Source organism: Neoarius graeffei, chromosome 8, assembly GCF_027579695.1.
Source record: "Neoarius graeffei isolate fNeoGra1 chromosome 8, fNeoGra1.pri, whole genome shotgun sequence".
In the NCBI taxonomy this organism is placed as follows: domain Eukaryota; kingdom Metazoa; phylum Chordata; class Actinopteri; order Siluriformes; family Ariidae; genus Neoarius; species Neoarius graeffei.
The window spans coordinates 23,626,890-23,771,068 of record NC_083576.1 but is presented as its reverse complement, the minus strand read 5'-3'; the positions used below and the strand labels follow the sequence as shown (position 1 = coordinate 23,771,068).

Genomic DNA, 144,179 nt, shown 5'->3' with positions numbered 1-144,179 from the left:
TATTGCCCCTCGGGGTGGGTGAGTGTACAAATGTGTGTGGTGCCTTACAATATGTCCCACTGCATCACAAATACAAATTATGTTTAAACAACAAACTTTATTTGTTTTTCCATAAAATAAATATCATGGAATTGGATAAGTCTGAGGGTAGCACGGTAATGCACTGTCACATTACAACAAGCAGGTTCTGGATTTGAACTTGCCAGTTGACTGGGGCCTTTTTGTGTGGCGTTTGCATGTTCTCCTCAGGTCTGCATTAGGTTTCCTCCGGGTGCTCCAGTTTCCTCCCAACTATCCAAAGACATTCAGATTAAGACAACTGACCACTCTAAATTGCCCATAGGTGTGCAACTGAGTGCACATGGCTGTCTTTGTGTTAGCCCAGTCCAGGTAGGTAAACCTTCACCCCAGTCTGAGGTCCAGAGCGCTCTGGAGCAGGTTTTCTTCAAGGATCTCGGTGTACTTAGCTGCATTCATCTTTCCCTCTATCAGGACTAGTCACCCCATTCCTGCTGCTAAAAAAACATCCCCACATCATGATGCTGCCACCGCCATGCTTCACTATAGGGATGGCATTAGCCAGGTGATGAGTGGTGCCTGGTTTCCTCCAAATGTGACACTTGGTATTCAAGCCAAAAAGTTCAATTTTGGTTTCAGCAGACCAGAGAATCTTGTTTCTCATGGATTGAGAGTCCTCTAGGTGCCTTTTGGCAAACTCCAAGTGGGCTGTCATATGCCTTTTACTAAGTAGTGGCTTCTGTCTGGCCACTCTACCATAAAGGCCTGATTTGTGGAGTGCTGCCTGGATGGTTGATCTTCTGAAAGGTTCTCCCATCTCCACAAGGATATGCTGGAGCTCTGGCAGAGTGACCCTTGGGTTCCTGCTCACCTCCCTGGCCAAGACCCATCTTCCCTGATTGCTCAGTTTGGCCAGGCGGCCAGGCCTAGGAAGATTCTTGGTGGTTCCAAACTTCTTCCATTTATGAATGATGGTGGCCACTGTGCTCTTTGGGACCTGTAAAGCTGCAACAATTTTTCTGTACCCTTCTCCAGATCTATGCCTTGACACAATCCTGTTTCTGAGGTCTGCAGGTAATTCCTTTGACCCCATGGCTTGGAGTTTGCGCTGACATGCACTGCCAACTGTGGGATCATGTCCAATCAATTGAATTTACCACAGATGGACTCCAATTAAGTTGTAGAAACATCTCAAGCAGTATCAGTGGAAACAAAATGCACCTCAGCTCACTTTTGGGTGTCATAATCAAAGGGTGTGCACACTTGTGTACATGTGATATTTTACATTTTGATTTTTAATAAATTAGCACAAATCTCTAAAAACCTGCTTTCACTTTGTCATTATGGGCTATTTTCTCTAGAATTTTGTGACAAAAAATGAACTCAGTCTATTGTAGAATAAGTCTGTAATGTAATAAAATGTGGAGAAGGTGAAAGGGGTGTGCAGACTTTCCGGCTTGACTGTAACTAGTGTATGTACTATTTTTCACCTTTAGGCACTATAATATGCCACCTTTCTATCATTTTAGAATGAACCAAAATAAAGCAAATGAGTGCTTAAGATCTTCAAAAGTCCATTTAAAGAATTTGTTACTTATTAGGATGATAATGTACTGTATGTAATCATACCTTTTTTCCCCTGTTCAAACTGTAAGAGTGGCCTAATCAACTTTTTCTGCAAACATTAGAGGCCTATAGCTGATAACACCATTAACAGTTCACTTAGCTTAACAGTTCACTGTTTTCAGTTAATTCACCATTTGAAATTTAGGGAACATTATCATTAAAAGCTCTTTAGGCTCCCATTAAGTAGGAATTGCTCTTGAGTCATATGATCATGGATTGCAAAGACAATATTTTCATGCCTTCTCATGAGCGGTGGGATATTTTACTCAGACATTAGTGTATTTGAGAATTAAATCAAGTTTAGTGCAATGACCTAACAGATAAAAATATTTGTCTGGCATGCCTGGAACTGGTACAGTCTGGTCTGATTGCTACTTGCTCTTGAAACTGGTACAGGCAGTCCTGATTGTTACTTGTTTTGGTTAGTTAAAGTGCTGATGACACGTTTTTGACATCTTTGGCGATGTTTTATAACATAAAAAGTAATTCCCGATGATCCATATATTAATTCACAAAGGCGCCTATTTTACAAGTTATGATAAAAAACGCGGCTATTTGGGCAAATTTGACAGGGCTGCAGCACCCAGGAGACAAAAGAGGAGGAGGAGCTATATGACATCAGCGAAAGAACCTTCCTCCTAACTTGCCAGTTTGTTGTTGATGCGACAGGTGTTCAGTTTGTCATTATTAGTATTATTATTATACATTATATATATATATATATATATATATATATATATATATATATATATATATATATATATATATATTAGTTATTATGCCTTCGCGTTGTGTTGCCGGCTTTTGCTCCAAAACCTACAAGGATGGGGTAAGTTTATTCAAGTTTCCCAGAGATCCCGAGCTGCATGTGAAGTGGGTGAAGCAAGTCAGGTGCACTCGTGACAAGTGGGAGTCCTCACCAACATCCGCCCTGTGCTCTGAACACTTCGATTTGGATTGTTTTGACACCCTTCCCAGCTTAAAAGAATCTCTTGGGTGTTCAGTTCAGCACAAACGTGTGTTACTACCATCAGCAGTGCCTACACAGTGTTGCCAGATTGGGAGGTTTCCCGCCCAGTTGAGCGGTTTCAAGTGCATTTTGGTGGGTTTTGAACATATTTTGGGCTGGAAAACGTCAGCAGTATCTGCCAGATACTGCTGACGTTTTCCAGCCCAAAATATGTTCAAAACCCACCAAAATGCACTTGAAACCGCCCAACTGGGTGGAATTCCTCCCAATCTGGCAACACTGCCAGTATTCCGGAGGGGGTCTACTAGTAGCTATGCCGGATCCAAAGACAGTCCTCCTGTCAGAACATGTGTTGTGAAACGACATAAGATAATGGTACGTAGAGCTATAGATTCTACATGATAATCATAAATGTAATCATAAAGTCGGCGTGATATCAGTCATGTATTTGCTTGTGAAAGCTTGCGGCTTTCATGTAACTGCCGCCTAGCAACGAGAGGCAAAGGGTAAAGAGGGTAGGCTATCATAGATTCTATTTGGAAGAGATCAACACAATTCTAGACTCCCAGAAGAGGAAGAGCTAGCACTAGAGAGTTCACCGGCGTTTTCATACGCCATTTCCATTGAGTAGAACCAGAGTAGAACAGCCAGTGAACCGCAGCGTGTTCTCCCGCTGACGTCACAACATGGCCGCGAGCCACGGACCCAGTTTTCTTGCGCTGTGTAATTAAAAGTTGGATATTTGCGTAACAACAGCTTCTTTTCACGTAATTATAACAGAAATCTAACATGTTTGCCATGTTGTATAGTTTATTTAAGAAATTGCATAGAGTCATGTTCGTGTCATCAGCCCTTTAAATCCTTGAGATTTACCTTTGCTCGCATATTCTGCTCTCTGCTTAATGAAGGTTATGTTGATCAGTAATGTCTTTTTTTCATAAGACTATGATCCTGACAGGTGATGTAATGGTACATAATGTCTCTCTTTTTCATAAAGGAGTGTAGTCTAAACCAGTGATGTAATGCTTCATCACCCATTTGTTATACATAGATAACTTAGCTTCATCAATTAAATCATTATCATCCAATCATACCACACTCTTGAGTGTGAAAATATACTTATGTTTGTCCTACAGTAAACTGAGAAACATCTCTGAGTAGCTGTGTCTGTGTCAGTGACTGCTCCCAGGTCGATCTGTGAGGCAGAATTTCTTAGGCGGCAAAGGTCTACATTCCTAGATCATGCTTTGTCAATTCCTTCAGTACAGACAGATCAAAACCTAACGCTAACAATTATTTGTATATGCAGATTATTTTAAGGTGATCTGTTAATGTAAATTGTGAAAGTTAGATAGAGTATCATGGTGTTAAAAAACTATTAAAAATTTAAAGTGAATGCACTGTACAAGGTATATACTCACCGGCCACTTTCACAGGAACACCTGTACATCTGGTTATTCATGCAATTATCCAGTCTGCCAATCATGTGGAGGCAGCGCAATGCATAATGTCATGCAGATAAAGGCCAAGAGCTTCAGTTTTATGTGGATATTAACATCGGAAAGCAGAAATGCGATCACAGTGATTCTGAACATGGCACTGTTCATGATGGGCGTATGGGCGCTGTGTGAGACGGCTGCCTCTCCAGTAGTTCTGTAGTTTTTAACTCTTTAAACCTCTTTTTTCCATCTTTTTTTACCTTTCTGCTCTTCTTACGAAGACATAGTGTGTTTTACTATATAACATGGATATATTTAACTTTAACACACAACCAGGAGCCAGTTTTCTCACTTATTCGAGAGAGGAGCTGCTGGCCCTGAAAACAATGGGACGAGCCGGGATACGACACCCCATCCCGGCCGAGCTGAGGAGGAAACCCAGGGGCTGCAAGGCTGGAGCTAAGCTAAAGGCTAGGCTAGCGGACAACCGGCAGCACTACAAACCATCCATTCCCTCCGTTATCATAGGGAATGTGAACTCGCTGCCGAATAAAGTCGATGAGCTTTCCGCTCTGAACAACCAGCGGATTTACCGGGAGAGCAGCTTATTTATCTTTACGGAGATATGGCTAACCCACCTCATACCGGATGCTAATGTGGACCTGCGGGGAATCACTGCTGTGAGAGCCGACAGAGACACTAACACATGCGGGAAAAGCAAAGGTGGGGGACTCATCATTTATGTTAACAACCGCTGGTGTAACCCGGGACATATCTCCATAAAGACAGTTTTATGTTGCCCGGACTTGGAGCTGCTAGCCGTTAGCCTGTGGCCATATTATCTGCCGAGAGAGTTCAGTCACGTGATCACCATCTGTGTTTACATCCCTCTGAGGGCAGACACAGCCGCTGCATGTGAGAAGATTCACTCTGTCACAGCAAGGCTGCAGACACAGCACCCTGAGGCATTTATCAACATTTCTGGGGACTTTAATCATGCTACTTTGGACTCTACTTTGGCTGCGTTTTACCAGGCTGTGGATTGTCCAACAAGAAACAACAGGACAATTGACTTGCTGTATGCTAATGTGAGGGATGCATACAGAGTCACACCCCTCCCCCCACTAGGGAAGTCTGACCACAACCTGGTTCTTCTACAGCTGAAGTACACCCCCCTGGTTCAAAGGCAGCCTGCAACAACTAGCTCCATCAGGAGGTGGTCCCCTGAAATGGAAGATGCCCTCAGGGACTGTTATGACATCACGGACTGGGATGTGCTGCTTAGCCCACACTGTGAGTACATAGAGGGGCTGACACACTCAGTGCGTTTACATGCACATAGAGAGAATCGAATTTCTGCCGTTGCTCGACTGAAATCGAAGTTCAAAATGCCATGTATACACCTTAATTCGGCTGAAATTGAACCAAACTTGATTTCTCGGAATCGAGCTACACGACCTAGATTATGCGATTTCTGCCGAGCTACTTAGTGCATGTAAACCCTATTGAGCTATGTATTCGAGCTACTTACTTCAGCACTGCCCCTTCCGGAAGTGACGAATGACGAGACCACAAGTGGGAAACACAACAGCCTCGGTCGGCATGACAACGAATCATGACAACGGCATGAATCTTTTCTTTTTGTGGCATTGTTTGCACTGTTAAAATTTAGCTCACTTACTGTATCACCAAATACATCTGTACAGCTGTTGCATAGCTGTGAATTGTGTACATAAACAAGTCACTGTATTTGTGTGTGTGTGTGTGTGTGTCCAACATCTGAAGAATGTCAATAAAAACAAAACAATTGAACTTTTTGTGTGTTTATTAAGACATAAGTTAAATTGTAAGCAAAAAATGGACTTTTAAAAAAAAAATTTTGTAAGCAAAAAATGGACTTTAGAAAAAATTGTGCAAAATAAGTTGTCTTACAAAACAGTGGTCTCTGCAGGACAGTTTGTAGCCATACAGTCTGTTAGAGCAAGCCTAACAGCTTGAGCACGGAACTTGTGAACACAGAACTGCCAGTGTTGCCAGATTGGGCGGTTTTAAGTGCATTTTGGCGGATTTGAACATGTTTTGGGCTGGAAAACATCAGCAGTATCTGGCAACACTGCACTTTGTTTATACTCTTGAATAGCTCTTCTTCATCACGACAACCGGAAGTGTACCAACACGATGGGGCATGTAGCGCCACCTGTGGCTCGGGTGCACAATGTACCTCACACAATAGCTCGATTAACTTGTGTGCATGTAGGATTGGATTTCTCTGGCACCCCTGCTGGGACCCTTAGCTCGATTACCGACAGTAGCTCGATTTGGATGTGCATGTAAACGCACTGACTGTCTGACAGATTACCTTAACTTCTGTGCAGACGTGGTCTCCCCCACTAAGACTGTACGGTGTTACCCTAATAACAAGCCATGGGTAACACAGGAAGTCAAAGCTGTCCTCAACAGGAAGAAGGCCGCCTTCAGGAGTAGGGATAGGGAGGCAATGAAAGCAGCACAGCAGGAGGTAAAACGCTGTGTGCGGGAAGCTAAGGACAGCTACAGGAGAAAGGTGGAGCAGAAGCTGAAGGAGAACTGTATGAGGGAGGTCTGGGAAGGTGTGAAAACCATCACAGGCCACAATACAAAGACCAGAGTCGTTGAGAGGACAGTGGAGAGGGCAAATTAGTTGAATGACTTTTTCAATCAGTTCAACCAGCCCACGTCCCCCCCACCCTCTCCCTCACTGCAACCATCTCTCCTTCTTCCCTCAACACACCTCCCCCCAGTCATTACAGCAGCCCCCTCCTCCCCCTCCTCCCCCACCTCAACACAGACTCCTCCATGCATTACTGCAGACCAGGTCAGAGGTCAACTGAGGAAGCTTCACCCCAGGAAAGCAGCAGGCCCGGACAAGGTGTCCCCCCGACTACTGAAGACCTATGCTGCTGAACTGGGTGAACCACTCCAACACATCTTCAACCTTAGCCTGCAGCTGGGGAGAGTGCCCACCCTCTGGAAGACATCATGTATCATTCCAGTTCCCAAAAAGAATCGGCCCAGCAAGCTGAATGACTTCCGACCGGTGGCACTCACTTCACATCTGATGAAGACATTGGAGCGGCTCTTCCTCAGCCTCCTCAGCCCCCAGGTACAAAATGCCCAGGACTGTCTGCAGTTTGCGTACTGGGCAGATGTCGGTGTGGAAGACACCATCCTCTACCTGCTACACCGAGCCCACTCGCATCTGGATAAGGGAAATGGCACAGTGAGGATCCTCTTCTTGGACTTCTCGAGTGCCTTCAACACCATCCAGCCCCTATTGCTTCAGGACAAACTGAACAGGATGCGAGTGGACCCCTGCCTGGTCTCTTGGATCTCCAGCTACCTCACTGACAGGCCGCAGTACGTCAGGCTGAAGGATATCACATTTGACACTGTGATTAGGAGCACCCCAGGGCATGGTGCTGGCCCCTCTTCTCTTCACCCTGTACACCACGGACTTCTGCTACAACACAGAGCTGTGTCACATTCAGAAGTTTGCCGATGACACAGCCATTGTTGGGTGTATCAGTGATGACAGAGAGGAGGAGTATAGGAGCCTGGTGAGGGACTTTGCTGTGTACTGCAACAGGAACCATCTGCAGCTCAACACCTCGAAGACCAAGGAGCTGGTCATTGACTTTGGGAGGTCCAGACCAAGGTCACAACCAGTTCTGATCGAGGGAGTCGAGGTGGAGGCTGTGGATTCCTACAAGTACCTTGGGCTGTGGCTGGACAGCAAGCTGGACTGAACTTGCAACACCAAACACTTATACAGGAAGGGACAGAGCAGGCTATACTTCCTGAGGAGGCTGCAGTCCTTTAACATCTGCAGGAAACTCCTGTGGATGTTCTATCAGTCTGTGGTCACCAGTGTCCTGTTTTACACCGTGGTGTGCTGGGGGGCAGCACATCCAAGAAGGACACATCCAGGCTGGACAAACTGATCAGGCGGGCCGGCTCTGTGGTCGGCATGAAGCTGGACTCTCTGGTGATGGTGGCAGAGAAGAGAACTATGGACAAACTACTGAACATCATGGATGATGCCAGTCACCCTCTGCACACCGTCATCAGCAACCGGAGGAGCCTGTTCAGTGACAGAATGCTCCTTCCCAAGTGCAGGATGAACAGACTTAAAAACTCCTTTGTCCCTCACGCCACCAGACTGTACAACTCCTCTCTGGGGGGGAGGAGGGGTAACAGGAGGACAGAGGATGGGAAGGAGCAGTAGCCGAGCCTAACAATAAGCAATACCGGACAATGTGCAATATAATGTGCAATATAAAGTGCAATATCTCTCCTGCCGCCGCCCCCCCTCTTCTCCACACCTTCCCCCCCTCCTTCCCCCTTCCTCTCTTCCCCATATCTTATTTTTTTATATTTGTATATGTAAATACTTAATTTATTTTAATTTATCTAGAAGTTTTCTCTATTTCTTTTCTCTGTTTATCTGTAATGATGCTGCTGGAATCTTAATTTCCCTGAGGGAACCCACCCAAAGGGATCAATAAAGTTTTATCTAATCTAATCTAATCTAATCTAATCTAATCTAATCTAATCTAATCTAATCTAATCTAATCTAATCTAATCTAATCTAATCTAATCTAATCTAATCTAATCTAATCTAATCTGTTGTTGGTGCCAGAGTATGGTACCAGAAACTACTGACCTCCTGGGATTTTCATGTGCAATAGTATCTACAGTTTACGCAGAATGATGTGAAAAACAAAAAACATCCAGGGAGCAGATGTTCTGTGGAATGCCCTGTTAATAAGGAGAATGGCCAGACTGATTCAAGCTAGCAGGAATACTACTCAAATAATCACTCATTACAACCATGGTGAGTAGAAAAGCATCTCAGTATATACAGTACTGTGCAAAAATCTTAGGCACCCTATTTTTTTCATACAGACTTTGTTATCGATTTCTATTTTATGACTTCAATTATCAAGTGACCGCAAGTTGGCCTAGTGTCTGCCTCTCAACCGGGAGCTTGCAAGTTCTACTTGCGGTCAGGTCATACCAAAGACCATCATAAAGATGGTACCTACTACTGTGTGGCAAGGCATGCTGCAATACAGAGGTGAGTGGGGAAGTCAAACTCTCGCGGTTACCAGAGGACCCGCCCCACACACACACTGTAACCCTAGCTGTATAGGCGAGAGGCCGAGGGCTATCGAAACAGAGATCGGCACCGCACCCATACACCTTAAAGAGTTGGTCAGTACTGGGACAGGAGATTGCCTGGGAAGACCAGATTCTGGCGTGAGAGGGACTTTGATTTTAACATTATCGAGTCAGTACAAAAACATTTTAGAGTTCCAAACATTCGTTTTGCAGCACAATATTAAATGTTACAGAAAAAAAGTTTGTATCTGAGCAGCATATTACATAAGAGACCACTATTCAGATTAAAAAAGAAAACATAATGAAGGCTACTGGGTTTTGGTGCAAAATTAAGAAGTGAGTGTGACAGTCAAAGTGTCCAGAAGAACTGTGGCTGGTTCTGCAAGATGCTCAGTAAAACCTACAGCTCATTTCCTTATAAAACTGCACTCATTGTATCTGAGACTACTTTTTTTTTTTTTAAAGCAAAGGGCCGTCTCACACCAAATATTGACTTTGTATAATGTATTATGGCTTACTGCTGTTTATAGTAATTCTTTTTAAATGTTGAAATATTTAATTTCATTATTTTTAAGCCATTTTTGGTCTACAGCATTTCTTTACACATGCTTAAGACTTTTGCACAGCACAACAAACCGTGAGGTGGACGCACTAGCTTGGAAGACCACATCGCATTCTCCTCCTGTACAGGTTACAGTGGGCACGGATTCACCTAAACTGGACAGCTGAAGATGGGAAAAAAAGACTAAGTGATTTCTCCCTTTCTGATATTTGATGTGAATATTAACAGATTGGATAATTGCATGAATAGGTAGGGATATGAGTGTTCATATTAATGTGGCCAGTGACTGTATTTAATATGTGTGAAAGTGATATAGGTCGAGTCAAATAATTTTTAAAAAATAATTTCTAGGATATAGATATTTTATGGAAATGTGCATGGTTTAATTTGTTGTATGTGTGTATCTTCTCAAATCCTGAGCTTTAAGTCTTCCCTCAATTCCTTCCCTGCATGTTTAAATGAGCTTTGAACAAAACCTCACCTCATACTTTCTCCAAGTCCTTTCAGCTCATCACATGTTCAAATGATCCGTGATATCGGCAGCTTTATGCCTGCTGTGCACCCAGCCTTCTTATCTCCATATAAGGTTTTAGTCAATAAGCAATTAGCATTTTATGACAAACTGCTGACTAACATCAAGGGAGTTTGGCACGTTGCCATCAGAGATAGTTTTTATAGTGCGATTCCAGTCAGGTCTGGGAGACAGAGGTCGATGTTTATTGCTGTGGCAATTACATGCCCTCTAAAAGTCCATAAAAAATAATTTAATATGAGAGGCAATTAAGCTGCTGTTTACTCACTAACAAAGGAGGCTAAATGAGCAGGTAAATGCTAAAATCAAAACACTTGTACTTTACTAGTACTGTTCTGACTGTATGCTTTCATAGTGTATTTTCTAAGGATTGTGGTGCATTTTTAATCATTAATGTGTCCCTTCAAATAAAATGTTCTTAAGAACACAGAAATGAATGCTTTATTTGTCATACAATGTAAAAGAGGATTAATAATTGATTGAGCAAAAATTCTTCCATGGTTAAATAGAATATGGATTAGCAGTCACCACATAGCATGGATAGAAGTGCATGACTAAAACATTTCGGAAAATGTTTTCATCACACTGCGATTACAAATGTGTACAGACTTTTCCACCCAGTGAGTCTGTACTGGTGGCCGGATGCAATGCTAAGACTGTAGGCCACCTTATTTCCCTCTCCTGGCTGGAGCTTGGAGCTCGGCTTTCCCAGCTGCTTAATAGCACACTGACAGCAAAGGAATAATTCACAAGTGGAGCTAATCAAAGGTGAAAAGGGAGAATCAGTAAACGTCGTATCCTTTTGCCACTTTCATCAATCCAGCTAACTGAATTTGAACTAAAGCTGAGCAAATTTTACGGGGGAAGGAAATTAATATGTAACACATCTGAGGTCTGGCCAGAGGCGGCAGAATTGGAAAAGTCTGCATTATATCAGAGGGGCAGATTATTGGAAAGACAATTGGGGCCGTCGGTGTAATCAGAAAACAGTGAGGTGTGTCTATCTTATGATGACACTGTGACCTAGTGGACTCATGGCGAAGGAAATTTTTTCTCCCTTTTTTTCAATTCAATCACTTGGGCCATCCGCCCCGCCGTGCGAATCTGTTGGCCCCCACACATGACAGTACCAATTCAATTACCCTGAAAATGGATACATATTCAGGGTCTAAGAGCGAGCCGCGAACAATGCTGAGAGAGAGGAGAGAAGACAAAGAAATCCACATTTACCCTGTAATAAGTTTCATTTGGAGTCGGTTTGAAAACAATTCGCCTGTGCATTTGTCCCTGTCAGATCACATTATCCGCAAATGAAGTTTACAAAATATCAATTCGATTTCTATAACAGGAGCCTGTGGCAAAACACATTGGGAGTTGAATTGACCATATCATAACATCTGAGGGGCCCCTGGTGGCTTTCAAATATTTTCAGTCAGAGGCAATCAAAACCAGAGCGGCTCATGCTAATCTGTTCAATTTCATCCTTTAGACTGGTGTCTTTTCCCCCATAAACACACACCATTTCACTCAGGAAAAAGCTCAGCACCATGGCACACAGGGGCCAACCAGAGGCGACCTTGCAACTATTCTGACTTTTTTTTATTTGCTCCTTTGCTCCAGACACATTTTAAGGGCAGTGTATTTCTTCCTCATACATTTTGTCTTTTTTTTCTTTTATCAGTTTCTGAGGAAAGAACAGAAGATTAGATTCAGTGGGTAATGCTATCTTTTAGTTTTCTTTACCCTTTACTGAGAGAATATATTTTCTTTAAAGGGGAGAGGGTTCATGGTTTTCATTTTGCTGTAATGTTAAATAGCCTTGTAGTTCAGATAATAAGCAATAATAATCACAGATGTACTGATTTAAATACTTTGGTAATTGTTATTGCTATCCTGTTTCCTGAGCGTAAATCTCTGAAGTGGGAAGAATGCAGTTAAGAAATATCACCAGGTCTAGCTTTATACTTTTTTTTTTTTAAATAAATGGCCCTGTCTCTAATGCAGACCAAGAAAATGCACAGAATAAATTGAAAGTTGTAATTAGGTAATTTATCCAAATAATAAATATTTATAAAATGTTTACACCTGCTAATATACCATGTGATTATGTGCCAGCTACGTCTCCTGAATTGCATGGAAATTGTCCAGACACTAGCATGGATTTTATTCTCTAATGGAATAAGGGATTTTGGGTCTCTGTATTTAGTCCACCTTATTTGCTCTCTCTAGGTGGTCTCTGTGGAGCGTGATGATCACATTTTATCCTGAAGCTGGCAACAATATTTAAGCTTTTGTTGTTACTGTTGTTATTGTTGTTATTGATATTATTCACACTTTCATTTTCCCCCCAGTCACTAATATGTCTGACTGTGTGCTGATGATTACAAATTAAAGATCTGAAACTTCCTTGATGTGTCTCAGTGGGAAACACAAAGTGCTGTTGCCTCTGAATACTGTCAAAATAGCTCGCTGTATTAGGAAATTATTCACAGATACAGGCTGTAATTACCACTGCCTCAGCCCTGTGCTCTGGCAGCACACTAAAAAATGTCCTTAAAAATGGTGTTTAACAAATCAATTTGAGAATGCTTACCTTGTAAACTCTGCGATTGTTCCAGTCACTCCTGATCAGACACTGCTGAGTGTTCATCTATTACACTCCTAACAAACAGAGCAGCAGTGTGGAAATGTGTAATTGGGAAAATATCAAAGAGACAGCACGGTTGTAGCTTTTTTTATTGATTTTGGTATTTTCTTGTAGCCTCCTAGCAAACCCTCTCAGTTTGACTCATTAATTGTCCTAATTTTCTATGAATATGCCATCATTCAAAACACACTATGTCATACATGTCAACTTTTAGTTACCCATGCCCTTACAAAATCTGTACTTTTCCCTTACATACACCCATGAGCCCTTATACATGAGAAAAAATTCCAATATTTAATCCAGAGCACCGATTGTTTTATTCCACATTATACACTCCTGTTGTAATAGGCATATTTATCACACTGCATCAAGTTAAAGGGATCAAATAAGCATGTACTGAATAAAAATAAATTTTAGATCCCAGACAAAACAACTGAATTAAAAAGGACTATATGTACAGTCAAGTAAACAATTATCTACTAAAGAGAATGACTGAACTATAAACTTAATTATTTAATATACATTGTATCAGTAATACCAGAATTATTGATGTAAATTTTGCAAATAAAATGTATTAATATTAAATCAATATTAAGTCAACTAAAGATGATTGAACCACATCAAGTATATTATCTAAACAAGGTTAAGTGAAAACATTAATAAGTAATGAAGTTACAACCCCAATTCCAAAAAAGTTGGGACAAAGTACAAATTGTAAATAAAAACGGAATGCAATGATGTGGAAGTTTCAAAATTCCATATTTTATTCAGAATAGAACATAGATGACATATCAAATGTTTAAACTGAGAAAATGTATCATTTAAAGAGAAAAATTAGATGATTTTAAATTTCATGACACCAACACATCTCAAAAAAGTTGGGACAAGGCCATGTTTACCACTGTGAGACATCCCCTTTTCTCTTTACAACAGTCTGTAAACGTCTGGGGACTGAGGAGACAAGTTGCTCAAGTTTAGGGATAGGAATGTTAACCCATTCTTGTCTAATGTAGGATTCTAGTTGCTCAACTGCCTTAGGTCTTTTTTGTCATATCTTCCGTTTTATGATGCGCCAAATGTTTTCTATGGGTGAAAGATCTGGACTGCAGGCTGGCCAGTTCAGTACCTAAACCCTTCTTCTACGCAGCCATGATGCTGTAATTGATGCAGTATGTGGTTTGGCATTGTCATGTTGGAAAATGCAAGGTCTTCCCTGAAAGAAACGTCGTCTGGATGGGAGCATATGTTGCTCTAGAACCTGGATATACCTTTCAGCATTGATGGCGTTTTTCCAGATGTGTAAGCTGCCCATGCCACACGCACTAATGCAACCCCATACCATCAGAGATGCAGGCTTCTGAACTGAGCGCTGATAACAACTTGGGTCGTCTTTCTCCTCTTTAGTCCGAATGACACAGCGTCCCTGATTTCCATAAAGAACTTCAAATTTTGATTCGTCTGACCACAGAACAGTTTTCCACTTTGCCACAGTCCATTTTAAATGAGCCTTGGCCCAGAGAAGACGTCTGCGCTTCTGGATCATGTTTAGATACGGCTTCTTCTTTGAACTATAGAGTTTTAGCTGGCAACGGCGGATGGCACGGTGAATTGTGTTCACAGATAATGTTCTCTGGAAATATTCCTGAGCTCATTTTGTGATTTCCAATACAGAAGCATGCCTGTATGTGATGCAGTGCCATCTAAGGGCCCGAAGATCATGGGCACCCAGTATGGTTTTCTGGCCTTGACCCTTACACACAGAGATTCTTCCAGATTCTCTGAATCTTTTGATGATATTATGCACTGTAGATGATGATATGTTCAAACTCTTTGCAATTTTACACTGTCAAACTCCTTTCTGATATTGCTCCACTATTTGTCGACGCAGAATTAGGGGGATTGGTGATCCTCTTCCCATCTTTACTTCTGAGAGCCGCTGCCACTCCAAGATGCTCTTTTTATACCCAGTCATGTTAATGACCTATTGCCAATTGACCTAATGAGTTGCAATTTGGTCCTCCAGCTGTTCCTTTTTTGTACCTTTAACTTTTCCAGCCTCTTATTGCCCCTGTCCCAACTTTTTTGAGATGTGTTGCTGTCATGAAATTTCAAATGAGCCAATATTTGGCATGACATTTCAAAATGTCTCACTTTCGACATTTGACATGTTGTCTATGTTCTATTGTGAATACAATATCAGTTTTTGAGATTTGTAAATTATTGCATTCCGTTTTTATTTACAATTTGTACTTTGTCCCAACTTTTTTGGAATCGAGGTTGTAAATTGAAAATCTTCCCAGTAATTTATAACAAGAATTTGAATCTTATTCCTTTTTGTTGTATAAAGATGTTGCAGATTTGGCACTAGCTATAATATCACTGCTTGGGTAGCAGTTGTAGCTCCTCATCACAGTTCATTTTAATTTAGAGATATGCAGTTAATGTGTCTGCAGCCATATTTTTTCTGTACTCAGTATGAATTTTCCTAACCAATGAAAAAGCCCTCTCATTATCTGCATTGCTATGTGGGAGGCACAGCAAAGCAGTAAAAAGTTGTTTCAGCACTGGAAACCTGGCAACACCCAGAGCAGTTTTTACATCGAAGACCTTTCCCCAGTATACATCTATTGGTACGTTTTTGCCATCATTTGCCCTGCATGGCACAACATCATCTGGCATAAGTTGAAAGTCCTCCCACTCCTCCTTCAACTGCTCCAGGTCCAGGTAAAAGCCAAAAGAGGAAGTTAAATTGACAACACCACTATAGTCCAGGTCATCCTTTTTAGATGGATCTAACACTGCAAGTTTGATCAACACTTCATTGTCAAATGGAAATTTATCCATCATCTTCCTGGCAGCAGCCTCATAAAATCCTCTGACAGAGGAGAAGAAGACCTGGACAGTTTTTGCGTCCAGGTCTTCCTCTAGCTTCACCAGGCGAGATCTGACTGCAGGCCCCACCGCCAGCTTGTCATCGGACTGCTGCAGCTCCTGGTTGCCCACATCAAATTCCCTAAGGTTCCTGCAGGACTTGACATGCTCCAAGAACTTCACAGCACACTTCCATAGAAGCCTGTCCATCTCGGGGAGGAGACTGCCAACCATGCAATCCTCCACTTGAAAAAGGATGTTAAACTGATTGAGCACTGGCATAATGTACTGCAGGAACAACAGTATCAGCTCAGTCAGGGGTTCCTGTAGCCTGTCATTTATCGACTTGACTTTGCCCGGTTTCTCAACATCTTTATGACTGGCAAAGTAGCTTCACAAGGCCAGCAGTTGGCTCAGCAGGCAGTTGCAGACTTTCTCTAGGGACAGCCAATGGGTAGGACAGTGCTTCAAGATCTGCTGCTCCTCTACCTAGAATTTAATGTAGAACAATTAATTGAGGAAAAGCTGGAAGACTACCAGAAGAGAATCTCAAAGACTCCTTATGTTTTAGTGATACGATAGGTCTGTTAGCTAACCTCTGTTGCCCCTTTTCCACCAAAGCAGTTCCAGGGCTGGTTCGGGGCCAGTGCTTAGTTTGGAACCAGGTTTTCTGTTTCCACTGACAAAGAACTGGCGCTGGGGCCAGAAAAACCGGTTCCAGGCTAGCACCAACTCTCTGCTGGGCCAGAGGAAAGAACTGCTTATGTCAGAGGGGGGGCGGAGTTGTTAAGACCAACAACAATAACAAGACCGGGAAAGATCGCCATTTTTAAGCGCCGAGAAGCAGCAGCTGTACAAACGCGAAGTCATCCATTATTATTATTGTTGTTGTTGTTGCTGCTGCTGCTTCTTCCATGTTGTTTTTGCTTTGATATTCGCGCCAAGGTATATGTAAACGTAGCGCCGTAACTGACGTATACAGCGACGTAATGACATGGCTCCGCTTAGCACCGCGAGCTATGGAAAAGCAAACTGGTTCTCAGCTGGCTCGCAAGTTGAATGAGTTGTGAACCAGCACCAGCACTGGCCCTGAACCAGCCCTGGAACTGATTTGGTGGAAAAGGGGTATATAAACTGCTGAAATTCTTTGAAGTCCTGAATGTGCTTTGAGCTGTGGTAGAAAAAGTAGAACACATCCACCAGAAGGTCATCTATAGTACTTTAAATGGCAGCGCCTTCACACCGGCCTTCACACAAAGATTTGCCAAGTGGCAAATGCAGCCAATGCTGAAGCAGAAATAACAGTAGAATAAGTACAGTACTGGAGTACTATTCTGATAAAATTTTGGTGCATATTATTATATATACATATATTAAATATAAAAAATACATCAACTTATGACACATAAAACATACCTAAAAATCTTGGGACTTTTTGCTTGGAGCCTGGTCAAAACAGAATCTTTTCTGCCAATCATGGTGTTGCAATTGTCACTTGCAAACCCAACCATGTTGGACCAGGGGATGTCATTTTCACTGAAAATATGCATTATGCATTAGTGCTCATTTTGTAATTATAAAAGTTACAAAGGTATTTATAATATTATACATATTACTACACACGGCGGCACGGTGGTGTAGTGGTTAGCGCTGTCGCCTCACAGCAAGAAGGTCCGGGTTCGAGCCCCGTGGCCGGCGAGGGCCTTTCTGTGTGGAGTTTGCATGTTCTCCCTGTGTCCGCGTGGGTTTCCTCCGGGTGCTCCGGTTTCCCCCACAGTCCAAAGACATGCAGGTTAGGTTAACTGGTGACTCTAAATTGACCGTAGGTGTGAATGTGAGTGTGAATGGTTGTCTGTGTCTATCAGTGCATTTACATGCACATAGAGAAAATGAATTTCTGCCGTAGCTTGACTGAAATCGAAGTTCTAAATGCCATGGATACACCTTAGCTCGGCTGAAATCGAAACGAACTGGATTTCTCGTAATCGAGCTACACGACCTAGATTATGCGATTGTAGCCGAGCTACTTAGTGCATGTAACCCTATCGAGCTACGTAGTCGAGCTACTTACTTCCCTTCCGGAAGTGACGAGTGACGAGACCACAAGTGGGAAACACAACAGCCTCGGTCGGCATGACAACAGTAGTAGTAGCGAGCAGCAGAAGAGGTCAGGAGGAACAAGGAGACAAAAAAACAAAAACAATTGAATTGGTTGTCTATGTGTCAGCCCTGTGATGACCTGGCGACTTGTCCAGGGTGTACCCCGCCTTTCACCCGTAGTCAGCTGGGATAGGCTCCAGCTTGCCTGCAACCCTGTAGAACAGGATAAAGCGGCTAGAGATAATGAGATGAGATGAGATGAGATGAGATGAGATGAGATGAGATGAGATGAGATGAGATTACTACACACTTCCAGTCTAGATTGTTAAACAGGTATACAGATTCAGCAAACTGGCACACCGATTTACAATTTAATGAATAAATTCTTCATGTTGTCAACAGCTTCAAATATTGCTGAAGCTTTACCAGAAGCAAGTTCTGGTAAATCCAGCATTCTGGTTTTTACAAAGACATCTTCAAAAATGTGTGCCAGAATGACCAAGCGCTTGATGCTGTTTCTGTTGTTGCTCTCATCCATCATAAGGCTAAACAGCTGCTGGCGCAGGCGGCATGGTGGTGTAGTGGTTAGTGCTGTCACCTCACAGCAAGAAGGTCCTGGGTTCGAGCCCCGGGGCCGGCAAGGGCCTTTCTGTGTGGAGTTTGCATGTTCTCCCCGTGTCCGCGTGGGTTTCCTCCAGGTGCTCCGGTTTCCCCCACAGTCCAAAGACATGCAGGTTAGGTTAACTGGTGACTCTAAATTGACCGTAGGTGTGAGTGTGAATGGTTGTCTGTGTCTATGTGTCAGCCCTGTGATGACCTGGCGACTTGTCCAGGGTGTACCCCGCCTTTTGCCCGTAGTCAGCTGGGATAGGCTCCAGCTTGCCTGCGACCCTGTAGAAGGATAAAGCGGCTAGAGATAATGAGATGAGATGAGCTGCTGGCGCATTTTTTCGATGACAGGATTTGTACAAGCAGGGGCTAAACTTCCTTTGATGACCATGGTCGTCTTCGTTCGTTTGCATGCAAAATCCTGGGTGAACAACAATGAATAAAAGGTTAGGTCTATAACTGGCAAGTACAGATTATTTTCCTGGTCAATAAAAGAAAATCAAAGCATGGCAAACATGTAGATGGTGTTAAATTGCTTCCATCCCCTACTACACATTTTAGAGACAGGTTACCAATGGTCATTACCACCATTACTCTTCATTCAATACTTTTCCAGTTTACTGACGACTGATGGTAGTAACGAGTGTTGGTCATCTGTGTCTACATATCCTCCTGGGAACCAAGAAAAAATGTGTCTCTCAGTTTCTCTTCTGTTGTGATTTCCTTACTAGGTAGGGTTAAAAAAACAACTTACAATTTAGATTATTTAAAAAAAAAAGAAAAAAGGATACACTCTTTACCAGGATTCAAGTGAATAGCTTGAAAGAGTAAGAGGGTGTGCACGTAAAACAAATGTCAACTACAGAGGACACAAGTCTATGGGTTGGTTCTCAGGAGGATATAATGTCTATAATATAATATAATATAATATAATATAATATAATATAATATAATATAATATAATATAATATAATTGTGGGGCGGCACGGTGGTGTAGTGGTTAGCACTGTCACCTCACAGCAAGAAGGTCCTGGGTTCGAGCCCCGTGGCCGGCGAGGGCCTTTCTGTGCGGAGTTTGCATGTTCTCCCCGTGTCCGCGTGGGTTTCCTCCGGGTGCTCCGGTTTCCCCCACAGTCCAAAGACATGCAGGTTAGGTTAACTGGTGACTCTAAATTGACCGTAGGTGTGAGTGTGAATGGTTGTCTGTGTCTATGTGTCAGCCCTGTGATGACCTGGCGACTTGTCCAGGGTGTACCCCGCCTTTCGCCCGTAGTCAGCTGGGATAGGCTCCAGCTTGCCTGCGACCCTGTAGAAGGATAAAGCGGCTAGAGATAATGAGATGAGATGAGATAATATAATTGTGGGGCAGCACGGTGGTGTAGTGGTTAGCACTGTCACCTCACAGCAAGAAGGTCCTGGGTTCGAGCCCCGGGGCCGGCGAGGGCCTTTCTGTGCGGAGTTTGCATGTTCTCCCCGTGTCCGCGTGGGTTTCCTCTGGGTGCTCCGGTTTCCCCCACAGTCCAAAGACATGCAGGTTAGGTTAACTGGTGACTCTAAATTGACCATAGGTGTGAGTGTGAATGGTTGTCTGTGTCTATGTGTCAGCCCTGTGATGACCTGGCGACTTGTCCAGGGTGTACCCCGCCTTTCGCCCGTAGTCAGCTGGGATAGGCTCCAGCTTGCCTGCGACCCTGTAGAAGGATAAAGTGGCTAGAGATAATGAGATGAGATGAGATAATATAATTGTGGCAGCGGGGGCGTGGTCAAGCGCCGGTCTGTGACAGGAGGGCGGAGTCAGGGAAGGTAAGTGGCAGAATCCCTACACCTGATGGCAATTAACCTGTGTTTGTGTGTGTCTTCCCAGTGACCGCGCCCTATTTAAGGAGGGAGAGCGAGAGCAGAGGAGCATCCCCGAACTAGATGCTGGTTGTGTTGATGTGTGTCTGTTCATTTGAGAAGTTGTTAACTGAAAAGTGTGGCAATAAAGCCCTTTTGCAAACCTGATCTCTGTCCTGCCGTCCTCTGTGCTCCACTCACCCCTATCGAACTGCCACAGTGGTGCCAAAACCCGGGAAAGTGGAGCACCAGCCGAGCAGCCCCATGGAGTCCTCCCCGTTCGCCGACCTGGTCCACGCCCTCACCACGGCCCAGCAAAGCCAGCACCAGGCACTCGTCACCCTCCGGAAGGAACAAGAGCGACGCTTCGAGGCTCTGGTGCTGGCCCAACAAGAAGATCGAGAAGCGTTCCGGCACCTCCTCGCGTCGGCGGGGTCCACCAGCACTCCTACCGCGGGCCCGTCTCCCCTCACCGTCACCAAGATGTGCCCGCAGGATGACCCCGAGGCGTTCATCACGCTCTTCGAGCAAGTCGCCGAAGCCTCGGGGTGGCCGATGGAGCAGCGCACAGCGCGCCTCCTCCCCCTGCTAATGGGAGAGGCACAGCTGGCCGTGCTACAGCTCCCCACCGACCGCCGGCTGGCCTACGCGGACCTCCGCCAGGCGGTCCTCCAGCGCGTGGGGCACACCCCAGAACAGCAGCGCCAGCGCTTCCGTGCGTTGCACTTGGAGGAAGTCGGCCGGCTATTCGCATTTGGCCAGCAGCTCTGGGATGCTTGCTGGCGGTGGTTGAGGGCCGACAACCGCGACGCTGAGGGAATCATCGACCAGGTGGTGCTGGAACAGTTCATCGCTCGCTTGCCGCGGAGTGGGTCCAGTGCCACCGCCCGGCGTCGCTGGATCAGGCAGTCGAGCTGGCGGAGGACCATTTGGCAGCTGTCCCGGTGGCAGGACAGCAGATGGCATCGTCTCTTCTCTCCTCTTCTCTCTCTCTCTCTCTCTCCCCCTCCTCCTGTGTCCCGACCTCACCCCATTCCCCCACCGCAGAGGCGGGGGCCGGCACCACCCCAGCCGGCCCGCTGCACCCGCGGTGCCCTCCCATTTCTCCTTTCTGTGTCTGTCTCTCCCCCACCTCAGGTGAGTGAGCCCCAGAACACCGGTGCAGAGGGAAAGCCCGGGCCGGTTTGCTGGCGCTGCGGGGAGCCGGGCCACCTTCAACAGCAGTGCACGGCGATGGAAGTGGGCACGGTGGTTCGGATCCCCAATGTGCCAGAGGCCACCCTCGATCGGGCCGGAGCATATCACATACCGGTGAGTATCCAAGGGGATACATATCAGGCGTTGGTGGATTCTGGTTGTAACCAGACCTCAATTCACCAAAGCCTGGTGCAGAACGAGGCATTGGGGGGAGCACAGGGGGTGAAGGTGTTGTGTGTGCACAGGGACGTTCACAGCTACCCCTTGGTGTCGGTCCACATTTTTTTCCAAGGGGAAAAATTTATAGTGAAGGCGGCGGTTAATCCTCGCCTTACCCACTCTGTAATTCTGGGGACTGATTGGCCGGGATTTCGGGATTTGATGACACGCTTAGTAAAGAGTGGGTCCTGCCATTTGACAGGAGGAGGTCCCAGTGTCGCTTTGGCGGGAGCAGCTGTCACAGAGCCATCTACATCATCTCCGCGTCAGAGTGAGGAGCCGCCGGCTCCTCCTCTCTCTATTGGGGAATCCCTCGCGGATTTCCCATTAGAACAATCGCAAGACGAGACTCTGCGACATGCGTTTGACCAAGTGAGAGTAATCGATGGTCAAACGCTCCCGCCGAACGCCACCCCGTCCTTCCCCTACTTCGTGATTATGAAGGATAGGTTATACCAAGTGACGCAGGACACTCAAACTAAAGAGCGAGTCACGCAACTTTTAATTCCAAAGAGCCGCCGGGAATTGGTATTCCAGGCGGCTCACTTTAATCCCATGGCTGGACACTTAGGGCAGGATAAGACACTAGCCCAAATAATGGCCCGATTCTATTGGCCGGGGATTCGCGGCGATGTTCATAGGTGGTGTACAGCATGCCGCGAATGCCAGTTAGTAAATCCAGCGGCCATTCCAAAAGCGCCTTTGCACCCTCTACCATTAATTGAGACCCCGTTCGAAAGGATTGGGATGGATCTCGTCGGGCCATTAGATCGGTCAGCACGAGGGCACCGCTTTATATTAGTTCTGGTGGACTATGCAACGCGATACCCGGAAGCAGTGCCTCTGCGCAATATCTCAGCACGCAGTATTGCAGAGGCGCTCTTCCGCGTTATCTCCCGAGTTGGAATCCCGAAAGAGATTCTAACTGATCAAGGCACTACATTTATGTCACGGACACTGCGCGAACTGTATGGGTTATTGGGGATTAAGCCGATCCGCACCAGCGTGTATCACCCACAAATGGACGGTTTAGTGGAACGGTTCAATCGCACCCTCAAAAATATCATTAAAAAATTCGTAAGTGAGGATGCACGTAATTGGGATAAGTGGCTCGAGCCCTTGTTGTTTTCAGTGCGAGAGGTTCCCCAAGCCTCCACGGGGTTCTCCCCATTCGAATTATTATATGGGCGTAAGCCGCGCGGCATTCTAGACGTGCTGCGGGAAAATTGGGAGGAGGGACCTTCACAAAGTAAGAACAAAATTCACTATGTTATGGACCTGCGCGCAAAACTAGACATGCTCACCCGCCTAACCCAGGAGAATTTGCAGCAGGCCCAAGAACAGCAAGCCTGCCTGTACAACAAGGGTACGCGCCTTAGGGAGTTCACACCGGGAGATAAGGTACTCGTACTGTTGCCCACGTCGAGCTCCAAATTGATCGCCAAGTGGCAAGGACCCTTTGAGGTCACACGGTGAGTCGGGGACGTCGACTATGAAGTAAGGCGAATGGACAGGGGTTGGGCGCTACAGATTTACCACCTCAATCTGCTTAAACTCTGGAATGAGGAGGTCCCCGTGGCATTGGTGTCGGTGGTTCCGGAGAAGGCGGAGCTGGGGCCGGAGGTTCAAAAAGGGGCATTGACATCATGTACCTCTCTGGTCCCCTGTGGAGACCACCTCTCCCCGACCCAACTCACGGAGGTCGCCCAGTTGCAGACCGAGTTTTAGGATGTGTTCTTGCCCCTGCCCAGTCGCACTAACCTCATAGAGCACCACATAGAGACGCCCCCGGGGGTAGTAGTGCGTAGCCGCCCTTACAGACTACCCGAACACAAAAAAAGGTAGTTCGGGAAGAACTTGAGACCATGCCCGAAATGGGCATCGTCGAGGAGTCCCATAGTGACTGAAGCAGCCCGGTGGTCTTGGTACCCAAGGCCGACGGGTCGGTCCGGTTCTGTGTGGACTATAGAAAAGTCAATGCAGTGTCTAAATTCGATGCGTACCCGATGCCTCGTATTGATGAGTTGCTCGATCGACTCGGCACTGCTCGCTTTTATTCGACGCTGGATTTGACGAAGGGATATTGGCAGATCCCCTTGACTCCACTATCCCGAGAAAAAACAGCCTTTTCCACACCGTTTGGTTTACACCAATTCGTCATCCTTCCATTTGGGCTGTTTGGGGCGCCCGCTACGTTTCAGCAGCTGATGGACAGAGTCCTCCACCCGCATGCCACTTGCGCGGCCGCATATCTAGATGATATCATCATCTATAGTAATGACTGGCAGAGGCACCTCGAACATCTAAGGGCCGTCCTTAGGTCGCTGAGATGAGCGGGGCTCACAGCCAACCCAAAGAAGTGTGCGATTGGGCAGGTGGAAGTACGGTATCTGGGCTTCCATTTGGGCAACGGGCAGGTGCGTCCCCAAATTAATAAGACGGCAGCCATTGCGGCCTGCCCAAGGCCCAAGACCAAAAAGGGGGTGAGACAGTTCCTGGGGCTGGCTGGCTATTACCGTAGGTTTATACCTAATTATTCGGACGTCACCAGCCCGCTGACTGATCTCACTAAAAAGGGGGCACCAGATCCAGTCCAGTGGACGGAGCAATGCCAGCGGGCTTTTTCAGAGGTAAAGGCTGCACTGTGTGGGGGGGCCACTTCTACACTCCCCTGACTTTTCTCTCCCCTTTATGTTGCAGACCGATGCGTCGGACAGAGGGCTGGGGGCAATTTTGTCCCAGGAGGTGGAGGGGGAGGACCGCCCCATCCTCTACATCAGTAGGAAGCTGTCAGTGCGTGAAGGGCGCTACAGCACCATTGAAAAGGAGTGTCTGGCGATCAAGTGGGCGGTCCTCGCCCTCAGTTACTACCTGCTGGGGCGCCCTTTCACCCTCTGTTCGGACCACGCGCCCCTCCAGTGGCTCCACCGCATGAAAGATGCCAATGCACGGATCACCCATTGGTATCTGGCACTCCAACCCTTCAACTTTAAGGTGGTCCACAGGCCGGGGGCGCAGATGGTCGTGGTGGACTTCCTCTCCCGTCAAGGGGGGGGGGGGAGTTGGGTGTGGGCTGGACAGCTGCCCGGACTGAGTTGGGTGGTGGGGGTATGTGGCAGCGGAGGCGTGGTCAAGCGCCGGTCTGTGACAGGAGGGCGGAGTCAGGGAAGGTAAGTGGCAGAATCACTACACCTGACGGCAATTAACCTGTGTTTGTGTGTGTCTTCCCAGTGACCGCGCCCTATTTAAGGAGGAAGAGCGAGAGCAGAGGAGCATCCCCGAACTAGACGCTGGTTGTGTTGATGTGTGTCTGTTCATTTGAGAAGTTGTTCACTGAAAAGTGTGGCAATAAAGCCCTTTTGCAAACCTGATCTCTGTCCTGCCGTCCTCTGTGCTCCACTCACCCCTATCGAACTGCCACAATAATATAATATAATATAATATAATATAATATAATATAATATAATATAATATAATATATGAAAATGTTTAGGGAAGCGAAATCAATGGGTAACTACAGTTGCCGTTGTATAAACGGTGCCTCCCAGTATCACCTCCCTAAATTATCATAATGGAGGAAGCTTTCCTACATCCACCCATCCATTATCTGTAGCCGCTTTATCCTGTCCTACAGGGTCACAGGCAAGCTGGAGCCTATCCCAGCTGACTACGGGCGAGAGGCGGGGTACACCCTGGACAAGTCACCAGGTCATCACAGGGCTGACACATAGACACAGACAACCATTCATGCTCACATTCACACCTACGGTCAATTTAGAGCCACCAATTAGCCTAACCTGCATGTCTTTGGACTGTGGGGGAAACCGGAGCACCCGGAGGAAACCCACGCAGACACGGGGAGAACATGCAAACTCCACACAGAAAGGTCCTCGCCAGCCGCTGGGCTCGAACCCAGGACCTTCTTGATGTGAGGCGACAGTGCTAACCACTACACCACCGTGCCACCCGCTTTCCTACATGCAAACAATAAAGACTTTTTAAAAATAAATTAAAAAACAAAACACAAATGCTTACCTATGCTGTCTTTGAATCGGGCAACTTTTTTTTCGCTAGCTCCAAAAAATGGTCAGCCACAGTCAGGGGGATGTTGTGTTCCATGAGAAATTGGCAGAACATAACTTCTGCAGCCATCACAGAAGTCTGGGCAGTTCGAGCCAATGGACTTGCGCCAAAATGCTGCTCCATAGACTTGAAGGTCCTGAATTTAACGATGCAATCTTTATGTGCCTTGGTTTGGAAATGCAATTTCAGGTCATAAAAACCTGAAGCTGCCACTTTAATGTGCTTTCTGCATGGAACACAGAGCGAATATTGGGGACCATTCGAAGACGCCTGGATCCATCCTTTGTATTCTCCATCCAGAGTTTCCCATTCCTTCAGATGTCCAGTTCCAACACGTTTTCTCTTTGCCATTGCGTTTCCAGATGCCATTTTTAAAAGGTAAAACTTGTCAAATTTGATGTGCACACAAGGACTGCTCAACCACAAATGACCGAGAAAACCACGTGCAACTAGAAAACCACAAATCAAAAATAGTTCCATTTCACTGGGCATGCGTGTTTGAAAAAATAAATAAAATTTTCTCGGAGTAACGGAAAAAATCTCGGAAAATTTTCCCGTATGAAAATCAGTGTACGCCGTATTAGCTCCAAAATGGCATTTTTTCGTACAAAATACGGGGAAACCGTATAAGTTGACATGTAGGCTATATAATTCAGGAGTGAAAAATCTTTGATCAGAAAAATCTGAATGTTGTGTTTTATATAAAGTCCTTGAAAGTAATATATGGACATGGATGTGCTTTATGCCTTATAGCATTAAAGATTAGTTTTCCGCATTCAAATTAAACGCCATCATACAATTACATTAGTAACTTTTCATTGCATAAACTCCATTATCTGCGTAATTTAGTTGATAGCTTGTGTTAATCTGTATCCCTCCTTTAACATTTCATAGTACATAATGAGCGTCTCATTGAACAGATCATTATGTGCTCTGAAACAGTGAGGGAGGATTTTGTTTAAATTATCATGCTGATCTACAGAATAATAAAGCATGCAAGGACGCAAGTGCTTTATATAGCGGTTCAGATCGTGATTCAATATATGAAAGCCTAGTGAGACTATGCTCATATTGAAAGAGGTCTAGGACTACAGCCAAACCACAGGAAAGTACAGATTTGACCTGAGAAGCATTTGCATGTTAAGTGCAGTCAATCGGAATTGATCAGAGCCAAATTAAATGCAATGGGTTTCAATATTTTCCCTGTTCGCACATTAGCCTTCTATGTGCAACATATGGATGTATTGAATTCAGATTAGTAACCTAAGCATGGACTTAGACAAGAGGAACTTATCTTTAATTAAAATCATGCAGGTAGACCCTAAGTCCTATTCCGGGGAGGTTGTTGTATTTGGAATTGCTAAAGGGTGTTCGCTTCATGTCTCTTACTTAGACAGCACTCAATACTCATGCAATTCACGTGTGAAGTTTTGAGTCTGTGCTCGCTTTGTTAAATGTACAACACTGCTATGAATCATGATAGCTATTCCAAAAGTGTGAATAAAGTGATATTTCTTGACATTAGACAGGAAATATAGGTTTGTGGTTTTAATGATGGTATCCTCCATCCTGCCACACACACACGCACATGTATCCCTATGTCTATATCAAAGTCAAAGAATAGGAAATGATGGGAAAATGAGGAAAAAGAGAATAAATGTGAGTGCAGCCACAAATATGTAAAGATACATACTGTCTCAGTCAGTAGGAAATCACTGAATTGAGAAATGTCTTCCATGATGAAAATGATGAGAGGAGAGCAGAGTAAATGTAGCATATACAGCTCTGATCAGGACATTTCACAAACACCGTTTTCTGTCACTTGGATGTATATTCCTCTGTCTTAGACCATATCATTTACCAGCCTTACTGGAGAAACATGAAAGTTGAAGATATCATTTATAATAACGTAGATATTTCATCACATACCCCCTACCCACTCGTTATGCTAACTGTGACCTATTTATTTATTTAGACAGTTAGTTAGCTAGTTATTTGATTTCCCACTAGTTCCTTTCTACCTTGGTATCTCTGATAACATCTTTATCCACCACGTTTCAAAGCTAAAAAGAAATCTCTTCACCTATAGGCCCTTAACTCCAGTTTCAGCAGATTAATCAGCTAAATGCCCTCTTTACTAGTCCTAATTTTGCTTCCTGCAAAACAAAAATGGCTCTTGAACCTCTTTAACCATTTTCCCCTGGGATCTCAACATGACTGAACGTGTTTAAGAGTATTCCGCACAGTATTATGCTTTATTGGCATGTCTGTAAATAGGATAATTTCTGAAATTTAGTCTCAATGAGCCGCCATCGCTTTCCTTGATTTATTGACAAGCGAGCATTGCCTCCCTGCTCGAGATAATTGGAGAAGCCATCTCATTAGATGGGGGAGAGTCTGTGATCTGGAGCAAATCTTGCATGAGAAGATAATTAATTATGAGTGCTGGTGCCACTGTCACAAGGAATGCACCCAAATCAGAGGCAGTAGAGCTTGGTTCGAACGCTTCTTCTCATCTGCGCCAAGGCAGTTCATGGAAGTGCAGTCAGGAGTAGCTGATTACTGACAAGTAATTAACAACGTCACCCGAACGGAGAGATGGAATTTATAATAATTATTTCATCAACATGGTGATGATCTTGTAGCAAATCCCATTGCTGAAGAAAGGTTAATTACTTGCCATTGCGCAACATCAGAGCAGCAGCTGTGGTACAGCACAAGGCTTGTTTTAACTGTTAGTGAGCTAATTAATTACCAAAGCAATTGTGCTTCTTGTGGCATGAAATATTGAAACATTAGTCATACTTTTAAGACTGAAAGTAAAACTTGTTCCCATATGATATTCTGGCACATTTTGAATAAAAAAAAAAAGGCTTGCACTAGTGTTTAATAAAAAAACAACAACATTATTTTCTTTAATTACAAATGCTCACTTTATGATCTACTTTCTCTTTATACGGTCACCTTCAATTACATTTACTTTTCTCATTAGTGCCACTGTTTATATGCCTAATGACCAAGCTCATTTTTGGCATTTAAAAAAGATTTAATGTGCTAACAGAATATTACCATCTCCCAAATATTCGTTAAAGTGGTTATTTCCTGTCACTATTACTGTGAACATTTCCTACTTCTGGCAAATTAACCTGTTAAGTGGTTAATAGAAATAGATTAGGTTAGAGATTTAAAGATTAGATTAGATTAGATTAGATTAGATTAGATTAGATTAGATTAGATTAGATTAGATTAGATTAGATTAGATTAGATTAGATTCTTACATACTTATTAAGACTGATTTTCAGTTGCGAAATTTTTCAAATAATTTTGATTATACACTCTCAGAAAATAAAGTACCTTTAGGGGTACAACTGCTTGTCACTGGGGTAGTGCCTTCTAAGGTACTTATTTGTACCTGTTAAATACTGCTAGGGAACATATATGTACCTTTTGGGCCCTAAAAAGGTACACATAGTTACCTTGAGGTCCAATAATGAGCCCTAGGGGGTACATTAGTGTAGCTTGTACCTTGGGGAACAGAAATGGACTCCTACTGTAAACCTATTTCTGACAGTGTAGACACTGAGAGAACTGTTTATCAAGATTGCTTTAGTGAACAAATGCAAGCTGATGTTATAGCACATTTAATCAGAGCAAAGTGTAACAGTAGGATTGTAATAGAGCGTTCGTTCCATGGGTTGAACAAACCCTGCAGGATTCCACTGAGAGGTTCACATTGTCCTGTAAAATAGGTCAACCATACCTATTACAAACATTTAAACACACACCTGTAATTAAACTAGATGAGCACATTTGCCAACAAATAGATATCGATATTGATCTTTTTTGTGTAACTAATATTAATTGCTATTAATTGCTTGTATGATTTTCAGTATGGTTATGTTAGGGCATGTCAACCCCAATTTGTGCAACAATACATGAACTGCTTTTGAAAAAGGCTCAATAAAGTGATATTTACATCTTAGAGGTTTATAGTTAATTAGCCTTTCCCATTGTGCCTATTTGCTGATAACGGTGGTGGGGGTCACTAATCTGCTGGCGAAGGAGAAGTAAAAAAGCTTATACCATATCTATCTATGGTGAATTCGCATTTCATGCATCTTTAACAAGCAATTCTTTATATTTGCCTGATAGCTTGTATGAGAAACAGGCCAAAAATAACTAATCAGGAAAATTATATAGAAGATATAGAAGCAGAGTGGTTCGGTGAAAAAAAAAATTAAATCAATAATGAGGAGACTTGGAAATCCAGCCCTCTTAACATTAACAATTACTGTGATTAACAATGATACTCACAACTCATTTTTCATTACAGAGGAGAAGAGATAAGCTTGTTTATATAGACTAGCTTTTCAACCAATGAGCAATTTATCATGGTGGAGCTCATGAAAGCACATAGCAGCCCACAGCAATTAAAACTCTTCCCTTTGACCTTGTGACAGCCAAGGACCTGAGAGTCCACAAGAAAGTGGAAAGCATTTTGTGGCCATGTTCAAGGATAGCAAATAAGCTGAAAACATGCATATCACAACATCCCCTTAATATGTTTTTATTTCAGGGAAAAAAAACCCTCAGAAGGTATTAATGCTACCAAGTTGATTTCATGAGCCTTTTACACACCAGACACTGAGGGAAAAAAAATCATTTGGATTCTGCATTCATGGTCAAGAGACATGAGATGGTGAGGCAGGAGTAGCTAAAACTAATTCTCTCATTCATTATTGTGTTTCACTATCGATGCACTTTTCGTCCAGCTTCACTTTCTTTGAATCTGTCCTAGTAAGACCACCTGAAAAGAAAAGACATTTCTTATACTGAATATGAAACCTGCAAAGCTAAGACATGAATTGTCATCCTAATAGAGTCCCTTTACAACCATTCATTGCAGTCTGTTGAGCCAAACTGGATCTAGAAAAGGTCATCTTGTTCCTAGAATGGGTTCAATTTAAAATCCATAAGACGGACTTGGGAGAAAATGAATCTTAAGGGACTCACACAGCTCCCTTGTTCACAAAGTTATCTGTGAAGCGAGAGCACAACTTTGGTACTCGGTGTGCTATCTGGATGACTGACCATCGTGATCCAGTAAGTGAGGTTGGAATAGACTGAGCACTCGATGGATAAAAATCATTGTGCAATAGAACTGCGTAGGGCAAAAGCTATTTTATAGTGCAACAAACGATTTACTATAAGCCCTGTCCTGCCACAACAATGCACATTAAAGGCTTAGAAGGTTACAAAGTGACGCAAATGGTGCTTGTTTATTCTTTTTTTTTTTTTTTTAGCCTTCTAGTAATAGCGAAATGCAGGAGAGACCAGAGCATTTTTTAAGGATTTTCCACTAGGAGACCAACTGGTCTGGGCAATACAATCACAGGCCCCAGAGTCCATGCGGCTGCACCGCTGCGGCATATTCTGTGATGCAAAATGGTTCACCAATCACCATACAGACAAACACACTACAGTGACTACACAGCTGTCAAGAGCAATTACCAAGCACAAATGTTATGTCAAAGACACTCAAAGTTACACAGTAATGACATCGGATTCTGATATCAGCCATCTCAGTAACCAAATTTTAGTTTTGTTTTTCTTAACCGACATGATCTTGTGTGTATATCTTATAACATAGATCTTCGTTTTCCTTGTTAAATGTATACTTACATGGTACTTGGTTAATTAATTGCAACTGATTGAACCAAATGATAAGACATAACTTGGTTTAAAATTTGGTCTCTCAGTGAAGCTGGTTTGGCATTGACTAGGAGACCAAATCTGGCCACTGGGAGACCATTTGGTCTCCCAGTAATTATGTTAAAAAATAGTCTGAGAGACTTTTAAAAACAGCAGACAAGTAGTTGTGTTCAGATACGGTTACTTAACCCCAAAAGTTACTCATATTCAATGTTGGTTTACACATTTTAAGCAGTATTTTAAGTCAAGTTTTTGTGTACCTCATTCAGAATATGCAAATAATCTATTTCATGCCTCCAAGGTTGACAGATTTTTCCTGAGTAACCGAGCTGAGCCATCCAAGCCGAGGATTTTCAACAGAGCCTTGACCGCTTCTTTATACACAAGCACTTGATCTTAAAGCTAGGGTAGGTTAATTTTTGTTACACATTTTTGTTATATTTTTTGAAATTTTCCTTACATGCTGAGGGAAAGAAATAACTCAAATGCTCTAACAATGAAAAGAAAAAACCCATCAGCTGTAACAGTCACAAGGCTGTAAAAAGCCCATCCAATCATTTCATTCAGTCCAAATGAAATGACTGAATGGCCTACCTGCCTGACTACCTGTCTACCTGCGTGCACTCTGCCTGTACGCTCATTGTGCATAACCATAGTCTTCCACAAAGCTAGGCAGACATATTACTAAAGCTAGTGAGCTTTATAATAGCTGTAAGTACAATAGCCATATTTGTTGCGTATGATTATTATGATAATGTTTGGTGTTTTCTTACATGTAAATGAGAAATGAGGTAGTTGGATATGACAATGATGCACTCTGCTTCTCCCCTCAACTCTCTCTCTCTCTCTCTCTCTCTCTCTCTCGGGCTCATCCTCCAGCAGTAGTCAGGCAGTGCGCGTTCATGTGTTTTTGAGGAGTGGCTTTGGAGGGAGGGTTGAAGGGAGAAGGTGATAGTTTTTGGTTGGATACTTTTTAAAATCTTGCTGATTTCTCCAAAATTACCCAACCTAGCTTTAAGTAAAAAAAAAAAAAAAATCATAGAAAAAGACATAGGAAATGCTGACTGAAGAAGGAAATGGTGGGGTTTTTTTGTTTTTTGCTGTAAAATGCATTAAAATTTGACATACAAGCAAGAGACAGTTGAAAAACAAAAAAATCAACAAGGCAATCAGAGATAGCAGACCTCGCCCCTGCAGCTTAACAATGATTTCCTTTTGGCTGGGGGGGGGGGGGGGGGGGGGGTCATTCACATTATATTCACGCACTATTTTCTTATTTGTTTCTTCTATTATTCCAATCGAACATAATTTTTGTAGGGTTACGATACATTGCTTTATCAATTTTCAAGGGCATTATTAAAGACAGGCAGTGCAGTGCTAGTATTATTAAACAGATCTGTACAAACCATGGTTCATTCTTTTCTCTCATCTCATCTCATTATCTCTAGCCGCTTTATCCTGTTCTACAGGGTCGCAGGCAAGCTGGAGCCTATCCCAGCTGACTACGGGCGAAAGGCGGGGTACACCCTGGACAAGTCGCCAGGTCATCACAGGGCTGACACATAGACACAGACAACCATTCACACTCACATTCGCACCTACGGTCAATTTAGAGTCACCAGTTAACCTAACCTGCATGTCTTTGGACTGTGGGGGAAACCGGAGCACCCGGAGGAAACCCACGCAGACACAGGGAGAACATGCAAACTCCACACAGAAAGGCCCTCGCCGGCCACGGGGCTCGAACCCGGACCTTCTTGCTGTGAGGCGACAGCGCTAACCACTACACCACCGTGCCACCCATTCTTTTCTCATAAAGCATAATTGTTTGGAAAATATATATGTGAAAGTACTCTTTCTTTTTCTTTCTCTTCTTTTTTCTTCGCACCACAACATAATTAATTGAATGGGTTCCTGTGATCATGATACATCAGCCCAACAAATTTCATGTCAATCCGTCCAGTTGTTGCTGAGTTATGAGCGAAAATCTAGGGAGGGACACACACACACACACACACACACACACACACACACACACACACACACACACACACACACACAGGGTGATCACCATACCTCACCGTCCCACTAGGGGGCGAGGTAAAAAGAGTAGTGTTGTGATGTAAGAATGAGAAGATGGAAAGCATCGAAATACACATCTAATAGGAATTTAGTACGTTGCCTTTGTTGTACATAGTTGTAATCATCACATTAATCCCTGTGAATTTGGTTTAATATAGCTTTTTGTTCATTAATCATCAACTTATAAAATAGCACATGATCCAGCACATGCATTTATTTTGAGTTTTATTTTTATATTGTGCACTGACAGTTGACCATGCACACAATTTCTATCCATTCTATCTATTTTGTCACATTTTTAATTCACTATTTTGAGTTGTCGAATGAATAAAATTGATAATGTTTTAGTTAAATCAGTGCACTCTCCTGTAAAGAAAACATGCTCATAAGTCAGGATCAGCTGACTGAGCACTCATCTGCAGCTCGCTTTAAGTAATGTCTCAGATTACACATTACAGCTCACTTTTAAGATAAGCAATATCTTAGATTGAGATTCTGTCTCCTCTGATACCCTCTGTGGAGAAGAAAACGTTTTCATAAAGTCATATTCTTAGTAATAACTTATGATTGAAGGATATTATTAATAGTCATATTTATGCATTTAATATTGGCTTTGAGAGGCATTCTGGTGTTTTTGAGTGTTCTCACAGCCTGAAACAGTGTGACATATTGTGGGTTTCATGGAACTGTCAGACAGTGGTACTGAATAGAATACTGTTCCTTTGTGACTCTTAGGGTGACTCTTAGTCTTAATACTATGACTTCCAAGGCATGTTCAGATAATCAGCTTTTGCGCTTCGCTCACCGCTTAGGTAGACACATCATATGAACGATGAATGTTTTTACTGCAAGGTTGAAGCAGTGCTACATCATCAAGACCAAATTGAAAACATGTTTTTTCAACATTTGAATAGCATATAAGTTTGTATTTACATTTGCGGTCTGAATACTGATGTGCATAATTTTAGCATTAAATCTTCACTGTGTGCATTTCATTCAACTCTGAATACAGTCCAAGAAGCGCTACAGTGATGGTTGTTTGTCAGTCCAATCATGTGGTGATTCCTGTTGACTTATGACCTTTTTATTTCGATATTTAAATGTAAAACTACTTCTTTGAGCACCTCTAAGGCATGACCTGGTCATTTTAAGTATAAAACCCATCCAGCTGACACATTTTTGCCAACAGTTTTGCAATATTTGTACTGTTATTGTAATGATTACCTGAAGATAAATGTTATTATTATTATTATTTGCCATTTTTGATGCTGAAGCAAGTGTTCTATTAGGACTTCATTAAGAGTCCCTTGACTAAATGGTGATTGACTCCTCATATGTAAATACCAGCACTGAGAGCCAAGTATTTTATTATCAGACAATTAGATATAAATAACATCTTAACAGCGTTGGCCTGGAACAAAGCCTCGCTGTACCTACTTTAGATTCCACTTACAGACTGACTGTCATGGAAAGTAATGAGCCATAAAATTTAATTCAGAAATGATATTACCAAAAAATGATGGAGTGATAGCAGGACACAAAAGGCCTTGGCGTCCGGTACTCATCTTTACATTTGGCTCCATGTATTCCTATTGATCGCACAGAATCACTTAATATTGCCAAGGATAACACTTCCTGGTGCCTTTTTCCACCCCTCCCATGGTAAGGCTGGAGAGCTCAGGTACTTATAGTGCGGAATTGACCAATGTGTCTCCATGTAATTACAGGGATTTCCTTATCTCGCTCTATTTGCTGGAGCCATCCCGCCAAAGAAAGGCTGCTGTTAATGCAGGGCCCTTCTCATATCTCATTTACATTGGTCACTAATCCAGGCTCCATCTTGGTGTCGAGATAATGGCATTAGCTCTCTCACTCGTTCCACACATCCATACCTACATAAAGGAAGGCTGGTTTTATAAGGTAAAAGAAAGATAGAGTGAAAGCAATGGCATGGGATGGCATGGCATGTTATATGTAAGATTGCAAAAATGTTATCTTAGTTTTTTTTTCACGTTCTATGTATGTTTAAAAAATTCAACAGAACGCATAATTAATTCAATGGACATAATTTAGATCAGTTCAACAATATTTATTAGTCAGTCTTATTTAAATTCTATTAGACACATATTGTGCTTCTGGTGGAGGGGAAAAAAAACAATCCTAGTCATGTAAGTATGAAAAGCTGACAGTTTGAAAAACAAGAAGATCGTCTCTACCAAATAGCATGCAAAGAGGTTAGAGCCGCCAGTGTCAGGGTGAAATACAAACTTAGATTAATTTCATAGATTAATGCTTCAGAAAATGTGTTGACTTTAAGAGGCAAGGGTTAACGTAACTCACTGAGGCCTGCTCAGTTTGCCTCTAAGGATGCATAACCATGATGAGCATTTGTTAACCCTGTGCTTTGTCAAGTTCAGCAAGTCTGAAAAATGGTAAAATATAAATGTAAATGTAGATTTTTTTCCCTTTTTTTGTCCCCCCCCCACACCGTCTGTTAGATGAGCAAGTATACTGTACTGTAAATGTAGCCGTTAGTAAAACAACAGTTGTTTTGAACATTTTTGAGATTTTGTATGGTTATGTACTGCAGAAATGTCATACTGCTGCATCTTTAAAAGAAAAAATGTCCATTAAAAAAGTCTGAATTCTGTCTTGAGTAATGATGAGGACTGCCACATTGGAATATTACTCCATACTAATAATATTCAGTTAGATTAATAAGGAATAATTTAAAATCTCAAGGCCACAATGGAATATACACTGCTAAAAAGTGAAGCGAAATTCCAGTAATGAAAGTGTGCTGGGGGTAGAATTCATTTCTGCATTTCAGCAGAGCACTGATGCAGAGGAAGGCTGACCCTTGAAAATTAGATAGATGCACCAGAGGCCCGCTATCATTGCGCAGCCGGCGACCAGCTCTTCTTATCAGTAGAGTGGGCTCGTTTGTTATTTCTCGTAAAGATATACCCCTCCACTCACCCTATTGGTTGCCTCAGCCCAAACCACCAGGCAGACCACTAATGAAAGCTGCTTTTCTGTAGAGGGATTGTCATGATCCACTACAGATTAACACAACGCTTTATGTTGAGTACATATGTCATTTTATAATTGATTCCCAAGCTCGTATTTATCATTAAATAGAGCTTTCTGGTGTGGTCTTGAACATTTTTTATTTAGTCACATGATTACTTGGTTAGTTGGTAACTTAGTATTAATTCATCATTTTGAAATTGGTCTGAAATTTCTTCTACACCTTATTTTTTCCCCTCAAAACTCTGTTCATACTAAACCTGAACAAAATAGAGGTTCCCATGTACTGTTATTTTATTGACTACTTTTCATCTCATCCAGCAAATATGCATTTACGATTCTATTAATTAACAGCTAAGTAATGGAAATAGGAACAAATAAAACACTCATTGTATCACAGACAGAACATGTGCATGGACCAGAACAAAAGCCCTGGGGTGTGTATGTAACCTTAGAGTGACCTACAGGACAGACTTGTTATCATGAAATGTACATGGCAGCAGGTACAGTACAACATCGTGCACATCCGTACATTTTGGAAATACAAGTGAAAATGGGAAGGGCTAAAATTAAGGTAGAATAGGGCAAGTTCTTACTCCTGAAATATAGATTAATGATTGCTCCTAAAGACAAGAACAACAGAGAGGCTAACAGTGCCTTTTGATTGTATCACCATTTTCATAAATTTCAGATGAGGCAGAACAAATGTGCATTTGTCACCTGTATGTGCACCTATTCAATACTCCCATTCAAGTGTAATACATTAAACTCCTTTTCTGTGCCCAGGGTGGATCTTTTTCTTTCAAATTATGACCTGTTTCCACCCAGATGAGCCCTAAAAAGCAGACATCACCAAGAGTGATCAGGGTTCTGCTCATGAAGCACCATTCTGCTCATCCATGATTTGAGTTAATAACTTCAGGGTCCTTTCAAAATGTAAAAAATCTAGAAAAAAAGAAATGTCCTATTGTCAACCATATCTGCAAGTCATTGACTGGAGTTATACGGACACGAGCACAATGAGGCTAACTTGATTTTCTTCCAACAGCTGTCAGAGCTTTTGAAATTGAATCTTGCTATTAAGAAACTTTTCAGTTCATCTACTTTAACAGAATATATGCATTTAGCAGAAGCACCTATCTATAACTAGATATCTGTATAGTGTATAAGTGAATATTATGGGTAATGATGATAATTTATATAACATAGTTACAAATTAGTGAAAATTAATTGGTCTTTGTCAGGCTGCTCAGTGTGTTTGCTGTAACCTGTATTTCCTTTTACTCTATGGCTCTTGTCTGTATTCACTGTTCAGCTGTGCACTTTCACTGAATATCCATAGCTATTAATTTCAGATACTTGCTTCCAAAGGAGGGTCCTATTTCCAAGGAGAAAAAATAAAGTACGTATTGAATAGTTTTTTTGTGCGGGAAATTCATTTATCATTTAATCTTAATAACCCTGACCATCATTTAGGCCAAATAAGTCCCTTTACTTCACCTTTCTCTCTACTCTAAAGGCATGCCTCTAGCTTTAATTATGACATATTGATTTTGTAGTTAAGCCTTGTTTGGCTTAATGAAATCTTTTGTTGGCCCTAATTCTGTCTTCCATTGTCCTCCCTGAAGCACTTTGATTTTTGTCCTCGCCTTTTTTTGTGGCGTTTGAAATATTTAATCTCTCTTTGGTCATCGTCAACGTCAATGGGCTCCCTTAAAATGGCCACTGTTGTCGTTTATCTTCAGTTTCCGAAAGCTCTTGCATTGACTCCTCGGCAATCAATTTCCTAAATGATGTAATTATCTGCTAGTCTTTTTTGCACATTTAAAGTTGAGGGTTTATTTTAGATCAATTCAGACCACTTTGTGTGCAAATTGCGCAATTGTATTGCCTTCAAATTCCTCACCAATCCAATTGGGATTAAGGCCCTTGGAGTGGAATCCCTAATGAATGTTTTTTTCCTTTCTCTTATTTCATTCTGCGGCTTGATGGTGAATCGGTCGTTCTCTGTGTGCTGGGGAAAGGGATATATACTATCGTTACACTGCAGATTAAGAAGACAGTAAGCTGAAAATCATAGCCTTGGACCAATAAATAACTAATAAATGCCTTGGGTTTTTGTTTTGATTAATTAACCTTTGTATCACAATATCAAAATTGTGTCTTCAAATGTGAAACATATTGTGTAAATCAAATAGTAAAAATACCCCAAAAGACCTTTTCAGGTTTTCAGATTGTGACACAATAAAACATGGAAACGTTGAACGGTGGTGGATCCTTATGCAAGCCACTGCATGATTGTTATTCTCAAAATAAATCAACTTATTCTTTTATATTTAAGGTTATTCCATAAAACTGATGAAAAAAGTATTTTTATTGATTAAAAACATTGTCCACACATTTTATGGGCAGTTTTAATAATAATAATAATAATAATAATAATAATAATAATAATTAGTAGTAGTAGTAGTCGTAGTAGTATTGGGTGGCACAGTGGTGTAGTGGTTAGCACTGTCGCCTCACAGCAAGAACTTTCTGGGTTAGAGCCGAGTGGCCGACGGGGGCCTTTCTGTGTGGAGTTTTGCATGTTCTCCCCATGTCTATGTGGGTTTCCTCCAGGTGCTCCGGTTTCCCCCAAAGACATGCAGGCTAGGCTAATTGGTGGCCCTAAACTGACCGTGAGTGTGAATGTGAGTGTGAATGGTTGTTTGTTTCTATGTGTCAGCCCTGCGATGACCTGGCGACTTGTCCAGGGTGTACCCTGCCTCTTACCCATAGTCAGCTGGAATAAATGACTTGCAACCACGTGATCAAAATGTGCTACGTCATGAGCGTCCACCATGATGGTGGATATACAAAGCAACTAGGGTGGCAGCCGCTGAAAGCGTGTCTGTAAACAATGCTGAATTTTCTCAGTATTAACACGATTTGAACAGTTGAGCAAAGATTCGATACAAAGAGAAGATAGATATGTGTGGTTTTGACCCATATTATTTAAAAAAGTCGGATTTTTCTGAGGATAAGACGCTTCTACAGACCATCGAGTACCCAGATATCGCATTCTATCTGGTTTGGCTGACTTCGTGGGTTGACAAATCTCAAATGAAGGCTTATGGAAGCCTATAACAACTTCGTCTCTGGATGGGTAAATAAGTACCTTATTAATTAAACCAGTCAACGATGACAAAGCAGTTGTACTTACAAGGGTAAGTTAGGGCTTCTTTTGCATTTAGTTTACTTCTGTGTGTAAACAACAGATGAAGTGTGAAATTTTGACAAATCACATTTCAATTTATTTCAGGTCAACCATTCTAAAATTATAATTTTATAATTATAAAATTGTAACAACAACCGAGTGAACCACGACAAGAGAATGCTCATTTTGTAGCAAAATTCTAGCAACACGAAATAAAATTCTTCCATGATATTATTGAGAAAGCTTTTGAATCTCACCTGAGATAAAATGATTCCTGCAAACACGAGCTGTTTTGGTTTTAGCCTCTGTTAGATCAGCCCTGCCGATGTTGTTCAGCCGTGATCGTCTCCTCTCTGTACGAAACCTCAGAGTTTCCTCGCCCTCTTTCCGAATCATGGACGGAATTCTAATGGCTGTCCGTATGACATAAGACATACGACAGATGGGTTTTTATCCAGCACTTATTTTTAATTTGCTTTTTTTAAAAATAACATGAGATTATTAATTAACACTGATATGGAAAATATTAACGACAGTTTCATATGAAACTAGTTAAAACAGTTTCATTAGTCCATTAGCTTGTTGGACAGTTGACAGTTTCTGCCATGTAAGGGTGGTAGATGGATGTAATCGCAGGAAAAGTTTTACTGAAAGCACACTAGCAAACAGATCCAAAACATAGACAAAGGTAGAGTCAAAGAAACAGGTAGTGAGGCACAGACAGGATATCAGACGTAATACAATACTCAAAGTCCAAAAACACAAACAGGGTCAAAACCAGAAAAGCAATACAAAATACAAGGCTTTCGGAAAGTCTGTGTGTTACTGAGAGTCCTTATATGTATACGCTGTGATTGCACTCTAATCAGGAACAGGTGCATGCAAATTAGTATTAATGGCTTGCGCGTGCTTTGCAGTTTGCAGCTGTGTGCTTCGAGTTCCAAAGTGTGTGGACGTGATAAATGTAACCAGACAACTGTTTGGCATGTCAAGTTTGATATTCTATTATAACTAGAGAATATTATATATTATATATTATAATTGTATAACTACAATTATCAACACCTTAATGATCTTTTGGCCATTGCAAAAGTAGAAGAGACTTTCAATACCTAAATTGTGCATGAAATTACTCATTACTCAATTACTCAAAATAATTACTCAAACTTCCACTGGAAAAAAAAAGAGTTGATTCCTGATTACTTAGCATATCAGATCACGTGACACCGTTCCACAATTATCGACACCTTTGTCCACAGTTATTGACACCGTTCCGCAATTATCGACATCCAGATGATTATTTATTAAAAAAATAATCGGTATGTGGTATTAAGTTAACAAAACATAGTTTTTATTTAAAATTTGTTTTACATAGACATATTTCGTACAAAATATCTTTTATATAAATATATCGATGTCGGTGCTTATGTAAATGAGGAATTAATTCTAATGTTTGTAAACAAATGAACTGATAATGTTTAACCTGTCAGAAAATATTTTGGTTCCACTTTCTACCCACTTTTGAAGTATTTTTGTAGATCACATTTTGTTAATTATTCATTGTTGTTTGTATTAATTTCTAGTTTTGTAGTTTACCAATAAATGTCAACAGGCAATTGACATTGTAACCACATGAAAATCCAGGTCAAAGGTCGCATGTCATTCTCCAAACCAAAATATAAAATATCTACTGATATTATTATATGTGTTAGATACTGTATTTAGAACAAACTGCAAAAAAAAATTCTGAATGGAATAGAAAAATCTGAATATTTCAAGCATGTAATTTTTTATGTGCTAGGAATTTAATTCTGGTCTAATTCTATTTATTGCAATAGAATTCCAAATACACTATAAGCATTCCATTCTGTTATAAATCAGAAAAGAAATTATTATAAATCACAGAACTTTTATTTTTTTAAAGTACTTCATCTACTTCAACAATGTTACACAGAGATCGATACATAACAGTTGTAAATGTCACTTAATTCCACAGGGTGTCGATAATGGTGGACACCGGTGAAAGTGATCACCTCACGTGACCTCCCAAATGTGCATTAAGATACAAAATGGCAACTGTTAAATGAAAGAGTAAGAAACAAAGTAGGTTTTGACAAGGATATCATGAAATATTGGTGAATTTGAGAAGTAAAAACATGTCCATGATCTTTCCACCATGCTTACCTGCAATGATAACGTCCTGGTTTTCCTCAAATTGCTGATTGTGCTGAAAAAAAATTCCATCTCAGGTAATGAGCTGTGTCATCAGACGGCAAGCTCAAAGGGCAAGGTGGGTCTTCTGGTTGATTAATTAACCAATAATAACTGTTGAAACTGAAACTCACCTTTGTAAAATTGTTTTTAATTGGTAAATCTGAAAAGGTGTCGAGAATTATGGTCTGTTGATAATTGTAGCTGCCACTCTATATAGTAATGATGTAAAGTGAAAGTGTGGGTCCACTGCTGTCCACCAGGCACCCAGCAGAGTCACACCATAATAAATGTTGTGATATTGTTTCTGGCGCATGGCATGCGGTGTCAAAGAAAGGAATAAATATGTATTCATAACTGCGATGTGTATCTCATTATTGGTATCACTGTCACAATACAATGCAGCAATGTATTGATGTGAAATACATGACACTACACAATTCAATGGTTCATATGCTATAATATTATAATTATATTCAGGTTGATTTTGTGCCTTTGCAAATATTTTGCTCATTCACTCATCAGTGCCTAAATATCTCTATTATTATGGTCTTAGCTGCACCACAAGCTCTAAATAGGTAACATGCAAGGCAACTTTTACAAATGATTCAGGCCTATAGAATTCAGTTGTCTTCTTATGTTTTTTTTTTTTAAATAGTGGGGGAGAGCGACACGTTTGTCCCACAGGGAGTGTCAGTCTCTGGCTCAGGTCTGGTTCAGCTCTGGCTGGCTGGCGGTGGGGGGAAAACCGTTGGGGGAGGAGGGGTCTGCAGGCCACTAAATCAGTGCACGCTTGTCAACATCCTCAGGCCATGGGAATTACTCAAGTGAAAATAACAAATGGCTGTCATTGCCAAGCCAAAAACCTGTGATTATAATTATCACATCCCCAGTGACCTTGCATAAACTTTAATCTCTCTCCAATGGAGCATTTAAATAGCCTGTATCTACTGGCAGTCCTGCGCCACTGGAACACAGAGGATCACTGATTCACGAAAGAGCTATCGCAGGCACCTCTGCAGCCTGAGGGATTGCACATGCAAGAGGCAAAATGTGTGTGAGAGTTCTTGTTGGACTGTGTGTTTGCTAAACTACATTGTTAATAAAGTTGGATGGGGCCACTTGTTTCTGCCTTGTCAAGTATACAATCTGGATGCTTGTTTGTAGTTATATATATATATATATATATATATATATATATATATATATATATATATATGATTATAATACCGAAGAAGGATACAGGTGTTTATTAGAGTCCTTTATTAGAGTATGTGCTTTATTAGCGGCCCCTATGGGGTCTCTACATATAATATTCACTTTCAAAAATTCTTGTCACCAAACTCCAGGAAATACTAAGGTGTGGGACACACATTGATGGGTGTAGATATATTCGGAATGCCCTTTTCTCAACCTGGCAACAGTTTTGTGACAAACTGTCAACATCTAATATCAGAAAACTGACTTTTATTCTGTCAACCAGTCTTCATCACCACACATTTATATAGAGATTGACTTGCACGGATTGGTGACCATTCTTGTCACCAAACTCCAGGAAATACTAAGGCGTAGGGCAAGCATTAATGGGCGGAAATATATTGGGGATGCCCTTTTCTCGACCTGGCTACAGTTTGGATAAAATCTGTCAACATTTCATACAAGAAAAAGTGCCTTTTATTTAATGAACCAGGCATCTCTCCAGCCGCCATGGCAGTGGCTGAATGGACTCGATTCCTGTTCTGGTACCTGTATGCATGCATGCTACAAGACAGGCAAGAAGAGGATTCACTATATAGGAGGAGGATTCACTAGTATCAACGTACTGGCAAGTCTCTATAATAAGCGAAATTTATTCACAGCAGTTTTGCTGTAAAAAAGGTGAAAACTGACATTTTAGTTTATATATATATATATATATATATATATATATATATATATATATATATATATTCTATTTTACAGCACAGGTGCTAGGTGCTAGGCCCAGATTTCTCCGCAAAACTGCAAATTGACTAAGTTCAGATCGTACCACACACAAATGAAATTATAAGGGCACCGAAATTTATGGGGTTTGTAAACTGTATTATAAATAAATCTATCTCGCTTGAACCATGATAATAAGTCTCCTCAAGGAGGAAACTTGGTGATGGAAATTTCCGAGCAGTGTTATTAGAAAAAGTGATCGGTTACTCATTTCCCAGTGTCCTTTGCACGGTGCAGTGCACTGCATAGTTGCTGTTGTTGTTGTTGTCCCTTTCTTGAGAGATAAATTTGAAGGCTGAGACTGAATGTTTGAAGGCTGGAACTGATCGTTCATCATTTTAAAAATGCTCATTTTGCGGCCTGGCTGCCTGTCGGTCTTCAGCTACAGTTTGACTAACTGATCACTTTTTTCTTATCAGTTCCGAACGTCTTCTGATCGTATGTTTCATTCTCGAAGGTGGTTTTGTGCAAAGGTGCCACTGAAAAAGAGGGAAGGTTTAAATATCAAGTTTAAATACTCTTCATCAGACCTTTAGAGATGAAGCATTCTGTTGGTAAGCATCATCTGGGGCATCTCGGACTACAGACACAGTTACACAACACGACAGCCTTGCGAACACTGACAGTGACCAGAAGAGTGTCTAGGTCAGTGGTAAATAGTTGCGCGTGCCAGTGCCAAGCACACGTACATGCACATAGAAGTTGTGTTCCTCCATTATCAGTTGAGAGTCTATAAACTTTTTGACTAAATTGAGCATACATGTGTTGAAGCACAGGCATCCTGGCCACTGTCATGAATATTTTGCCAGCGTCCTGTCCACAGCACAGTTTTAACATGTTGGGGATTATTTCTGCTGAAATGCCAAAAATACCTTGAAAAAACTTGAAATATGAAACACTTGATACTCATCTTGCATTATCTGTATCATAATGTAATGCTCTGGATCTCATTGACACTATGTGTAATTATAAGGCTAATGGCACATGTTGTCCAATAAATCGACAGTATAGATTGGCCGCCTGTCTTTGGCCTCCTCTGTTGCTTCCATGCTTTCTATGGTGAAAATGACAAAGAACTATGACAGGTCAGCAAACTGATCTGCTTTTTTTTTTCTTTGAATGCCATAATAAGCTTTTTCAAGTCAAATCAAGTTTATTTCTATAGCACTTTTAACAATAGACATCGTCGCAAAGCAGCTTTACAGAATTTGAATGACTTTAAATATGAGCTAATTTTATCCCTAATCTATCCCCAATGAGCAAGCCTGTGGCGATGGTGGCAAGGAAAAACTCCCTCAGACAACATGAGGAAGAAACCTCGAGAGGAACCAGACTCAAAAGGGAACCCATCCTCATTTGGGCGACAACAGACAACATGATTATAACATTAACAGTTTTAACATGAAGTCAGTTTTGTTGATGTTATAACTCTTCATTGATGGAAACTTGAGTGCAAAACTGTTCATGACAACTGCAGTCCTAAAGTTAGCAAGTCAGCTGTAGTCCTCAGCTATAACAGCATTACTGTAAGTGTCCAGAGCGTCTTCCAAGTGTGACTTTCAAATGTCCATATGGGGCCATCCTCCACAGGAGTGATGTGATGTGATGGGGGGGAGCTTTTTGACAGAACATGTGATTCAACTTCCAGAAGAAAAAAAATCATAGAAAAATCTAGGTAACTGACCATTCATGACGGCTGCATGGCCGCCTACAAAAATGCTGTTGGGAGGGGCCTCATGTTCCTTGAACACATTTCTAGTTTATGGCTATTTTGAAATACAGAGCTGACTTCTTGGTTTTCATCTCACAGACATATTCATGTACACATCTTCAGATACCAATCCATGAAAACGAAGGTTTGTCGTTGTCAGCATGGAATACTCAACAAGGCAAAAAGCAGATGAGCATGTATTACTGAGTCTGTGCTGATTTGACAGCAAGCTAATGACTGTCTGCAGCTCCAGCATGGGGCCTCTTGTCTCAGCCGGGGCTCTGCAGCATGGCTGCCTAATTGGTGGGAATTCCCTCTGTTCTCAAGAGTCATAATTATTGTCTGATTAACTCTGATTAGCATTGTAACGACTGCTCTAAACAAGCGACAAAGCTTGCCAAAGCATGACGAGAACTGGCACCGAGCCCATAATCTGCATCAAAGTCAGTTATTACTTGTTATAACATAGCTTTTATGAGCAGCCTTCAGCATGTAGGGCCAAACTCTGGAATGCTTGTGGTGGTAATGCAATGTTAGTTCTGCTACAGGGATAGCTTAACGATGAAGTGCACTCATTGTTTGCAGTAGATTTCTGCTGGGTTTTTTTGTTGTTGTTGTTTTGTTTTTTGTATTTTATTAGTGCTAAAATGGGTTCAGTATCAGTTTCCTGGTCCTGTGCTGTCACTTTATATGAAGAGATTGAACAGACAAGATTAAAATGAGGGAAGTTTAGCTTGTGGTTAAATATGAGGCATTTCTTAAAGGAACTGTAAAATAGTTTTATTGGACTGTTTGATCTTCACTTGGGGAAAGTCAGAATGACAAACCACAGTAACCTTACTATGAGTCAAATGCATTAACTGATTCGAAACAAAATAAGAGCACAGGACTGAGAGCAAAATCCATGTTACGTTGACGTTTTATTTCTATTCAAATCACACATTAGAAACATTTTGGTTTACTTCAATCAGCTGAATTGGACGAAATGACTTGACATTGACATTTCCCACTAGAGGGCACCAGATGTAGAAGTAATGGAGAAGATTTAGACTGTAAATAAATTAGCAGTCCTTGTGTAAGGTCTACTAATTTTAGCATGAATAAACTGTAGTATAGAGTAGAGTTGTTTAATTCTATTCTGACATTTCCAGTACTTTCCCTCACTGAGTTATTAGAAAGCTTTGGGAGACATTCCATGATGAGATTATATTTAAAACATGTATGTAAAATAAAGGTAAAAGGCATTTGAAACATAGGTAATGTATATAGCTTAAAACATTAATAAACCCTATCTACAGCACTACTGTGCATTTAACAGTTATTCCACAAAATCGAATTGTACATGAGCTGATAACCGATGAGGTGCATAGCACCAAGTTGGCTATAAGCCATGTACGACGAGATTGAGTGGAATAACTGTTTTATTCTCTCCACATTCACGGGATTTTGAAAAATGGAGCATTTTTATTTTATTTTTTTTGTGCAAATTTGACAAATAAAAACTTTATACTAAACGTCTGACAAAATCATTTCCGCTTAGAATGTAAAGAAACCGGTGAAATGACAGTAGCAATTTGTGAAAAATGCTATAATAATAATTCTTGAAAAATAAAAAAGATATGTTCTTACCATCAAATACTTTTATTCCATATTTTGTTCCTATTTTTGTATTTTTGTGGCTACTGCCTCATATCGAGGCTGCAGCCACTATGTCATTTTGTTGTAAGAATGTAATGCCGCTTTTCCACTACCAACGCAGCTGAGTTGGGCTGAGCCGTGCCGTGCTGAGTCGAGCTGAGTGGGGCTGTTGGGGTTGCATTTCGACTACAACCGCGCTGAACCGTGCTGGCTGGAAGTGGGTGGACACATTGGGTGGAGTTAGCGAAAGTGGGTGGACATCACGTGATGTCGTTCGGCGGCGCAAACAGTGACATCAGTGACCTTTTAAGCGGTAGTCTCACAACCCGGATAGTAAACAATAAACATGGAGGACATGGAGTCGTTAGTGTTGATGGTCTTGGTGCTGTGGCTTGCTGTCACCGACAACGCCAACAGACACTGGCAAGAGCGTATAGATGAGGCGAGGCGCATAAGGCTTCAGAAATTCTCGTAATTCGTAATTCTTCTTCTTCTGGGTTTACAATGTTTACAGATCCCAGCGTGCTCGCAGGGCATGTGTGGGCGTGTGAGGACACTCCTCCTCACCAATCAGTGCACAGGGGAGTGTCTCCTCATGCCCCTAGCCCCACTCGGCTCAGTTTGGCTCGCTTCAGCCCCACTCCAAAACCGTGCGAGTTTTGGGTGCTAAGCAGGGCTGAAGCGAGCTGAGTCATGCTGCTCTGAGGTAGTCGAAACGCAAGCCGTGTCGGGCTGAAGTGAGCTGAAGCGAGCTGAAGTGAGCTGAAAAAGGGTAGTGAAAAAGGGCCATAAGAATGAGTGTAGCAATCGGGCACTGTGCATACGCATACACGTGTTCTGATTAAAATGGTCAGTGAGTGTATATAATTTGGCTCACCATTTGAAATAAATGGACTCGACTAAAGAAATCGCTTTCAGACATGTTTATACTTATTACCAAGGGAAAGTGCATTCTATACTCCAGGTTGTCCCCCTTTCCTTGCCTTCTTTGGCCAGTGGTCCCATGTGTGATGTAGATGTGACGCACTTCCGAGTTGTTACAGGAAGTTGTTGAAAAGAGACCACTGAGCTCTAGCGCCGGGCCATTTCCAGGAAATAAGAGTTTCGGTCATGGTGACAGCGTGTGTATGTCAGCCTAGGGTCAGAGGTTTCAGTTTCAAAAATTGTGAGGTACAGTAAGAGTAGAATAATATAAAGTACAGACACTTGGTATATTTTACTTCTGTGATTTTTAAATTGTTCATTTTGTGGCTATTGCCTCATAGAGTAAATATACTGTATATGCTATATTTACTGTATGGACATTGTATCAGAAAACAATTTTATTTATAAGCAGTAGCCACATGTACCCACAGGACACCTATTTTTGGGGGTTTTGTTTTCAAGTAGGGTTTTTATTTCATCCTTGGCTGGTTCAACAACACGCTCTGGCATTTTCTTCTTTTTCTTCATCTTCTTTAAGTTTTTTTTTTTTTTGGTGTTTGGCAAACCCACTTAAAGGTGCATTACCATCACTGACTGGGCTGGAGTGTGGAACAGGAGATATTGGGGGGGGGGGACTATATTCTTTTAGCTATTTCTGTTTCTTTTAAATACTTGATAACAAACTAATGTATCTGACTTGATGTGCGCTGCCATTTTGTTTTTCTCTACTCACGGTATATGAGCTGATATCCAAGTAGTAGAGTAGCCAATCAGAGTGCACGATTGCTCATATCCACTGAATGTGGATAGAATAATACAGATTATGAAAAATGTACATTTTTGTCCCACAACATTCACCCAACCTGAACACTGGTTTGAACACATTCACCCTTATGAAATATTTGGAATATTCCTCAAGTCACATGTTCAAGGGGAGGGTCCATCACCTGAATTTCCTGAAGATCATGGGAAGAGAAACAAATATATATCCCCTTGGTTTTTTTTCAGCAATATTCTGTTTTTGGCTGATGAGGTCACTTTGAAAGTAAATGGTTAATGTTTTTGAAAAAAGATTAAGAAAAGTATTAGAATGCCCTTAATGTTCTCATGCAATTAGTAAAAGCTTACTGTTTAAGAGTTACTAGTACTAAATGGCACCCCAGTCATGGATTCCCCCTTGAATTAATTGAAATCAACAAAAGTACTGTAGTGATAAAGTGGGGTCTAAAATTCCACACTGAAAATCCCAGGATTTTTTTTCTTTTCATTTCAAAAATGGAGTGCCTATTTTTTTTTCTATTGACATGTGTTTACACGACACTCCAGTGGATTTGATCTAAAATGGATCATAAGTTTTTGAACAAACTTGTGGAGTCCATACCAGCTCGAGTGCTCAAGTACTGTCATTAAAGCAAAAAGTGGATGTGCCAAATATGAAGAAACTCAGAAATTCATGTAAATATTTCAAAGGTTTTACTTTTCACTCAAGCTATTGTGAGTAATATAATTTGTAATGAAAATTGCTGTATTAAATTAGAAAAGAATGCAAAACAGAAACAGTTTCACTAGTGCGCGCAGACTTTTGAACCCCACTGCATGTGTACTGAATTCATTTTTTGCCATAATTTATTTTGTTAGCTACATTTTGTTTGAAGGTACAGACATCGTAAATGTTGTTGGTTTTTTCCTTATTTGAATATTATTAGTTTGTTTTTGCTAACAGTGGATTTATGAAATTTTCAGGTTTTAGATTTCTATGAATGATCCATTTAATTGAATATGAATGATCCATTGATATTCAATGGCTGATATACAGTGGTGCTTGAAAGTTTGTGAACCCTTTAGAATTTTCTATATTTGTGCATAAATATGACCTAAAACATCATCAGATTTTCACACAAGTCCTAAAAGTAGATAAAGAGAACCCACTTAAAAAATGAGACAAAAATATTATACTTGGTCATTTATTTATTGAGGAAAATGATCCAATATTACATATCTGTGAGTGGCAAAAGTATGTGAACCTTTGCTTTCAGTATCTGGTGTGACCCCCTTGTGCAGCAATAACTGCAACTAAACATTTCCGGTAACTGTTGATCAGTCCTGCACACTGGCTTGGAAGAATTTTATCCCATTCCTCCATACAGAACAGCTTCAACTCTGGGATGTTGGTGGGTTTCCTCACATGAACTTCAGGTCCTTCCACAACATTTCGATTGGATTCAGGTCAGGACTTTGACTTGGCCATTCCAAAACATTAACTTTATTCTTCTTTAACCATTCTTTGGTAGAACGACTTGTGTGCTTAGGGTCGTTGTCTTGCTGCACCTTCTCTTGAGATTCAGTTCATGGACAGATGTCCTCACATTTTCCTTTAGAATTCACTGGTATAATTCAGAATTCATTGTTCCATCAATGATGGCAAGCTGTCCTGGCCCAGATGCAGCAAAACAGGTCTAAACCATGATACTATCACCAACATGTTTCACAGATGGGATAAGGTTCTTATGCTGGAATGCAGTGTTTTCCTTTCTCCAAACATAACGCTTCTCATCTAAAACAAAAAGTTTTATTTTGGTCTCATCCGTCCACAAAACATTTTTTCCAATAGCCTTCTGGCTTGTCCATGTGATCTTTAGCAAACTGCAGATGAGCAGCAATGTTCTTTTTGGAGAGTAGTGGCTTTCTCCTTGCAACCCTGCCATGCATACCATTGTTGTTCAGTGTTCTCCTGATGGTGGACTCATGAACATTAACATTAGCCAATGTGAGAGAGGCCTTCAGTTGCTTAGAAGTTACCCTGGGGTCCTTTGTGACCTCGCCGACTATTACATGCCTTGCTCTTGGAGTGATCTTTGTTGGTCGACCACTCTTGGGGAGGGTAACAGTGGTCTTGAATTTCCTCCATTTGTACACAATCTGTCTGACTGTGGATTGGTGGAGTCCAAACTCTTTAAAGATGGTTTTGTAACCTTTTCCAGCCTGATGAGCATCAACAATGCTTTTTCTGAGGTCCTCAGAAATCTCCTTTGTTTGTGCCATGATGCACTTCCACAAATGTGTTGTGAAGATCAGACTTTGATAGATCCCTGTTCTTTAAATAAAACAGGGTGCCCACTCACATCTGGTTGTCATCCCATTGATTGCAAACACCTGACTCTAATGTCACCTTCAAATTAACTGCTAATCCTAGAGGTTTACATACTTTTGCCACTCACAGATATGTAATATTGGATCCTTTTCCTCAATAAACAAATGACCAAGTATAATATTTTTGTCTCATTTGTTGAACTGGGTTCTCTTTATCTACTTTTAGGACTTGTGTGAAAATCTGATGATGTTTTAGGTCATATTTATGCACAAATATAGAAAATTCTAAAGGGTTCACAAACTTTCAAGCACCACTGTATTTTAAATTGGCTTATCAGTACAATGGTATAAATGAAAATCTAATTACCACTCAACCAGTCTTGTTCAGTATAATGATAATGATAAGCTTTACACAATATGGAAGGTTTGGACCCTCTGTCATTACCTTATGAAAGCTCTGTTCAGTGCTTATAAATATGCTATGAGTGCCCAATGAAGATTATCTTCATACATAAAGTGTTACTATTTTCTTCATTTTTTACATTTTATTACTGAGAAGGCTTTTGGTGGGTGTGCTTCACTAATGTATCCCTTTAAATGTATATAAAGTTTTGTTATACATACTACCGGGGTTCTGTTTATACCAACCGTTCTCTCTTATACACTATTAAATGTGTCCAGCTCCCCCCCTCAGGAAATCATTACAGAGGGGAGCTGTAGGGATCAGCACACACATTTGAAAGCCAGCCCGCTCAGCCTGACCCCAGTGGCTCTCAAGACGACAACCATGGCTACATTAATCTCCCTCTAATGCCGGACTCCTGCAAAGATATATTAAAAACACAGTGTTATACATTCTGATATTGCCTTTGATCACCTCAGTATGAAATACAGTACATGGTATTAATTTCAGCAGTGGCTACATTCTCTGACCTGGACAGCAGATAGAACAAGAAAGCAAGGTATCTCAGCAGCAGTGTGAGTGGGACTGAGCAAGAGATAGTGATGCACTCACTCTGTCTGCATATAAAACCACACCATAAACACTGGCTATGTGGGGGGTATTTTAGCACAGAATTCATGAATCCCCTTTTTAATGACAGACTCACTTTTTTCTTAATAGCGACGCATTTCCTTTTTCCTATTAGGTTCTTTTGTTTTGACGTGCTGTGTGCGTGTCCACCATGATGCTGTGTATAAGTATATTGCATGTACATGTCACTATTTCAGAAGGCTCATCTGAGTGCAAGCTTGAGGGAGCCAGGGTCAAGTGATTTGCCCCCAGGTCAATTGACTGCAGCTACTTTAACTTCCAGCCATTAGCTCATGTCCCCTGGCAGCAAGGCTCTGACACTCATATGAGATTTAGCAGGACTCAATCTTAATGTGATATGAAGACCCTAAAATTTGTTTATTGTGAAAATTCGCTTTCTAATGGGAATGTATTATCTCTCGAAACATGCTGCTTTTAGGCCTCTTATTGAAAACTGAATCCTCGCGCTCCGGGTATGGATTTTCTTTTATGATCTGCTTTCCCATTAGCACAGTGATCAGTGTGACTCTGTTTGTTTTCTGTTTCATTGTTTGCACAGAGATGGTTTAGCATCTCTTTTATAAGAGATTGTTATAGTCTTTATGATAACGTGTTACAATTTTATAGTATATAATGAGATTTTTCTTACAGCATGAAAAATATAATAGCTCCATCTGGGTTCACATAAGCATAATGTTTTATATATATATTAGTTTTTAGCAATGGAAAGTGTTAAAAGTGACCAATACGATAAATTATTCGAATTTACTTAAATTTAATTTGTAAAAGTCTGTAACTGTATTGTCTGTTTTACCAAAAATGGATTAGCTAATGTTGCTATCTATATCACTGAGCCCCTGCCAGTGCATTTACCATTCAGTACACACACACACACACACACACACACACACACACACACACACACACACACAAAAAAAAAAAAAAAATACATGTACACAAAGACCTATAAGCACACAAACAGCATAGACATATATTACAAATACATAAATCATAATGTTTCAGCAAAAGCTGAATTTCATTTCCCCTCTTAGCTGTTATCAGGGTTTGGTGGTGTATATAGCAAGCTTTAGCCAAGTAATTTATTACTCATGCTGAATGGATAATGGCAGGCTCAGTCTATTACGCCCAGCTTTGTTAGAGCCTTGAATGGCTTTTTTAAACCAACACTTTTCCAAATGTCCCACTCTGTGTAATACTTAAACATCCTGTTATTATTTTACAAATTAGACCATTCTACAAAGCAGCAGCTATGATTAGACTCTGCAATCTCAAGTTTTCTGTTGTGTGTACAAATAGATTTTCAACATTCATTCCTTTATCTCTAGTAACTGCTTTATCCTGGTCAGGGTCGCTGTGGATCTTGGGAGCCGAGGATGTAATGATCAGATGATTTGGATTGATGTATCGATTAAAAGGAACAACTGAAATTAATTGTGACAACAATCATAAATTAATTATTATGAAATATAATTGATTGCTAATGTATTATTAATTATTGTGATTATAAATAGATTATAATTATAGTCTATTATAAATTGATTTAAAATGAAAGGGCAATTCATCTCATCTCATTATCTCTAGCCGCTTTATCCTGTTCTACAGGGTCGCAGGCAAGCTGGAGCCTATCCCAGCTGACTACGGGCGAAAGGCGGGGTACACCCTGGACAAGTTGCCAGGTCATCACAGGGCTGACACATAGACACAGACAACCATTCACACTCACACCTACGGTCAATTTAGAGTCACCAGTTAACCTAACCTGCATGCCTTTGGACTGTGGGGGAAACCGGAGCACCTGGAGGAAACCCACGCGGACACGGGGAGAACATGCAAACTCCGCACAGAAAGGCCCTCGCCGGCCACGGGGCTCGAACCCGGACCTTCTTGCTGTGAGGCGACAGCGCTAACCACTACACCACCGTGCCGCCGAAAGGGCAATTGTTTTTAAAAAAATAATTCATATTTTAAAATTGATGTATAAATAGGCTAGCAATGTGACTTGCCTGTAACTCTGATACTTAATATAGTCCTTCTCTATGCAGAGGTGGACAAAGTACCCAACTTCATTACTTAAGTCAAAGTACAGATCCCACTGGTCAAATGTTACTCCGATACAAGTGAAAGTCGTACAGTCAAATTTTTACTTAAGTTAAAGTACTGAAGTACTTGCTTTTAAAAATACTTAAATATTAAAAGTACATTTTCTGTCAATGCATCGTTATATTATTGCCACAACACTTGCAAAACCTAATGCTGTTACCAAAGACAGAAATGTGAATTGACAAAATGAACGCATGCTGTGCCATCATGGTGGTTTAACGTTAAGCTAGCTAGTCAGTGAAACTCCACCTGACATGCTAGTAAACTCTTTTCAAACTCGAAATCATATTGGGTAGCTAATGCTACTAGAAAAGAAAGATTTCTACATTCTGTTTATTTGGCAAGATTATGCTAAAACATATTTCTGAAAAGACTTCAGATAAATTAACATTATTCATGTTAGTGTAACTCCATGCTAACTAACAGTGTCCAAGTTAACTCAGGGGTGATAGCGTTCCGGCACCGCGCCGGATTTCCGGCGTACCGTGGCTGGGGAAAAAAAAAAATCTAGTTCGCCCATTGTCCTGTGTCATTCTGAGATGCGCAGATAGACAGTAAAGGGAATTCGCATGATATGGAACTAGTGGGAAAAAAGTGCCGTCACGGCACGAATTAGACCCTCCGAAGGTCTAATTCGTGCCGTGACGGCACTTTTTTCCCACTAGTTCCATATCATGCGAATTCCCTTTACTGTCTATCTGCGCATCTCAGAATGACACAGGACAATGGGCGAACTAGATTTTTTTTTTTCCCCAGCCACGGTACGCCGGAAATCCGGCGCGGCGCCGGAACGCTATCACCCTAACTAGCTATGTGTTAACGTTAGCCGTGGACAAGGCGATGGCAACTTGGTGAACAAATCCATAGAAAGTCATTTGACTGACCAGACTGCATAGATATTGCAACATTATCGCAAGCTCTACAAGCACAGACAACTTCATTGCAAGCTTTCTCTTGGAATAAAATGTTTATATACTTCAATATGCTTCCACAGGTTGGACGGCGAGTTTTTGTAGGCCGTGATGTGGTTTGTTTTCGGCAAAGAAAGCAAACATTTAAAACGAAACATATCGTTAATCCTTTCAGAAAACTGAAACATGGGTTCTAGCTATACCCATGGGTGCATGCATTCCCCAGAAGAACCGCCTCCTTTCATTCCGCCATCAACTGATCATGTTAAATAATGCTGCTGAGAAATCACTGAACTTGATTTTATCCAGTCTATGGACATGACATGACCCTAGTGATTACTGATAGGCTGTCTCAGTGTCACCTGCCAAAAAAACAATCACGTTTTAGAAAAGAAAACACATCCACTTTCAAAGCTGCTTCAAAGTAATGAGTAACGAGGACCTTGACAGAAATGTAGTGGAGTGAAAAGTACGATATTTGCCTTTCAAATGTAGTGAAGTTAAAGTCATAAGTTTCCAAAAATAATAATACTCAAGTAAAGTACAGATACTCAAAAAGTGTACTTAATAATAATACTCAAGTAAATGTACTTCGTTACTGTCCACCTCTGTCTCTATGTCATAATTTGCAAATTAACAGTAGGCCTATCCCAGATACAGTACACCCCTGTCGGGAACAGTCAGGGTAAGGGAGGAGTGGTCTGTTGCATGGCACCATACACACAATCAATCATACCTAGGAGAAATTTAGAATAGCCAATTCACTGGGATGTTTCTGGGAGGTGGGAGGAAACCCACATGGGTATTGGGAGAACATGCAAAACTCCGTATCGATAGTAACCTGAGCTCAAGATTGAACCAGGGATGATCTTGAAGCTGTGGGGCATGAACTATGTGATCTTCATAGTGCCATTTTGCAGCCATACCTTTTGAACAGAAACTAGAAATATTGTTGAAAATTTTAAATGTTTGCCTAAAAAGAGTCATGAAATGAGAGGAGGTCATTTATGAATACAAATAAATTGTATGCCTTGACTGAATTGCACATTTGTTTAAGGGACTACTGTACCTTTTAAAAATTATTTGAAGTACAGTACTGTGCAAAAGTCTTAGGCACCCTATTTTTTTCATACAAACTTTGTTATAGATTTCTATTTTATGACTTCTACATTATCGAGTCAGTACAAAAGCATTTTAGAGTTCCAAACATTCATTTTCCAGCACAAAATTAAATGTTACCAGAAAAAAAAAATTGTATCTGAGCAGCATATTACATAAGAGATCACTTTTCAGATTAAAAAAGAAAACATAATGAAGGGGGCGGCACGGTGGTGTAGTGGTTAGCGCTGTTGCCTCACAGCAAGAAGGTCCGGGTTCAAGCCCCATGGCCGGCGAGGGCCTTTCTGTGCGGAGTTTGCATGTTCTCCCCGTGTCCGCGTGGGTTTCCTCCGGGTGCTCCAGTTTCCCCCACAATCCAAAGACATGCAGGTTAGGTTAACTGGTGACTCTAAATTGACCGTAGGTGTGAATGTGAGTGTGAATGGTTGTCTGTGTCTATGTGTCAGCCCTGTGATGACCTGGCGACTTGTCCAGGGTGTACCCCGCCTTTCACCCGTAGTCAGCTGGGATAGGCTCCAGCTTGCCTGCGACCCTGTAGAACAGGATAAAGCGGCTAGAGATAATGAGATGAGATGACATAATGAAGGCTACTGGGTTTTGCTGCAACATAAAGAAGCGAGTGTGACAGTTAAAGTGCCCAGAAGAACTGTGGCTGGTTCTACAAGATGCTCAGTAAAACCTACAGCTCATTTCCTTATAAAACTGCACTCATTGTATCTGAGACCAGTGTTGCAGTCGAGACATTAAACCTCGAGTCCGAGTCCAGTCTCGAGTCCCCAGTTTTCAAGTCCGAGTCAAGTCCAAGTCATTAAAAAAAATTCGAGTCGAGTCCGAGAACAAGACTCCAACCGCACCATTTGACGGTGGCTGTTTTAGCGCCATTAACATTAGTTTGTTCCTGAACGTGATGTATGAACAGGTGAATGTGCATTCTCTTTGTCAGAGAGTGCAAAATATTCTGTCAGAGATGGTTGGGAGACGGATGTAAGTGCAGAAGGTGTGTTTATTAATACAAGTGAAGACAGATAAACAATCCAGAACAGCAGGCAAGATCATAAAATAGTGAAACAGGTAGTAGGTCGAGCAAGGAACAAACAAGCTACTGTAGACGAGGCAGAATCAAGGACGAGAAACAGGAAAACAGGAAATAGGAACCAGTCAAGGAAATAAGGCTTGATAAGGTGTCAGCAACGCAACTCAATACTTCGCAAAGTAAGTGTGTTTTCACAGTTTTTATATAGGCACTCTGGTTGCGCCTTAATCCTGTGCAGGTGTGAGTCGTTTACGGCACATGTGCGAGAGTCTGCTTGGCGCGTGCGCGCGCACTGTCCGGAGCATGCCTGAGAGTCTATCTGATGCATGCGCCAAGGCGCGCAGGTGTGACACTCTTGCAAGAAATTAGTACAAAAATTAATGTAGATATAAATATCTTATGCCAAATTATTATGGCATGTTACAAAAAATTAAGAATAAAATCTGAGTCCTCGTCTCCAATTTACGAGTCCAAATGCAGTTAATGCACGAGTCCGAATCCAAGTCTGAGTCATCAGTGCTTAAGTCCAAGTCAAGTCACGAGTCCTTAAAATTAAGACACAAGTCGGACTCGAATACTACAAGCCTGCCTGAGACTACTTTTTTTTTTAAAGCAAAGGGTTGTATCACACCAGATATTGACTTTGTTTCATTTATTATGGCTTACTGCTGTTTATAGTATTTTTTAAATGTTGAAACATTTCATTTCATTGTTGTTTAAACCATTTTTGGTCTACAGCATTTCTTTACATGTGCCTATAAAACATTTTATTCACAGCGATTCACGCTTTCCCCCCATTTGTCTTTGTGTAGACTGCATATGTAAAAAAGTATGCACCTTTATCGGTGAGTGGTACAGCTATTTCTCTCAAAATCACTCATTTTTTAATAATTCAAAGTAAATGGTAGAACATTATGAACGTTTATTTAAGCATTATTTCAATTCTGTTGTGTATTTGCACAACTTTGCAAGACTTTGACATGTTTGATTGGAGTGAGTTGGAGCAGACTGAGTTGTGGAGGTCATCTTAGGGCTCTGACAGGACGGAGAGTCCTCCACTGACCACTGACCACATCACTGATGGGGATTTCTCTCATGTCACCCTTTCCAGTTCAGAAGCTGAACTAAAAGAATCCAACCAAGGCTAGTCTTTTCTTGTGATTCCAGACAAAAATTGCAGTGAGAGAGAGAGAGAGAGAGAGAGAGAGAGAGAGAGAGAGAGAGTATTACAATTACACAAGGCTTCTTTTGTTGGTAATACCATTCTGACATGCTTAGTGTTGGCTTTTAAATCACGTGCTTGCTTGAGAAATCCTTTTAAATGTAGATATGTAATTAATTCTTCATGTTTGGTGAATTAAACATATCTTTGAATGCAGGGGCTAGCAGATGAAGCTTGTAATTTTATTATGTCGCAGATAAGAGGAAGTCAGTGACCCACCATCCCCTGTCCTGTAGCTAAACCTCATCACACACTATTCTGTGCTGCTGCAAATTTATTTCAGAGCGCAAAAAATGCGAGGTCCCTCTGATAATAGAAAATCATCAGGACTAGCTACTTTTGTATTCTCCAGGGTACGTTCTGCAGTGAGCATAATACACACTGCAGGGTAGACAGAACATAAAGTGATTTTCAGAAACAAAGCAAAGAAGCCAGGGTGCATGCTATTACTTATATATGTATGGGATCATAGTATTAACCTCTTGTCCACATTGTGAGGGGCTCCGGTTCTCTACAAAAAGAAAGATGTACTAGGATGGGAGCTTTCTAGAACAAAATGTATCATTTATTCATGCTATATCCCAGCTGTAATTGTGTAATTAGAAGAACAGGAAGAAATTGAATGAGGGAGAAGCCTATTAAGATTATTGCAGCATAGCATATGACGATGTAGCCTGTTCGTCGTTCTGTGTCCTTTGTAAATTAATAAAGAGCAAATGAAACATTTTCTCCTTGTTCCTAACTCTGGCTAATTCTTTATAATAGACTTGCCCATTTTCTAATTGTGATTGCCATTTTAATTTTACTCTTGACTGTGCAACTAACAGTGTATAGTAATTAAAATGGATTGTGTATGGTGTACCTGGATGAATCAACCAACCTTGTACTTGAACCATAAGTTAACTATTAGGGTGGGAAAAGGAATAAGACTAGTTGTTTTTATTATTATTATTATTATTATTATTATTATTATTATTATTATTAATAATAAACATCCATCCATTATCTGTAGCCGTTTATCCTGTTTTACAGGGTCGCAGGCAAGCTGGAGCCTATCCCACCTGACTATGGGCGAGAGGCAGGGTACACCCTGGACAAGTCGCCAGATCATCGCAGGGCTATTATTAACTATATATATATATATATATATATATGTGGGTGTGGGTGGGTGTGGGTGTGTTTTTCTGTTTTTCTTTCAGGCTAAATATTGCACTATATTGTGGTTTTTCTGCAGTGGCATTTCTGTGTTTTGGTCAAATCCCAGAGGGAAGTGTTCCCCAGTAATGAAAAAGATTCCCTCTCAGCCTTTTAAGTACTTGGTGCAAGTGGGGCAGACACTTTCTAATTTAGAGGAAATTTGGGGAAATAGCTCAATTCCTTTTTCTGTTCTGCTCTTGACGTGTCTTGTTTGGATTGTGTTTTTGGCCCTCAAGTGCAGACAAATGCAGGTCATTTAAAGCCCAACTGTAGGAATTAGCTGATAGACATCGAGGGAGATAACTGAGAGCTGCAGCATTAGGATGGGGAAGCACATTAATCTTTCTAAAATTAAAATCTGCACTGCTGTGTTTAGGATTGAGGCCACCACTATGCGCCAGTCGCCTGATTGCCAGATTTGATAAAACTGTTTAAGGAGATTTAGATAAATTGCCTATGGTGCTACTATAAGTGTAGTAGAATGGAAGAGGTGGATAGAAAGGGTCCATGTTAAGCAGGAACACACGGACACAACCACGCTGTTTACAGGGACCCCAGTGAGGCCGTCAAGACCACCAAACTGATAACCCAGAGTTATTGATGTCAGGTACCAGAAAGCCAGCACTATCTGCATGTGTTGCATAAAGGCTCTTGTTTGTGAATGATGGTGTGGGTGAATACTCTGGGTTGAGAGGTGCGTAAGTGGGATTCTTGTGTTTATAGCCAGTGGTTGACACTATTGTGGATGATACACATGGCCACATGGCTAAGCATTACATTATTTCAGATCCTGTGGGGTCCAGAGGACTGAAACACAGAGATCCTTGGGTGTAGAGCCTTGGGAGTGTTTCATGCAGCCGATGTCCTACGATCACTAGGCTTAGCTGCAAGAGGCAGTATCAAGGTTATCATGCTACATGAAACACATGAACAGTGTATGTGTCACTCCAGCTGGTCAATTGTTCTGTCTCTCAGTAGTATGGTACCATTCTGTAAACCCAGTGTGCTGAATTAAGTCATAACTGTTGTTAATACTGACATTTCTGATTCGGCTCAATTAAAAAATGGATGCTTTGTCACTTCAAATGTGCAGTACTAGAATTTCCATTAGTGTGTAGTGATTAAAATTACTGTGAATGCTTTTTCAGTTACATTGTACCCAGTTTGGCTAAAAATCGCATGGAATCTTATCCCCATACAAGAAGAACATGGATGAAACTCGGTCTGACCAGTGCCCTGTAATTGTAATCTCTCCAACTGACTGCCATGAAATTGACATTTGAGAGTAATTGTACAAGTGGAAAATAATCAAATTGTACAAGGTACATGCCAGCTGTAAGGCCAGTAATATTCTCAGGCCTGTTTGCAGTTTGTGTGTGTGTGCACATCTGTGTTAGGATGCCTATGGCAAAAAGAGGGCAGATTACCAGGTTTTCAGCTGCGAGATAGAGCCCCTGCAGTCCATCTGAATGGCTTATCTCTGGCAACCAGTGCTGGTCCAGGACCTGTCTGCTAGCCTCCATGCCTGTCCTCAGCCCACCATTGACCAGCTTCCCTCTCGCCCAATAAACAAGCAATTACTGACCCAAACAACTGTCAGGGCCTATGATCAAATAATTTAGCCAGAGTGAGGGAGGCTTAATACAGGTCAATTTCACTCTGTTAGGCATGGTGGCTGACTCAAACTGAAGGACGGGGCTTCTTGTCTGACAGGGGATTGCTTTTGCCACTGTCAAATTTAAAGGGTAGGGGCTACTATCCTAAAGTGTTGTGTTCTCTGCTAGTGCTGGGATATCCTCTGATCCAGAAGGGTACTGACCATATGGTGTGCAGAATTCTGTAGAGTAATGGTAGGCATATTCATCAAAGTCGACTACAAATAAATAGCAAGGAAATGTTACCATTTATATAGTTGAATAAGTAATTAACACATTAATAGCTATAAAGACAACTGTGTTTTCCAGTCAGTTATGCTTGGCAGTTAGTTTCAAGATTTTGAGCTTGAAATTGCATCAGTTGTAAATGTTAGCAAATGCAATGCAATGCTCGACCAGTCCAAATTCGGGTAATTTAGTGCTCAGCATTCTCTGAAGTGCAATCTTAGCTACCATCTGACCTTGGTTCATACTATTATAAGATCTTGATCTAATTGAACCTCCATGGAATAAACCTTGTCCAGTCATAGGACACAGAAATCTTGATATACTCTGCAAGAGGCATCAATGACATGAAGTCCCCACCAACCAACCTGTGTTCACTTACACAGTTTACACCTTATCTGTAGTCTTTAGTGACATTTGTTCACAGGTTTGTAAAACCTCTTCTCTAAGAACTGCATTAAGCTTACATCTAAAGACATAAACCTAAATATAAATACTGAATACGTTCAATAAAGTCAAACTGTTGTTCTACAGTTTTCAGTCTGCAGACCAAAAAAACCCTCCAAAAAACAAACAAACACAAAAGCTGTCATTTCAAACCTGTTTTGATGTCTCTATCTTTTCATTCTTTTTAGTGGTTTGTCTTTAAATAGAAAGGACAAGGCCTGCAGCCTTTCCCTACCTTATTATGGTAATAATTAGGAGGTTGATTTTATCTCAGCCCGTACAATCACAGCGAGAAGCAATGGCTAAATAAACAGCCAAAGTCCTTGTGTCCCCAAGGGCTGTTCGGTGTAATTAAAATCAATAGATTCCTCCTCACAGGGCCTCTTTAACCCACTGAGCTAAGCCAAAGCTCCTCTATTGTTAAGCAGCTCTTATCCTGCCCTTACTCCATGCCACAGTGCCTTCTGATTGCTACGCTCCCTTACAGGTAAAGAGGGTCATTTACGCTAATATGCTGTTTTAAAAGAGTTGAGGTTCATTTGTGGATCTTTTGCTAGGAATCTCATTTAGCTAAGCAGAGGATAGTCAAGTTTATCCAGTCTGTAGTCATGGCTTAGGAATTGAACAAGATGATCATAACCTTGACCCAGACAAACCACTTTCAAACAGTCTTTCATACACAAACACCAAAAAAACAACAACAACAACAACAAAGATTAAAAGCACCTTTATCTGAAAAATGCTTAGTTAAATTTAAAATAATACTGGGGAAACAACACAAATTATGAACGCTACTGAACAATAGAACTGCCAGAAATAAACTGGAATTCATAAACACGATATATTTTAACATATTAAAATAATTTTTTTTATAAAAATTAAAGAGAAAACAATGAAGAACACATATTATGTGTACAATCATATTTTTATAATTCATTGTCTGTAACTGATTTCTTATTATTGTTATTTGGATATATGCAAAAAAATTTTATTTATCCTGAAGGTACATTTTGTTGCTTTAATAATATCAGATAATGTGAACATCTATTTTTAATATAAAGCTAAAAGAAAAGCCTGTCGGTATGTTTTCCCACTCAAATTTACAAAATAAGATGCAAAACCAGCTGTAAATAATGAAATAATTTGTTAGTGATCAAAAATATTCATGAAGTTGCTCTTTGAGGTGTAAAGACAATATCAATCTAAAATGAATGGTCTTTAAGATATACTATACATATTGAACTTGGATGCTTTGTTACTAATGTTGATGCATCTTTGTAGCTTAATGAGATATATTACATCGTATGAAATAACTGCTTATGTTTAACATGACAGGGAATTTAATTCTCAGCCCCACTAGATGTACCTTACACTTCTTTCATGATTTGTTATGCAATTTCCTTAGGTAGAGACATTCACTAGCCAATTTGACAGATGAGACATTTGTGGTTATTGTACAGTGGCACACAACTTTGTGTCAATGCCAGCCGTCCCATACCATCATGGCTTAGTAGGCGCATCAGTTTCTGATGCAGCCACTGTACAGATGACAACATGGCAACCATGCAGCGTGAGTTCCTCTAATAGCCCTCTGCCCAACAGAGTCTGTCATGATGAATCGCATGGCTCTTCCCTGGCTTTTCAGACTTAATTTTCTGAAGATTGCTTGCCCATTCAAGAGGAGAGAGCCCTGATTCGCACTCCTCTCCTGAAGCCGCAGAGCTGTGATGAGATGTCAGTATTGTTCAGCCGAGCCTTTGGCATAGAAGCCTAACTACTAGTGGCTGCTTTTAAGAGATTGGGCTGAATTACTTGACTGGTGAAACTAAGTAGCAATTAGACAGCTCACCCACCAAACGGAAATTAGAAATTTTCCAGGGGGCTTAAGATGAGACCAAGCTTTCCAGACTGTGCAAAGACTTTCAGTCCTGCTACAGGAGCCAGTATGAAGCAAAAAATGCTGTTACAGGTCTTATTGACACAATGCCACTAAGTACTCACCCACCGTGAAGCCTACAGTGGATTTGCTTGAATTTTTACTGTTAATTCACCACGATGTGTTGGGCATTGGATATTTGGCTAATGCTGAAACAATTCAATTAGCTCACTGGGGTATGAGCAAAATTACAAAGTTAAAAAGAACAAGAAAATGAAGTTTTGTCACAACGCATATCTTTCTTTGTCACTCAAATATTTAGACTGATAGACTCCCAAGACTGGCCCTCGATCTGCCTATTATATTAATCATGGCTGACTGTCTGGAAATTCCCATCTGAGACAGAGGCAATGTTTGATAAACAGCTTTGCTACAGCAAGGGCAGTTTAGTCAGACTGATTGACTAAGACACGGCATCATCCTGTCACCTGCAATGAACTCCCTCAGTGTCATCTGCCCAGCACTTCTGCACAAGTGATTGCTTGAGTTTGACACTATTTTGCATGAACAATTTCATAGCAATACCACATGTGGTTTAAAAAATGTATGTTGTGTGAATACAGTGGAGTTATTTTGTTCTGGAGTTTAGATTCACAAAAATTGATTTTGACTTCTAATTCTGTTTTTTTTCATCCACAGTTGATTCATTGAGCTACTAAAAGTTAATGATTTGCAATAAAATTAAATATTTGTACATTGGGAATACAATATTAGCAATTTAAAATATGTGTTACAGAGGGCAAATTCACAGATGTATATAAAAGAAAGAAAAAAGAAAAGAAAAAATCTCCAGTATGGACTGCATGCCTCAGTATGCATTAATCCCATACTGATCTACCACATAGAAGCCAGAGGCAGTTGCCTGTAATTACTAGCTAAATTATTTGTTCATCACCTAGAATTAGTCAAGTCAAGTCAAGTCAACTTTATTGTCAAATATGCTATGCATGCTCGACATACAGCACAGATGAAATATCAGTCCTCTCTGACCCACGGTGCAAACAGGCAATGCAATAAATAAAAATAGAATAATTGAAAAAAACAAACAACAATATAAGCAGTATAAACACTCTAGATAGGAATTATGGACACAACAAACATAAAGCTTCTACACATAATGATATTCAGAAAAGGGGAGGTATGGGTAGGGCTGGATCCCCCCCTCCCCCCAACTATCAGCCCTCACTTTCCCATATAGAAGTCTTTCACTGACATCACAGATTTTTGTTTATCATGCAGTGTCTGCCATATTGTCGGGCAAACAAAGAAACAGCCACGACAATTAATAATGAAAATCGAGACGACTGCAGTCAGTACAATCTCTCTGAAATTATTAAAAATTTAGATTATAACAGCAGATTGTGTTACATCCAAAAGCTCAAACATGCAGGCATCACAGATCCATATAATTTACCCACATTTTGCACACTGCTTTCTCTCTCTCTCTCTCTCTCTCTCTCTCTCTCTGTGCGCATTCACCACTTCAGATGGGTTAAATGCAGAAGAGGAATTTTACTGTGCTTGAGGGTATATGTGACAAAAATAAAGGCTTCTTCTTCTTAACTTGTCCACAAATGTATTTATTCCACTTGAAAAGTGTTCGGCAAATGGACTTGGGACACTACAACATCTTTGAACTATTCAGTATTTGGGACTTCTAAATACACTGGAGATGCTAAAGGCAGACAAAATTACCGGTGCTGACCAAAATTTCGAGGCAGGTTTCATTCTGGAATATTATGGGAAATTCCTGATAAAGAAAAATACTTTATGACAAAGGTAAAATCAAACATGGACTTCCAATAGTAATAAACAAGCCAGGGCATAGAGCTAGCATATTTTATGGTGTTTAGCCTCGTCTACATTATCAGTACATAACAAACATTCTGCTAGTCAAGCCAAGCATTAGGTCTAACAAAATATATCATGTCCAAAGCTCACATCCAGACATACTTTTTAACGTTGCACAGAGCTTTCACACTAACCTGATATAAAATGTTCTCCACACACGGGAATGTTTTTCTTCCTGTTTAACTGCAGCTTGCCATTTTTCTCGTCTTTCTGGGTTCACCAGGAAGCGGTGAAAAGTTAAACCAGGCTTATCTCCACATCTGTTATTACATCCAAAAGCACTATGGGTCTCTGGTATTGTTCTTTTAGATGTGACTTCTACAAGTTTATCTGTAGATGTTTACTGACTTTGGCTTACAATCACTCACGTACAATTGTGCCAGCCACTGGCAAACACAAAGCTTGCTAGGCAACATGGCCACGCAAACAAATCCGCAGTTGCCATGACATCACGTGAAAGTCCTCCATTGGTGCTTTTCTTACCTTCATCCTTTAGATCATCAAAATCCAGCTGTCTGACAAGGTCTGACTTGGAAAAAAAAAGTTTAGATCCAGAAATTCATTGATGGGCATGGCTTGGGACCCTATTTTGAGTCACACTTACATTTTCTATACATCAACTTCAAAAAGAAGCCATTTTATTGCTTTTACTCCCTTTAATATTGCTTTTGTTTAATCTTACCTTCTGTATTGTTGTTATGCTCTATCAAGTGAATATAAAAATTTGTCCACAATTATAATTACTAAGATTACTTAAAGATGTTATCACGGTCACAACATCCCATGTTTTTGAACTTTTGAATTTTGAATAGTATTTTTGATAGCACTAATAGCTAGCTAGTAGCTTTGATTTAAACATCATGACTATGGCATGATCTTTTAACATTTATTCAACCCACTGTAGCTACCCGTTTATCTTGTACCCCTTTCACACAGATGACCAAACAAACCTAACTAGTTAAGTTTTGTGCCACCTAATTAGTTAGACAGCTGACATTTTGGCAATTTTAGGGTTTAGTTAAATAGCTGGCTTTTTTGTGCAACTAATTATGTTGTAAGGGCAGCTAGCTGGCAAAAATGGCAGCTAGCTAACTAATTTCTGTTAACAAGCTGAATCATATGAGCAGCTAGCTAGGGAAAATAGGCAGCTAGTTAAAATAATGGGATAGCTAGTTACGGTAAATCAAATAACAAATGGTGTTCCATAGCATGACACCCTTCAAATTGTCCTGTTATGCAGAATGAACTGACTTCTTGGTGAATATTGTATCTTATATTGTTTGTTTTAGTGTGCCAACCAGTTGCTGAGTTGTACAGAAGCACTTTACTCTCCAAGAGGCTCTTGTTTTAAGTCTGCACTGTATATACCAACAGGCCCAGGTGTTACACTCAGTGTACGCACCGAGCAGCCTGGGGGCCCTTGTGATCAAGTCATACTGTAAGTACCCAGAGGCTCAGGGGTCCTAGTGGTCAGCTCATGCTTTAAACACAAAGGGGCTCAGGGGCCCTCCTGGTCATATCGCACTTTTATGCCCCAGGGCCCTAGGAGACCTAGTGGTCAGCTCACTCTTTAAATGCCAAGGGGCCTAGGAGCCCTCACAGTAGCTTTGGCTCAGTGTTGAGGGACCCAGGGACCTTAATGGTCAGCTCATGTTTTAAACACCAAGGGAATTAGGGGCTCTTATATTGTAAGCATTGAGGGGTCTGGGGGTTCTAGTGGTTAGCGCACACTATAAACACCCAGGAACCTAGTGGTCAACTACTGTGCACACTGAGGGCCCTGGCATTCAACTTCCTTCAGAAGTTTTGGGATCGCAGGCTGAGGGTTGGAAGCCCTCTGGCTTTCTGAGGTTCCCGGGGTACTGGTCCATAATCCAGCCTTGGATAAACCAAAAATACAAGAAATAGGAATTGCTTAAGAAATATGGAAGGTGAAAACATGGCTCAGAGAAACTAACAAGCATTAGCAATGCTTTTCATAGTACAGTGTGACTATAGTGATTGTTTATTAACAGAAGTTTACAACGTCACAAGCAAAACACAAGTGCAGGCACAACAGAAGGAGAGGAGCCAAGGCAGACCTGGGAGAGGAAATCGCCAATCAGGAATGGTGCAGTTTCTTGACAAGCTCCAGTTACACCATACCATCATTTTGCACTGCAGTAAAACAACCTTCATTGGTATGATTCATGTCACATGAGTATTCAATGCTAATCCATATGCCAGACTATCACACTCCTAATGGCGTTGAAAGAAAATGTTTGAACACTAGCCATGGGGCAGTGTTGAGGCTCCTTTAATCCAATTGTACTCAGATATATTGTGTGACACTCAGGTTTCCTTTTTAGACTACACAACTTTTCTTTTCCTGCTTGTCTTCACCAGGCAGATTTGTCTTGTTGAAGCATATTACTGTATATCTTCAAGACAAACAGTTTACCATAGGCAGACTCAGATTTTGTCAGCGTATGAATGCTGACTGTCAGGTTCTCTTCACTTTGCTTCCCAAGACTTCATGCAACTGATTTCCACCTGACACAGATCCTTAGATGCTGATTACCACCACTGCTGCTTTAAAAACAGTCTGTGAGCATCAAATAGTCCTGCCATTCGATTTGAACTGAAAGGCTTGAGGTTGGTGGTTCTTCTTAAAAATATATATTCCATGAAGCCTTTGAAAGCATATACCACAGTGCTATTGAGTTCTCGATTCTGAATGGTCAAAAGTCATTGATTAATTTTCTGTAACAGCAGGTCTGTCAATAGTTACAGCTGCAAGGTTTATAGTAATGTAGTTGTTGTAATATGGGACAATATGTATCCAATAAACATATTAAAAATGTGTAATTGTTGCTATGGTAAGGTTTTAATTAATACATTTCTTTTTTAGCATTTTGAAAGGAGTCTCCGGTGTCTCCAGTGTTGGTTCTTTGCAGCAGATAAATCTGCAGTTTCAGGTTTTCTGTTATGGGAGAATGACACCAGAAAGTGTGTATGGTTTTCAGTTTCTATGTAAAATGACATGTGTTTCCTTTTCTAATTAATGTATTAATGAGAGAGAGAGAGAGAGAGAGAGAGAGAGAGAGAGAGAGAGAATAGAAGCTGGTGAGTGATTGTGTATAGCTGCTGTAATGTAATTGATAACAGAAATAAATCTTTGCAGATGTTTCATGACATTAAATGTAGCTGTAAACAGATAACAAGTCTTGAATAAATAAAAGATCGTTAGCTTTGGAAAACTGCAATGTGCAGTTTTTAACAGCATGTGCTGTTATTGGAAAATAATCACCTTCCTGGTGGTAATATTAACTCCTTTTTGCATCGAGCCACTTCATTGATTATTTTCCTATCACAGCACACACATCATGTTTTATCCTTTAACATAATCATGAGTCTTTATGTATCAACTCTTGAAAGAAGGTTCCAGTAAGCTTTAGAAACATGTACTACACAAACACATGTAAATATCACGTTTGATATATTTCTTCAATACTTTCTATTGAAAATGAAGCAAGTGATCAAAACATTTAACAGTTATTCCACGAAATCGAGTTGTACATGAGCTGATGGCCGACGATGCACGTTAGTTTGCTATAAGCCATGTATGACGAGATTGAGTGGAATAACTGTTTTATGGTATCCACATTCACTGGATTTTGAGAAACAGAGCATTTTTTTTTCAAATTCGATAAATAAAAACTTTATTCAAAAGGTCCAACAAAATCATTTCCACTTAGAATGTAAACAAACCGGCAAAATGTATGGCTTGGGATATGGGATAAAGTTGGACTAGTGCTCGGCATTAAAAACTACATCCGCACTTGTGATTAAAAAAAATTTGGAAAAAGTTTTTTTTGGAAAAAAAAGGATGAATACAGTGAGAGAAAGATGGAGAAACTGTAGCTGAGAGAAGGGAACGATAACATCAGATCAGTAGCAATTTGTGAAAAATGCCTAAATAATAATACTTGAAAAATGAAAAAGACACATTCTTACCATCAAAAACTTTTATTCCATTTTTTTTTTTTTTTGCTTTTTCCTTTTTTTTTGGGTGGGTGTCTTCTTCTGCTTCTTCTTTAGGGTTTTTTGGCCATTAGCAAACCAACTTGAAGGTGCATTACCACCACCGACTGGGCTGGAGTGTGGAACAGGAGATATTGGGGGGGGGGGGGACTGGAGATATGGGGGGGGGGCTACATTCTTTTCGCTATTTCTGTTTCTTTTAAGTACTTAATAACAATTTTTGGGGTTTTGTTTTCGAGTAAAGTTTTTATTTTGTCCTCGGTTGATTCAGCAACATGCTCCACCATTTTGTTTTTCTCTCCTCACAGTATATGAGCTGATATCCTAGTAGTAGGGTAGCCAATCAGAGCGCGTGATTGCTCATATCCAGTGAATATGAATAGAATAAATACTGATATACATTTATTCCATGTTTCACACAGTTAGAAAACAAGTATTAAATGGCCTGTGTATACATTCTCATAGTTTTTAAATTAAGAGATGCATAGTTCTTTTCTTTGCAGCTGTCTCAAGTATCATCCTCCTGTTTCTGAAATTCTGCTCCTTAATTTTTGCTTAGGGTTTGTAGTTTGCGATTACTATTCCATGCTATAGCAGATGGTTGTATGAGCTGGTGAACATTGTTCTTTTGGTCTCAGTGACAGCTCCATCACAGTTCACAGTGTCGCCAGGCGCAGTGCAGATTGCCACTGTCCTGCTGTGACAAAGTGCTGCCATTATGCAAGTGTGACAGAATTTCTCTCAGGGCAATTTCTAAAAAAAGATTTCAACAATGTAACAAGTGAAATGTCACTGCTCAGTAATTATGTTTATGTTAATTGTTAATTAGGCTCTTAACGGGGTGATTTCAATTAACAATAGCAATGAAAACCTGTGAAGGGCAATAGAACCATAAATGAGGCCAGTAATCACAAACCACAAACCGGTAATTAACACGGATTTATTGGTCTTTCTCTTTTTGCAATCCTATCATAGATCTAATGAATTCTTGCTACAAATGTGCTTAAAGTGTAGTGAATTTATCGCATATAATATGCAATAAAATGGAGTGACACCTCATCTTAAAATGGCACATTTGAATCATGTGCAGATATATAAAAGACATCATAAAAGATAAATAATTAGATAATATAATATAATTGTCTGATTATTTAGTTTTTACTGATAAACCTTTGATATAACCTTATATCTAACTTTTATATTCTGTAATACTGAAATACAGGCTACAATATGCTATAAGAAAAGTAATAAATAAAATGACTTACTAACGAGAAAGTAACTGACTGACGAAGATGTAATTTACTAGTCCAGAATATTATATAATTGCTTGAGTGGAGAACATCTTGTCTTAATTATCTATGCTAAAGCTCACAGTCAGAACATTTCAGTGGCTTGATTGAATTTGACATGGACATGGGAACCATTTGTAAGATGAGCTGACTATTGTGCAGTATCAGATCTGAAACTATTTCTTATACCCAACACAGGAGGACAGTATACTTGTGTATAGGCATTGTGTATACTAAATTGAAGTTAAATGTTTTCACTCATAACATTGTCTACATGCGTTCATTTATAAAGTGTGTTACATTTCTGAGGCAGCCACTTACACATAGGCAGTAAACTGACTCAGTGGCTGGAAAAAAAAAAGAAAAAAAGAATCCCTAGTGTTAGTTATGTCCTCATGAGCGCAATTCATTCACTGCTTTCTGGCTAGGCCTTAAGGCCCAACTCTAATTCAATGTCACTTTTAAATTCAACCAGCTTTGGTAACACACTGAGCAAATAAAAATGCTTGTTTTAGCTGAATAAACCCAATAAAAGAGGAATCCAATTTTTAGCATGCCAGATTCCAGGGATGTGAAAGGTTTTTTTTTTATTGGCACCTCAATCAACCTTTTTTGTAATAAATGTACCTTTAAATAAAGGGTATAACTTTCATTTTTACAACCCCATTTCCAAAACAAGTTGGGACACTGTGTAAAATATAAATAAAACAGTGCGATGATTTGCAAATCATGGGAACCCTGTGTTTAATTGAAAATAGTACAAAGGCAACATGTTGAAACTGAGAAATTTTGTTGTTGTTTGAAAAATATATGGTCATTTTGAATTTGATTCCAACAACATATTTTTTAAAAAGTTGGGATGGGGCATGTTTCACACTGCATTCTATCATCTCTACTTTTAAAAACGCTGTCCATATTTCAAAACTAAGGAGAAAAGTTGCTTTAGTTTTGAAAGTGAAATGTTGTCCCATTCTTGCCTGAAACAGGATTTCAGCTACTCTACATTTTGGGGTCTCCTTTATCATATTTTTCATTTTATAATGCATTAAATGTTTTCAATGGAAGACAGATCTGGACTGCAGGCAGGCCAATTTAGCACCCTGACTCTTTTAATTGTAATATGTGCAGAATGCAGTTTGGCATTGTGTTGCTAAAATAAGTAAAGTCTTCCCTGAAAAAGATGTCTGGATGGCAGCATATTGCTCCAAAACCTGTATATATCCATACCATCACAGATGCTGGCTTTTGAATTGTGCACTGATAACAAGCCGGATGTTCCCGCTCCTCTTTAGCCTGGAGGATGTGTCATCCATGATTTCTGAAAAAAAAGATATTCAAATCTCGATTCATCAGACCACAGGACAGTATTCCACTTCATCTCAGTCCATCGTAAACAAGCTTGGGCCCAGAGAAGGCGGCGGTGCTTCTGAATATTGTTTATACAGTATACTGTATGGTTCTTTGCATGGTAGAATTTTAACTTGCATTTGTGGATGCAGTGACAATCAGAGGTTTTTACAGATGTGTTCCTGAGCCCATACAGTGATTTCCACTACAGACACGTGTCTGCTTTTAATCCAGTGTTTCCTGAGGGCCCAAAGATTACAAGCATCCAATGATGGTTTTTGGCCTTGTCCCTTGCATACAGAGATTTCTCCAGATTCTCTAAATCTTTTAATGATATTATGGACCATAGATGATGTGACCCCAAAATTCTTTGCAATTTTACAGTGAGGAACGTTATTCTTAAATTGTTGCACTGTTTGCCCACAGAGCGGTGAAACCCACCCCACCCCCCCATCTTTACTTCTGAGAGACTCAGCCTCTCTGGGATGCTCTTTTTATACCCGATCATGTTATTGTGTTGACAATTAACCAAATTATTTCTGATATTCCAACAGGTGTTTTTTAAGCATTCCCCAAACTTTCCAGTCTTTTGTTGCCCCGTGTCTCAACTTTTTTTGAAACATGTTCCTAGTATTAAATTCAGAATGAGCATATATCTTTCAAAAACTAATAACATTTCTCAGTTTCAACACTTGATATGTTGTTTTGTACTATTTTCAATTACATTTAGGGTTTCCCTGATTTGAAAATTATCGCATTCTGTTTTTATTTACATTATATATATATATATATATATATATATATATATATATATATATATATATATATATATATATATATATATATATAATGTGAAAAACATGGTAGCATTTTAACTGATACACATTTATGGAGATATTACAAGAGTAAGAGAATTAAGAACCTCTTAATTACCAATATGGGCCAAGTGTTAAGCCTGTTGAATATTTATTTATTTATTTATTTATTTATTCATTGATTCATTCATTTTTTTTTCTTGGGTTCTGACTTTTGTCTTTACTAACAGAGCATTTATGAGATATTGCAAACTCATCCATGAAGCATCTACCTGTCACTTTTCCTTTTGGGAGGTGTAGTTACCTACGTCTTTAAGGAGCATGAAATTGAACCTTCAGACCCACTGTGAAGCACAAATATAACTCTAATATAATCTTGCTTTCTTATGATGCGCTTATTTTAATGCCCTCATCCTAAAGTGTTTATCAAATTTATATTTATATCACTGTTATATACAGTATATCTTCACTTTATTCTATCCACATTCACTGGATATAAGCAACCGCCTGCTCTGATTGGCTACTCTACTGCTAGGCTATCAGCTCATATAGTGTGAGTAGAGAAAAACAAAATGGCAAAGTATGTTGCTGAACCAACCGAGGATGAAATAAAAACTCTACTTGAAAACAAAACCCCCAAAAAATACAAAAAAGCAACAAAATATGGAATAACAGTATTTGATGGTATGAACATATCTTTTTTTATTTTTCAAGAATTATTATCACATTTTTCACAAATTGCTACTGTCATTTTGCCGGTGTGTTTACATTCTAAGCGGAAATGATTTTGTTGGACGTTTTGTATAAAGGTTTTATTAATTGAATTTGCAAAAAAATAAATAACTGTTAAATATATACGTTCTACAACTGTCATGAGTGTGCTATAATTCAAAGCAAAGTAATAAACTGCAAGGTAAGAATAAAAAATTGACAGTCAATGACAATGACGCTTGTTCTGTTATCTCTTTCAAGACACACAAGTTACCTGTAATGTCATCTCACAAGTGTAGGCCTACACCTTTTGATAAATTCTTGAACATTGTTTCAAATATGATTTATGCAATGCTTATAAAAGTCGTACAGGTAGTATATCCTTCAACTAAAGTCTTACCAAATACATACAGTAATTTCCAGGTGGAATCTCATCTCATCTCATTATCTCTAGCCGCTTTATCCTGTTCTACAGGGTCGCAGGCAAGCTGGAGCCTATCCCAGCTGACTACGGGTGAAAGGCGGGGTACACCCTGGACAAGTCGCCAGGTCATCACAGGGCTGACACATAGACACAGACAACCATTCACACTCACAGTCAATTTAGAGTCACCAGTTAACCTACAGTAACCTGCATGTCTTTGGACTGTGGGGGAAACCGGAGCACCCGGAGGAAATCCACACGGACAACATGTAAACTCTGCACAGAAAGGCCCTCCCCGGCCACGGGGCTCGAACCCGGGCCTTCTTGCTGCGAGGCGACAGCGCTGACCACTACATCACCATGCCGCCCCAGGTGGAATGTATCCTTTGAAATATTAATGTGTGTTTGTTAAAAAGTCTAAGTTATTTATGAAGAAACAAAATCAGATATGATCAGGTTTTGTGTAATTTGGCATTTCTAGTAGCATTTTGTCGTATCTTAATAAAAGATGCTTTTTCTCTCCAGCCACTCACTTGAGTGAGCATCTTAATCACTACATTTTATGGCGTCATTGCACATTTTGTTGTCTTATTTGTTGATTATTGTGTATGTTAATAGCATGAGCAGTTTCATCTTTGCAGATGTTTGAATTTAGTGTAGTGTGACGCAATTGTTCTCCCTGAATGGTGCTACCCCAAATGAATATTGACTGATTGATCAGATGATTGTGCTCTTATGTGAACTTCCCAGCACCCCAGAGCACTGTCCTCTCACCCTTCTGCCATAAAAGTGCGATTCGTCAGCAGATTTACAGCATGTGGTCTGTCTGTTAATTAAGCTTATAGGGCTCCAGGTTCCAATGCATTTAAACTACTTCTGTCTGGGACAAGGCACAATTTAAAGCCACAAGTGCAGCTGTAGATACCACATACGCTGTGCATAAATACCCACAAATGGTGGAGAAGATGGAGAAATCAGCAAACAGCACTGGTGAGAAACAAATTCCGCTTGTCATCAATATGTCTGTTTGTCTCACATGCCTGGGAATGTTTATCACTGAGTCAAATAACCGTATTGCATATTGACTGAGACACTGTAATCACAAGCAGGCACAATAACCGAGACCCACAAACAGTAATCAGAATGATCTCCCTGAGGCCACACATTTTTCTCATCTCTATAAAGGCTCTGGTGCTTATAATGTCGGAAGATGTTCATGTTGGCCACTAGCAGGAAGTCTCCTGTGTGTTTTGAAATCCATGTAACACTTCAGGAAACAGATCGTTTAATAACTATCAAGCTTAAAAAGACTCAGGTTTTCAGAAATCAGGCTGCAAGTTTGTTCAGGAGAACTTTTTATTCCTGTTACTAAGAATAAAGTAAAAAGCTGATCATTCATTAACAATTCATAACATTTTGGAAAATAAATTTCGAGATGTTTGCTGACAAAAAAAAAAAAGCATGTCAGTAATCTCAGACATATGCATATCCATATTCATATGGAATAATGCAACATAATTACCCTCTTGGGGATGTATATTAACTCCAACCATGAGATGACATTAGAACAAAGGGAAGCATGCCCCCAGCTGGCACATCTTGGCATCAGACAGCAGTGACTGCTTTCTTTTAGGAAACTCCTATTAAATTAGTTGTGCATAAACTAATACCTTGAACAAAAAGAATCCTCATTATTTGTATGTCTATGGTAGCACTGTCTCTTCTTCTCTCCTTTCCTTTCCCCAGCTCCCTCTGTGTTTGATGTCACCGGTTGTATATTTGTTCCTTCACAGCCCCCTCATCCCTTAGATTAGATTTCTCCTTTCTCATTACCAGCCTTAATAGACCCCTCCGACCTCATCCCAGCTTGAGATATTATCTGAGCCCTATAATTAATTAACTATCGTGCAAATATTATAGATTATTAAAAATAGCATAACTAATAGTGTAATATCTCAAGCTGTCGAGTTTAATAGTCAACATTGTCTTGGCCTCCCTTATCAGTAGGAGACACCCGGTCAGAATATTGATTTCTGGTCATTTTAACCATCATCTGCCACCATGATGGGGAATTGTCAGGTTTTTACCACTCCGAGCTCATTTAAAATCGTTAGATTGTGGCCTTGACTAAAGGCTGTCTTTTCTCAGCCCCCTTTAAAAGCACAATATTTTATCTACAGAGTAAAATGACAGGGGACGGTACAGTAGAAATGTCCCTGCAAAGAAAGAATGGTAGTGTTCTGTTAAAGAGCACAGCCCTGCTTTCAGCTCAGTGCTGTCTGCTTGACAGAGTCATTTGCTGTTTCAGGCATGCTGGAAAATGTATAGAAAAATAACGTTTCATACACTACCATTCATGATCATGGATGGCTGATGAGTTTCAAGGCATTAATGGCATCTTTTTCTTGCTCTCTCCTAATCGGTGTCATAAAGAATAAGTGCATTTACCTAAAGCTTCTCAGTCCTATGAAGCAGAAGAGAATACTCCTTGTGGATGGACAATATTTGAGCTTCTGATTGTAATTATGATTCATTTGTGTGAACAGATTAATTCAATAATCAGGGGGTTCAGCGTAGCACATTAACCTTAATTAAGCTCATTAATGGAGCAGACACTTCTCCCCCAGTGATTCAAGTCCTCCAGTCTGGCTCAATTCCAAGCCTGAACACTTCCATGCTTCCCATGTTGGCATCCAGAGGGTTTCCAAAACAGAGCTGTGTTAATGATTTGTATTTGTATGTCTATGTGTTTATTTTACCAAAAGTGTGAAGTGTATTGGGTAGAGGAGCTTGTAAGTTCTAAAATAGCTTCCTTAAAAGATTTTCTGACATTGTTCCTACTTGTGTCAGCGTCATTATGTCAATGACGTTACTATGTGGTTACTTTTCGTCACGTGACCTTGTTTTTAAAATGGTTATCATAAGAATAGAAAGATAAAATTATGCATGTTTTTAATGGTATAAGGTTTCATTAAACTGAACGAAGGTGAAAAACTAGTGAGGGCCAGATATGTGTGTGTGTGGTGGTGGTGGACTAAATTTCAGGTTTTATTTTATTATTTTTGTGCTTGTAATTATTAAAGTAATTAAGTTGTCTGTGCCCTGGTTAGTCAGTGATGTCAATAACCGTGAGTAACCGTATAGCTTATATATACGTCATACGTACAATTATAAACGAGATGTTTATTTCCAAGTAAATTGTCGTGTATAATTCTATTGTAATTCCATTAAAACAATGTAAAATAATTTCCCAACTAACACAGCAACCTAAAGGACACAGCAAATAAATTATGTTGCAGTCTCTAAATGAAGTAGAAATAAGCAAAAAATTAAGTAATACTTAGGGGGGAAATGTTACAGCATGGTCATTTACACAAATGCATTTTTACTGGTTGTGCTAACTTGTTTATACACCTCATGCATTTAACTGATGGATTTAAAGATGAAGGAATTATTTATTCAATCATTAATATGAATTCCAGCTAGTTTTTGGTATTTGGAATTTCTATGCAGGTCAAATTGTTTTTTTTTTTTTTTTTTCAGACTGCTCCTTCAACAAAGCACAAATTATACAAAGTTTAAGCTATAGATTGTAGCCTAATTGGGGAAACGCGTGTTAAAGTGATTGTCTGACTGCTCTGAAGATCTGATTAAGACCTAATAGGTGTTGAATTAAAGCTTTATGTCGCTGGTGCTTCATTGCAGTGCGCGGTGTCGCAGCTCCCGTGGGTCTGCTCCTGATGGGATAATCATGTTCGTCCCGACTAAAATTACAGCTGATTGTTTTACCCATTATTTTGCCCAACTTTTAATTTCTTTCTCCCAAAGGATCATTGCACTCGGTAATTGCAAAGAGCTGACCTTGTATGTGTCACCCACTCGACCTAGAAATCCAATTTTGTTCAACTTTGCAAGGCGATCTTACCACATTAGACTACTGAAAGTTCATGAGAATTTTCAAGCATGAATTTCGAGGTCGTTTGTATGCTTGTTTATATCCCATTGTGCACTAACAGAGTTTCAGTTCGCCAAATTCGCCTGTTAATTACTTATTGGAATGAATAAAGGCGTTCAAGAAGACAGTGTTGTGAATGGTGTGCATAAGTGCAATTTCCAGCAAATTATCAGGATCAGTCCAGAAAGGTGATGTTTTTATCTTTAAGTTAGTATCCTGTGTGAACAAGTTAGTGTGCACAAGATAATAACTTGTGCGTAAAAGATTTAAAAAAAAGAAAAATTAAAATCACCTTATGGGACTTTAGGGATGTGTAGAATCCTTTTGGCAAAATATAGCCTATTTTTTTAATTAATTGCGTATAGTTTGTTTGAACTGAAACCATGTGCTAACTAGTTGACTAGATATTTGCTTGTATTATAAAGGCCCTATTTTTTCCTCCTAAATTTATCGTAGAACAATCATTACCCGAACCTCAATCCCGATCGAGAGGCGAGGGAGGGAGGGAGGGAGGGAGGGGAAAAATAAGCCTATTTAGTGACTTTCCAGTCCAATGGTCTTAACGTTGAAAGTGAGCTGACAGCTGCGTATATCAACGGCCCACATCATCGCTCACACGCCGCTCGCCTCCGCCGCTTCTCACGGCCGCAGACGGAGATAATAGGCTATTAGAGGCGCGGGATTAATTTGTAGCCAATTACGACTCACAGTAGAATATGAATGCATAAATAAGGCGTAGCGCTTGTGCGTGGGTTTCAGCGGGGGTAAGAGAAGGATAGGGGAGGGGGGAGGGAGCAACCGGGCGCACAGGCGGGACATCAACGTGTGAAGGGAGGGGGGTTAAAATCTCCCCCCAAAAAAAGAACCGGAGCAAGAGAGATCAACATCCAGCCGGCATCTGTCCACTCCAACACACAGGATATAGATAGATCTCTGCATGCAGAACTGACAGTGTGAGGAATCTCGCGCTCCGAGTATTTCCCCTCCTCGGTATGCTTTAAGCCAAATAACATTTCTAGTGGGAGAAACTATGAATAGGGATAAAGTGCAGGTGGGCGACATCTCCATCGAACCGCCTGCGACTGGCATCGCTGCGCAAACAGCAGTGATCGTGGTGGCGTCTCCGGAAAGCGTGGACATGGAGGCGCACGGGGAAAAGCGCATCGCTTCCGGTGACTTGGCTGTGTTTTCCTGTCCCGCAGCCAGAGACGTGCTTCAGGCGGAGGGCCGAGAAAACTCCGTGCGCCAGGACGCACCTGCGCTTCCGCCGCCCAGCGCTCCTCGGACCACCTCCTTCTCAGTGCTGGACATTTTGGACCCAAATAAGTTCACAAGCAAAAGGCAGCCACTCAGCCGGACAGGCTGTGACTCCGGGTGTGGGTTCGGGACCGAAAACAGAGGCGAAGATTCAAATCATGCAGCAGATCAGAAAGTATTTCCTGAAGACTACGAGTGCAAGAAATCCTCAGGAATGCTCAGTAAGTGTGAAAGAAACACGCACTGCTTACTCTGCGTGACCATGAGGTTTGCATGAAACTGAGAGCTTCGACTTGGATCGGGCAGCCCGGGTTGTGGGACAGGCTAGTTCAACTCTTTAAAGTCGCAATGTTTAGAAGAAGAAATGTTATGGATGTCGGATAAAATGAAGCGCATTTTAAAAGTGTATGAATTAATCAGAACTTCTCCCATCATCTTAATTTAATTAGCCTACTGTTTGGACAAGGGTAGAACACATTGATTATTTATTTCCGATAAATTATTTCCATCTACTGTTGATATTTTATAAGCCAATTAAAAATAATAATAACAATTGTTGTAAATTTAAAGGCACTATAAGTTTGGAATGTCTGTAAATGAAATTGTTTCTGGAGGTAAATGGTGTTGGTGTTCCTCTTATATCTTGTGCATCTTTTGGACTTTTAGAGCGTCGTGATCGATATCTCACTTAATAAGTATAACAGGTTTAAATCGTGTAATTATCCCAAATTTGACCCGATAATTTAGATGTTGAGGAGGAGTTTGCAAGCTGCCTGAAAGAGATATACTCGATTCGATAATAGGATATCGACCTGTCCGTTGCACGTGCCACTCAGGGCCGATCTTCCCCATTATCCGGCGTCCTTAACGCGCCAATCAGCGCTGAATTAAGTGATCGAAGGGCTTTAATTGTTTTTTCTTGCCATGTTGCACAGCTTTGTCTCAAGCCTGAATAGTAGAAATGAAGAGAAAGTATCCTTGATATGAGCTAAACTTGCAATCACATCCTCAGTCGACATGTCCTCATACTTCAAATAGGTCTATTTATAGGACGGTTTCTGTTTCTGCATATCAAAAAACCTCAAACCACTGATATATAAAAGCTTGCAATTTTATAGCCTAATAGAAAGGTTTTAGTGTGTACTGGATCCCTGAAAATAAGACTGTAAACACGGCAACATGGAACATGCAAATCGATGCTTTAACTTATTGTCTTGAAAAACTCTGTAAGTTCAGGTTATGGAGTACTATAATGAAACTGACAGTGGCTTGAAAGTTATGCAAGAATAAACAATGCATATTTAATTTGTATCTAAAAGTTTCAGCTCGAAATGCATTTCATTTTATACAAAGGAAAAAAAAAGACAAAATAGTCGTGCTTGGTTTTTTAATCAGAATTTCAGATAAATTTCATTCCATTTGTGTAATTTTAGTGCGTATTTATTTCTCTTGATTATAGAAATTATTGCATGGACTCCTCGACAGGATTTTCTTTAAAAAAAAAAAAAAGAACAATTATGACACAATATTCATGAATAACTGTGGATTTATTTGTGTTACGGTTTTATTATAGGCTTAAAAATATGAATAATGCATCACTGCAATAATATTTTTTTTTTCAGCGGAGGATGGTTTCGTGTTCAGGTCTTCAGAATGTGAGAGTGATTTCCCGCGTGGGAATCCCACGGACAGTGAGTTACACGATGATCTGTGCAGTGAGGAGAGCAGCGGCGCGCTCACCGGAAACGCCGACGGAGAGGACGAGGAGCCGGTCATGAAAAGTTCGAGTCCCGGCGGCCAGCAGCAGAGCCAGCAGTCCTCGTCCTCGAATGGACCGAACCAACAAGGCAAGCCGAAGAGGAAACGGTCCGGCTCGGACTCGAAGTCCGGAAAGCCGAGAAGGGCTCGGACTGCGTTTACGTACGAGCAGCTCGTGGCGCTGGAGAACAAGTTCAAGTCGACGCGCTACCTTTCCGTGTGCGAGCGCCTCAACCTGGCGCTGTCACTGAGCTTAACGGAGACGCAGGTGAAAATCTGGTTTCAGAACCGCCGGACAAAGTGGAAGAAGCAGAACCCAGGAGCAGACACGAGCGCTCCGACGGGTGGTGCAGGAGGACCGAACGGACCGAGCGCCGGTTTGGGCAGCCTGAGTCCCCTCAGTCCGTCTCCACCCATGAGCGGTCACCTATCAATGCACACCAGCTATCCGAGTCACACACCTGGAGGACTAGTGTGCACTACTCAGTTACCCTTCCTGCCTAGTCATGCAGTACTGTCCCCGTTCATGCTGAGCTCACAGACATACGGAGCGCCCGCTTTTTACACGCCGCACTTGTAAAAACATAAAATAACAAACCCCAGAACACATGGGCACCGACCGAACACACCCTGAGCAAAGCACTTTCCTTTCCGTGTGGTGTGTCAACTCAACTGAGGCACTTTCTGTCAGCTTAACTAACTTCTCGAAAGCACTCCAAGACTGAAATAACTGCTGATGTCCTGAAAACCTGCAGACACCCTGATGCACAAGAGACAACTTCAGTTATCCTCACGTCCAAGTCGTTCACGCTGATTCCAGAAGTTTATTTCGTTACGTTTACCCTGGTTTTAGATCACTAAAACGTGAGCGTTTTCCTGGCTCAGACTGTAAATAGCCTATTATCATGAATATATGTTAGGCACTAATTCTGAATGCAAATGCGACAATAATAAGGAATCAGTGGGAATTAAAAAAAAAAAAAAGAATAATAAAAAGATATGTATCCAAACCATAACCGAACCTGTTTAATGAAAAGAATTGTGAAAATTATTCGTGAAAGGTTTATCTAAAACTTTTTAAATGTTTAGGATTATTTATTTCAAATTTATTTACATGCAATTTCATTGTTGGGTTTAAAAAGAATTTAAATAAAACACCATTTTTTAAGATACGGCTTTCAGAAGCAGTTTCCTGTGTGCTGCAGCGTTTATAAATACCGCCGTCATGAACGTGGATTACCTCAGAATAATATTTTATATTATCTTATACATAATACATATTTTTAATAGGCTTAATATATACTATTAGACAGTATTATGATCCCCCCCCCTCCACACACACACACTAGTTGTTAACTTGAATACAGATAATTTAGGAGATGCCAGGCTTCATTTTCATTTCAAGTTCAAATCCCCAAGCTTTATTCTGAAACGATGCCCTTGAAAAGTTAAGCTAGTTTTTGTTGTTGTTTCGTTGTGTATTTAAGATTATGTTCTTAACCCTTCAGGAGTCCCGTTTTTAAATCTGAACGAAAAACTAGTTTGAAAATAAAACACTTTGGGGAATTCCCTGAAAGAGAATTAATGTCCTACTTCACGTGTCAAAGGAATATTTAGGTAGGACTCTTTCCGTCTTGCGGAATACAGATAAGGAATCACTATTAGATGTCCACACTGATTCTTTGGTTAAACTTTGATTTATTATTATTATTATTATTATTATTATTATTGATGATGATCATCTATTATTACTACTACTACTACTACTATTACAACTGGTTTTCTACTATTACAACTGGTCTTTTTAATTTTTTTTCTTTTTTTTTAATACCAGCCCACTACATTGCCTCAAATGCCAAATACGAAAGTAAATGGAGTTGAACAGTCTGTGCTTTTTAAATTCTGGGTTTTGTTTGTTTCTTTTCCTTTAACTTAAAACTAGCAAAACAAATTCAAATAAATAGTCATTTGCTGCAGTTATAGATTAGAAATCATCCTTGTATTAACGCTATTGAGACTCCTTTCAGTCTATCCAAAATAAAAAGCTCTTTATCAAAAAAAAAAAAAGTTTGGGGAAATTTCTTACGAAACCATTTACACCTGGATATATATAAATATATATATATATATTTTATATATATATATATATATATATATATATATATATATATATATATATATATATATATATATATATATATATATATATATAAAAAAAAACCCTGCAACTGTTACACCATGGATCAGAACAATTCTGTTCAACAGCTGCATTGCGTCATGAATCTAGACATAAATATTGGTTGAGACAATGCGGGAATTCAGTGTGATATTAAAAAGTCGGATCTTTTTTTCCAAAGAAGCAGATTTCCTTCAGGACTTAACAGATACAAATCGCAGATGGAGCCTAAGTTTATCCAAAGATGAGCTCTAATGCGCTACACTGAAACCGTGATCATGAATGCAGTTTATTTACACAATAAACCGAGTCACCGCCTCCTACAGCACCGGAAATCAAGCGGAAGTGTGAAGGCAGAAGTGCAGGAGCTGAGTTTATAGGAACTTCGTTGCAAGAGAAAAAGAGAAAACTGTCCTTCAACCATCTCACAGAAATGCACACGCCAAAGAAATAACCGTTTTGTTTATTTGTTTATTAATGCTTCTTTTTTTTGTTACTTATTTAAAAGAACAAATCGATTTGAAAATAGTGATGAAAAATAATTTTTCCATTTCAATAAAAAAATTGTATTGCAAAACATCCAGCTTATTAGAATAATACAATTTCAAGAAAATAGGCTCTCTCGGAACCATTTTAAAAAACAAAAAGGTTTTAAGGCTAACGTTTACATTTGTCGGGGAAGTCACTTATCAACAGCATACATTTACAATAAAATATTTAAAAGTTTGACACAAATCAATCATACATTACATTATTCGAGCACAATACAAAGAAATGATAAATAGTATTTAATTCCACATTTTTAGACACAGAACCATGGACATTAGCTTATTTTTACACTTCAGTCAGGCTGAGATGACAGTTTTGAGGACGGGAATATCTCAAATCTTATTTAAATGCGTAGTTAAACTGGTTCGCAAATTTCTCATGCTTCCTTTTGTCCAGCTTGTTCATGACCTTCGCGATTCGTTTCATGGAGCTCCTGCAAAGACAAAGACATAGGGTTAGCCTTTACATTTACATATATAAGTGTTCAGAGTACAATAAACAGCCAATACATTCTATTAATTTATACAGTATCAGGTACACAAATAGCTTATTTCATGCAAAATATATATTTAAAAAATGTCATTTTATCTCAGAAAACCTGGTCAGTTGCTTACTTATTAAAAACCTTCTTTTCTAGCCTTGAGCGAGAAGTATTGGCAGTTTGCTTCAGGTCTGTGAGGTTGGGATATTTTCTTTTCTTTCCCTTTCCTTTCCCAGCCTTTTTACCCTTGCCATACATTTTAGAAGAGCCCAGATCCTCGCCTGTAGCTGCTTCAATCTCCCTCATGAGCTCTGGATCTCGCCAGTCTGAGCAGAAAAGGAAGGAAACGATTGGTGCGACTGGTATAATGTTCACCAAGATCAACCACAGCATAAGAATTCTCCAAAGAAAAACAAACAATCTATTTAACTTTATGTTGCAATGGCACACAAAATAACCGATTTTCTGGTTACAGGTATTTTTTATTGTTTGTTTACATTTTAGGGACACAAAGCCTACCTTCATAAACTCGCCGTCAAGTAATGTAGTCAAGTCAAGCTCAAGTAAATCTATACTTCAGAATATAGCCATTATTGGCTGATCTTAGATTCATAAATATCAAAGCTAACTATAAAAATTATTCTCGTGTTGTTTTTGTTGTTAGGATGATCCACATCTATGGAGGTGGAAACTCTACTACTCATATGTTCTTGTAAAGATGAGAGATGAGGCCTGTAATTAAGTTAAGCTGGTGACTGAAGGGCAGCAGGGCCGACTGCTCCATCAACAGTTCATGTCTGCTCCAGCTGCGTTAGGAAGCCTAGGGGCCCCCCCACACACACAAACGTGGATACCCCCCCACCCAACACACATGCATTAAACAGGTGACAGCTGCAGTCATTTTCATCCCAAGTGCTGGTTCAAACACACACCAGAAGAACTACAAGATTGCCCGTTGTAATCTAATTTTCTTTGGAAAGTGCATTAGACTAGGACATTTGTATGGTATTTTATTTATGAGAGGAAAAAAAAAAGCATCAGCATTCATGTCAGATCAATAACCAAAATGTCTCCTCATGACTTGCCAGTAAATAAATTCCATGGCCCAGTATCCAGGAAAAGTCACAAAAATATTTCAAAATATGGTCATCAATAGTTGTTGGGGTTTTTTTGTACTGCAAGACATTTCTTCTGGGAAAAGTGATGTGTGTTCATATAATGTACGATGACCTGCACTAGATAAGCCAAACAATGAGAAACTTTGAATCATATAATTACTCAGTCACCACTTAATCCACATCATCTGTGGATTAAGAATAAACGGATCCATTACATCTTCCTAACACGTCAAACTCTTACCACTTGCTCTGATATAAATACAACCTCATGTGACTAAATGAAGTATTGACAAAATGGAGAAATTACAAAAAAAAAAAAATTCCACATTTCATTTCAATGATCAAATTTTAATTGTGTTTCAGATTTTTTTTTCATCAAAAATGGAAAAACCTGATTCACTGTAAATTAAAAAAAAAACAACAAACCCCCCCCCCAAAAAAACAGCATACGGGAATCTGAAGGTGCTCGTTTCGAGGTGCTGAAGCACAAATCAATGGCCCAGCAGGGAGGCTGTTGGTCGGTAAGGGAGCTGATGGACCTCTGTTGGCGCCACAAGCTCACTGGCATCATACAAGAGCAGCTGGGGGTGCTTCTGTGGTTACCGTAACGGCTGGTGTGTAGATGGGCAGTGGGCATGATGGATTTGGGGTGGAGGATCGATAGTGTACTTAGTTACAAAAGATGCTATTTCACAAGCCAGTGGTCAGCGGGCATCAGAAGTCAGCTGTCTCAGATACCTGTTTGTTAACAAGTCAGTGCGGTCAGAGAAAAGCACATCCGACGCTCCACTGACAGCATGGAGCCGCCACTTAATTGGCTTTTAGCGCCCAACTCGGCCGAAGAGAAATAGAGAGAGTGTCTGCCGAGGAGAAAGAGGGGCAGAGCGAGATTCGGCCTATCCTATTATCAGGGTATTGATGATTACTGGGATTTCATCAGTTCATCTTTTCCAGGAGTGGCCCTCCCCTTCAATGCCCTGTGATTTGTCTTTTATCTACTCAATGCGTGCCATGAGGAAGGAGTGGAGGTAATAGGTGTTTAGGATTTGGCCCGGTTACAGGAGGATTTGAAGACACAGGAACAGTGGCCTACTCCAAACTTGATTGCTTTTACCGACATCAGTTCTCTCAGACGGAGCCAATGAAACATTTATTGAGTTAAAGTAATCATTTTCAGTCAACATGCCGAAAATAATACCTTTATCAAAAAGGTCTGTCATTCTTATTTGCTTACAATGATAAGTTTGCTCAGGACAAGAACTATTATAGCCGGCTGTCATCTCAGGACACACGAAATCACATTTTAATTTAGCTAAGAGAATCTGAAGTCCTACCTGGCTGCTCCTCTCTGCGTTTATACTCTTCCTTTTCCAGGCGAACTGCATCTTCTGGATTAATTGGCCTCCCAATCTCATCCCGAGGAATTATTAACCCATGGAATGGACACTTGAAAACAAGACATCATAACCTGCTCCGATTGCCTGCAAAAATACCACTTACAATGGAGGATCATGTCTCATACTTACCTTGACTCTGTCCTGGCGTTCACACAATGAGCCATTGGGCAACGGGGCTTTGCACTTGTGCTCCACAGGTTGGAAATGTCCAGCAAAGGTAATGTACCTGGATTTCATTTGTGCAGACAGCTCTTTGTTCTCAACCTCCTCCTCCACCTCGTGAGGCACCCAGAACCGGTGCTGAGAGGTGGACCTGAGAACCAGACAGGACATGAGGATTACACTCTCACGCTGAGTACACAGAGTATACCAAAGTTCTCAAGGCATGATCAGTTGTTTCATTTTTCTACTTAAGAGAATACTGTGCTGACAAATTTTATACCATGTGCTCTTGTACTGAGGGTTTACAAAACTAAAAAATGTACAGGGATTTGAATGAGCTTGAACAGACAACACTGCTCTCTAGTGGCCTCAAGACATGACATTAACCTGAATTTCTCTCTGGAGCATTTCCTAAAGAAGTAGATTACTGTTCTAGAGGGGAAAACCTAATTTGTGAACTGTCCAAATAACATCATTTAATTGTTTAACAAAGAATGTAAAAATGAACAAGAAAAAAATATATATATTAAAATATTATCCAAGCCGTTGTACTTGATGATCTTTCCAGCTGTAGGTTGCTCCTCTCCCCAGTAGTAGAGGTCCACACCAAAAGGAACGACAGGAGGTTTATCCTTCTCCTCCCCCTGTTTACTGCAGCTCGTGGTGGGTTTCGCAGAGCATCCGGACACACTTAAGGGCCACAAAGGGATAAAGGCTTAGTCAAAGATATATATGAGAGAGAGATTCATGAGTGAGCGAAGAGAATGAGTGAAAATATTTTCAACATGAGAAGAAAAAAAACTTCTTATCTTTGCGCCACCTTATAAATGTTATTTATATTAGATGGACACATCCATAAAAAGTATGCAAGTTAAGCAAAAGAATTTTAATTCTGAACCGGTTTGCCATTTTGACAACGCATGTCTAGTCAGCAGGAAAACACTGGGGAGTGATGTCATCGGAGTGAAATATTGGGAATTATTATACATATGGGACACTTTTTTTGATGGAATAAAAACATTTATTTTTTTGCGGTGCAGTTTCCATCAAATCCTGTGCTCTGATTGGCTGGCGAGCGGGTCCGTATCCTACGGTACGGACCCCGGTTACGGACCTCTGGCGACTCGCTCGTTCACAACAACAGCAAACGTAGCATTTTTTGTCAACATTTATCTTTTTTTTTAATAAGATTTATTTATAAGATTATCAAAAATCTTATACATTTTTGCCAGCATTTCTCAGGAGAATAGCATTAATTTTACAGCATGGATAGCGATAACAACAGTGTTCACAGTGAAAGTGAGTTTTACTACCCTGAGGAAGAAGAAATAAAAGAAAACATTTCAGGAGAACGCTAAAAACCTCTAAGTTGCTAATGCCGAGCAAAACATGGCTGAATCCTGAATGACTCAATTTTGTATAAATAGGGGACTACATAGGTGGCAAAATGTAGCTTTTTTTCCTGCCATGGAAGTGCATTTGTATACCGAGGAGGAAGCAATTTGCATTACAGCCGTGAATGAGGATTCAAAATGGCGGCTCGCCTCGGCTTGGCTCGGTTTCCTTTTCGGGCGCTCTTGTTTTCTGTTAGAATTTGGTAAAGAAAAAAATAAATATATTATTTACCAGCCTAAGGTCAATCCGTATGGTGAAATACCGTGACCTCGGCCTTGAATACTGACCTCGGTCCAGAGGGCCTCGATCAGTACGTTCAAGACCTCAGTCAGGGTATTTCACGATACGGACCGCCCAGCTGGTAAATAACATATATGTATTCTATTCCTTTCTAGTGGGTTTCATTAGTTTGGTTTGATAGCATGCAATATCGTCAGCATATCGCTTATCCTACATGTATTATGTCACTCTACCCAATGGAGAATGAGCGTTGAATATGGTTAACGATATTGCACAGTTGTCAAGACAACATGACGTCACACATTGGAGCTGATGCAAATATCCAATGAGAAAGTATTCTGCTGTGTATGCGCACAAGCATTTTTGTTCACTGGTGGCGCCCATAGTAAACTGTCGCAGTGAATTGAAAATGCCATAAGATACGTATTACGTGTAAAACTTCCATGCTAGTGAGCGACTGTGACAATTTATCAACAAATCTATAATTGTTCAATCGAATAATAATAATAATAATAATAATAATAATAATAATAATAATAATAACAATGGTTGGCTTTTTCGTGGTATAACAGATATATTCTAGTCAGCTAGCATGATACTGAACTCATCTTCGACTTGTTCAGTATCATGCTAGCTGCATGGAATATATCTGATATTCTATGACAAAAGCCAGCCAATATTATTTAAACACGTCACTCAGATCCATGATATATTTCATATGAAAAATGCGCGTTTTTCAACATGAGAATATAAACTTCATCTCTTCAAGCCAATGTGCAATTTTATTTTTATTATATAGACACGTTCACAAACAAAAAGTACCCAAATTTATGAAAACAATTCATCGATTTCCTCACGAGTGACATCTAGAGATTTATGTCATGGTGTGTGTGTATTATATAAATAAAAAACACACATATAATTACACACCATCTTTTCCAGGGATATTTCAACAAGACAATGCAAAACCACATTATGCACACATTACAAAGGCATAGCTGTGGAAGAAGAGGGTGACCGTCCCCTCTGTCCCCAGTAAAGAATGCGTGGCAAATTTTGAAATGAAAACTATGACAACGACGACCCCATACTGTTACACACCTTAAGACCTGTTTGCAGGAAGAATGGGACAAAATAACACCTGAAACACTTCATCACCTGATGTCTTCAGTCCCTAAACATCTTTTAAGTGTTGTGAGAAGGAATGGCAACATTATAAAGTGGTAAATGCTTTACTGTCCCAACTTTTTTTGAAATGTGCTGCAAGAATCAAAATAAGTGTTTATTATTAAAAAAATAAAATAAAATTATTGAAGTAAAACAGCAAATAATGTGCTTTTGTATTATTTTGAGTGCAGTACAGGTCAAATATTATTTACAAATCATTGTTTTCCATTTTAATTTTAACATACCTTTTGCACGTGTGTGTGTGTGTGTAAATAAATCTCTTAAAGGTTAATGAAAGTGTAAATTGTACTTAATATTAAACTTTTAAGTTGGTCAACTCTCATTTTTTTTATTTCATAAATCAAGTAACTCAGATAAATTCTCTAAAATACTACAATCAATTCCATATGAATCTGTAATTAAAAGCGTTTCTGGGAATATTCACCCTTTTGATCTTAACATGTATTAGAGTCTCATTTCCTTGATTACCTTGTAGATGTTGCCATGGCCACTTTCTCTTTTAGGACACGCAGTGTTGCAGCTGCACATGTAGGGTCCTGCTCTTCTTCATATTGCCTGCTCTTAAGCTGGTTGAGAGTTGAGGGCACGGATGGAGCTGCAGGTCTCGCCACTGGCTTTGATGGCTTTAGTTCAGCCACAGAGGTGGATGGAGAAGATTTCGAATCAAGACCTGTGAGAATTAAATAAAAAAACAGCCAGGGAGGCTCTTGATATGTGCATACGTTATTGTGTAAAACATCATACGACAAATCTGACAATCTGCACTGGATTAAAACACTGAACTGCTGTTGATCCCCCCCCCCACACACACACACATAGACGTATTCTGAATGCTTTAATACTATACATGTCCAGTCAAACAGCAGCAACCATTTTTGGTAAATTTAAAACGGATAAAAAGAAAAGATTTAGCCATATTGTCATGAACTACAGCTGAGAAAAATCTGACGACCTTTAACCTGGTGCTCACATCACTGCGTGGACTTCAGCAGCACTGCTGAAATATGTCTCCTGGGTGGGCGAGGGGTCTAGCAGGGCATGCAGGGGCTTAAGCTGAGCTTAAGAGTGACACCAAGATCCAACACTGACTCCAAACCTGCAGACTTCCACAAATCTTAGAAGTGAGGCCAAATTAGAACTTCAAAGGGTGATGGAAATCTTTTAAGGGTCTGATTAGGGAACACCTGACAACTCTGTCTGTGGATCATAAAGCATGCAAAGTTTACGATGACGCCTGCAGCTTCAAACATCAGAGGCATCAGAGTGTATCCAGATATTTCTCTGGGGGCAGTCATGGCCTGAAGGTTAGAGAAGCAGCTTTGGACCCAAAGGGTTGCTGGTTCGATTCCCAGGACCTGACGGGAGTTGAGTGAAAGAACAGCATTTTCCGCTCTGTCTGAAGTGCCTCAACTGCTCCCTGGGCGCTGTGGCATGGCTGCCCACTGCTCTGGGTATGTGTGTGCGCTCGTTGCTCACTTGTGTGTGTTCACTGCATCAGATGGGTTAAATGCAGAGGAGGAATTTCACTGTGCTTGAGTGTACATGTGACAATTAAAGGCTTCTTTTTCAGGTCCTTTTGACTATCACACATTTCTAAAAACATGACTCTTAAAAGTGTCCAAGAATGCATGTAGCTAGGAAGTGCACACAATGCACCAATCAAAACCACCCATAAGTATTCTTATGGGTAGAACACACTGTGGTCAAGGGTCAAAAAAAATGTTTAGCAAAGGTTTTCACTTTTCCTGAGCCCAATCCCTGGGGCATACAGTTAATCCAGGCTTATTGACTCTCTATGACTTATGGCATCATAGCCAACCTCTGGTCCACGCAATCATCAAACACGACTAAATCCTTTCTTTTTCTGTTCAAATTGACCAAAATGGTAGCTATTTGTCTGAAGCAATAAAGTTGCAGGTGTTAAAGAGATAAATCAATAAGAGGAAATAGAGAGGCCCAGCAGTAGACACAGAATGGTGCTGCCAATGGTGGCATTATTGATTTTCCTGAGTTCAGCAGGCCTTGTAATTAAAATGTAAATTTGAGAAAGAGATAACGTCCTGACAGAAAAGCTGGGATAAAGGGATAGATAAAAGATCAGCAGTGAAAGGAGCAGAGCGAGAAAACGGACGAGAGGTAAGGATAGAAATGCTTTCCAAATAAAAACAAACAATATTTCTCTGGACGAGAGGCGCAAGTTGCTTTTGGACAGAGTTAAAGAAATAGACTGCCAGGAAATGAGCTCATCTTAAATGTGTAATAAAAAAATCCAGTTTATTAATAAATCTAGTGTTCTCTGCCTGTAGCACATGTATTCATGCGAGCTGGTTCAGAGAAAACTGAGCGTTTCATTCATGCGTTCAGATGGCTGTGTGTGCAGGAATAGATGCTCCCAAAGGTTTAACACCCCCTCCTTTGCGGTCGAGGCAGGTGGATGTTGTAAATTACACACTGAGCTAATGGGAGCTCATTAACACTACTGCATTGTTAATTTGGCATGGCCGACACACTGATCATTACATACTTTACTAATCAAAGCAGCTTGGCTCCATGGAAATTACAGCCTAATGAGTCTTTAGTTAATACTGCCAAAGAGACAGTGATCATGTTATGTAACAAATAATAGAATTATATCTGGCTACGCACGACTGCTGCAAAGCTCATCATATTTAATCACCATGAAGGCTTATGGACAAATATTGACAACAATCAGAACTACATTATACAATATACTGCTTTTACAAGCTCTTTCTTCATTACGCAGTGTGTTCTTTAACAGCTTCAGAGCATACAGTATTTTCTATTCGCTAAAGTGGCTGTAAATTTTGCATTCTACAAGATTTTATGTCAAACGTTGTCGTTGGTGTTGAGGTTACGTGCTTGACCCCTGGCTTTTTGTGTGCAGCTTCTTGTCAGTGTGGTTGTCCTTGCACAGATGGAGTCGTCTGCTTGTACAAATAGTCAGCTGTCAAAACAGATTTATACTGCATGCCCCAGGTGATTTTAGGACTTAATTGATTTAAACCAGATGGAAATGAATTCATTACTCTATTAAAAAAAAAACTGGAGTATATTATACCTACTCTTACTTGCAGTGAATGCGTTATTCATAGTTTGTTAAAAAAAAAAAATCCTTATTTTTATTTGCTGCTTTCCTACCTTCAGAAATAGGCGTGTCCAAACTTCACACCCAACCCTGACCTTTAACTGCATCTTAAATTTAACCACATATTAAAGGAGAACTGAAGGCAAATTTATCATCAAAATTCTATTTCTCATTTTATTAAATATAGGAATGCATTTTTGATCGCTATTTTGTCACTGCTATAGCAAATTATGAGTGTTTTGAAATATGCTCTGTAATATATCAGTCCATATGTCAAAGCAATGGCTGTAAACGAGATTCTTTGAGACCTGCGTGAGACATCGTAGGACGGAAGTAAAACGTACAGCGGAAATCAAAAAGTGACCGACATCTGCCAACGCTGTCAAAAGAGGCGCGTGCCCTCTTTCGAATGCTGATGTAATCAAGCCGGAAGTTTTGTTTGTTTTGATAGCAATCAGGAAAGTTTGAAAAAAGTAGGCAGTAATCGTCATTTAAACTCATTTTTGTGCAAGATTTCGTTTGGAAAACAGTTTTCAAAATGGCGGCACTGACACCTGGCTGACACTTCACGTTTCCAAGTCTCGCACAAGTCTCGTGAAGATCGCGTGGCTAAGCGACGCCTGCCGTGGACCAAACAAACTAAATTCAACATGGCTAAAAACCGAATAGGCCGATAAGTACAATATTTAATTGCAATTAGTTGCCAATACGAGTCACGATATAAGGTTACTAAAACTGAAAACGTAATTGAATAACATGTTAATTAAGAAATAAAGCAAGTTTAAAAATCAATTCAGTTCTCCTTTAAAATGAACCAGTTTGTTCTAAAGCAAATTTTTATAGAGTCTACAAAGCATTTCTGAAAGTCTCTCTCTGGATAAAGGTGTCTGCTAAATGCTGTCAATGTAAATCTATAAAAAAAAAAAAAAAAAATACATGTAGGTTTTCTGAATGGAGGTTTCTGAAATAGTGGGTTTAAAACTGACCCTTCACCCATCACCTGAATTCGCCTGGAGGCTTCTGTGATATCCTGTTAGAAATTACTGGGATTTTGGGTCATCTTACTGATGTTTAATGAGTGCGCTTGTGCGTTAGTGTGTCACGATGCAGAATTTCTAGCACCTGCACATGAACAAACTCACCATACTCGAACCGCAGATGCTCAGGGATATGTGGCTCATAACCCTCTTTCTCCGGGACCTCCTCAAAATCATCATCAGTATCATCATCGTCTCCAGCCTTTAACTAGTGTAGAAATACAAGGAGACACGGGTGATTAAAATGGGAGTCATTACCAACAAACCTATAAAACGTTCCTTTTCAAAAAATAGATAAATATTTTTGTGCTATACAAATGAAGAATTGTGCAACATAATGCCACAAAGACAAAGTTGTACAGTTTGTGCAGATTTAAAGGGATCCTCAAGCGGATTTACTAAGTATTCATAGATTTCAACTGTCAAATATTCCTTTTCGGAGACCAAATTGTGTTCTAGAAAAATTAATTTTTATTAAAATACCAGATGGGCCTCCCGCGGAAGTGATGTATGCGATGACGTGGCGGAGTGGAAGCTTGGAGCAGCTCGGCTGTTTATATCCTCTGCTTACAACGTGGTTTTGCTAGTTTTACAAGTATTTTAACTGAATTTATAGGTTTTTAAATAAGTAAAAGTATGCCTCATTGCGGGGCGGCACTGTGGCGTAGTGGTTAGCGCTGTCGCCTCACAGCAAGAAGGTCCGGGTTCGAGCCCTGTGGCCGGCGAGGGCCTTTCTGTGCGGAGTTTGCATGTTCTCCCCGTGTCCGCGTGGGTTTCCTCCGGGTGCTCCGGTTTCCCCCACAGTCCAAAGACATGCAGGTTAGGTTAACTGGTGACTCTAAATTGACCGTAGGTGTGAATGTGAGTGTGAATGGTTGTCTGTGTCTCTGTGTCAGCCCTGTGATGACCTGGTGACTTGTCCAGGGTGTACCCCGCCTCTCGCCCATAGTCAACTGGGATAGGCTCCAGCTTGCCCACGACCCTGTAGAACAGGATAAAGCGGCTAGAGATGATGAGATGAGATGCCTCATTGCACAGCACATAAATGCCAAAATGATGCAAAAAAAAGGACGAGAAGATATCTCTTCACCATTTACCTGGCCAGAATTGTCCAACTATTTGCAAGAAATGGATTCATGACATCGGAAGACCTCAAAACAATCTGCTTGCGGTGCCCTACTTATGCTCCAAACATTTTGAATCATCCTGTTTCAATGAATTGACAGAATTAATGACAAGATTAACAGGGGCTTCAAGAAAAAAAAAAGATAAAAGACGATGCAATGCCAACAATATTTGCCCATCGTTCAGCTCCAAATGTTTGCCGATGCAGTGTTGAGTGTCAGAGACAACAACACTGGGAGGTTAGTTTCGACTTTGTTCTCCAATGAGATTCTTTGTAGTATATGATCAGTGTCGTACCTGGTGAATTGTAATTAGTATTCTGATACGTTGGAGGTTCTTCAGCGTACACTAGAAGAAAATACGGGTAACAAAGAAAACACCGACATTAAAAAACAATCACTGATGGATCAAGAGACAAAGCATTCGATTGACCTTCAGGTACGGTCGACTATACTCCAGATAAAAGAATTACTCAGAACACTTTGCATGAAACTCACTCATTTGAAATTTCCGAAGTTTTATTTTGCGCTAGTTTCAGTTTCATTTACAGTGGATATAAAAAGTGTACACACCCCGTTAAAATGATATTTTTTTTACATCAGAAAAACCTGAGACCACGATAAATAATTTCAAAACATTTCCCACCTTTAAATGTGACCTATAACCTGTACAATTCAATTGAAAAACAAACAAATCTGTTAGGGGGAGAAACATAAAAAAAAACGCGTACAATAAGCTGGTTGCATAAGTGTGCACACCCTTAAACTAATACTTTGTTGAAGCTCCTTTTGATTTAATTACAGCATTCAGTCTTTTGGGTTCACGCCTGCCATCAACTACTCAATTTACTCAGTTGCATCCTCCAGCAAAAGCCAGGGTTCGCAGACAGCTTACAAAGCATCAAAGGGATCTCACTGTTGAAAGGTATCAGTCAGGAGAAGGGTACAAAAACATTCCACGGCATTAGATATATATCATGGAGCACAGTGAAGACAGTCATCAAGAAGTGGAGAAAATATGGGACAACAGTGACATTACCGAGAAATGGACGTCCCTCCAGAATTGATGAAAAGACAAGACGAAAACTGGTCAGGGAGGCTGCCAAGAGGCCTACAGCAACACTGAAGGAGCTGCAGGAATTTCTGGCAAGTACTGGTTGTGTACTACATGTGACAACAATCTCCCGTATTCTCCATATGTCTGGACTATGAGGTAGGGTCAAAGAAAAACATCCAGGCCCGGCTAAATTTTGCAAAAAAAAAAAAAACTCTCCCAAAAGCATGTGGGAAAATGTGTTATGGTCTGATGAAACCAAGGTTGAACTTTTTGGCCACAATTCCAAAAGGTATGTTTGGTGCAAAAACAACACTGCACATCACCAAAAGAACACCATACCCACAGTGAAGCATGGTGGTGGCAGCATCATGTTTTGGGATTGTTTTTCTTCAGCTGGAACAGGGGCTTTAGTCAAGGTGGAGGGAATTATGAACAGTTCTAAATACCAGTCAATTTTGGCCCAAAACCTTCAGGTGCCTGCTAGAAAGCTGAAGATGAAGAGGAATTTCATCTTTCAGCACGACAATGACCCCAGAAAAGTTTTGGAATGGCCCAGTTAGAGCCCAGACCTAAATCCAATTGAAAATCTGTGGGGTGACCTGAAGAGGGTTGTGCACAAGAGATGCCCTCACAATCTGACAGATTTGGAGCACTTTTGCAAGGAGGAGTGGGCAAATATTGCCAAATCTAGATGTGGCAGGCTGATATACTCCTACTCAAAAAGACTGAATGCTGTAATTAAATCAAAAGGAGCTTCAACAAAATATTAGTTTAAGGGTGTGCACACTTACGCAACTAGTTTATTGTACGTGTTTTATTTTTTGTTTTCCCCCCTAACAGATTTGTTTGTTTTTCTATTGACTTGTACAGGTTATAGGTCACATTAAAGATGAGAAGTTTTGAAATTATTTATCATGGTCTCGGTTTTTTTTTTTACATCAGAAAAACCTATAATTTTAACGGGGTTTGTACAATTTTATATCCACTGTATGTGCTAGGAACGCGAACTGACCAGAAAGAAGGATATTGCTGTGCAAACAGATGAACCAGTCAGTATTAAAATCCAGACAGACAGAGACAGTTGTCTTCGAAGACAAGATTATCCAGTGTTCTTTGTCGGGAGATGAAAGCGTCTCATTTGATGACTCATTCGAACTCTACTAGCAAAACCATGTTGTAAGCAGAGGATATAAACAGCTGAGTTGCTCCAAGCTTCTACTACACCACGTCATCGCCATACACCACTTCCACAGGAAGTTTTAATAAAAATGTATTTTTCTAGAACACTATTTGGTCTCCGAAAATGAATGTTTGACTGTTGAGATCTACGAATACTTTTACTTAACATAAGTTTAAGAGTAAATCCGCTGGAGGATCGCTTTAATACCGGTACATGGTTCAGAGCCTTAACACATCTCTCCCTGGTTAACACTCACACAGGATTGACTATGGCTTCAGAGTACTCCAGAGATTTATAGCACCTTGAACAGCAAACTATGCAGTAACATCGGACCTCTTTACATTTTAATTCCAGCACATAATAGAATTTCCAGTTGACCACATCCAATTTTTTCCCTAGTGGTAGCCCATTTGATGTTGCTCCATCTAATTGTGGTTATGTAATGCAGTGCTCAAGTTAAGCAAATTTCACCCCATCCCTCCCAGGGAATAAACAGCTCAGTCCTCTTTCAAACCTAATTAGCAAATTGTAAAATTATCATCAAAAGAAACCACGGGTCAGAAAATACCACCTTGGGCTGAACAGGCAGCTGAAGAGGAGAGCTACACAAATCTGTCCGCAAAATCCAAACTATGTGTTAAGACAGCAAGAGTATGAACGGGAGGGAGGGGGGAGAAATTGAACAAAGAGATTGACAGATATGTAGGTAATATTGGGTTATCTTAGCTAGCCCAGGTGGAGGTGTACCTGATAACAGCTTTGCGCAGGCTGCTGAGAAAGAACGAGCTCACTGGGTGATATGAGAGTTCTCACCTCTCAGTCTGAGCTCTGTGTTTGAATCACACAATCACTTTAAGGAGCTCAACCCCAACACCAGGCACCAGATAAGACCATCTAAGAGCTGCTCCGAAGCAGATCTGAGTTGTAAGGGTCTGACTGCTCCAAGCCTTTGTTAGAAACAGGTTAAGGCTTCGAGGAAGTTGGCACATACTTGTCCGTACTATCCGTTTTTGAGATACTTAAACAGATTAAATACTTCACAAACTCAAGCTTGCTTATTTGAAGATGAAAAATATGGTCAAGAATATGCTATAATCCTGGCCAAATTGTGTGTGCTGAAAGCCATTTATATTCATTTGTCACATTTTCACGACAAAGCAAATACATTTCCAAGTAAGGTATTCTGCAGAACATTTGGCATTTTGTAAACTGCTTGTATTGGCGTGAAATTTAACTCTAGATGTATCGATATGCTCAATGAATCATAACCAAAGAAACGAGGAACGAAAACATGCACCGATATTGTGTTCAAAAGTGATGCAGTGATACAAAAACCTCTGAACAGCATATGACAATGTAATATTTTAAATAAATTCAAATTAACTGTCGTGCTTTTAAATGGTCAATTTTTAACCTGAAACTCTATTTAATGCCTATGATCAACACTATTGTTTTTATCAAATATGAGGTCATACACATAAATCTTTTTGTCTTCCATCATCATGGGGGCGGAAAAAGGTAGCAGATATAAAATTTAATCTGGTTGCTTCTGCCATGAGGTTAAGACATGGCTGTAGATAGAGTTCTGACTAAGGCCAAGTTTACATTAGACCGTATCTGTCTCGTTTTCTTCGCGGATGCACTGTCCGTTTACATTAAAACGCCTGGAAATGCCGGGAAACGGGAATCCGCCAGGGTCCACGTATTCAATCCAGATCGTGTCTGGTCCGGTGCTGTGTAAACATTGAGAATACGCGGATACGCTGTGCTGAGCTCTAGCTGGCGTCGTCATTGGACAACGTCACTGTGACATCCACCTTCCTGATTCGCTGGCGTTGGTCATGTGACGCGACTGCTGAAAAACGGCGTGGACTTCCGCCTTGTATCACCTTTCATTAAAGAGTATAAAAGTATGAAAATACTGCAAATACTGATGCAAATACTGCCCATTGTGTAGTTATGATGGTCTTTAGGCTTGCCATCCTTCCACTTGCAAGTGGTAAGTGATATGCGCTGGGATCTCACACACAGCGGCTCAGTCCCGAATCACTGCTTGTGCACGTCACTCGCGCGCTCTGTGAGCTGCGCAGGGCCGGAGTGCGCACCCTCCAGAGGGCACTCGCTGTTCAGGGCGGAGTGATTTGGAGCGCAGGATGCCTGCGGAGCCGAGCGTATCCGTGTATTGGTGTTGCTGTGTGCACGCAAATCGTGTATTGGTGTTGCTGTGTGCATACTAATCGTTTTAAAAACGTTAATCTGATGATCCGCTGATACGGTCTAATGTAAACCCCACCTAATAAGACAATCCTACATCTATTTAGATCAACAAAGAAATGTTTAAATGAACTGAAAAATCTGTTCTAAAACATTCTGAAATTATTCAGAAGTTCAGGTTTGAACCAGGTATGAAGAATGCAAAAGATTTTCTTTAGTGATCGTGTAATCACTGTGCAAGACCTTGATTTCCCCGATGAAGACTTCACCAAATATTGAAAAACTACATATTTGCTAAAATAAATAAATAAATAAATGCTAAAACAATGCATTGCGCTCGGTAAGGAATCTTTTAACATAGTTTACATTAAACGATACACCTTTGTAAAATGCAACACTGGAAATATTGCATGTTTTAGTGATTTTTGCTCATTTTCATAAAGGGTGCCAATAATTCTGGAACTGATCGGATCCCGTGCTTCTAAACTGTAATTCATATGCCTGGCTGAGACAAATGGTGGCTTGTTACTGCTGTAAGGTGGCAGGTGAGCTCCTGGGTCTTTACCTCTCCTGCCTGGAGCCTGCACGTGCTCATCCATCACGCCGCCTGTAAGTTTTGTTATCACTCAAACACTAATCAAAAGAGAAAACTGTCACTGCAGCTGACCTGTGGAACCTCCCAATTATGCTCTTCAGGAATGACAGGAGCGCTTAACTTCCCCAGCTGGATAAATGACCGCCATCAATCTATGCAGAATAACAATGAGCTGCCAACCTGCAAATTATTATTTTTTTTAGCTATCGAAAATCCCCGGGCTGGAATTTATGAAAGGTGAACAGCAACCCAAGGCTCACTTATCCCCTCCTTCCCTTCGTCTCCTCCAGCTCCGCTCAGCACAACAGACCATGAGCTCGGGGAGGCAGTGCGTCGGCGCTAAACAGAATTTATGCCTTTTAATTTACTCAAAAGGTGCTTAACCGTTCCCTGCGCTACAATGCATAACAGAATGCCAGTTTTTAAATATGGGGGTCGTTTTCATAAAACAGTATACATAATGTGTGTGCCCTTCCCTTTTGAGGGCACTGCATGAGATGCGGCTCCCAAGCACGCGTTTCCCCCATTTATTCTGCTTAATTGCCTCCATGATTACCTCTATATCAGACACTAAAGGGTGATCAAAGTGCGCTTTGCCTATTCCTTTTTATTTCTCTGCTTTCTTTTTTATTTTGTTTTTCATTACTGCAGGCAGGCGGTGTTGACAATTGCAGATTAAGGTATAAACTGTCTTTGAATGAGGTCTCAATTACTTGTGGTGGTGGCACTGGGTGGGTGAGGCACGCAGCACACACTGATAGCTCTTCTTTTACTGGAGCTGTGCAAGAAAACACATCCTTACCTGAACACCCAGTTATACCTATTCAGCACTTCTGTTTAAATGTTATACATAGTAATGAGATTGTAAATAATGCGAAGGAAAAAGCAAGGCATAAACCGAATAATTTCTGGACTGGAAGGTCAGAAAACTGCAAAGTTTGAGGATTCCTGATCTTGTCATTAACCTAAAGAGTTTAATCAGCTTAGGTTTAATTGGGGGGGGGGGGGGGGGGGGCTGTCCACTACACTATAAATATGTTCTAAACAGAGGTTTTTTTTTTTTTTCAAACAAATGTTTTTTACTTCAAATTTTCTTTTTTAAACAAATGTTCGGCAGCTCCAAAGTTTTGGCTGGAAGGAAATCAAAAACTCTACTACAGTTTGAAATAATGCTTTAAGGTGTTAGAGCTTCTTTTCTTTTCGTTCCAATTTACGTTGGAAATGTAAATATGCACACACACACACACTTTACGCATTTTGTTTCCAAACTTCTGAAACATTGAGCTGCCTTATACACATTATACTGTACCGAACACAAATATTAGTGGCTCTGCAGAAATCAGAAAGCATTCTCTGTTCTTCCACCAACAGTACAATCCCCATCTTACAGAACCAAAAAAAAAAAAAAAAGTAAATATCCATCGTAAATTGGAACGAAAAGAAAAGAAGCTCTAACACCTTAAAGCATTATTTCAAACTGCAGTAGAGTTTTTGATTTCCTTCCAGCCGGCAATCGCAGAAAAGGAGATTACAATTTTGTTTATAAGTGTGGTCTTCTCTAGTCCAAAGCACTTTTTTCAGTCTTGATTGATTAAAAAGTTGTGAAACAAGATTACCAGCCCAGTTGAAATTCTTAGCCAGCCAACATTATTTTATTTTTAATTCACTTTAATTTTGCCATGATAACATCTGCTCTGCCAGCTCATGATGGCAGCACTGTAAGTCTTCCCCAGGAGACCGGCTGCTGCAGAGAATCGCTCTCTATGTGGTGGCTTTTTTGCTGACAAAGACCTGGCTAACATATGGAGTCCACCTTTTAGTGTCCCCTTTGCATTTAAAATAGACGATTTGTTTGGCTGCCTCTATAACTTTTATGGAATAAACACTTCTCTTCCTTTTTCTTCCCCTTTTTTCACTCTTGGCTTTCTGGATAAAAAAATCTCCGTGTTAAAAAAAAAGTGTGCTCACACTTACAAACACTTTCCTTAGAATGAAACTGTTCTGAAGATTTTAAACTATAAACTATAGTATATCGGTGTGCAATTTAATGCATTTAGAAATGGGATGGACATGGAAAAGAAAACAATATAATGCTTTAAATATGAAGATATCTGCTTTTATTCTATCCACATTCACCGGATATGAGCAATCGCATGCTCCAATTGGCTAATTTACTACTAGGCTATTAGCTCATATACCGCAAGTAGAGAAAAACAAAATGGCGGCGCATGTTGCTGAATCAACCGAGGATGAAATAAAAAAAATTTAAAAAAATGCGTTCTTACCATCAAATACTTGCTTTTTTGTATTTTGGGGGTTTTTGTTTTTGAGTAGAGAATGAAGAATGAACACGCGCCACCATTTTGTTTTTCTTTACTCATGGTATATGAGCTGATAGCCTAGTAGTAAAGTCGCCAATCAGAGCACATGATTGCTCATATCCGGTGAATGTGGATAGAATAAAAGCAGATATCTTCATATTTAAAGCATTATATTGTTTTCTTTTCCATGTCCATCCCATTTCTATGTATATTTCTATCCCATTTCTACTTGAAAACAAAATCCCAAAAAATACAAAAAAGCAAGTATTTGATGGTAAGAATGAATCTCTTTTTCCAAGAATTATTATTATAGCATTGTTCACAAATTGCTCCTGTCATTTCGCCAGTTTGTTTACATTCTTCATCTTTAAGCATTAAAATTTGTTGAATTTTTTTTTAGACTGGTTCAAAAGCTCAAAGAAGTTTGAACGTTACATAACTGAAACGTCCAAGGAAGAATTAAATACACGTCTAAAGCTATTCTATACCTCGGCACGACAGCAAGACGGCACTTTCTACAAAAAAAAAAAGTCATTTTGTACAGCTATCGATAGGTTTTTAAGAAGTCCACCTAAGCACAAATGATTTTCTCGGACGTTTTGTATAAACTTTTTATTTATCGAATTTGCAAAAAGTTAAAATATAAATGATCTGTTTCTCAAAGTCCAGTGAATGTGGATATAATAAAACAGTTATTCCACTTGATCTCTTCGTACATGGCTCATAGCCAACTTGGTGCTATGCGCCTCGTCGGCTATCAGCTCACGTACGACTGGATTTCGTGGAATAACTGTTAAATAATATTGTATGTAGAGGAGACAAATGTGCAGTTGTTGCATTATCTGGTTAAGAAAACTGCTAAAATCATTTTTAAAACCACTTCAGATGCCCGTTATTTAATTTTCATTTTAATGTAATTTTATTTAAAGGGGTTTAAAAACATCCTAAAATACGGTTCTCTCTATTTTAGCTTGATATGATTACCTTTGATCTTTGGGCTATCTGGTTTTAAAAAGCTTAGCAGTATCTTAGCAACAATTTCATCCATCCTTCGTATATACCGCTTATCCTACTGAGGGACACGAGTGAGTTGGAGCCAATCCTAGTTGATGTTGGGCGATAGGCAGGTACATGCTGGACAGATCACGGGGCTAACGCAGAGAGACAGACAACCATTCACACTCACAAATCACACCTATGGACTATTCAGAATAGCCAGCTGACCTCATGAACATGTCTTTGGAGCACCTGGAGGAAACCCACGTAGACATGAGGAGAATATTCAAAGCCCACACAGGAAGGCCCCGTTTGACTGGCACGTTCAAACCCAGAACCTTCTTGCTGTGAGGCGACAGTGCTCACCACTACGCCACCACTAGGACAATTTCCGATTTCATTATCACTCGTCACCTATCCTACTATACTTCAATAAGAAATAGACCTTCATTCAAGTCCACATAAAAAAGCCTACATTCAAAAGTTTATAAAATACCCTTGGCAGCTTTTTTTTAAAAAAACTTAAAAGCATTTTATGAAATCAATTAAATAAATGTTTAATGGAAAAGTGAGATGTTATCTCGAAGCAATTCAGAGCAGCCTTCCGAGCGTTAACTGAATGACCATATTAGAATAAAAGTGAATATTAAACAGTACAGGTGCTGTAAATAGACCGTTTAAAGACACTTGCAGTGAACTCTATTGATTGTGCGGTGGCTGTGTCAACCTCCATCTCCTTGGCAGGAAGAAGAGCAGATAATGAGGTTCCGGTTAAATATCCACCACTTATGAGGAAAAACACATTCCAGCAGGGCCAAAGCACTCCCTGTGCCCTCCAATATATTTTGTATGGTCTAATTAACCCTGTAAGCAATCTCAATTACTATGGGCCCAGGCGAGCGGCGGCTGCGCGCACTCTTTTAAGCAAGTCTGTTATCCTTTTAGAAAAAGATCCAAGGAGGCAGCCTCGGACAACTGAACTCTCGACTTCATTTGTCTTTGGCCAAGTTTGATGGCTGTGCATTTAAAAACCCATTCAATCTTATAAACCAAAAATTAAATGTACTCAGCTGTGATGGTCCTCTATGCATCTGCTATTTATATGCTAATTTCCTCTCTTACCGGGAAGGTCTTGCAAATTATTACAGCAAACCAATAACTCAGGTGTATGGACTGGCAGCCTCGCCGGCTACTGAAAGGAATGAAATGTTCGGAGGCTCACAAAAGCGCACCGGGCCACTCCAAAACAGAGAACCTTGTGAAGTGGCCTACCATTGTCTCTGGAGATAATTTAATGTTCCTTTGCCACAAAGCGGCTCTTCAAGACAGCACTCACTTTAAAAGCACACAACTTTGCATACATTATAGTAGTAAAATGCAGAAGCCTATTCTCAGATGCATGTTCTCGTAGGTGTCTGCCTTTAATCGAAATAACCTTGGTGAAGCACCTCGGGAATACAAAGAGAGTAAATAAATAAATAAATCATTGATACACAGATGTATGAAAAAAGTATGCTCCGAGGCAAATTGCATTAATGTTTCCATTTGTGTTTTCGCAACGTTTAAATGAAATGAAAATGCTTGGATTATGATTAAAAAGACCATCGACTGCTTTTAACTGTCAAGTGAAGGTTAAATAGTGATTAAAGGTAAGCAAAAGTGACGTCGGTGTGATGGTTGCTGAAAATGTGTGCGATGTAGATAAACAGTAGTTGATGGATGGAGGTCTCTTAATTTACCACAATTTAATGGGCCCTCTCAGAGCCTCCTGCCACCTGGGGATTGCAGTAAATGAGACCTCAAAGCCCCTAGAACCCAAACAGCTTTCCCCTGGGATTAAATTCAGGCTAGCTATACATTTGACAAGGAAGAAGTGTACTACAACAAGGCCATCAAATTATTAAAACATACTTTACATTAAAGTACATTAAGAAAAGAAATTAAAAAGTAAAGAAACATTTGTTTGAGAAAAAAAAAAAAAGCAAATAACAAAAAGAGTCCTGTAGTAGGATAACCCGGCCTGGATCCAAAATGTAATCATGCGTACTTTATAGCCAAGCCTTCTGCTTACATCCAACTTAATAAGGTATTACCCTTCTACAAGTACTGCAAAACACATTGTAAAGAATCCCTGATAGGTTCGGAATGAAGAAAGAAATCTAGGTAGACATGGTTTATCTTACGTTTGCCAATGGGGGGGGGACGGGGGACACGACATGCACTGAGACCCATCAATTATTGCTCTTCCACACCATCCTGATAAGATGCCTTATCAGTGTAAACAATGCAGTATTCCCCCTGGCCGAATGGTAAATGTGCGCCTCTTTTGGGAAGTTGAAAAGGTGGCTGCTCTACAAATTCTGGGTGCTTAACATAAAATCCCTGTGACTAATAATTAAATGGAGGGTGTGTGATCACAGCACAGCAGTGCACAACATCCCTGGCTGAAATGCCAATCGCTACATTCCTCTGATGCACAATTCAGCATCAATGAGAGCTATATATGTATTAAATAATTATGTTTGCTTACTTTTTTTTTTTTGAAATGTCACTGTTTATAGTATACATTTTTCAAATCCTCGGAGTCAAGCCCTGATTATTTCTATTTGTATTAATTTAATCACCGCTGACATTTGCTATGCTAGTAATCATGCAAATAAGCATCAAAAAACAAAACAAAAAAACCCCAGTCAGATTAATTTTCATCCATTCCAGTAGGAGGAAATTTCTACGCTATGTCTGGGCCACGATAAAGGGAATAAAGTAATAGAACGCTTTTAAAGGTGAAAAGGAAAAACTAATTATGATAAAGGACTTTAAGTTGTTGCTTTATCACAAAGCTTTGGCTTTTTGCATTGGAAATGGCTGCTGACAGTGATGAACCGTTACAGGGTGCAGTAAGGCGCTTTGTCACTGTCACTTGCCTGCGTTCACTCTCGCTCGCGTGCTCCTTTTTGCTCAGTTAAAGGCAGATATCATGTGTCATAATGATGCGTCTCCTAGCTGCTAGGTGTGTCCCATTCGGCCCTGCAGCGCGCCGATCTCCATTAACAGCCCAGCCGCCTGCCTCACTCACCGAGCTAATCTCAGGTCTGAGGCAGGCATTGTGCTTCAGCTATATAGTCGGCACATTTGCAAATGTTCAATGCTCGATGTGTCCATTGCTGTGGCACTTTAGCTGAGATTTTTGTCATTATTTTGAAGATACAAGTGTGTGCTCGGATGTAAAATTAAATGTCTCTGAATGCAACTTCTTGTGAAGTCTGATCACATCCAGCATCGACAACATTTGCCAATACTGCATTTCCAGAATCAAGGACTTAAAATTTTATGTGGTTTGGAGGGACAGTAAAATTCAGATTTGTCTTCTGTGCCGACTGTGTGAATGTCTTTATTAAGATTTACACTAGACTAAAAGTTCTCTTTTCATCACATAACTCCCCTTGATTACCACCGCAAAACATCAGTCTCATGTGTGGTGAAATGGCGCCCTCCCTTGGTGAAGTCATTGAAACAAACAAACAAAATTAGGACCCGGTCCCACAACACTGATACCTGAATTTAGTTCCAGTCTGGAGCAGTCACACCACAACTATAATCCTGACTATCGGTTGTTGGTTTTCACGGGAAAACGTAGCAGTTGTATGCTGTGTGTGTGCACACCCCGCGCTCTAAGCAGCACACAATGGCTGACCGTGACAGCAAGGAAGAGCTGCTTTTGATGCTCGTTTTACACAGAAGGCAAAGCCGAAAGAAGAAGAAAAAGAGAATCTGGGTGCATGAAATCCTGCAGCACACAGATGACCGCTAATCTCAGACTCCTGGCACTCCCGCATGTAACAGAGCCACTCGGAGAGTCAGTGGCATGACACACACAGCTATACACTGTACATACGTAAGACACATGCCTGTGTGTTTTGCTTTGAGAGTGCTAATAAATGAACCTTTAACCCAAACCAGTAGCCTAAACTGTGGCTGACACATTTTATCCTGTTTACGGTGGGCTTTCCCATCGCGATAGAGAAACCAGTCGAAACTGATTATCATGCCATTACCTTGTGAATATTCTTTTGTGAATGGGTAAGCGGGCACTCAGTGCTCTGACTCCGGTGTGAGTAAGGTGACAAGTTTTATGTTTCATCTATCCATCCATCCATCCATTATCTGTAGCCGCTTATCCTGTTCTACAGGGTCGCGGGCAAGCTGGAGCCCATCCCATGGGCGAGAGGCAGGGTACACCCTGGACAAGTCGCCAGGTTATCACAGGGCTGACACACAGATAAACAACCATTCACACTCCCACTCACACCTACAGTCAATTTAGAGCCACCAGTTAGCCTGACCTGCATGTCTTTGGACTGTGGGGGAAACCGGAGCACCCGAGGAAACCCACGCAGACACAGGGAGAACATGCAAACTCCACACAGAAAGGCCCTCGCCGGCCGCTGGGCTCGAACCCAGGATCTTCTTGCTGTGAGGCGACAGTGCTAACCACTACACCACCGTGCCGCCCATGTTTCATCTAATTTAAGTAATTTAAAATATATAATAGGGTCAGTCAGGTGGAATTGCTCCAGAAGCAATCTCACCGATACAGATAAACCCAGGCCTGGGCTATAGGTATCGTTATCGGTCTGGTGTGATCACCAACCACATAAACTGCAGGGGACCGATTTATTTATAGTTATCATTATAGTTGTAGTTATCGGTATTGTGGGACCGGGCCCTTAGTCCGCTTGTCTTAGCTTACTGAAAAAGAGCACTGTCAGTTTGCAAACGGAGAGAAGAAAACTGTAAAGTAACTCACCACTCTTCTGTGCCTGTCTTTGTAATCGATATGAAGCTCATCATGTTTCCTCAAAGCTGTATCAAGAGATTTTTTGAGGTCGGTGACTTGCCTCATCAGCTGCTCTTCCACACCAACTTTTGTAAAAACCTGGAGATCAAACCCAATTCAAATTATATACAGAATTAGGCTGTGTGTATAACATTTTAAAGACTAGTTTATAAAAGGGAAAACTATGACATACAGTTGTATGCAAAAGTTTGGGCACCGTTCACTAAATTACAAATTTTGCTTTTTTTTTTAAAGAAAGGTCAACAACTTCTTCAGCAAGCCATTTAAAAAAAATATGTAAAATGTTAATGCACAGTTATTTTAGATTTGAACTTTAGAAGTTAAAAAAAGCATAAAAGCAAGCTTTGCTATTTTTATGTGCAAAAGTTTTGTGCAAAAGCAGTACACAACTTGCGAACACATTTTGTGGCCAGCTAGGAGTCTCTCTCTTCTTGTTTAAGGAAGTTTCAGCAACTATTCTTTGTAGAACATGTCTAGTTCTGAGATATTCAGAGAAAAGTTTAATATCTACCCACAGAATTTCAATGATGCTCAGGGATTGTGAGGGCCATTCCAAAATCTTCAGCCTATGTTTCTTGAAGTAGTTCATGATGTATTTTGAAGTTTTGGATAATTTTCCTGTTGATCTCTTTTCAACATCAAATTTCGTTATTTGCTTCCAGAGTTGGTTTGTCTTGAGCTAACGTCACTATTTCTCGACGGATTTTCACCAAATTTGGCAGGTAGGTCCGGGGATGACCCGGAATTTTACAGATATAAACAAAATTCATGTACGGGCCCCAGGGAGGTCCCTGGGGGGCACAACATCCACCCATCCCCTCCCTCAATGCCTTTCACGTTACATTTATCAACACAAACTCTCGACAGATCTTCGCAAAACTTGGCACAGGAGATAGCCACAATTTGGCAATACAGATCAAAGACTATTTACAAATCATTGTTTTCTGTTTTAATTTCAACAAACCATCTTAATCTTTTCTGATTTGAGGATGTACATGAATTCATGTTCTATGCTTCACTACCTAATGGTGCTGCAACACCTCTTTTGAAATGCAGGGCATTGCACAAAAGTCTAAATTGCAGCTCAAGAACTCTGAATAAGAAGGATATACAATATCTTTTAGATCCTACATAAATGACCGCCTCGCCGTGTGACAAATGCTATACAGCCGACAGCGGTCCAGTAAAACAAGGCTTCTCTAGTCTTCTTTAAAATGGTTTGCTGCAGAGGTTATGTTTACTTCTTTTCACTTCAGAAATCAACAGATTATGTGACTTGGCCCAAACATTTGCATACAACTATATAGAGTTGCGATTTTACCCTGTAAACCTACCATATAGATGCTTTTTGTAGATATAGAATTACTGATTTTAGCCCATTTGTCTGTCATCCATACTAACTCACCAGTGAAAAAGCACCATTACAGGGTCACCTCAGGTTCAATATCATTTGAGTGGTGGACTACTCTCTTTTCAGGTGTACAGTTAGAGACTACACATTATATTTTCATGCATCTGTTTAATCATTCTCTATCCATTCATCAGCACCAGTTTCTGACCACACCACCATTTGTGGACTGTTCTCAACTTAGGAGCGACAGCGAGCTGTTTAAAATCATCTCTAATATTGCTGTGCCTGATCCACTCCTATCAGCTCAACAACAATTATTATTACTACCACACAAATTAAACTACACAGTTTTCCATAATAATCCATCCATCCATTATCCGTAACCGCTTATCCTGTGCAGGGTCACGGGCAAGCTGGAGCTTATCCCAGTTGACTATGGGCGAGAGGCGGGGCACGCCCTGGACAAGTTGCCAGGTCATCACAGGGCTGACACAGACACAGACAACCATTCACACTCACATTCACACCTACGGTCAATTTAGAGCCACCAATTAACCTAACCTGCATGTCTTTGGACTGTGGGGGAAACCAGAGCACCCAGAGGTAGGGCTGAACGATTAAGAAAAAACTGAATTGCGATTTTTCTGGCAGATATTACGATTTCGATTTCAACCATGATTTTTTTTTCTTTAAATCAAGTTTCAGTGCAAATTAATTAATACAATGAATTTCATAAAGATAATGCAAGAATGAAAACTGAGGTCAACAGATTTCAAATGTAGGCCTGTTTATTAACATTGAGTGCCTGAGGAACAAGTTATAATAACTTAAAATAAAAATAAAAAGAGAGCCATCTTTCTTAAGTAAACTTTTGCTTCTTTTACTTTTCCCATCTACAACATATCAGACATAAAAAAAGGTTGATCAATGGCTCAGCAGCATCAAAATATTGCACTTTTGTAAAAGAATGTACATAAGCATTATAAATTATAACTAGAGCCAACAATTCCCCTGTGGGAAATACTGTAAGAGTGATGCAGTGGCTGTAGCAGTCGCTATTGCAGGGCCCCTCCCTCCTGTGTGTGTGTGAGAGAGAGAGAGAGCAGCCCCTCCCCCACCCACGCGCTCAGACACAGAGACAGAGAAAGCGCACTTTTTCCTCACAGTGCTCCCTCCAAACAACGGGGATTTACACGAAAACGGAAGGAGATATTCACAAAATTCTTTCACACTGAGTGCCACAAGGCTTTCCTGAACGTAATTTTTTTGTCTGTAGTGTAAAAAATGAGAACAATTTATTGACGAAACAAAACATGGGTCAGTTTAGGAGCACTGAGAAAAACCGCGGCTTTGACGATCCCAAAATCGTGTTGTCTGAGATCGCGATTTTCGGTCTAAAACGATAGATCGTTCAGCCCTACCCGGAGGGAACCCACACAGACACAGGGAGAACATGCAAATTCCACACAGAAAGGGCCTCATCGGCCACTGGGCTCGAATCCAGAACTTTCTTGCTGTGAGGCGACAGTGCTGACCACTACGCCACCATGCCGCCGCTAATAATAATAATAATGTTATAAAAAAAGGACTGTTTTAGCTTACTCATGAAAACATTAAAATCAGTGGTGCATCTGAGGTCATATGGCAAAGAGTTCCATAGTTTCGGTGCAGCAGCCATAAAGGTTCTGTCACCAAGAGTAGGCAGAGTTCTAAAGTTTGGCGCTGACAGGAGGAACTTATTGTTGGATCCAAGACTATAAATGGAGTTAGACTTGAAAGTTAGCAAGCTAGAAAGATACTATGGGGCCATATTATGAATGCACTTAAAAGTGATGATAATCATAAAAGAGATACGCAGAACCTTTATTTTTAAATACATTTCTGAGTGGATAGTATCTCCATCCTTGACTCTTGTATGCTGCATAAATGGGAATTATATATATATATATATATATATATATATATATATATATATATATATTTATATATATTTTTTTTTTGAGAGTTAAAATCGACCGCAAAGTTGGCATTCGAGCTGCCCCGCTGAGCCAGCCAGCCCTGAGTGCGTGACGTCACAGCAGGAACTGGTTTTAAAGCCAAGGCCTTTGACAGCTATAGACCAAAGTCATATAAATAAAAATTTATGGTGAAAGTAAGAAATACCGTTACCAACTTGCTCAACTAAGACTGATTTGACTTCATTGATTGTGGGTTGACTCTCATTAAAACAGGATAGGTGTTATAACTTATGCAACATACATGTACATGCATGTATTTTCAGTGATAAAACGTAAAAGGCTAATTAAATAAATCAAATGAACTGAGACAATCACATTCTGAAGCAAATTAAATAATCTCATGCCGGTAACTTAAATACCCAATACAAGTTACATATATTAATCTAAATGCAGGTAAACAACGAGTGGTGTTGTTTTTGTTGTTTTGTATCCAAATGAGAGTCGCATCTTACCTATCTGTGTTCTCACTTCTTGAAGGCCAACCTTGTGGCCGATGGTTTTGAAACAATCTGACTTTCAGTTGTTCGTTCAGTTCTCCGTTCATTCGCTTCTTCCACGTAAGGGTGAGATATTGCTGCTGAGGCAAGCATATCCAGCAGAGAAATCAAACAGCTGGTCCACTCATTCTCCATTTTCTCCATACAGAGTACTCCGCCATAACTGCTCAGCCGGCTCAGACAATTACTAAAACTGAGGACGGGACGTCAATGGTTTTAGCAACAACCGCGGGGAAGTCACTGCCCGAGCGATAATACGTCACGTCATGTTCCATCCTGGGTTTTAGCAACAATCCTTGGCTCACACTCCAGGAGAACTGGTGCAACTGAACTTACTTTCCTTTTCTTGTAGTTTTCTTTTCCTTTAATTGTTGGTACTGCACCCTCTTTCAATACGGGCATATAGCCAACGCTCCTCAACAGATCAGAGGTCTCGTACGAGTCTTCAGTAAAAATGTGCAGAGCAGAGGAGAGACCACTTCGTAGGTGCCCAATTTGCCCGTGAACAACTTGCAAAACACATCCAAAACCTTTGCAGTTTGAACATTCTTGGGCCATGAATGCAATGTAAATCCACCTTCTGTCGTGTTGCTGCACCATCCAGCAACACATCTATGTGACATGGTGATAAATTAGCTCAAAATGGAAGCTCGAAGTTGCAGTCAGCTCTGTGTTTTAGTATTGCGGAAATGGCGATGAGACCGATCACCTTCCTGCGGTGACGTCACAGATGTCAAGGTCATTCACTCTGACCGCTACCTATATGAATCATTTTAATCATAAAAATTACTATATTAGATTTATTGTTAATGCTTAAAACTATTCCTATACCATTCTTGAGGTCTCAAGGCATTTTATAAACAAAGTGAGGCCATGGTTCTGCGTAATCTCCTTTAAAATCCTAAACTTAAGTGGAAGCCAATGCAAATCATAAAGAAGTGGCATTATATGGCAAAACCAAGGTCTATGGTATAAAACCCTAGCAGGTGCATTTTGCATGCGTTGTAGCTTTGCTATCAAGTTACTAGGTAGTCCATATAAAAGTCTATTACAATAGTCCAGCCTGCGGGTGACAAAAGCATGTCCTAGTCTTTCTGTAGATTCTCTGCTAAGGTATTTCCTGATCCTTCTGATGTTGTGCAAGTGGTAAAACGCACTTTTGCATGTTTTAGTAATGTGTGTGCTAAGACTGAAGGTACTGTCAAACCAGACTCCCAGGTTCTTGACAGGATCAATAGTGTGTTGGATCTCAAAAATTTACCTACTATCAGGCTGGTCGTGCGGACTTTCTCCAGCTGCACCTTGGTGCCAATCATCATAAACTCGGTTTTATCATCGTTGATCAACACTCTATCCCTTATCATCTGCTGGCGTATGTTCTGCAAACAAACTTCCATTGCAGAGGTGGCTGTGTCCTGTGCCGTACTGTCAGAGCTGTGTATCATCTGCATAACAATGAACACTAGGTAGATGGTGGCTGATGATAGCGAACAGCTCACTAGTGTACACGGAAAACATCAGCGGACTCAGACAGGAGCCTTGTGGAACGCCACACTTCAAATCAAAACTGGTCCATCATTCATTGTGTGTTACAATACGTTGAGCTCTCTCCGCCAAATACGATCTAAACCAATCACGCGCACCCTCCGAAATGCCAAACTTGTGTTCAAGGCGCTGTAGTAATACACTACAGTATCGAATATGACACTGAGGTCGAAGAACACCAACAGAGTGATGTATTGCTTGTACATATGCATCAGAATATCATCACACACTCAAAACATACTCCATGTTCCTACCATTGTAGTGTCACTGTCCATCATTCAAATAATACCTGCTCAGCGGTGGTCCTATTGTGCTCAGTGTCCATTAGGGATGGAGTAAAGGGGTGCCGAATAAATTGTGCAGGACCACAGATCAGTAATTGTACACACACACAAAGTGCTGCTATATAGTAAATTTATCAAGGGGAAAAAGAGAGATGTATACCTGTAAATCTGGAAATTTTATGTAAAGAGGCTTTCAAATAGAAAATGAATGCTACTAGTATAACTTCCTGAGTTTACTTGATTCGAGGTAATAAAACTAAGGTTATATGCACGTTTACCTGAATCCAGGACTGAACAGCAGGGAGGTATTTACTACTGATGAGTCTGTGCAGATCTCTCATGTTGTTCAACACTGCTTCGTTCTCCTCCGTCTCTTTCACATTCAGATCTATGAATAAATATTAATAATGAATAAGGATAAAGGCCATTTCTGATGTATACGACATCCTGTGAACAGGATTAGACATCACTAGAAAACAAACTGTCCTTATATGATTTTAAGGAAACACTTTTTTTTTAACCCAAGCCCAGAGATGTGTCAATAGAAATGTACCAAACTACAACAACCACAAATTTTATTTGCCACTTGCGTGAACAATCCAAAACAACTGGTCTTTGATCAATCATATTAAAATCATCCTCTTCTCACAGAATTCCTTAATTCATTATTTTACTAATATTGGGCCTTGTTTATCAATCTTTTTGTAAAGTTATGTGTAAATGTTCATGTAAGCCAAACCTATCGAATTTTTCACAAGATTTGGAAAAAAATCAAAGCAAAGTGTCTTGATGACTGTTAGCCAGAATGTGCCAGTTAGCCCTCCCTGATGCCACTTAGAAAAGCAGGAAGGCATGCAAATGTCATAAGAACCCTAACGATGGCACACTTGGGAGTATATGGCACATTGCAACTTGGTCACTTAGTGCTGGCTCTAATGAAGTGTTGCACACCGTTAAAAGATGCCGTGAAAAACGTAATTGATTTATACACTCACCGGCCACTTTATTAGGAACACCCATCCAGCTGCTTTTTTTTTTTTTTTTTATACAGTTCTCTAATCAGCCAATCCCTTGACAGCAGCACGATGCATCAAATCATGCAGATACAAATCAAGAGCTCCAGTTAACGTTCACATCAAATATCAGAACGGGAAAAACTGTGATCTCAAAGTGTGACTTTCACTGTGGCATGGGTGTTGGTGCCAGATGGACTGGTTTGAGTATTTCAGAAACTGCTGATCTCCTGAGGTTTTCACACACAACAGTCTCTAGAGTTTACACAGAATGGTGCGAGAAACAAAAAACGTTGAGTGAGTGACAGTTCTGTGGGTGGAAACGTCTTGTTGATAAGAGAGGTCAGAGGAAAATGGCCAGGTTGGTTTGAGCTGCTAGGAAGGACATAACTCATATAATCACTATTTACAACTGTAGTGAGCAGAAAAGCATCTCAGCATGCAACAGCAGAAAACCACATTGGGTTCCACTCCTGCCAGGCAAGAACAAGAATCTTAGAATCAAGAACAAGTTCCTATTAAAGTGGCCAATGAGTGTACATATTCTTAATTTAATTACCCGTTTCATATTTAATATTTTTAGCTAATCCTTTAATATGAACCAACTGGGTTTCACAAAATATTTAGTAAATTTGTGTGCATAATTATACTACAGAAAAGTGTAGTAGCTCATCATGATTTGAATCTGATCAATCAAGGACTACATTAGTCTTATGCGTAAATTTATACACACTAAGGAGCACGAGAAAGCTACAAACTTTTTTCTTGTAAATTTCTCCTGTAATTTCTTGTTAATGCTCCTACGAATGATTGATGAATAAATCCGTTCGTATCCAACTTGAAAAATGAGGCTGTGCTAAATGGCTCATCTTGTCGCTGATAATCAATTTACAGTGGTGCTTGAAAGTTTGTGATCCCTTTAGAATTTTCTATATTTCTGCATAAATATGACCAAAAACATCATCAGATTTTCACACAAGTCCTAAAAGTAGATAAAGAGAACCCAGTTAAACAAATGAGACAAAAATATTATACTTGGTAATTTATTTATTGAGGAAAATGATCCAATATTACATATCTGTGAGTGGCAAAAGTTTAGGATTAGCAGTTAATTTGAAGGTGAAATTAGAGTCAAGTGTTTTCAATCAATGGGATGACGATCAGGTGTGAGTGGGCACCCTGTTTTATTTAAAGAACACTTGGGAACCCAATCTATCAAAGTCTGATCTTCACAACGCATGTTTGTGGAAGTGTATCATGGTACAATCAAAGGAGATTTCTGAGGATCTCAGAAAAAGCGTTGTTGATGCTCATCAGGCTGGAAAAGGTGACAAAACCATCTCTAAAAAGTTTGGACTCCACCAATCCAAAGTCAGACAGATTGAGTACAAATGGACCATTGTTACCCTCCTGAGGAGTGGTCGACCAACAAAGATCACTCCAAGAGCAAGGCATGTAATAGTCGGCGAGGTCACAAAGGACCCCAGGGTAATTTCTAAGCAACTGAAGGCCTCTCTCACATTGGCTAATGTTAATGCTCATGAGTCCACCATCAGGAGACCACTGAACAACAGTGTTGTGCATGGCAGAGTTGCAAGGAGAAAGCCACTGCTCTTCAAAAAGAACATTGCTGCTCATCTGCAGTTTGCTAAAGATCACATGGACAAGCCAGAAGGCTATTGGAAAAATGTTTTGTGGACGGATGAGACCAAAATAGAACTTTTTGGTTTAAACGAGAAGCGTTATGTTTGGAGAAAGGAAAACACTGCATTCCAGCATAAGAACCTTATCCCATCTGTGAAACATGGTGGTGGTAGTATCATGGTTTGGGCCCGTTTTGCTGCATCTGGGCCAGGACGGCTTGCTATCATTGATGGAACAATGAATTCTGAATTATACCAGCAAATTCTAAAGGAAAATGTCAGGACATCTGTCCATGAACTAAATCTCAACAGAAGGTGGGTCATGCAGCAAGACAATGACCCTAAGCACACAAGTTGTTCTACCAAAGAATGGTTAAAGAAGAATAAAGTGGGAGTCACGTGGGTGCAGCATCCAAGATGGCCGCAAGTTAGAGGAGCTCTCGCCCTGCACATGCTACTTTCTTGAGTTATTAATGTAAAAACGCATAACTAAATAACCTAATGCTCTGAGTATTCTAACTGCTCAAACACAATATTTTCAGTCAAGAAAAGACTTAGAGTTCCAAAACAACCACAGAACGCTTCTGTGGAAATTACCCCCACATTCACTGTAAAACTAGCTCTTCAGAATGTAAGATCACTTAATAAGCCTTTTTTTTTTTTTAAAGATATTTTTTGGGCTTCTTTTCACCTCTATTGGATAGGACAGTGTAGAGACAGGACAGGAAATGAGTGGAAGAGAGAGACGGGGAGGGATCGGGAAATGACCTCGGGCCGGAATCGAACCCGGGTCCCCAGATCCACGGCACGGCGCCCCAGCCACCTGAGCCACGACGCCCCCTTAATAAGCCTTTTTTAATTAATGACTTCATCAGTACACACAAACTGGATTTTATGCTTCTTACTGAAACTTGGCTTGAACAATCAAGCAGCTCTATTACTCTTATTGAAGCAACTCCCCCACTCTTTGATTTTATGAGTGTTGGAAGAGCCAATAAACGGGGAGGAGGAATAGCAAATATATACAAGGCATGTTTTCAGTACAAACAGACAACTCTTGGTGACTTTACATCTTTTGAATACCTAAGTGCAATCCTAAAATGTTCTAACATATTAGTGTTGACTATTTACAGACCACCAAGACTTTCTGCACCACTGTTCCTAGAGGAGTTTGGGGAACTGTTGTCAAATATTTGTTTAGAGTTTGACAATCTTATTATTTCTGGGGATTTTAACTTCCATGTTGATAATCTAGATAACACGTATGCAAATGAATTTCTTACACTGATTGATGCCTTCAGCCTAACACAACATGTACAAGGGCCAACACACTCCCATGGCCACACCCTCGACCTTGTCATCACTAAGGGTCTTAATGTATCTACTACTGTCATGGACCTGGGTATATCTGATCATTTCTGTGTTTTCTTTGATGTTTCCATTTCCCCTCACTTTCAAAACAAGTCTGTGACTGTAAAAAAGAGGGTAATTACCAATGGCACAGCAGCTCTTTTTGAGCAGGCACTCTCAGAACTCCCATGTCAATCTTTAGATTGTGCAGATGATCTAATGGAAAATTTTAATTCAAGAATGAAACATATTATGGATGCTATTGCTCCTTCAAAAACCAAAAGAGTCATAGACAAAGGAAAAGCACCCTGGAAACTAAATCCAGCAGTTAAAATGTCAAAGAGGGAATGTAGAAAGTCTGAAAGAAAATGGCGTAAATCTAAACTCCAGATTCATTATCAAATCTACAAAGGGATGTTATGTAAACACAACTTAGAAATTTCTAAAGCAAGACAGTCTTTTTTTGCTGACATTATTAATAGGAATATCAACAATGCCCGTGTGCTATTTTCTACAGTTGAAAAGCCAACAAACCCATCAAGACAAATGCCTTCTGAATTTCTCAGTTAATACACGCAACGACTTTGCATCTTTTTTCAAAGGAAAGACTGATAAAATACGAATGAATATAGCCACACAGGTGCAAACACTTCAAAATCTGGAACCATTGGATAAAGAGAGAGGGGGTCGTAATACAATGTCAACATTTAGTTTAATTGATGTTGAGACTCTGAGAAAAACAGTACAAAGTCTCAGCTCCTCCACATCTGAACTGGACATTTTACCTACAGTCTTTTTCAAATCTGTTCTTCACCTAATATCAGACGAGGTACTTCAGATTATCAACACCTCTTTACGAACTGGCATGTTTCCTTCATCTCTGAAAAAAGCGGTTGTAAAACCCCTACTGAAAAAGAATAACCTGGATGTCTCAGTACTCAACAACTACAGGCCTATATCCAATTTGCCATTCGTTGGTAAAATAATTGAAAAAAAATTTTTAATCAATTAACTACCTTCCTGACATCAAACGGATGTTTTGATAAGTTTCAGTCAGGTTTTCGTGCCAATCATAGCACTGAAACAGCTCTTACTAAAGTCATGAATGACCTACGTCTTAATTCTGATGCTGGTAAAACATCAGTCTTGGTGCTTTTAGACTTAAGTGCTGCATTTGACACGGTAGATCATTTCATACTGTTACATCGACTGGAGCATTGGGTTGGATTTACTGGTATAGTAATCTCATCTCATCTCATCTCATTATCTCTAGCCGCTTTATCCTTCTACAGGGTCGCAGGCAAGCTGGAGCCTATCCCAGCTGACTACGGGCGAGAGGCGGGGTACACCCTGGACAAGTCGCCAGGTCATCACAGGGCTGACACATAGACACAGACAACCATTCACACTCACATTCACACCTACGGTCAATTTAGAGTCACCAGTTAACCTAACCTGCATGTCTTTGGACTGTGGGGGAAACCGGAGCACCCGGAGGAAACCCACGCGGACACGGGGAGAACATGCAAACTCCACACAGAAACGCCCTCGCCGGCCCCGGGGCTCGAACCCAGGACCTTCTTGCTGTGAGGCGACAGCGCTAACCACTACACCGGTATAGTAATCAACTGGTTAAAATCTTCCCTACAACAAAGATTTTTTTATGTGGCCATTGGAGGCCACAGTTCATCACCCGTGTCCTTGAACTGTGGGGTTCCCCAGGGCTCAATCCTGGGACCATTACTATTCAACCTTTATATGTTCCCACTTGGACAAATTATTAAGAATAACTCAATAAACTTCCATAGCTATGCAGATGACACTCAGCTTTACTTAGCTATGTCACCTAATGACTATGCCCCTCTTGAGTCTCTTCATAGATGCATTGACCAAATTAACAAATGGATGTCTCACAATTTTCTTCAGCTGAACGCAGATAGAACTGAAGTAATTATATTTGGCAAAAAGGAGGAAAGGCTTAGGATTGCCACTGTTCTTGAAACTAAGGGGCTTAAAGCAAAGGATACTGTCAAAAACCTTGGTGTCCTTATTGACAGTGAACTTAACTTCAACAGTCATATGAAAGTGGTAAAAAAGTCTGCATTCTATCACCTAAAAAACATTTCTAAACTCAGGGTCCTCATGTCAAAGCATGATCTAGAAAAACTTATTCATGCTTTCATCTCCAGTAGGGTTGATTACTGCAATAGCCTTTTCACAGGTCTTCCAAAAAAGACCATTAAAGAGCTTCAACTAATCCAAAATGCAGCAGCAAGGGTTCTTACAAGAACAAAAAGGGTAGTCCATATCACGCCAATCCTAAGGTCTCTGCACTGGCTCCCAGTGAGCTATAGAATTGACTTTAAGGCATTACTTCTTCTATTTAAAACATTAAATGGGATGGGACCCAGCTACCTACTGGATATGTTTCAATTATATGCACCAACTAGGTCTCTAAGATCACAGGAGAAAAACTTGCTAGTAATACCAGCTGTCAAAATGAAGTGTGGTGAAGCAGCCTTTAGTTGCTATGCTGCTAAGCTTTGGAACCAACTTCCAGATGATATAAAAAATGCTCCTACTGTTGCTTTCACTTGATTAATTTTTACCTAAAGTGTAATTAATTTCCTTTAACATAATTTCTTTTAATTTTGATTTTAATGATTTTACTTTAATTCTTTATTTTAATTTCTTTTTAATTTTTGATTTTAATGATTTCACTTTTACTTTAATTCTTTGTTACTGTTCTTATGCTTTTATTTTTTGTGAAGCACATTGAATTGCCTGTGTGTATGAAACCCGCTATACAAATAAACTTGCCTTGCCTTAGAGGACATGGCGACATCGGAACACTTTAAAAGCTCTTCCCGCACATCTACCCGGAAAAGCCCGGGACATGAGGATGAACAAGTGGTTGTTGACGCTCCCCCTGAGCCCATTAGTGTGCCGGACAGTTTGGGAAAATTATTTGCAGAAATTTCAAAGATGAACGGCACACTGCAGACCGTCGCAACTGACATTGTCCATCAAACAAACAACGGCGGAGTTGAATAATACGGTGAACGCCATGCAGGAGAGGCTGAGTGAGGCCGAGGCGCACATCACACACCTGGAGGAGACCTCGGAGCAGCTGCTGAGTGACAAGGGGAGCAAGGATAACCAGATGGAGCAACTATGGAACTGGCTGCAAACTCTTGAAAACCAAAGTAGGCGAAATAATGTGAGGTTGGTGGGATTAAAAGAGACCTTTGGTACTAATGGGACGCTGCTTGATTGTGTCCGGAAGAGCCTTGCGGAGGGCCTCGGTATTGAAACGGATGGGGAGTTGGAGATAGAGAGGGTGCACAGGCAACTGGCACCGTTGCCAAGTACAGATCGGCCCCCAAGACCGGTGCTAATCCAATTTCTGAGGCAATCTGCAAGGGACAAGGTGATCAATGCTGCTAAGGAAAAGCGAGGATTTGACTGGGGAAGATGTCGCCTGTCTGTGTTCCCAGATATGACCAGAGAGTTAGCGCAGAAGAGGAAAGCGTTTACACCGGTGAAGCGCAAATTATACGAGTTGGATATTAGATACACGCTGGCCTTTCCTGCAACGCTTCACTTCAAGTGGAGAGGAAAAAACGTGAGTTCTGCGGAGAAAGTTATTAATGAGCAATGACCAGGATGAACTGTGGACTGAGAGGATATGAGCAAGGTGAGTTGCTGTTTACACCCAATGTAAGACTATGCATTTTGTACTGAACTGAATGGACACACATGCAGGCCAAGGAGAGGTGTCTCGACACGAGCCGGTTACGATGGGAGCGGCGTTAATCCCACGGACCTTATACGTGTTACCCTCTTTCTTTTCTTTTTTCTTTCCCTTTTTCTTTTTTCAACAGCGAGGAGCGCTCAGCACTCAAGACACTGGCTGCATTATAGCAGCTGGACATCTTTTGTTTCACCTTTACGTGCAAGTTCAGTTTGCATTGTTATGTTGTGGTTTTGTTACGTGTTCAAAAACAGGCAGGTACAGTATAATAAGTGATTATTACAAGGCACCAAAAATGGCATTCTTCATGGCAAATAGTTGCAGACAGGCATTTAAAAACATTTTATCTTCCTCCTTCCTTTTTTTTTTGTTTTATATCGACATTATTATTATTAATACTATTATTATTTATCTTTAATCTAGAAGGGCGAAAAACATGACTAACAGGTCAGTTAAGTTTATTTCCTGGAACATAAATGGATGCAGTAGCCCTATTAAAAGGAGGAAGATAATATCATTTTTGAAAAACAATCAGGCAGACATTGTTATGACACAGGAAACCCACATGCGAGGTTTAGAGGCAGAGAAGTTTAAAGTGAGATGGGTGGGACATCTATTTCATAGTTCATTTTCAAACAAACGTAATGGTGTTATGATTCTGGTCCACAAGAATGTAAGCTTCATTTTACTAAAAGAAACTAAAGATGCGGAGGGAAGGATTATCTGTGTTGAAGCTGTGGTCGAAGGAGTGCCTCTTGTATTATGCAACATATATGCACCTAATAAGGGAGATCCCAATTTTTTTTCACGAGGTAAATAAAATATTAGGAGACACTGAAGGTGAAATTGTTTTAGCTGGGGATTTTAATGAGGTTATGGACCCAATACTGGATAAGAGTTCATTTAGACCTCCTCTCATGACTAAGGAGAGAGAGGCCTTGCATATGTTGAATAGAGATGTGGGGTTAATTGATATATGGAGGCTGACAAACCCAAATGTGAAGGATTTTACCTTTTTCTCCCACTGCCATAAAACCTATTCTAGAATAGATTTTTTTCTAATAAGTAAATCACTAGCAGACAATGTGGCTGACTGTAACATAAAGACAAATTCCCTTACAGATCATGCACCAGTTGAGCTATTTATTAAGGTCAATCTGAAAACTGAAAGGAGAGGCAGATGGAGACTAAATACTGGATTATTGTCGGACTCAACCTTCAGAAAGACAATAGAAGAAGACCTAAAAACCTTTTTTGAGATTAACATCAGTAGCACTGAAGAAATGACTACTGTATGGGAGGCCTCAAAGGCATTTATCAGAGGAAAATTTATAGCACAAGCCGCCAAAAATAAAAGAGAGAGTCTTACCAAGATTGAAGATTTAGAAAAGGAAATAAAAGACAAGGAATTAGATTTGTCAAGACACTTTTCGGACGGGAAATTTCAAGAACTTTGTAAGCTTAAATACTCTTTACACGAGATCTATAATAAAAAAAGCAGAATATGCACTTTTTAGATTAAAGACAAATTATTATGAAGGTGGGGAGAAAATGGGTAAATTATTAGCCAGACAATTAAAGGAAAAAATCTCTGCTAACACCGTACCAGTTATAAAACAGGGGGACATGCATTTTTTTGCTGCTAAAGATATAAATAGGAGTATTCCAACAGTATTATGAGAAGCTATACACATCCTCCATATCTCCTGATGCCTCACAAGAAGATATAAAACAGTTCCTCCTAAATATAGATGTGCCCAAGCTCTCACCTCTTGAAGCAGCAGGTCTGGAATCACCCATAACTGAGGCTGAAATAAGGAAGGCAATTTCTTCAATGAAAAACGGGAAGTCTCCGGGTTATGACGGACTCCCTGTGGAATATTATAAAGCCTTTGCCGATATTGTTGTTCCAGTACTAGAGAGGGTGTACCAGGAGATTTTTGATAAGGGTTATGTGGCCCAGACTTTTAATGAAGCGGTAATCTCATTAATTCCTAAAACAGGTAGAGAGGTAACAGATCCCTCCAATTTTAGACCTATGAGTCTCCTTAATCTTGATTGTAAGATTCTCACAAAAATTTTAGCGACACGTTTACAATTGGTCTTACCAAGTATCATCCACCCTAACCAGGTAGGCTTCGTGGAAAATAGGACCTCAACTGATAATGTTAGACTTCTGTTACATCTAATGTGGCTGAGTCGATCCCAAAATGTCCCCATAGCTGCCATTTCTTTAGATGCAGAGAAGGCCTTTGATAGGGTGGAATGGCAGTTTCTGTTCTCCGCCCTGTCTCATTTTGGCTTCCACTCTAACTTCATCAAATGGGTAAAAATGCTGTATAAAGAACCCAAAGCAGCAGTGATGACAAATAGAATAAATCTCCCCCTTCTTTAATTTGACCCGAGGAACTAGACAGGGATGCTCGTTGAGCCCGTTATTGTTCATTATCTTTTTGGAGGTTCTGGCAGTGTCTGTAAGAGCACACCCTGGAATAAGAGGAGTAAGGGGAGGAGGCAATGAACATAAATTATTGTTATATGCCGATGACATTCTGGCAGTGGTATCTGAGCCTTTAAGTTCTCTGCCACATCTGATGGACACTATGCAATCCTTTTCAAAATTCTCGGGCTACTCCATCAATTGGAGTAAATCTGAGGCAATGCCTCTCTCCAAGCTATGCATTTCATCTATGGTGGAGAAGTTTAATTTTAGGTGGGTACGAGAGGGGATGAAGTATCTTGGCATCAAACTTTCTGAGGATATAGACAAAATAATGGCGCTGAACTTTAACCCCTTACTCCAGAAGATAAAAACAAACCTTGACAAGTGGGGAAAACTAAAACTGACATTAACGGGAAAAATTAATACCATAAAAATGATAGTTGCCCCACAGTTTAGCTATGTGGCAATGATGCTACCAATTAATATACCGTCCACTAATTTTAAACAACTGGACGATGTAATAAAACATTTTTTGTGGGGTGGAAAAAGACCACGAATTAAACTGAAAAAGTTATGTGCGCATAAAGAGGAGGGAGGGCTAGGCCTCCCAGATTTTAGGTTGTATTATTTATCTTTTGAGATGGCCAAAATAGCAAAATACTGGCACACTGCTGAGAATGAAGCAGCCTGGATGGAGGTAGAAAGGGAGATATACTTACCTTTCCAACCCATTTAAGTATTCTCACAAAAAAGAACTAACATTACAAATCCAATACTTATACACTCAAAAGATGTTAGGACCAGAGTACATAAATTGTTTAAACTTACACACACTACAAAGTTATTCATCATTGTGGTATAATCCTAATGTATGTATTGGGAAGAAACCTATATACTGGAAACAGTGGCACTCTAAAGGTTTAAGCGCCATTAATGATTTATTTGAAGAGGGGGTGTTTTCATCATATGATAAGATGTTACAGAAATTCAATCTGGAGGGAAAAGATAAAACTTTGGGAAATTTCTGCAAATGAGAAGTTGTATTACCTCAAAATCATACAATATTACTGATAGTGTGGTGACAGATTATATGAAACTCCCACCTAGAAAAAGGAAAGTTTCACAATTTTACAAAATTACTAACTCTTCTCTTAACAATGACTCTAACCACTTACAGATGATCTGGCAGAGGGACCTTGGTGGCAATAATTGTGGCTGATTGTGGTAAATATGTGAGAGAGGCAAGGGGTAAACTTACACAGTACAACGTATTGCATAGGTATTATTACACACCATCCAGATTGTATAGGATGAAATTACAAGGTGATGACTTATGTTGGAAATGCAAAGAGTATACTGGAACCCTCCTTTACTGTATGTGGGAATGTGTCTTAATCAGAACTTTTTGGACTAAGAGCCTAATTATTTTAAGTAACTGGCTCGGAGCAGAAGTCCCCTCATGTCCAGGGCTGTGCTTATTGGGGGACAGATCTCAGCTACCTAAAATAACTAAATGTAATTTCTCTGTAATCTCAGCTGGTACAACAACAGCATGTCAGATCATTTTAAGACATTGGTAGACGTTAAAAATTCCACAGGTGAAAGAATGGGTCTGTGCAATGACTGAAACTGCATCCTATGAATGTATGCTTAGCAGATTGAGTGATGACGGGAAAGAGGGGGGGACCCAGTGGGAAGGGTTTTGGGATTACATAAAGATAAATGATGACCCGCACTAAAAACCAATTCCCCTCCCCCCCCCTTTTTTTTTTTTAGAGATCTTATGATAATGTACACCACAGTAACATGCCTATATGAAATATGTGAGTGTATGAGGCACCTGTGCTCATCATCTTAGTTTTCTGCTACCTGTTTTCTCTTCTTTTTGTCTGTTTATTTATTTATTTTATATGATGTGCTAAGTCTGTCGCTAGAATCGTTTCTTGATTATATATATACACACACACATATATACATACTACACACATATATATATATATATATATATATATATATATATATATATATATATATACACACACACACACATACATATACATACACACACACACATATTATATATAAAAAAATCTCCTTCTCACCCCCGGCGGGGGGGGTGGTATCCATGTCATCCTCAAGCTCGGGTCCTCTACCAGAGGCCTGGGAGTTTGAGGGTTCTGCGCAGTATCTTCGATGTTCCTAGGACTGCGCTCTTCTGGACTGAGGCTTCAGATGTTGTTCCTGGGATTTGCTGGAGCCACTCTCCCAGTTTGGGGGTTACTGCCCCAAGTGCCCCCACTACCACGGGGACCACGCAACCCTTGACCTTCCACATCCGTTCCAGCTGCTCTTTCAACCCTTGATACTTCTCAAGTTTCTCATGTTCCTTCTTCCTGATGTTGGCGTCAGCTGGGATCGCCACATCTATCACCACCACCCTCTTCTGCTCTTTGTCCACCACCACTATGTCCGGTTGGTTAGCCAGGATCTGTTTGTCAGTCTGGAAGCTGAAGTCCCACAGAATCTTGGCCCTGTTGTTCTCAGCCACCTTCTGTGGTATGGCCCATTGGGACTTGGGTATTTCTATTCCATACTGGTTGCAGATGTTCCTGTATACTATCCCAGCCACTTGGTTGTGCCTCTCCATGTACGCTGATCCAGCTAGCATCTTACACCCTGCTACTATGTGCTGGACTGTTTCAGGGGCTTCTTTGCACAGTCTGCATCTTGGGTCTGATCTACTCTGGTAGATCCTGGCCTCTATGGCTTTTGTGCTTATGGCCTGTTCTTGTGCTGCCATGATTAGTGCCTCTGTGCTGTCTGTCAGTCCTGCATTATCCAGCCACTGGTAGGATTTCTTGATATCAGCCACTTCCTCTATCTGACGGTGGTACATGCCATGTAGGGGTTTGTCTCTCCAGGTTGTCTGTTCCTCCTCCTCCTCTGCACTCTCATCAGGGTTCTGCTGCCTGAGACATTCACTTAGCAGTTCATCCTTTGGGGCCATCTTTCTGATGTATTCTCGGATTTTCGATGTTTCATCCTGGACCGTGGTCTTGACGCTCACTAGCCCTCGGCCTCCCTCTTTCCGCTTAGTGTATAGTCTCAGGGTGCTGGACTTGGGGTGGAACCCTCCATGCATGGTGAGGAGCTTTCTAGTCTTGATATCTGTGGCTTCTATCTCCTCCTTTGGCCAGTTTATGATACCAGCGGGGTATCTGATGACTGGTAGTGCGTACATGTTGATGGCTCGGACCTTGTTTTTACCATTCAGCTGACTTTTCAGGACCTGCCTTACTCTCTGGAGGTATTTGGCTGTGGTTGACTTCCTTGTGGCCTCTTCATGGTTTCCATTAGCCTGTGGGACGCCAAGGTACTTGTAGCTGTCTTGGATATCACCTATGTTGCCCTCTGGTAGGTCAATCCCTTCAGTCCGGATCATCTTGCCTCTCTTTGAGACCATCCGGCCACACTTGTCCAATCCGAATGACATCCCTATGTCATCGCTGTAGATCCGGGTGGTGTGGATCAGCGAGTCTATTTCTCGCTCATTCCTGGCATACAGCTTGATGTCATCCATGTAGAGCAGGTGGCTGATTGTTGCCCCACTACGGAATCGGTACCCGTAGCCGCTCTTCGTGATGATCCGACTGAGGGGGTTCAGGCCTATGCAGAACAGCAGTGGTGATAGCGCATCTCCTTGGTATATGCCGCACTTGATGTTGACTTGGGCAATGGGTTTTGAGTTGGCCTCTAGGGTTGTCTTCCACATTTCCATTGAGTTCTGTATGAAGGTCCTTAGGTTCCTGTTGATCTTATACAGTTCCAGACATTCCAGTATCCATGTGTGTGGCATTGAGTCGTAGGCTTTCTTGTAGTCAATCCAGGCAGTGCACAGGTTGGTCTGTCTCTTCTTACAGTCTCGGGCGACTGTTCTATCAGCCAGTAGCTGGTGCTTGGCTCCTCTGGTGTTACTGCCAATTCCTTTCTGTGCCTCGCTCATGTATTGAGCCACATGCTTACTCATTTTTGCCGCAATGATGCCTGACAGGGCCTTCCATGTTGTGCAGAGACAGGTAATTGGCCGGTAGTTGGATGGGATGGGTCCCTTCTGGGGGTCCTTCATGATTAGGACTGTCCTGCCTTGGGTTAGCCATTCTGGGTGGGTTCCATCCCTCAGCAGCTGGTTCATCTGTGCTGCTAGGCGTTCATGGAGTGCAGTTAGCTTCTTCAGCCAGTACGTATGGATCATATCGGGGCCTGGTGCTGTCCAGCTCTTCATCTTTGACACTCTTTCTTGGACGTCTGCCATTGAGATGGTTACTGGTTCTTGTTCTGGGAGGTTGCTGTGGTCAGCTCTTAGGTCCACTAACCATTGGGCATCGGTGTTGTGTGATGCCTTTCTTTCCCATATGTCTTTCCAGTATTTTTCCACCTCAGCTCTTGGTGGGTCTGACCGGTTGTTGTTCCCCTGCCATTGAGAGTACACCTTGGCTGGTTCAGTGGAGAACAGCTTGTTTATTCTCCTGGCCTCTCCTTCCTTGGTGTATCTCCTCAACCGGGTGGCCAGAGCTGTTAGTCGCTGTTTGGCAGTTTCGAGTGCCTCTGGTATGGAGAGTGAGTTGTACTTCCTGGGCGCCCCTTTATTCACCATGTTCCCTTTCTGTAGTTCAGCTAGCTGGCTAACTTCTCTCCTTGCTGCCTTTATCTTGGCCTCTAATCGTCTCTTCCATGGTGGATACTGTTTGTTATGTCTCGAGCCCACCTTGTGTCCAAGCATCTCCATGATTACTGTTGCTGTACTGTGTATCAGCTTGTTGGTCTCAGTGATGGTTCTTGTGGATATTGTCTTCAGAGCAGCATTCACATCTACTAGTAGATCTTCTGAAGGTACTTGGCAACTCAGCTTCGGTATTTGTCGGGGGCTCCAGGTTTCCAGTTGGGTCACGATCTTCCTTCTCAGGTCAGCAGCTCTTGTGTTGAGGCTGTTAGCTGTTGGGGCTTGGTACCCAATCTCTGGTTGTGGGGATGATGACATCTCCCCGCTGACCTGTCTTCCTGGCTCCCCCTTGCCGTAGCATCGTTGTTGTATTTCATTAATCTCTAGTTGTGATAGCAGATTTCGATTATGGATGTTGGAACACTGGGCTAATAGCTGTTTCTTTGTTAGCCTTGATTGTGGGTTTCGAAGTATCCAATGGTCCCACATTCTCTGCATGTATCCCCTCTCTCTGGGATTGCTTGTATAGTAGCATTCCAGCAAATCCGTATTTTCTGTCCTCGTCCATCGATGTCTTGTTCCAGTAGCCCATTTCTCATCAGTTTGCCCTGGTTCCCTAGCAACTGACGCAGACCTTGTTGACCCGGGCGACGTCTGAGCCGGTATGACTCTATCAGTTATGTTTTCACTCATTCCTGAGGTAGGCTGATATATCATGAGGGGTTTTGCCTAAGGACCCTTACTGGATGATGTTTTGCCCCGACCGGGATTCGAACCCCGATCTCCTGCGTCGTGTATATATATATATATATATATATATATAAAATGTGTGTGTGTGTGTGTGTATATATATATATATATATATATATATATATATATATATATGTGTAAATGTGTGTGTGTGTATATATATATATATATATATATATATATATATATATATCCCTTTTTTTGTATGGAGAAAAATGTCATGTACCAAGCCTGTGAAAACTTCAATAAAAACTTGAATTAAAAAAAAAAGAAGAAGAAAGTTAATGTTTTGGAATGGCCAAGTCAAAGTCCTGACCTTGATCCAATCGAAATGTTGTGGAAGGACCTGAAGCGAGCAGTTCATGTGAGGAAACCCACCAACATCCCAGAGTTGAAGCTGTTCTGTACGGAGGAACGGGCTAAAATTCCTCCAAGTCGGTGTGCAGGACTGATCAACAATTACTGGAAACGTTTAGTTGCAGTTATTGCTGCACAAGGGGGTCACACCAGATACTGAAAGCAAAGGTTCACATACTTTTGCCACTCACAGATATGTAATATTGGATCATTTTCCTCAATAAATAAATGACCAAGTATAATATTTTTGTCTCATTTGTTTAACTGGGTTCTCTTTATCTACTTTTAGGACTTGTGTGAAAATCTGATGATGTTTGAGGTCATATTTATGCAGAAATATAGAAAATTCTAAACAGTTCACAAACTTTCAAGCACCACTGTACAGCCATTACTAAGACATGATGCTATAGACTCATGCTTTATCATGTGCTTCTCATGTTGATACACATTATTTCCATTAAATGCGTTTTACTTTATCCTCCCATATTTAGATATTTAGGTTCTCAGGTACTGGAAGATACACAATTAACACTGATAGTATTTTTTCATCGTCACTACTGGTTTATTGGGGAAATAAAAATAAATAATTGCTGTGAAAGTTGTGTTATATAACAAGAAAGATAATTAAGCTGTTACATCATCCACCAGCTAGATCCTACTTCCTCCTCCACATCCTGAGAAATACAGATCATTACATTAACCTTTTTTTTTGTATGTAGGCTACTTCATATATTTCTTGAAGGCATGATGTCTTATATGGTACTGATGTACCTTCAATGGTACTGTAACTATGGTTTATTATAGACAATATTATATTACAGATAATATAGACACCCAAACGATGGGACTAGAAGTATGCATCATGACCCAACAAAAAAAAGCTGTGGGAGTGGGTACGTTTTACTTGAATTTATCCTCGGATATAAAATCTGCAGGGCAAAGAAAGCCAATTTTATTATGATGTGCTGTGCACCACTGAACAAGCACGCTGGTGCATTACCTTGTATTCGAGTCCGACTCGTGCCCTAATTTTAAGGACTCATGACTTGAGCCCTGATGACTCAGACTCATGCATTAACTGCATTAGGACTCGTAAATTGGAGACGAGGACTCAGATATTTAAAAAAAAATTTTTTTGGTAGCATCCCATAATAATTTGGCATAAGATATTTATATCTGCATGAATGCTTACACAAATTTCGTGCAAGAGAATGCATATTCACCTGTTCATACGTCATGTTCAGGAACAAACTAACATTAATGGCGCTAAAATGCCTGGAGAGAACGCCACCAGGATTGGCCGCTTTGCTTATACAGACTTCTCGTGCAGTGGGAAAAATACACTGCTGTGTTTTCCATATGTAGAAGAACTATCAAGGAGACGACGAGGTCAACCTCGAACTTCAATCGTCATTTGGTAAGACTCCACCCAGAGAAGGAAGTGACACGCAATGTTCATTACCCTATTGATAGCGAGGCTCGCTGAGCGATGAACTAGCTAGTGTTAACCCTCTCTCATGTTATTTGCCCTGTTGATAGTGGGCGGGGCTTGCTGAGCGATGAACAAGCTTTTTATCTGTAGCCTATTCACTAAAATGGGGCAGTCGAGCAGTAACGTTAGTCCAACACAGTAGTGGAGACGGTTTCACATAAAGGCAGCAACAGCCTTTCAAGGCTTTGGTCATCGCTGTTATTTGTGCACCTTTTCCAACCAGCCTTTTCAGCAATGACCTTCTGTGGCTTACTCTCCTTGTGGAGGGTGTTGATGATCGTCTTCTGGATAACTGTCAAGTCAGCAGTCTTCCTCATGATTGTGGTTGTGTGTATTGAACTAGACCGGTATTTATTATTAGACATGGTATTTATACAACCCCGATTCCAAAAAAGTTGGGACAAAGTACAAATTGTAAATAAAAACGGAATGCAATAATTTACAAATCTCAAAAACTGATATTGTATTCACAATAGAACATAGACAACATATCAAATGTCGAAAGTGAGACATTTTGAAATTTCATGCCAAATATTGGCTCATTTGAAATTTCATGACAGCAACACATCTCAAAAAAGTTGGGACAGGGGCAATAAAAGGCTGGAAAAGTTAAAGGTACAAAAAAGGAACAGCTGGAGGACCAAATTGCAACTCATTAGGTCAATTGGCAATAGGTCATTAATATGACTGGGTATAAAAAGAGCATCTTGGAGTGGCAGCGGCTCTCAGAAGTAAAGATGGGAAGAGGATCACCAATCCCCCTAATTCTGCGCCAACAAATAGTGGAGCAATATCAGAAAGGAGTTCGAAAGTGTAAAATTGCAAAGAGTTTGAACATATCATCATCTACAGTGCATAATATCATCAAAAGATTCAGAGAATCTGGAAGAATCTCTGTGCGTAAGGGTCAAGGCCGGAAAACTATACTGGGTGCCCGTGATCTTCGGGCCCTTAGACGGCACTGCATCACATACAGGCATGCTTCTGTATTGGAAATCACAAAATGGGCTCAGGAATATCTCCAGAGAACATTATCTATGAACACAATTCACCGTGCCATCCGCCGTTGCCAGCTAAAACTCTATAGTTCAAAGAAGAAGCCGTATCTAAACATTATCCAGAAGCGCAGACGTCTTCTCTGGGCCAAGGCTCATTTAAAATGGACTGTGGCAAAGTGGAAAACTGTTCTGTGGTCAGATGAATCAAAATTTGAAGTTCTTTATGGAAATCAGGGATGCCGTGTCATTCGGACTAAAGAGGAGAAGGACGACCCAAGTTGTTATCAGCGCTCAGTTTAGAAGCCTGCATCTCTGATGGTATGGGGTTGCATTAGTGCGTGTGGCATGGGCAGCTTACACATCTGGAAAGACACCATCAATGCTGAAAGGTATATCCAGGTTCTAGAGCAACATATGCTCCCATCCAGACGACGTCTCTTTCAGGGAAGACCTTGCATTTTCCAACATGACAATGCCAAACCACATACTGCATCAATTACAGCATCATGGCTGTGTAGAAGAAGGGTCCGGGTACTGAACTGGCCAGCCTGCGGTCCAGATCTTTCACCCATAGAAAACATTTGGCGCATCATAAAACAGAAGATACGACAAAAAAGACCTAAGACAGTTGAGCAACTAGAATCCTACATTAGACAAGAATGGGTTAACGTTCCTATCCCTAAACTTGAGCAACTTGTCTCCTCAGTCCCCAGACGTTTACAGACTGTTGTAAAGAGAAAAGGGGATGTCTCACAGTGGTAAACATGGCCTTGTCCCAACTTTTTTGAGATGTGTTGTTGACATGAAATTTAAAAATCACCTAATTTTTCTCTTTAAATGATACATTTTCTCAGTTTAAACATTTGATATGTCATCTATGTTCTATTCTGAATAAAATATGGAATTTTGAAACTTCCACATCATTGCATTCCGTTTTTATTTACAATTTGTACTTTGTCCCAACTTTTTTGGAATCAGGGTTGTATTTACACCAGAATGCATTTGGTGCCCAGGCATACCTAAAAAGGTGGTAATCACAATAAATGATCATCGATGGAAAGTCAACCAACCTGAGGACATGTTCAGATCCAGGTGATAGGTATGGGACATCAGCCCAGAGCTGCGGATAAATGCATCCTCGTCCACACCCTCCTCTACGTCACTCTCTCCACTAGAGTCCTCTTTTTCCTCTTCACTTTTATTTCCTTCTGCCATCCTTCCAGCCTCTTTGTTAAGGTCTTTGCTACAGCAAGGCTGTTCATCCCAGGCATCCGGCTCCTGGCGATGCTCAGTGCTAACTTCAGCGGTCTTATCATTGACAATAAAAAAATTCACACTGTCTGGCATGATCAGGGTCATGCAGTTGTTCATCTCAGTCAGACATTCCTCAATCTCAGATGCCATTTCTGAGGGGAAAAGTCATTTATAAATAGTGTCAAAAATGTTAACACAGTCACAAAAAAAAAAAAAAAAAAAAAAAAAACCTCAATCCGCATGAATAAACTGAGGTTTTCATCTCAAGTTCCTTCTGCTGGGGGAACGGCTAAAACAGCAAAACTGTAAAAAACGCTTTACCTTCCATGTCCTCTTTGGCCTTTTCAAGCTTTCCCTTATAAATTCTCTCCAGTCTTTGCTGTTTTTCCTCCTGTCTCCTTCGCTCAGCCAGTGTTCTTGCTTCAACATCCCGAAAGTCTACCTGGACAGAATGAGCAGGGGCACATGAAATAACAACGATAGTAATGAGACATGTACAGTACATTTGCCTCATTATATGAGGCTTGTAATAGAGATTTAATAGAGACACTGCAATTTTTCTGCCCTTGTGACTCACTTTCTGCTGTTGGAGATGGTCCTATGTGTATACCAAAAAGTTAGCACTCCTAAAATTAGTTTAAACCCAAGTCTCAAAGCCTTTTCTCAAGGTTTCTTCATTTCATGTCATATTTCAGCATAAACAGTTATAAAATTAAAGGTAGACTGCCTTTCCGAATTTTTCAAGTTTACGTCTTAAAAAGAATTTTCCCTGAGACACAATTATTTTTGCTTAGTGGACTGAAAGCTACTGAATTCAACATTTTATTAGTTTTCCAATTTTATTAGTTTTTTCTTTAAATAGAACAATTAATGAATTTAGGGCCACGTGGTTAATTAAAAATGGCAACAAAACAGATGAATGCCGTGCGCTGTGGTTCAAAAACATACAACGTAAAGACTTAACTGAGGAAAAAGCTAATTACACCCGCGTGTGTGGTGGCCACTTTATATCTGGTAAGAGTTCATTGCTAATTAAAGTTGTTTTCTGCTGATTAAACTGAACTTTTGAGCTTTAGCACAAACACTCTCTCTGCTTCTCACCTTGCAGGAGCACCGGCAAACTTACGGGATAAAACAAATCCATATTGGGCACCGACACTCAAATTAGGATGCGATAACATCAAGACGAAAACTCATCTCGCAGTATCAAGAAGCAACAGGATGAATGAAAGATCTGCCAAGAAAGCTAGATTAGAAGCAGCGCAAACCTTAGCGAGTTTGGATACACAAGGAGAACAATGTGGGTCAAATTTGCCAGATGAGATATTAGTGATGCCATTCCAGTAACCCAGTTTTACTTATGCACTTTTTTTTGGTAGAAAGAGAGAGTTCAATCAGGGTATTCAATCACTGGTAATGAGGATAAATCCTCTGTATAATCGGATGGCTTTAACGTATACAGATCAAAGCCACAAATTTAAACTGTTTCTCTAAATCTTGACTTGGCAAAGGACTCCAGAGACTCATAATACAGGGTGTTTTAAAAAAAAATTGACATTGCACAATGTAGGGGCGGCACGGTGGTGTAGTGGTTAGCGCTGTCGCCTCACAGTAAGAAGGTCCGGGTTTGAGCCCCGTGGCCGGCGAGGGCCTTTCTGTGTGGAGTTTGCATGTTCTCCCCGTGTCCGCGTGGGTTTCCTCCGGGTGCTCCGGTTTCCCCCACAGTCCAAAGACATGCAGGTTAGGTTAACTGGTGACTCTAAATTGACCGTAGGTGTCAATGTGAGTGTGAATGGTTGTCTGTGTCTATGTGTCAGCCCTGTGATGACCTGGCGACTTGTCCAGGGTGTACCCTGCCTTTCGCCCGTAGTCAGCTGGGATAGGCTCCAGCTTGCCTGCGACCCTGTAGAAGGATAAAGCGGCTAGAGATGATGAGATGAGATTTCACAATGTAATAACTTTGTCAATTCTTATTCCTCAAATTTTAACAACATGTGTGGAAACAGGTCAAAATTTTATGTTTAATTTTTTTGTTTTTATCTTTTTAGGTATAGAAATGCCATTCACTGGAAAAGAAAAGGCATTTTGTGTGTTAGAGTACACTCGAACAAGACTGTACAACGTGCATTTATGAGAGGATTCTCTAAAAATGCACCAACTGCAATGCAGATTTGGACATGGCACAAAAAGTTCAAAGGGGAAGGCTGCCTGTGCAGGGCAAAAGGATCTGGATGACCACCAGCATCAGAAGAGACGGTTGAGCAGATTCACGAATATTGAAAATTTGTGAAACCGTTCATGGAATCCACATACCTTTTAAATTTCTCATTCAAATTTTGAGTAATGGATCTTATATTGCTCAACAATAAGCCTGTTCCATTTCATTTGCCTAGACTATGTAGTTTCTGGGATATTTACATCTCAAATAATAATCACATTTTTTGAAACACCCTGTATTTCTAGAAAGTCAGAGATGCATCACAGTTATTGTTCGCCCGAGACGGCATTTTGGATTTGTAGATCATCCAGCATGGTGGCGGGTGCATACGTCACGTGGTTGCACACAAAGAATTGGCCTACAGGATGTCAGGATAATCACTGAATCAATTGATCAACAACTTTATTAAAAGTGTCAAACTTATAGCTGGCCACGAGTAGCCTACTTATTGGGGACAATAGCTATAAATAAACAAGAAGACAGAGTCATCTATATCCCCCGCCCTATATACCAACTTTCAAGATATTATTTGTCACATTTTTCAAGTTCTGCTGCAGGAAACCAACCCTACCTCTTTACACTGACCTCAGCAGCCCGTGGCATAAGCCCACCGGACCTTTGGTCCAGGTGAGCTAAAAAGCAAAATTTCTCACATTTCTTAGTATCAAAAGGTACTTAAATCAACACATATACCAACTTTCAAGACCATACCACTCATAGTTTTCAAGTTCTGCTCCGGAAACCAAACCTACCCCCTAAGACTAACCTGAGAGACTAAGTCTGAAATTGTTTCTATGGAAACATGAAAAATTTAAATTTCTCAAAATTTCTTAGTATGAAAAGGCACATCTACATCACCTTGTTAACATGTATACCAAGTTTCAAATCCGTATCATGAATGGTTTTGGATATATGCTCCGGAAACGAACACTGCTCTTAAAATAAATTTTGACTTAGTTTTTATGTAAAAATTTGAAAAATACTTTTTTTTCTTTTTTCAAAAATCCAAAATAGCAAAAGGCACCAGTTCACATGTTGCTTGGTATGTATACAAAGTTTCATGAAGATATCTTCAGTAGTTTTAAAGATATGGCCCAGAAACGAAAACATGACTGGATGGACGGACGGAACCCGTTTCTATATCCCCCACCAAACTTCATTTGGGCGGGGTATAATAAATATGAATAAAATCCAAAATATATACTTCTATCTTAAATATAAATGATAAATTTTTAATCTTAAATGAACACGATAAAACTTAGAAAGTAAATCCTACAGTAACTTTGACATGCAGAGCATGAGGCACAGCTGCCATGTACTATAGATGTAAGAGCCTTCTTTCTTATGCATGACTTAAAGGAAAGCAAATTCTGTATCTTCCTATCATTACTATCCAGTTTTGACCACAAATATGGGCCAAAGTATCTAAGTGAATGTTTCCCATAATGCACAGTGTTAAATATGTTGATGGAAAAAGTCTGAATTTCTGAGATTGTAGGTACATGGTGACCTTCCAAACAGGCAACATGTCGTTCTTTACTTTATACATCATTATCGCAATGCCTTGTAGCCTTCTGTTGTACAGACTGGTCATTCCAGAACGTGCCAACAGCTCCTCGTACGGCTGACTCCAATCGCAGAACACAGCTCTTAGTCCTCGTTCATTTACGCACTCCAGTTTTCTCTCGTCTGACGATCGACAAATGTGCCAGACCAGACCACAATATGACAAATACGGTAGAACGGCTACCTTGTATATGTTTAAAGGAGATACGCAGAACCTTTATTTTTAAATACATTTCCGAGTGGATAGTATCTCCATCCTTGACTCTTGTATGCTGTATAAATGGGAATTTAAAAAATATATTTTTGAGAGTTAAAAATCAACCACAAAGTTGGCATTCGAGCTGCCCCGCTGAGCCAGCCAGCCCGGAGTGCGTGACGTCACAGCAGGAACCGGTTTTAAGGCCGAGGCCTTTGACAGCTATAGACCAAAATCATATAAATAAACATTTATGGTGAAAGTAAGAAATACCGTTACCGACTTGCTCAACCAAGACTGATTTGACTTCATCAATTGTGGGTTGACTCTCATTAAAACAGGATAGGTGTTATAACTTATGCAACATACATGTACTGTACATGCATGCATTTTCACTGATAAAACGTAAAAGGCTAATTAAATAATCAGATGAACTGAGACAATCACATTCTGAAGCAAATTAAATAATCTTATACCGGTAACTTAAACACACAATACAAGTTACATGTATTAATTAGGGCTGTCAAACGATTAAAAAATTTAATCGCGATTAATCTCAGGATTTCATATAGTTAATCGCGATTAATCGCATTTTTTTTTAAATCTATGTAAATGAATAAGGCTTTTAAAGTGAAATGTTACAATTTCACTAGATGCCGCATTGAGCTGGTGGCCCGCTGTTGGGATACGTCAGAGTGTCCACCGTATTGGATGTGGCAAATCTTCCCCGTAAACCAATGCAAGTAAATGGACTGAACTTCATTAACCCCTTTCTACAATAATATTTAACTCGATGCCTTTTATTCACCCATTAAGACACACACGTATATATTTGGGAAACAAACAGGCATCAAAACATAATATATAACTTTTAATGTGATGGTTATAAATAGTGTGCGAAATACCCTGTACACTGCAAACTAGCGACAGATACGCGATAGATAGCTCAGGTAAGCTAATCAGTCAGCATACCGTAGCAAGCTACCAAAACCTGAGGCCACAATAACCAACCTACAAGACTGAATATGATAAATGATGGAAATAGTGGAAAAACTGGAAATAGTGAATGAAAATAAAAATGTACTGTTTTATTTATTGAGTCACCACACAGACCTACTCTCGTTGAATAAAGTGAGCTGAATGACCGCCAAACTGAGTTCGGCCAGGTTCTAACGTCATACCAAAACAAAATACATCACTGATTCCTTCACATTCAGAAAGGTTAAAAACATTCATCATACGTTCAAAAACGTCCATCATAGTGTGGCACTGTATTATCTAATTCTCACTGCTTATAACTATACACCTACCCGGTGGAGATGAGCTGGGAAACTGAAGACTGAAGGAACAGTATTGAAAAGTATTTTTCCAGTCTCACCTGTGAAAGGTAATCCCATGTGATCTCGTTTGGACGGTAAACTTGTTGGTACAGTTAAACGCAGCACATGAATGAGGCATCTTTTTTCTTGGCTACTGTCTAGACGCTATACCAGAGACGGTTGAAGAATCTCCACTTTGCCCCATCCAATATGGCGGTGAGGATGATGTATGATTCTACGCAGAAGGCGGCGTCTATGTTTATATGTCTATGACTTTCTCCATCACTCACACTTACTCTTATTGAAGCAGCACGCAACAAGCCTCAACAGGAACTACGGGTGACTCGCAGGGCCAAATTAGAATTTGCGTTAACGGCACTATTTTTTTTAATCGCAATAAATTGAGATCGCGTTAACACGCTAACTTTGACAGCCCTAGTATTAATCTAAATGCAGGTAAACAACGAGCGTTGTTGTTTTTGTTGTTTTGTATCCAAATGAGAGTCACATCTTACCCGTCTGTGTTCTAGCTTCTTGAAGGCAGACCTTATGGCCGATGGTTTTGAAACAATCTGACTTTCAGTCGTTCGTTCAGTTCTCCATTCATTCGCTTCTTCCATGTAAGGGCGAGATATTGCTTCTGAGGCAAGCATATCCAGCAGAGAAATTAGACGGCTGGTCCACTCATTCTCCATTTTCTCCATACTGAGTACTCCGCCATTACTGCTAGGCTCAGGCAATTACTAAAACCTGGGACAGGACGTCACTGGTTTTAGCAACAACCACAGGGAGGTCACTGCCCGAGCGATAATATGTCATTTCAAGTCCCGTTCCGTCCCAGGTTTTAGCAGCAACCCTCGGCTCACGCTCCGGGAGAACTGGTGCAACTGAACTTACTTTTCTTTTCTTGTAGTTTTCTTTTCCTTGAATTGTTGGTACTGCACCCTCTTTCAATACAGGCTTATAGCCAATGCTCCTCAACAGATCAGAGGTCTCGTACGAGTCTTCAGTAAAAATGTGCAGAGCAGAGGAGAGACCACTTCGTAGGTGCCCAATGTGCCTGTGAACTTCTCGCAAAATGCGTCCAAGTCTTTGCAGTTTGAATATTCTTGGATCATGAATGCAACATAAATCCACCTTATGTCGTGTTGCTGCACCCGCCAGCAACACATCTACGTAACATGGTGATAAATTACCTCAAAATGGAGGATCGGGGTTGCAGTCAGCTGTGTTTTAGTATAGCGGAAATGGCAATAAGACCGATAGCCTTCCTGCAGTGACGTCACAAATGTCAAGGTCATTCATTCAGACCGCTACCTATATGAATCATTTCAATCATAAAAATTATGATATTAGATTTGTTGTTAATGCTTAAAACTATTCCTAAGCCATTCTTGAGGTCTCAAGTCATTTATAAACAAAAAGTCAGGCAATAGTTCTGCGTATCTCCTTTAACTTGACTGTGATTGAAATAAAGTTCTCAAAGTCTCATTAGTACCCCTATTCGTCGGATAGTTTTCTTACAGGTTTCTGATATATGCTCTGTAAAGAGCAGGTTGCTGTCCAAGCAATTTCAGGTCTCTAGTGACTTAATTTTAGAGTTATTGATTATGATATCTAGTGATAAAATAATCCATTTCAAAATCTTGCTTTCAATACAAATTGTCAAATAGGCACGTCATTTAGATTGAAGCATCAGACATAATTTACCTTTTTAACTTGCTTCAGAAAGTGATAACCCAAAGCCAGCTTCTTGTAGGCTTCCCCATACGTGGTCTGCCAGGCCTGTACAGTCTGGATGGCTTGAGACTTCAGCTTCCTGGCCACCTCTTTCGGTGGAGGCAATGGCTGCTCAATGTCCGTCTCTACCGTTAGCTCCATGAACTCCTGCAGGTTAGTTACCAAGAGAACTCTGAAGTGATGAGAACGGCTGAAAATCTCAGTAGCCATTTGAAAGGCAGAGAAGCGAACTTCGGCATGGTCCTGATTTAGCTGGGTCATGACGAGGTGATAGAAGTGATCGATGTAGTCATCAGAAAGCCTAAATAATTAAGGACAGTGTTTAAGGAATGACATCAAATATACAATAAGTGTCAGATAAACGGAGTACGAGAAGTGGATGTGTTCGATAAACCCTTTTCATTCCAAAGTTCATCAAACACATAGGCAAACACTGCATGCAAAATTCAGTCAGTAAAACCTTCATACTTGCAAATCTTTTTCACTTCCTTCATTTTTGCTTGATTCAGCTGTGGTTCTCCAGAGGTAGTCAACTGCTCCACCAACTCGGACAACTTATCCCGCTTTTCTTGATCCATCCTGTTCTACAATGTGCCACGTTGGGAAAGCCCCTGGCTGTGATTACTTTCACACAAGAACCTGGAAAGATATTATTTCAATAACAGCAGGGACAGTTAAGCATAAGACTGCAAGAACTTTCAGACTGGTTTTATACATTCTTGAGCAGCAGTTCTTTTGAAACTACCAAGTTATTCTGTGATAATCTAAGCACAAATCTAAGGGCAGTCTAAGGGACAGAGAAGTGCAACAGTAGAAACCCCAGGAAGTGCCCAAAGGAGAAGAACGTGAAATTTTGATGCTCGTTATGACAGATGAGAACTATGAGGAGTGTAATGTAAGACTTTATATTTGTCTATCGAATATTCACTGTCACCTAGTACTGAACACATTAAAAAAAATCATATATTGAGCAATTACTTATAATTACGGTACATCTATCGATCAGTATTCTGTGACATGAATCACAGAATATCCGCAGATAATAATCTGCATCTGGGGAGGCCATGGCCTAATGGTTAGAGAAGCCCTTTGGGGACCAAAAGGTTGCTGGTTCAATTCCCTGAAGTGCCCTTGAGCAAAGCACCTAATCCCCAACTGCTCCCTAGGCCGCTTTGGATAAGGGCATCTGCTAAATGCTGGTAATGTAATGCACTGTAATCACAAACTCAAAGACACATTTGAAAAATGGTGATTTACAATATAACCGTATAGTGATCATGACTAGTTTCCTTATTTAACTACTATTCCTTAAACACTACTAATGGTAGATTCAAAAATATACACATGCCTAATTCCAATTTGATTATCTCTACATAATTATTGGTAGGTGGCACAGTGGTTAGCACTGTTGCCTCACAGCGAGAAGGTTCTGGGTTCGACATGACATACATTTAGACTAATCGGCTACTCTAAATCATCCATGACCAAAAGCAGTGCAGCAGAGGAGGGGCAAGCTGCTTAGCCAATAAACCATAGGAAAGGGACCCAATCTAAAACATACTGGATGGGCGAAGAAGAAGAGAAGAATTATCGGTAACACTGGGGCTTGAACCCCCAACCATCCGATCAATAACTCAGAGCCTTTACCCATTGAGACGCCATTCAACAAACAAACTACACTAAAACAGTGGATATAAAAAAAGCTAATTCAAACTAGATGTCATTTCACACACACCTTGGTACAATGAACAGGAAAGAAGACACATTGCTTTCTGTGGTTAGAGTAAAAGGTAAGCAGGTGGCTAATGATGATAAGTGTACCAAACTCAAGTCCAACTCAATTTGACCAGAAAGAGTTGGATTGTTTTTCATAGCATACAGCTGTAAAAACTGCCACACAACTCATTTAACATGAGAATAGTAAAGTCCTGATCTGACATGGACTAGAGCATTTACAGAAAAAGCTCAAAAACTAATAGCTATAAAGAACTATTCATTTCATTATGACAAGCTTCAGGACCAACACATAAAAACACCAGGACACATCTGTTTGTCCATCTGGAATATGAAAGTTAATCATCAGACTAACAGTACTGATCTCAAAAGTATGCATTGCCAGTGTCTTTGGGGAACCATTATAAAAGGATCAGAGCCACAGGATCTGCATTTGTTTACTCACTAACCACAACAACTAGTTTTGTAGCAATATTGTTTTGCTAATTTAAAAAAATACTGCTTACCGTGTAGAACAGCTATAACAGGCCCATGATTTCACAACAGAAAACACACTTTATTCTTTAATTCTTTTCCAGCATATAGAAAATAAAGGTTTGACAGAACCTCTTTTCCTGCCTCAACATGTCCTCGGAAGCTTGAAGACAGCAACCATGACAAAACAAAAATGGCGTCCTTCAAAATAAAAGCCTCTACACCGGAAAAAAAAAAAAAGTCTCTCTCTCGGCAAAAGACAACCTGTATTTTTCTTCACTTCCCTAAAATATGCATTTTTTTGTTTGCCTTTGTTTCATTCATTAATTCATTTATGGTCAGTATGCTACAGGCCAGGCACCACCCGAACTGATAAATTCGTTGGCTGTCCATCACAAGTGATGATGACTGCTTCATTAGGATGCGGAGAAATGCAGATGGACAGCGAGGCCCACACCAGAGTGACAGAGTCACCCGCAGCAGCGACACGAACA

At 40.4% G+C, this 144,179-nt stretch overlaps 2 protein-coding genes across 4 annotated transcripts; one reads left to right on the top strand and one right to left on the bottom strand.

The window, feature by feature from the left end:
* Window positions 1-79,790: 79,790 nt before the first annotated feature.
* On the top strand, window positions 79,791-82,355 carry nkx1.2lb (NK1 transcription factor related 2-like,b). The gene is made up of 2 exons (XM_060926873.1): window positions 79,791-80,238; window positions 81,640-82,355. Exons 1-2 carry the CDS (start codon window positions 79,791-79,793, stop codon window positions 82,353-82,355), a joined length of 1,164 nt encoding a protein of 387 aa, XP_060782856.1.
* Window positions 82,356-84,479: 2,124 nt separating this feature from the next.
* uvssa (UV-stimulated scaffold protein A) lies at window positions 84,480-143,859 on the bottom strand. Of its 3 annotated transcripts, none has more exons than XM_060927458.1 (15): window positions 143,818-143,851; window positions 141,946-142,116; window positions 141,448-141,778; window positions 134,760-134,880; window positions 134,255-134,590; window positions 114,943-115,052; window positions 114,101-114,280; window positions 108,919-109,047; window positions 94,730-94,832; window positions 90,950-91,151; window positions 88,211-88,348; window positions 87,626-87,809; window positions 87,434-87,545; window positions 85,115-85,307; window positions 84,480-84,933 (listed from the first exon to the last, which is right to left on the bottom strand). In XM_060927458.1, the coding sequence occupies exons 2-15, from the start codon at window positions 142,053-142,055 to the stop codon at window positions 84,840-84,842; spliced, it is 2,343 nt and encodes a 780-aa protein (XP_060783441.1). In that variant the 5' UTR covers window positions 142,056-142,116; window positions 143,818-143,851; the 3' UTR covers window positions 84,480-84,839. The 3 variants fall into 3 exon arrangements, with proteins under 3 accessions (XP_060783441.1, XP_060783440.1, XP_060783442.1); XM_060927457.1 differs by having other exon boundaries at window positions 84,481-84,933; window positions 143,718-143,859; XM_060927459.1 differs by lacking the exon at window positions 114,101-114,280 and having other exon boundaries at window positions 84,487-84,933; window positions 143,718-143,859.
* Between the last annotated feature and the right edge of the window lie 320 nt (window positions 143,860-144,179).

Bases quoted from the DNA above. Each gene is read 5' to 3' on its own strand.
- nkx1.2lb (XM_060926873.1), top strand. From the start codon at position 79,791: ATGAATAGGGATAAAGTGCAGGTGGGCGACATCTCCATCGAACCGCCT. The intron at 80,239-81,639 runs GTAAGTGTGAAA...TTTTTTTTTCAG, and splicing joins GAAATCCTCAGGAATGCTCA to CGGAGGATGGTTTCGTGTTC.
- uvssa (XM_060927457.1), bottom strand. From the start codon at position 142,055: ATGGATCAAGAAAAGCGGGATAAGTTGTCCGAGTTGGTGGAGCAGTTG. The intron at 134,881-141,447 runs GTAAATTATGTC...CATTCTGTCCAG, and splicing joins TTCTGAAGCAAGTTAAAAAG to GTAGACTTTCGGGATGTTGA. The intron at 114,281-114,942 runs GTAAACGTGCAT...ATTGTTATGCAG, and splicing joins CTGTTCAGTCCTGGATTCAG to ATGATACACAGCTCTGACAG.